At 38.9% G+C, this 144,179-nt stretch overlaps 2 protein-coding genes across 2 annotated transcripts; both read left to right on the top strand.

The window, feature by feature from the left end:
• The first annotated feature begins 16,197 nt into the window (after positions 1 to 16,197).
• LOC122890220 lies at positions 16,198 to 31,216 on the top strand. Its single transcript, XM_044225940.1, has 5 exons — positions 16,198 to 16,350; positions 23,138 to 23,308; positions 23,738 to 23,895; positions 30,789 to 30,888; positions 31,154 to 31,216. Exons 1-5 carry the CDS (start codon positions 16,198 to 16,200, stop codon positions 31,214 to 31,216), a joined length of 645 nt encoding a protein of 214 aa, XP_044081875.1.
• Positions 31,217 to 62,961: 31,745 nt separating this feature from the next.
• On the top strand, positions 62,962 to 137,690 carry LOC122890152 (cytosolic beta-glucosidase-like). Its single transcript, XM_044225898.1, is given in 8 exon segments — positions 62,962 to 63,039; positions 63,545 to 63,772; positions 74,347 to 74,376; positions 74,379 to 75,034; positions 75,036 to 75,146; positions 75,870 to 75,993; positions 136,743 to 136,826; positions 136,829 to 137,690. Coding segments are annotated over 8 exon segments (1,383 nt in total). The 5' UTR covers positions 62,962 to 63,017; the 3' UTR covers positions 136,957 to 137,690.
• The last annotated feature ends 6,489 nt before the right edge of the window (positions 137,691 to 144,179 follow it).

Below are 144,179 nucleotides of genomic sequence, written 5' to 3'. Positions count from 1 at the left end.
CGATCCCAGGACCCTGAGATCATGACCTGAGCTGAAGGCAGCAGCTTAACCCACTGAGCCACCCAGGCACCCGCTTCTTGTGTTTTAAAGAACAAAATGTAACCTACTGACAGGATACTCCAAGATGTGAAATCTTAATTACCTTTGTGAGTGGGAATTTTCTTTTTCTTTTTCTTTTTTTGGACTCTCTATTCTTTCTAGTGTATCTGCAATAATTCTTCATTTTTTTTTTAGAAATAAGAGAAATGTAGGAGTGCCTGGCTGACTCAGTTGGTAGAGCATACAACGCTTGATCTCAGGGTTGTGGGTTCAAGCTCCACATAGGGTGCAGAGATTGCTTAAAAATAAAATCTTAAAAAAAAAAAAGAAAGAAGAGAAAAGTAAAGTTCTTTCAAGTTGATTAAAACACACGCACGTGCACACACACACACACACCATACCACACATGAACACACCCAAAAGAAACAAAAAACTGTTAATTTAGAATTATTTGGGGTTTACTGAGTTCAGAGAAGCAGATGTAACATTAGAACATAACCTCATTCTACTGCTTAATTCCAAGTCATATTATGGGTTTCTGTCTTGTCCCCTCATTTCTCAACCATATGTATTCTGGGGTTTCTAAAAGCAGAAGATTATTATATAAATAGGGGCAGTAAGTAGAAGGTTGCAAACTATTGTCACTTTCGGGGTCACATTTCTCTGAATAAATTGAGGAAGACATTGGTCTGCTTTACCAAGTTAGATACTCCATAAATGTTGAGCACACACATGTGCACAGTAGCACAAAAACTTTCTGTTTGTCATTATATTCGACAGAGAGAGAAAGAGAGAGCACAAGCAGGGGGAGCAGCAGGTAGATGGAGAGGGAGAAGTAGGCTCCATCGTAAGGAGGGAGACCTATGGGAGATTTGATCCCAGGACTCTGGGATCATCTGAGCTAAAAGTAGTCGCTTAACCGACTGAGCCACCCAGAGGCCCCTTTGTTTGTCATTGTAAACTCATAGGGTGGCAATGACATTTCCCCTTTTCCTGTAAAAGTGTGGGATTTTGAAACTCAGGAGGTTGTTTCTTACCATGAAGTAAAATTAGGAAGAAACAAAAAATGAAAAGGACCTTATAGTTTCCTGGTAATTCCAGTATCCTAGCTCCTGACCCTCTCATGGATGCCTGATGTTTTCACTGAAGTAGAGTTTTCTAGGCATTCCCTACTGGTTCTGGTTCTATGAATAGCCTGTCTGACAGCTTTCTCTTTACTGGCCTGTGTGAAGAGCACTTAATTACAGTCCACTTGAACTGACCAGAGAATGGGTGGCCAGAGTCCATTTGAGTAATAGCTTCCAAATTCTGCCAAAAGTATAAAACCCAGACAGAGAAACAGGAAGGATTTGCAGACATTGAAGAATATGGACCTACATGTCTGCTGTCCCTAGAGGATCCCTAGAAGATCTCCTCTTGAGATCTCCCCAGGAGACTAGTTGTGGACATGGTTTCTTGACTTCCCTCCTGAAGCCAAATGCCAGGCCATCCACTTCTGGGCAGCACTGGCTGGAAGGGAAGGATGTTCAGAGGAATCAGACAGTTGCCAAGGACTTCACAAGCGGGGAGCTTGACATAAGATAATATTGTTGGTTAAAACTAATACATCTTTTGTTTAAATGAGAGGTGGTTGAGATGGTTACTTTTATCTTAGCAGATCTCTAAGGAGAGAAAACATTAATTCATAGAATCTAAGCAGAAGAACCAAGTTAAATTCCATATGCTATGATTAGGGTCTAAATTGTGAGTGGTCTGGCAAAGAAAAAGTAAGCAGAGAGGCTGTGTGATTAAATGGAAGACCTCCATGCTCTGAGTGGAGACCCCAAGCTTATTGGAAGCACAGCTACCATGGGGTGCATGACCTTGAGTGGAAAGACAGTGCACACTTGTGTTGTGATTACTAAAGGGCATCAATAAAGGCATCAATAAGGGTTGTCTGTGTGGCAGAGTCCCTTAAGGGTCTGACTCTTGGTTTCAGGTCATGATCTCAGGGTCCTGATACTGGGCCCTGTGTTGGGCTCTGCGCTCAGCATGGAGTGGGCTTAAGACTTTCTCTCACTCTTCCTCTGCCCCTCTTTGCCTTAAGTAAATAAATAAATTTTAACAAACAAACAAACAAAAGGCATCAATATAAAGGCTCCGTGTTACACCAATGAACAGCTGTCCTCTGCCATTCTGATATCTGAGGGCTCCTTCAGTGGCTTCTAATCTTAATCTTTTCTCTTTCCTCTGAGCTTTTATATTTCCTCAAAAGTCAATCTTAATCGAACTTCTTAATCAGGCTAGCTTCTCTTCTTTGAAATTACTTCCCTTTGACAATATCTTAATAGTAACTAAGGCATCCATGCAGAAAATTAGAAATGCATTGCCCGCCCACCTCCCATCATCTTCATCCCCCACACAGCATGTGGGCATCGTTGGCTGGAACCCAGGACTTCTAAGAGAAGCAGGGAATGGCTTCAGAAAGGAGAAATCTTCATACAGTCACTACACCATTCTTGCAATCCATCTCCTCTTCCTCTTCCTCCTCTACCTTTTTTTCTTCTTTATCACAAATAAATATGAAGAAGCTATTGGATGACAGATCCTTTGCTAGGTTTTAGGAATACATACAGACATCAGAGCAAGATATTATTTCTATTCCAGAAAACACTCAATCTGGTTGAGGAGCTGCTAAGACAGCAATTACAGATTCAAGATTCAGAGTCAGAAAAACTGAGTTCCGATCCTGCTTTTTTATATTTTGGCTATAGGCCCTTGGGCAAATTTTATACCCTTACTATGTGTTCTCAGCTGTGAGATGGAGTTAGTAATACCTTTCTCATACAGTTGTCGTGTAAGGACTAAATGACACAAAGCAGTGTCTGATACACATTAAGCACTTACAAATATTGGTTATTTTTAGGGGAGAAAAGATAAAGATACAAATCATTTAAATAGTTAAGCATAAAATTAACATGATACAAGTAAAAAATAATGAAAATAAGTGGCTGCAAGAATCACTTAAGAAAAATGTAAGGAAGGCATAAATCCTTAGCATAGTAGCAAATGGCATAAATCCTACAAAATTGGTTACTTTTTTGAAATTTATAATTCTTTAGAAATTGAAAAATTCAAAACTAAATTAAGTATCCTAAAAGCTTTTCCAATGAGAGTCAAAAATAATAATATAGTGCTTCATTTCTCTTTTGTTAATGCCAAAACTCAGTGTCATCTTCAATGCTGCCCTATTTGAGGTGAATGGACAGGTAAGTGTCTAAAATAATGTGGATGCTGGGAAAGACAGTAGAATCAGCACAAAGTGAAACATGTCAGAAACTGACACCCATGAGGTGAACAATAAACAATCAGGAGGTGTCTTTCTTATAAAACTTGGTGTTGAAATAGTATATGTGATATTACAATGCATAGATACTGGGCAATCAGAAGATTCTGTTCAGAGCAAGAATATGCCATGTTTTCAGCCTTAAACCAAGAACCACTGGGTTCTGATTCTAATCACCAGCTTCTTTTTATTCCTTATTTAATTTAAAAATATTAGCTCTGAATACCATGTACTCTTGGAAGGAAAGGAACATGTCTCATATTTAGTCATCTCTCCATGGAAACCAACAAGGTGCTGAGCACCTTAGAATCCTAGAAGGAACCTTAGAGAATACTTTGTCCAAAAGATTCCAGGTTAGTCCAAAAGCATTGAGGAAGAAAAAAATCTCCAAAAGATGTAAGACCCAACATTCTTTGTTTTGACATGTAGAGAGTCTCCTGATAGATAATTTGGTAGATTATTCAGTGCATAAAAATAAATTTTGACAATTTGTCCAGGTATATTTTCCAGCATATTTAAAGAAAAAAGATGGAATCTCTTTTATCTGTATCCTGGAGCTCAGTTCACTGGGACTCAGGTAAATAATGAAATTAAGTTTTCTGCCCAACCCATCTGGGAATGGGATCTTAGAGCTGAAATAATCTCATCAAGTCAATAGTCATAATAATTGCTAATATCTGTATAATACTTTATAGTTAGTTATCTTCAAAAAACCATTTATTTAGCTATCTGTTATATTCTGTATTTAGCTACTAGTGTTACAACTAAATCATAAATGTCATATGTTGAGAAGCTCTTATGTCTTATGTTTTCTTCTGAGCTTAACTATTTATACACATTGGATCCTTACAACAACCTTCCCAGGTGGGTAATATTACCTGCATATTTTAGGCATGAAATTGAAGCATAGAGATGGAAGATCTTGTTCAATGATCCACTGCTCTTAAGTAACAGAGCTGATAGTCAAACCTAGGTGTTTGCTTGTTAGGCTCTAAGACTCTTCTGCTCCATGGTACCTACCTTCCAGAGGCTCACGGTATAGAGGAAACATTAAAAAAAAAAAAAAAAAAAAAAGCAATTGTGACATAATAGAAGCTAACATAGAGTTATATGAAAATATTTTTGATACTCATTCTCTCTATGTGTCATGTGCTTTGTTCTGAGGACTTTGTAAGCTGATGTAGTAGTTTCTCCTCAACATTAATATTCTCTCAATCTCTTTTTCTATTTTATTTTAAGATTTTATTATTTTTTTAAAATTTTATTTATTTATTTGACAGACAGAGATCACAAGTAGGCAGAGAGGCAGGCAGAGAGGGTGGGGGGATGCAGGCTCCCTGCTAAGCAGAGAGCCCAATGCGGGACTCAATCCCAGGACCCTGAGATCATGACCTGAGCCGAAGGCAGAGGCTTTAACCCACTGAACCACCCAGGTGCCCCAAGATTTTATGTTTTTAAAGTGATCTCTATATCCAACATGGAGCTTGAACCACAACCCTGAAGTCAAGAGTTGTGTGCTCTACCAACTGAAGCATCCAGGAGCCCCTCTTTTTCTATTTTTGGTGGAAGACCTGGAGTTTAGAGTAGGTTTGACTGACTTAATCAAAATGATCAGAATGATAAGTGACTGAGCTAGAATTTGAATACAGGGTTGCCAGGTATCAAAATCTATACCTTCTACAGGTTTATGAAGTACTCTGAGTCTGTTGGGTGCTATGAGATGTTGGGAAGTATTTACTGAACCTTGTCTGGGAGAGTTCTGGTTGACAAGGTAGCACTTGGACCATGGTTTGCAAGATTAGAAGTCCATTAAGTGAACAAGATGATGGAAGGCATCTCAGGGTGGAGAGCCAGCATGAGCAAACAATCCTGGAGAGAAAAGCAGAATGGGTCTGGGGAAGAGCAAGTCACTTGCTATGACTGTTGACAGACTGTGGGATGTCTGGTGAGCTCTGATTTCCCACCATATGAATAAAGCAGCAGCCTTGTTCAGAGAAGGAAGAAAATAATATTGACTCTAGGGAAATTAGATGAGATCTCATAGGACTGACACTTGATCTTGAAGGATGAATGAGAATGGGACAGATGAAGACAGAGAGGGAAAAGCATTCTAAATGGCATAAATCTCATTAGAGAAGATAAATAAATAGTCAGTTTGTGAACAAGAATCATGAATAATCATTCACTTTGATGAGATTCAGGGAAATAAGATTAGAAAAATTTGCTCTGCCAAATCTGGAAAACCTTGACTTCCAGGTAAAGGAATTTTATTTTACTTGTAAGAACCACTGATGGAGAGACATTATCAAAACAGTGATTTAAGAGCACCTGGGTGGCTCAGTCAGTTGAGCGTCTGTCTGGCTCCTGGTTTCAGCTCATGTCATGATCTCAGGGAGCTGGAATCGAGCCCCATGTTGCTCTCCGTGCTCAGTGGAGAGTCTGCTTGGAGATTCTCTCCCTCTGCCTCTCCCCTCCCCATCTCAAATAAATAAATAAAATCTTAAAAACAAAAACTAAAACTAAAACCTGTGCTTTAAGAAGTTGGCAGTTGATACAGAATTAATTTTTAAGGCTTTAATAAAAACTATTGTCAGATTAATTTTGATAAAAATCAACATTATGACAAATAACCAAACCGACTTTTGTATCATGTTTTTCATTTTAACAACAGGTTTCAGCTAACAGTTTATTTGGTCTTTCAACATTCAAGGCAGGAAGATGAGGAAGATCTTGAGAAACAGACTTTAGGAGACGTTCCCAAGAGCACCCTGTTCTTACAGACTGCATTCAGATCTTCTGATTGCAGGCTCAAATTTTCTGAGTATCCTCATGGTAAGTCCTGGAATTGTACATTTCTTTGTTTTCTTCCTTAGACCATGTTGTTCATCTCCCACAATGAAACAGATGTCTGTTTCAACATGCATGATAATAGCTAGCATTAATTATTATATATCAGGCACAGTTCTAAGTATTCCCTGTGAATAAAATAAATTAGTGGTAACGATTATCCAAAGTGGGAACTATTACGTTTCACAGATAAAGAAATTAAGGCACACTTTTCTTCAAGTTCTTGCAGCTGTGACAGAACCCGGATATGAACTCACAAAGTAGGGCATGCATACGAGACCGTGTAACTACCAGGCCTCACCATTTTCTCATGAGCAAGAGCTGTTTTGGAGTTTGGTTAATGTAGATGCAAAATAAGCAGCCTTTTCAAGACAACAGAATTATTTTGGGGGTGTGACCAGAAAGCTGTAACAGTGCCTTATAAACGCAATCACAATATAAATCTGTATGTGATTTATTTGAAAATAGCAAATCAAACGTACAGGTTCCCCAGCAGCTATTAAAATGGTTTTTGTAGCGTTAGGATCCTTTTCTGAGTATCTATAGTTGACCTAGAGGTGTGCATGGTGAAAGCAAGTCGAAGACAATGAGTTATAAGATCGACTCTCATTGACTTTCATCAGCCAGTGTTTTAAATTCCTCACTTAGGAAATAAAGCAAACAAAAATTATCTCCAAGAAACTTTCTGATCCTAAATAAGAACGACCAGTCCTCTCTCTTTGCTTTCTCTTTACATCATTGTATCAATAGGTACATCCACCCACTGATGTGATATTTGCCAGAGGCCTCAGATCCAGCCTGTTGAACCATTTTCCTGGAGAGACTTATGTACATCATCAACAGTTCACAAATCATAAGGTCTTGTGGTCTGGTCTTGCCCACCAACAAAAAATTAAATTTTGCTGATAGAATACATTTGAGCCATGCCTGAGTGATGGTCTCTAATATATGATTTTAAAAAGATAAACGGAGGCAAATGACCAAGGTAATTTATGGAAATGGACTTGAAAAAAAATGTGTCAGATCTTGGAAATCTGGGAAAAGCCACAGTTTTTGTTTGTGCTTTTTCCTGTTCGTTTTGCATTAGCCAAACCTTATCCCTTTCCCTCTAATCCTTTCCCCTCTGCTTGCCCGCTTTAGTCAAGAAAACCACAGAGTAGGTCAAGTCCTTTGTAGATATCACAATAGTTAGGACAGGCCAGTTTGTACTCAAGAAGCTTAACATCTACCTCTGGAGGGAGAATGCAAGCTTCTGTTTTTCAAAGGCAGCAGTCTCTGGGAAGTAGAGCTTTTTAAATGAAGGTGTTAATAGTCCAGGAAGTCAGGAGTCAGAATTCCAAACAAAGGTGATCTTTGCAACAGCTGGTATCCCATTAAAACGGAAGGATGGCCTTCTGGGGCTTTTGTCGCCAGTGACTCCTGAACTGTAAATCAGAACAGTCCCCACATGCCGCATGGCTTTTCTTTCATCTATCAAAATGAATACACAATCCCACTCCAGGGGCTCCTCCTTTCTAGGCATCATTTGTTTAGAAGGGTTGAGATTTTGCCTGAATGGAAAATGGTGATATTTTAGGAATTCCGTTTCAGAGAATAAGTGCGTGTGTCCTCTGGGTTTGTCCTCTTGCCCAAGAATGAAGAGCTAAATTCACACATTGGAGATTAGCTTCAAGTGTCATGATTTGTGTTGAGGTTAATAGGTTTTATTGTCAAATAAATTCCTATGCTGCTCTTCCCCAGCTTTGAATTGGGCAAGTTGCTAAACCTTGATAACCGTCATTTCTATCTTTAAAAAGAGAGTAAGATTTTTTGGCCTTCAAGATTCTTGTGGAGAATATCTAAGTAGGCTTGGCACAGTGGATAGGATAATGCCTGGTATACACCTGATTTCCTTCAATGTCCTCTTCCTCAACCCTCTCCCTGCAAATACCTAGTTTCACCATGAAAAATGGGAAAAACTTTAAGATATAATGAAGTGGTTAAAGTTGTCGGTCTGAGCATGGTGAACACAGTTGTATACATATTGTGAACAGGCATTGAAAGAATAACATGTCTACGTATTTGCTTTTGGGGCATTTCTCCTTGCTTCCAAACATCTGTGGTTTATCTGTGAAATATTTGCATTTGTGTTAGGTGTTTGTGAAGACAGAAAGGAGAAGAGAGGTATAGTCAATCCAAAGCTTAGAAAACCCACCACATTCTCTTACTCAAACTGGACCGTGTAGTACCAGTTTCTAGAATCAGCTTATGTTCTGGAATGTGAAATCTAGTTGAAGTAGGAAGCTCAAGCGTAGAGCTGATTGTTCTGACTCAGGGAAGCATGACTTTTTTCTTCCCTGTTGAAGGCAAGCTACCTCACTATCTTCTAAAAGTATTATCTTCATCTTCCTAAATTAACCCACGTGAATTCTTTGACACTTTTTATAGAATGATTTAAATTGCAGGAAAATTATTTTTAAAAAAAGCATTTTGGTGGGCTTTCTTCCCCCCCCACCCAAAGCATAGTGTTGATCCAACAAAATGGAGTAGAATGTCAGAATTCTGGTTGTATGTTCACCCTAGCAAGAAATTTTTGTCCAAAATGTAACCGATCACTTGAAATAGCCCTTCTGGTTTGGAGACTTGGTTCAGTGTTTTCTAGTCAATGTGCTACCGATTCATTTCTGGTGTGCCTGAGTGTCATGAGTTTCTTCTATTCTAGTGTGTAAAACCCAGTGCCAAGCATATGTCAACACATATTTCTAGGTATGTCTCTTCTATTGCAGTTTTTACTTTTATACAAAGACGATAGGGGGAAAGAGTAGAGAGAGTTATTTAAAAAACAAAAAATAAAAAACAGAGTGAAGGCATGTTGGCCAGGAGTGGAATTTTCAATATTGTTTTGGTTATTGTTAGATATACATATGCCTGTTGAAAACTAGAAATACCAAGTAAAGAAAAGTGTTTGTAAAAAACTATTAAAAAAAAAAAAAAAGCAATTTTGGGAAACACTCTCCCAGTACATGGGCTCTGTAGCAGAAATGTGTTCTGCCTTCTATAAGAATAATCGACTAAATCTTCAAACGGAATGAAAGTGCTGGAAAGAGACAGGACTTGGATGGAAAAGCCTGGACTGGAGTTCTGGCTTTGCTGACGTAGCACAGTGCTTTTCCAGGCGAGGCTCTGGCTCTCTTCTTCACTTATAAATGATTGTGCCTTACCAAATGACCTTTAATATTACTTCTAGCTCCAAAGACTCTATGACCTTAGCCAAGGATTCCTCTCCAAATCCCATGAATAGGGCCTTTTCAGTTCTGCGTTTTATGATGCTGAAAGAGGGTCTGACTTCCACTTGACCGCTGTAGAAAAAGAGGAGAGAGGTTTGGAAGGGGGCTGCGTGTAGTTAACTGCTCTACCATGCGTCACAAAGAACAGCTGTCCTAGAAGCATGTCTGTTTCCTAAAAAAAATAAGAGGTTCTAAAGTGGACAAAAAAAGACCACGTAGTAGTAGGGCAAGAGCCTCTGGAATGTTAGCTTTATTTAGCCCCAGATGATTGGCAGCTGGTTGTGACATTATTACTCAATGTATCTATGTTGCCATTCAAAACAGTTGTTGCAAGTGCTCAAGTGAAAACAGTAAGCCTGTGTGGCTCTGTTTTTCCTCTTTCCTAGTGGGGGCGGAGTGGAATGCATACACTGCTTGCTTTGAAGAGTATTGGTGGTTAGAATCAGAGTCTGCTGATGGTCAGTAGAATTTATCTACTCCTCATGTGGTCTCAGTTTAAGAAAAATGCTTTCTCCCTTCGGATATATAATACATACTTATTGCAGAACATGCCATAACCTCAACACCAAGATATAACCGCATTTTTGAGAAGTATCTTGTAAGAAATATGTCAATAAGAAGCCAAAGGGGCGTGGGAGGTAGGGAATACAGATGTATGCATATGGAAATAGGCACTGGAGAAGTTAAGAAAACTTGCAATATCTACAGATTCTTTTTACTACCTCACACTTCCTTAGGGGCCCAACTAAACATTTCAGGAGAGCGAAAGCACTGTTGACATTCAAAAGCTAAAGTAAGGTCTTGGGATAAGGCAATCTTTTTCTATTTCTGAAGGAAGAAAAGAATCACAGTGCACACCAGGATAATGATTTTGGAAGCTCAGTTAATTGTGAAGGTGAGGTTGATCCAGCTTCTGGTTAGATACAAAGGAAATATTGTTCACTTCCCGTAAATGATTTCCCATATGTAAAGTGGGGCTGATCCTAGCAGGTGACTTCAGAGATGTGGAAACATTTAACCACATATGAATAAATCTTACAAACACTTTAAAAAAATGCAAAGTATAACCTTTAAAGTAAAATCTCAGCTGTCACATTTTGAGACTGAAAGCTCTAAAAGCAGAGCTTTTATACCAACCACAAAGGCCAGGGACCCATGGTTTTATTGGATTTCTCATCCCAAGAAAATATTTACACTTGGAGGAAATGATGCGTTTTTTAACTATAAAAGCCAAACAAGGGCATATTTATGAAGAATATTGCAAATAAATTTTTTTTTCCCCTTAGCCTGGCAAAATTGACAGCTCTGTTTAAGTTACAAAAAAAATTGGTAAAATACGAATTCTAGTTACTATTAAAAATTTTTTTTTTTTATTTAGCACAAACAAGGGCTGGGGGAGGGCAGAGGGAAAGTGAGAAGAGAACTCCCCACAGAGCTGTGAGCCAGACCCGGGGCTCAACTGCCTGGGGCTTGATCCCAGGACCCTGAGATCATGATCTGAGCCAAAGGCAGACACTTAACTGACTGGGCCACCTGAGCGTTCCAGATTCTGTTTCTTTTAAATGGGTGCAGCTGTTTATTCTTAGTAGGGATATTGAAGGAAAAAGGTCTTTGGTGAGTGTCCTGCTTTCTCCTGCTAAAAGGTCCTAGTTATTAGAGTTTTTGGAAACTAAGATCCAGTTATATGAGAAGAGAAAAGAATAGCACAAGAGAAAATGAGGGAAAAAAATTAACATAGACGTAGCTCAGTAGACCAGAGGCAAGATGAAATAAATTAACATTGTAGGAAAATAAAGGCATTTTGGAGGAAATTTAACAATGTTTGCCATTCAATCATTGACAGTCCAATTTTTTTTTTTTAAGTTATTGATTTAGGGGTTGATTGATTTGGGGAAAAAACCCAACCCAAACTAAGTATTTGTCTCATGTATTAGCCATTATTCCATAAAATAAAGTCCCTATTTTTAGTTGAAGCCTTCTGGCTTCTAAATAACAGAAGCAGAAATAAAACAAAAGCTGGGTAAAGTGATCTAGAAATGGATGTGGTGACACGCTGGGATTTTCTTCTAACAAAAGTCATATCCAGATGCACTAAAATAGAAGGGGCCAGGTCTCATCCTCATGATTCCCTATTTTTTGCTCATTTCCAGTTTCTGATTGCCTCTTTAAAAAATATAAGGCCAACATGATCTCAGGGTCCTGGGATCAAGTCCCACATCGGGCTCTCTGCTTAGCAGGGAGCCTGCTTCTCTCTCTCTCTCTCTCTGCCTGCCTCTCCGTCTACTTGTGATCTCTATCTGTCAAATAAATAAAATCTTAAAAAAAAAATATAAGGCCAACCTCATGACAAAACTACATAAAGAACTTTTTATAAGACTGAAATTTACTTCTAGCATGTATAGGAAATATTGCTTAGAATATAGAAATGAGTGACCCTGAGGATTTAGGATTTTTATAAGTTTATACTAATGTGAAGTAGTGAGACATATCTATATTGGTCTCTGGCCCCTGTTCCTGACGCAGAGCTCCTAAAATCCTTGTCACTTTCAAGATTACAGGAGCAACTTTTGTTTTAGCAAAAGCAACTCTTGGTGGGCTCCTGGATGGGGCTGGTTACAAGAAGGATCCAGCCATGAGGAGGTTTGGAACTTTCAACTCCACCACCCCCACCCCATTCTCCAGAGAGGGTAGAGGGGCTGGAAGTGGAGTAAGTAATTGATCATACCTCCATGATGAAGCCGCCATAAAAATCATAATTGTAGGAGGCTCAAAAGCTTCCAGGTTGGTGAACACATCCAAGTGGGGGATGGAGCACCCCAACTCCAAGGGGACAGAAAGTCTTGCACTAGGGGCTCTACTAGATTTCATCTTTGAATGTCTTTAATAGGCTGTGCATCTGTGCCCTTTTTCATATCCTTTATTATATAGCAAACTGATAAACACAGTTGAATGTTTCCCTGGAGTTCTGTGAGCTGTTCTAACAAATTATCAAACAAGGAGTGAGATGTGGGAACCCTGATTTCTAGCTGGTTGGCCGGAAATACCAGTGATGACTTGGGACTTTTCAATGGCCTCCAAAGTACTACTGAGCATGTAACTTGTGGGATCTGATGCAAACTCTAGGTGGATAATATTGCAACTGAATCCAGTGGTAAGACACCCTGCTGGTGTTGGAGAATTGGTCGGTGTGGGTAAAAACTCACACCTCGGGTGTCACAAGTGTTGTGAGTTCCAGGGGTGCCTGGCTGGCTCAATCATTAGAGCATGTGACTCTTGGTTGTGAGTTTAAGCCCCATGCTGTGAGTGGAGCTTATTTAAAAAAAAAAGAAAAAAAGTAGTGTTGTGAGTATAAGAATATGGAAGACAGTGTGTTTTTCCCGGATAGCTGAGAGATTTATTTTCACAGTGTTTGTTGGACGACACTGAGTCTCAGGTGGAGTAAAAAAAAAAGTCCAGCAAAAGTGGCGGCACCTAATACTTCACACTGCACTTTGGAAAGAGTTAGCAGGATGCGTTTTTCCATACATGTGACTTTTGTTCTGGCTCAGTTCCTTTGTTGGATTTGTCTAAAGAAGAGTAGGTACTTGTAAAAACGGGAGAATGCGTGGCAAAGGAGCAGTGTCTACTGAGAGAAGCCATTCCCAAGTGGGAGGCTTGGGAAAACCCTGCTCCCGTATACCCCGTAATTGTCTGCCGTTAACACGTTCTCTGCCTTCCACCTGTTCCCCTTCCACTGCCAGGTGAATCAACTTAGGGAACTGACTTCTTTTAGATGGTCTGTTCTGCAGAAAAGAATTCCTGCCTGAACTTGCAACTGCCCTTACGGTATTCTGAGACTGCTATTTTGAACAAATGCAATGTCTTACCCATGACCGTTTTTGATGAAGTGTATCAGTTGTGGGCCTGGCACTTTCCACAGAGCTTCGCCTATTACATCTAATTTGATCTGCATAACAAGCCCGTGAACTAAGAATGAGGATCCCTCCCTTGCAGGAAAACTGTTCAGAGAGGTCAAGAAATGAACTCAGAGGGGTGTCTGGCTGGCTCAGTCGGTGGAGCTTGCAACTCTTCCTCCCAAGGTTGTGGGTTCAAGTTTCACACTGGATATAGAGATTACTTAAAAGTATAATAAAAAAACATAATAAGAGAGATGAACCCAAGCTTCCATATCTAAGAAATGCATTGAAGCTTATCTACAAAAGGCCAAGCTGTGCCTTTCATGGGGCCTGTTGGTTGACACCCAAGCCCATAGGCCTCTTCTAAACTATTCTAGAAAAGAGGTATCACCTGTAGTTGAAAAATACTCCATATTCCAGCTTCCTTCCCAATAAAAATGATGAAGGCAAAGCTAGTCAATGTCTTCCTTACTGTTAGAGTACACCTAAGACAGATGGGGAATGACAGGTTGTATGTGGGTTTAAATGGGGGAAAATAATGATCTAAGACAGAGCTTCCCTGGTTTCAAACGCTGGGTACTGCCTTTATAATTTTTGCTGTCGCTTTGTAATACCTGCATTGCTACTTACTTTACATTGCCCTATATGTTTTTTTATTTATCTATTTTTAATCCAAAAATGGATTTATAAATGTATTTATATCATGGCAGTATATAGAAAATTGTTATCTTGTGTTATAAGTAAAAGGTAGCCAGAAATATGTATAATGAGAACATAGCAATTTTATTAAGCTTTGGCTTCCTCTGTTTTTGGATTTTACCCCCTTGTTTTCCAGTCTCCCCTCCTCCATCAGACTTCTTTCCTTGTCTCCCTTCTGGCCAGAGGACAGGGGTGTTCTGCTGGAGTTCTATGAGGGGTGTCCTTCTGGTAAAAGCCTTTTAAAAATGGGTCGCACTCTGGTTCACTTCCTTTCTCTGATGGTTTAAATCTTCCCCAGTAACTACCCACCTTTGCATTATCTTCAGTTGTCGATGGTGTTCTATTTAGAGTTTACAATTGGAATTGGTAACAGGATAATTCAGATAGAAGCTATTCTGCCATTATCAGAAGCTAAAGTTCTGTTTTTATCACAGTTATAATTTGATTTTTGTGGGTTTTTTGTTGTTTGTGTGTATAATGTCTGTATTTTCAATGAAAAGACACACATGAATAAAAATATGAAACACATGAAGTGAATGTTATAAAAAGAGGTTTTCAGGAAAAATTCTCATCTGTCACAAGCGTCTTCTTGCTGACTTGAACTGTCTCGGCATATTTTGATGACTTCCCCATGATTTCAGGAACAATATCAATGTGTTGCTCACGCCTTATACATTTTGATTGTTATATATAAAGATTACAATGCAATAAATGATTAGAATACAACCACATAAAATGCACACATGAAATGAAAATAACCTTTTATAATTATTGAAAGTGAGCAGATTACAATTTTAGCTCTAAATGTTATGAACCAAAGCAGAAGTGGAGTGCTAGTGTTATGCCATGCGATACTGTTCAATGCGGGGATTCCCAAATAATGAGTTCAGTACAGCCTGCCTGTGGAAGACGGGGGGGGGGGGCTCCCTGGCTTGGGTCAGAGGTTGAGAGATGCCTCATACCATTAGTATACCAGATTGGGCAGAAGGATTTTTTTTTTTATGCCAACCACTGTAAGACCAGGAAGCTTCACCGATAGCCTTTCTGGTGCAGTGCTCTCAGGAGCCTCCTTATTGTCTGCTTCCTTGGGCCTAAATCCTAAATCCACTTCAGGCAGTGGTCCCAGAGTGTTCCTTTCTCCATCCATGACCCCATAGGCACAATAGCATCCTGTAATTTTTGGTACACTCTCCCTCCTCCCTACTGTCTCCTTTTACTACTCTGAATCTGTAAGGTTGTTGGGGGTGGGGGAGTGGCAATAATACACTTAGGAAAGCTATCGGTAACTCTCTGCTTAAATTCTTTGATTCTTTCCCGAGTAACTTAGGGTAAAAATATGATGCTATTAAAGCGAAGTTGAAGAACTTTAATTAGCAGATTGGAAGATCATTCAAACCCTGATGCTGCGTTGGTTGGATTGGTTTACCGCTTTTCTCCAAGGGTTTAGAATGGTGGCTTCCTCATCGTAAATGCTCATTATCCACTTGGTGAGTGAATGGATGAATTTAGGGAAAAAATTTACCAAATGAGCCTTTCATTCTTAGCTTGCCAGAATAAGGTAAACTCTATTCTTGGAAAGTTATAAACTGAGTGGGAAGTCAGACAACTAAACATTTAAAATAAATGTTTTAGAATAAAATGGCCATGAATGTGTGATAAGAAGTCCACAAGGTCTAATGGGAGCATGGGACAGGGGGACCTAACTGGTTCTGGGGAATAGGTCCTTAAAAAAGTAGCTTAAAGCTGGCCAATGGAAGAGAAGTGAGAGTTAGCCCAGACAAAGGGAGAACATGTTGTCTGCTAAGAATTAATGTTGAGAAAGATGGAGCATGGTAGATTTAAAAAGCTGAAAGAATTAGAAGAGTTTATGAGAGGACCACTAGTGTGGATGCACGTGGAAAGGAAATGGGAACCAGAGCAATGCAGACTTTGCAAGTCTGAACTTCAGAGGCAGGAGACCGCTGAACCATTTGTGTTTTAGAAAGATGGCCCAGACTGCAGTAGACTGTCGGATGGGAACAAAACTGGATGTTGGGATTTAGTACAGTTTGGAACTCCACAGGCTTGAGAAGGTTTCTATGGACTTTGCATAGAGAAGAGGCCACAGGGATGAAGGTGAAGAGATATGTGTGGGACATGTCAGGAGTTGCAGTCAATGATATTTGGAGGTGGGCTGCATGTGGCAGGAAGAAGGAAGAGGAGGACAGGAGAAGGTTTCCGAATGGTGTCCGGGCTAGGAGGTGGTCTTGGAGTAAGGACCCAAGAGGCAAAGGACTGGGTAGGATCTTCTAGACTGCCACGTGGTCTACAGAAGGCAGTGCTTGCTCTTTCGATACAATTCACTGCAAGTCATTTTATGATCACTGAAATTGTTTCTTTTCCCTCTCGTCTTACATTTTACTGGGCTTGATTCCACTCGTTTACTCATCCTTTTCAGATTGTGGGCCTCCGGTGCTTTGCTTTATTCACTGTGGGAAGAAAATGCTTTTGAAATTCTAAACCCTAATCCCTGAAGCAAGATGAATGATCAAAGATACTTTCAAATGTGCAAATGCTCATGGGCCTTGGATACATTAGCGACAGTCTAGTCCTGAGCCGCACAGCATAACTGTGTATGTCCACAGACAGTTTAGAAGGAAATCCAGTTCGTGGTCTGTGGCAAGGCCCTTGAACCGAGGGCTCTGTTTCTGATATTTAACACGAGGACCAGGGGCGCCTGGGTGGCTCAGTGGGTTAAGCCACTGCCTTCGGCTCAGGTCATGATCTCAGGGTCCTGGGATCGAGTCCCACATTGGGCTCCCTGCCGAGCGGAGAGCCCGCTTCCCTCTCTCCCTTTCTCTCTGCCTGCCTTTCCGTCTACTTGTGATCTCTGTCAAATAAATAAATTTAAAAATCTTTAAAAAAAAAAAAAACAAAAAAATAAAACACGAGGACCAGGACGGAGAGTAAGTTCCTCCCTCAGCTGGGGTCCTAGGCACCTCACTTGCTGTACCCTAATTCCAGCTCAGTTTAACACTTCTCCAAATAACCCATAGGTATATAAAAGGAGTTTAGATTGCATTGGTGGAGGAGTTTTTAGGAGGATGATCTGAGTGGCTAAACCCGAGTTTGTGGAATAATAATTCTGGTGAATCTGGGCAGAGTCACGGGCAGCTGAACTATAAATAATGTCCTAAAATGAACTGCTACTAGAATCTGATACCTAAAGCTGTGGGTATTTGCTGGAAGGCTCCCAAAAGGTATCCCAAGGGTTTTCTCTGATTGCCTTTTATTCTTAGAGCTTCTAAACTCAAAGATTGAACTTTGAGTGGTATTGAGTGGTTTTTGTGATTACTTGTATGCCATCATTAGTATCAGCCTGTCAACATCGTATAGGACAGAGCATATTTTTGTTTGTTTTGGAAATTACTCAGCAAGAATCCTTAATTATATAACAGTATGACTTTTGGAAATGTTGATGGATGCATGGCTATTGTTTTATATTGCATTCATGCTAAATCTTATGGGGTGTATGGCCTCCAATAAATAAATGCAAATAATGTAATTGAATCCCACTTCAGTGTGCCATTAATTATCTCACATATATCTTCATTTCTTGGCTGGGGGTATGAGCCAACATTCAAGACGGCTAGGAAAAAAACATCCAGTAAATTTCCTTTATTTGGAGGGGAATTATACACAGAAACTCATATGAATCATGTATATGTACACACATCTACTTTCCATGTATCTGTGTCTGTACTTGCTTATATACCTCTATGTCTACATCACACCACATGCATGGATAAATATAGATAAACACATGCATATATGTATTACACATACATATACACACATGCATCTATAGGCATGTATATATGGAGATAGATATAAGCATGCACACACACCCTAAATATATATGTGTACTATATATGAATCTTTTGGTTGCAACTAATAGGAAACCCAACCCAAATAAGCCTAAACCATAAAAGCAATTTATTGGTTCTCAAAGATACAGTTCCTTCCATTTGTCTTCCATATCCCAAAAGTCATACTCTTTATGTTTTTGAAATGGCTGCCCCAAACTTGCATATTCATATGTAGCAGGAAGAGGATGTCTGTTCAGGTAGCTTCTGTGGAAGAGTAAAAAAAAAGTTTCTTTCTCAGAACGCCTGAAAATACCTTTTCTCACATATTATTGTTTGATTGGGCTTCAAGCCCACATTTAATCCAATCCCTTGGTCAATGAGAGGTGTGAAGATGGCCTAAAATTAATCCTTAGAGCTGGTGAGTTAGTGGGTGGGGTGCAGTGTCAGCTCTTCTGGGAGAATGTGGGCTGCATAGAGGAAAATGGATAGTCAAAGGAAAATCACATTCTGTTACTGACAGAAGCCTGAGAGTTGATTGAATCATGGGTGGTCCATATTAATAAATGCCCCTTCCCCCTGTCTCCTACACGTGTGTTCACACATCATGGTCGTTAAGAATTTCACAATCAAAGTTTCCTTTTATAATGGATTTGCTTTCTGGACTTCATGTTTTGACAGATTGTATCTACTAAGAAACTGAGAGCGTTGTTATAACAAATTTGTTTTTGCATTTTCATGCATGAGACACTGGTATTACCATGATGAGTTCATGTAATTCCAACCTAAAAGTAATAAAATTGATCTTTTAGAAAGACTGGGAGACTTGATAGGAAGTAAACGTACAATTACAATTAGAATTATTGAAATATTAAAAATAGCTTGATGACTCTCAGGAATCAAGGGCTCTGTTTGGAAGCACTCTTGTAAAATGTGACTCTTCGGGTCAAGTTTGTCTAGATCTTTCTTGACAAACGGAGAAAGTCAAGATGAATAATCCATTGCACAAACAACCTGGGGTAGATTTGCCCTTTGGTGTTTCATACCAGCCCCACCCCCTACACGCTCCCTGTCACTGCCTTTTTCCTCCAGCCATGTGATACCACTGAAGAGTCTCCCTGCAAAAAGGAAAAAAAAAAAAACAAAAAAAAAAACACTTTGAGGTAAATAGGCTTTTTCCTTGACCTTTTTTAAAACACAGTCATTATTCAGAAAGTGTGTTTTTCAGCAACTCCTCAGTCTCAGTGGCTTAGCAAAGTAAACATTTATTTTTCATTCGTACCACAGTCTGAAGTGGGTTGCTCTTGGAGTCTGTAAAGGCCCTGCTCCATGTGGTGATACAGGGAACCAGGCTCCTTCCATCTCAGGAGTTCCTGGGACCTCAGTTTTTCCTGTGGAGCCTGTAGAATGATGGCATGTGGATGAAACACAGATGCTTGTGTGGGCAGATCTCAGCAACCTGGCCTGGAAGAGGAGCACTTTATTTCTGTCCACATGCCTACATGCTACTGGTCAAGACAAAGTCCTGTCCTCATCTAACAGTAAGAGAGCTAACAAATGTGGTCTGATCATGTGTCCAGATGGAAAAGCATTTGGCTAATGCATAGGAGTCTTTGTTACAGACAGAAAAATATTTAGGGTGGCTCAGTGGGTTAAAGCCTCTGCCTTCAGATCTGGTCATGATCTCAGGGTCCTGGAATCAAGCCCTGCATCGGCTTTTCTAGTACTTACTTCTGTGTTTTAAATTGGGAGGGTCATTAGTAATGAGCTGAGTCCTTATTGAAGAACAGCTTGTTTTGCAATTAACAAAGAGAAGAGTCTCTGCAAGATGTATTTTTACCCCAGAGGTCACTGGATATAGTCTCTTGGCCCTCCTAGGACTTCTAGCAAGAGTGTACATTATGGTAGCCATTATTTGAGGAACCATAATGCAAGTAACTAATTTTCTCCAGTGGGAAGGTGGGCAGTGGTTTGGAGTACTATTCTGAGGCTGTTCCCAAGAAGGGGGCAGGATCTCAAAGAAATTACTATGTGGTTTTGAGGAGGGAAATGAACCTAAGGTCTCAGATTTACACCCATAGAGAGGGGCTTCAGTGCCTCAAGAATGAGAGTAAGTGGACTTGAAGGACCCATGGCAGGCTTGGATAGTGGAGAGCTTGGCACTAACCAAAATGGCTCAAAACCAAGAGATGGGAGAATGGAGACACTAAGCGTCTTTAAATTTGATCTTCATATCATCTAAATGCTCTTCAATGGCCCTAAAATGGAATGGAGGGGATCCATAGCATGACAAATTAAAATATGGCCCAGCTTTGCTAGTTAGAGCTATATAATCAGAATTCTTTTTGCATAAAGAAAATAAACAAGAGGGCGCCTGGGTGGCTCAGTGGGTTAAGCCGCTGCCTTCGGCTCAGGTCATGATCTCAGGGTCCTGGGATCGAGTCCCGCATCGGGCTGTCTGCTTAGCAGGGAGCCTGCTTCCTCCTCTCTCTCTCTGCCTACTTGTGATCTCTCTCTGCCAAATAAATAAATAAAAATCTTTAAAAAAAAAAAAAGAAGAAAATAAACAAGATAATCCTTTGTACTCAAGACTGTGGCTATGTATTTACATGTTTTATAACCATTAGGACTTTGGTGCAGGGAAAGTTAGAGTGAGCCCTCTGTAAAGGCAAAAGAATACAGAGGGACTGTAGGTAGAAAAGCAAGGTACTAAGAGAGAGGAAGGAAGAGAGTGCTAGGAAAGCTATGGACCCTTGGGAGCCCTTGAGACTCTTTTGGAGGTACAAAAGGTCAAAACTATTTTCGTAATACAAAGACATGATTTTCCTTTTTTATTCTTGTCTCTATGAATGCACAGTGGAGTTTTACAGAGGCAACAAATAAGATAAGAAGCAGATATGAATATCCAGCTATTTTCCCTTTAACCAGGCATAAAAAAATTTACAAAAATGTAAAACACTCTTTCCATTAAATATTTTTTGTTTTGGATTATATAATTATTTTTCATAAAATATGTTATTTATGTTCCCTGCTATTTATTGCTATGTTAAATGAAGTCATCAGTAGTTTTTTAAGTCTCAGTTTTAATTTCCCAAACAGTAAATATTAATGAATATAATCCACATTTTAGAAAGTTCTTTAGGGGCCTCAATTACTTTTAAGAGTGTAAAGAAGTCCCGACACCAAATTGTTTCAGAATGCTATAGTAGAGAATTAGATCAGAGGTGAGAAAAATTAAATTCTGCCATTTGTGGTCAAGTAACCTCGAGGCTGTGGTGCTAAGAAGGTATATTGTTCTTTCTGGAGGAAAATCCTTAGAAGAGCAGTAGCAATTAATTAGGGGTTGCATGGGTAGGTGGTCATTGTTGGGATAACTAAATGTTAATAACACTGCATACAGCAAGGTGTATATCTAAAATAATTGCAATACTGCCATCTAGTGTATCATAATGAAAATATTTTAATATTTATTTTTTTCATTCAATTTATGATGATTGCTTCAGAACTGAATGACCATAGGGACTTATTTGAATCGTATGCCCTGTATTTTTTATGTGTATTTCACCAAGCACGTACCTTTAAATATTTTAAATGTCTTCTCTCATCTCTTTTATATTTAACCTCTTTTTTTCTTTTTTCTTCTTAGGGTTAGAATAACTGGACAGGGTAGGATTCCCCTCTAGTTATATCCCATTTTAGTCTTGTGTTTTTGTCATGACACAGTGTAGGATGATTTAAACACTGTTTTAGGGGGACTGAATAAGTAACTTTACGCACCGTGATTTTGCCTAACTCCTCTCTCCACAGGAGTTTAAAAAAAAAAAAAGGCTGTTAAATTTGCCTCCATTCTTTTTTTTTTTTTTTTTTTTTTTTACTTTTTAAAGTTTTTACTTTAATCTTAGTTAACATACAATGTTATATTAGTTTCAGGATCAGTTTTAGATGCGCAGAAAGGTTGCAAAAGATAGTACAGAGCATTCCCATGTCCCCCCTCACCCGCTTTCGCCTATTGCCAGCATGCCACATTACATAGGCTGCGTGCCTGCATGATGGAGGAAAGTCCCACTTCAAGGCACATGGCTGTGAAATTTCAGAAATAGAAGCTTGGGAAGCAGTGAAAGTGGGCTGGGGCACGAAACAAGTTATATATAAAAGATGAAGACTTGGATTGTCATCAAGCTTCTCAAGAGCCAAACCAGAAACCAGAAGGCCATGAACCAATGCCTTTAAAATTCTCAGTGAAAATGACTTCCATCATAGAATGGTTGACATGCAGTTTGACTGCATGTCAAGCGCGACATTAGAATAAAGACAATCCCAGAACCACAGAGTTTCCAAAAAGTTACTTTCCGTGCCCCCTTTATCAGAAAGTTATTCAAGGATTTGCTTCTCTAAAAGGGAGAGACAAAGGAGAAGAAAGCACAAAGGAGAGGGGATATAAGGTGCAGATTAAGTGACGCTCTGTTGGCCTAAAAAACAAACTGCAAAATAAGCAGGGAAACAGAGGTGTTTGGAAGCCAGAGAGTTAGAATTCTACTGGACTGTTTGGGGATGAATTAGTGATAGGTATACTGAAAATTCAATACAAAAACCAGACAGTTGATTAACCCCAGAGAAAATAAAAGGTTGCATGTAAGCATGGACTACTATTACATGCCTCAGTGTTGACCATATATAGTCATAGTAATGTAAATATAGAGTATTTGTTTAAACAACAAAGGGAATCTCATCCTGTTGTGGGAAGAGGAGAGAGAGCAAGAGGGAGGGAGACAGAGAGAGTGAGTTAGATCTTCTACCTCTATATCCAGAATTTAATAGTTATTACCTAAAACTGAAAGCAAATTAAGAAGCAGTAATCTCAGGTTATTCTTTAAATACTGTGGGAGAAAATTCTAGAAGAAACAGTTGCAAATGTTTATCTCTAAGGAGTGGGGATTAAGATTTGGGAGGAATTGATTAAGGGAAAATTCTAGTAAGATTATGTGTCTTTTAAAAGCAACGTCCACGTATTTTATTAAAATGGGTAAGATTAGATGAATGGATGTCTTGTCAAAGCATCCAGGCTGGTCCAGCTCTGTTAAGAATCTGCAAGTGCCCAGAGAAGAAAGTGGAAATGCTTGCCTTTGGAAAGTGTCTTGGATTCATATCAAGGCCATGGCCAGTCAAGTGTGATCATTTAATCTGGCTCCCTTCTTGTTTGCATACACATTTGTATTCCAGACTTTGGTCAAAGTGAGTCCACTGACTGTTTGCACAATTTCTTGGACTCCACTAACTAAAGGGCACACAGCTCCTGTTTGGCTGAATGGTCTAGCTGGCCATCTTCTGAAAGAATGGCTTTCCCAGAAGGATTTGGATGGGGGGCCTCCACTGCAGCTTATCGAGTGGAAGGTAGGAGAAGCTCCTTCGCCTTTGCTACGGCTGGGATGGAAATGACCTTTTTGGGTCCTCTGTGCCAAGAAAGAGGGTGAGGGTGAGGAAGCCAAAGGAAAAGAAGGAAAGGGATAAATGAGCCCATAACTGTATCAGTGAAACTGTCACTTTTCACATAGAAGAAGCTTACCTTCCCTTGTCCCTTTCCTTATGCAGGAGTGGTGGTAGTGAGGGGTGGACCGCCAAGCTGCACCTATAATTTCAGTTCGTTCAAGTTCTCTGAGACATCAGTTTACATTGGACTAGCTGCCTTTGTTGTTGGTTTCTTGAACACATTTGTCCCAATTCCCCCAACACAAAAGATAATTTCCCCTACTGGCTGGAAAAATATTGGATAAATTTCTTCAAAGAATCCGGGAGACTTGATTGGAGGATGTTCCTCTCTAGGGAACGGTGTCCTGTTCTATTTCTGGTGGCCACAAAGCAGAGCCTAATCTCCTGTGCTGCCCCATCTCCTGGGAAGCTGAAGAGTACAACAGCTGCAAGATAGGAGAGAATGGAGCTGGAGGGCTGAGTCTGGTCTCTGTCCTACCACACAGGAGCATGTGAGTGCATCCTCTTTCCCAAGTCTCAGCTTCCTCATCTGCAAACTAGGAAGATTAGGCTAGTTTTCCCAAAACCTATATATTTTCCACTTAAGGAATTAAGGGTTGTTCATCTCTCTCATGGGAACAATATTTATTTGGTCAAATACATGTGGGAAACCCTGGCTTAAACAAAGCTTAGAGAGTTTCTTGCAGTGGTTTCCTAGAGCAGCTGCGGCAAATCATCATGAACTGGGAGGTTCCTTTCCTCGCTGTTCTGGGGGCCAGAACAAGTCACTGCACTCCCCAGATTTGGGGTCCATCTGAACTCTTTACTAGTTCTGTGTGACTTTGAGTAAGTTATTCAACCTCTCTGTACTTCCTTATCTGCAAAATGGGGATAATTATGGTATTTATATTATAGTTGCCATGAGGCTTAAATAAGATGATGTGTATCAAATGCTTGGTGCTTAGTAAGTGCTCAATGCATGGTCTTTATATGGGGATGGTCACAAAAGGATTTCTGAGGATGACTCTGTAGGACTCAGTGGTTAACTTGGCATAAGTCTGCAGTCGGTTATATAAGACAGTATTGTGGATTTCAGATACCAGTTTCCAGGTCCTGTTCACTCTGGACTCAGGAATGACCTCACTGGTCCATTCTGAGCTCCTGTCTTCATGGGGTCTCCAGGTTGCCATACTTCTTCTGTCAGTTTGTTTCATGCTTTTCTGCACCAGGCTTGCTGCAGCCTTATTTTAAGATTTTTATTTGCGGCCTCTAACCTGCTATTGTGCTGTTAACTCTATATCAGCAGCTTTAGAAGAGAGAAGTAGGGAGATTTCTCCAACATGACTTCTCTTTGTCAAGTCAGAATTTTTTTTTTTTTAAGATTATCTATTTATTTATTTGACAGACAAAGATCACAAGTAGGCAGAGAGGCAGGCAGAGAGAGAGAGCCAGAGAGAGAGAGAGGAAAGCAGGCTCTCCGCTCAGCAGAGAGCCCGATGTGGGACTCGATCCCAGGACCCTGGAATCATGACCCGAGCCGAAGGCAGCGGCTTAACCCACTGAGCCACCCAGGCGCCCCAAGTCAGAATTTTTTTTATGTTTGCTGTTTTCCACCTAAGAGCCCTTACCTACCTTTTTGCTCTGGGTTTGAATCCTAGGTCACGGACTTACTGAGTGACCTCGGCTAATAACTTAAGGCATAGTTCCCTTATTTCTAAAATTAGGAAAATGATTCTGCTCACTTTGTAGGTTTGTTCTGGGGATGACAGAAGTTAACATGTGTAACCGGAGTGGGAGAGTGCCTGATACATAGTAACAGCAATAATAGAACTATTATCGTTGTTCTTTCTCCTGGCTGTATTCTCTTCTACTGAGTTACATTGTCTGCAGCACATAGTGGGAAAGGTCATTTCTTCTTTGTTCTGCATGTTGGAATATATTCCCTCTTCACTCCTTCTGGACTGGTTCTACCAGCAGCTTCTGAGAGAGTTCCCATTTAGCTACCCCTCCACTGTTGTGGACATCACATATGGGGGATGCCAATGGCTTTGTTCTATGGCTTTGTCAAGTCAGTGTGGTCTGGGATTTAAAAGTTGAGGTTGCCCTGTCACTTTGTGATTTTGAGAATCTTTGAACTTTAAGTTTGCCCTGGTCCTGAAAGTCTACAGAACCACTGGAAATCACATACATTCAGAACTGAGGACTAAACATGAATTATATTTGGAAAAAAAAAATCTAATAGTTTGGTGATTTGTTATGAAGCATTACCATGTATATCTTTCCCCTGGTTTTCAAAGCACAGTTGTCTGTGTAGGTGTCTTTGTTTTCACATATCCTGAGAATCCTGATAGATAACTAGCTCATCTCCCACCTCCCCACTGCCCTGCATACCTATGCCTCACCGTCCCGGCCTCCCCCGCCCCCCCAAAATGGAGATATTTTGGCTCTGTTACTTGGAATAGAAGGCTCCTTAGGGTCTCTGCAGGTGGGGCTGATGGAAAGGGGCAGGGCAGGACTTTCTGATCACCGGGCTTGCTAATATATTGATTACTTGGTTGCCAGTTTCACCAGACCCCAAGGTTCTTTCTTCTTCCTGTCCTTGTTTATATCCCTTTTGCCTCCACTCCGGCTACTTCCCCATTTATGGTTTTTAAGAAGAGTTTAATGAAATGTTTATTATATAAGAGTTGGCTGTGTGGTGCTTCGAGCCTTTTGGAGGAAAGCACAATATAAATCTAATAAATAAATAATAAACAAGTGATATAAGCAGGAGGAAAATTATGTGTTTTAGGTGAGTTGTAAAGAACGTTGTAAAAACTGTAAAATGTATTTGTTAGATGAAGAGGCAGGAAAAAATGCAGATAATCATCGCTTGTACAGGAGTGAGTCTTATACAATATTTTAAACTACAGAAACAATTCTCATGAGTTTTAACCCTTGGTGGAGCCACCTCTGCCTCTGTTTTCTGCTGGAGGGGATATGAAACAGAAAACAGCAGGTAGCTCAGTAGCATTTTGTTTATTTCCTCGGTCGGCCACGGAGGAGCTATGAAAATGACATTTAGGACCCAATTCTACAGCTCTTATGAGCTTATAACTCCCAGTGATTTCAGGGAAGGCTCTTAAGGGATGAACATGTTCTGCAAAATCCCACAAATCCTAAGCAAAGTCTAAACTACTCCATTAACACTTCCTGGTGGGATCTGAGTCTATGGTTCTTAGAGAAGCAAAGGCCTCAGTTTTATGAATGCCATTTTCAACCTTTGATGCTGCAGTGGGTACCAATATAATGTTTGGATTTTGATTTAACTTTGATTTTGGCTTTGTGTTGGGAGAAATTAGGGCTGGGCTCAAACTTTGGCCTTCTGTTTGCCTTTGGATGTCAAAGATGGAATCCTATAGCTAAGAAATGTGAAGTTATTTTTGCATTTATTTTATTTTTATTTTTTTTTAAAGATTTTATTTATTTATTTGACAGAGATCACAAGCAGGCAAAGAGGCAAGTGGAAAGACAGGAAGGGAAGCAGGCTCCCCGCTGAGCAGAGAGCCCGATGGGGTGCTTGATCCTAGTACTCTGGGATCATGACCTGAGCCGAAGGCAGAGGCTTCAACCCACTGAGCCACCCAGCTGCCCCTTATTTTTGCATTTAAAAAGTAGGAGAGTAAACAGCGTAGTTGCATTAGTTGGTTTTAGATCCCATTTCTGGTGATTTTATTCAGGCTTAATCTTCTCTAGTCCCTTTTAAAAACTCATCTAATGTACACACCTGAGCTAGAGGTACATTTCTTCTACCTGCTTTAGATGTCAGCACAGGCCCTATATTTTATTAGCTCACTTTCTCCCTCCCCAGTACTAACCAGGCCCGGCCCTGCCTAATTTCCAAGATCAGACTGGCTGGAGTGCCTTCAGGGTGGTATGCCTATAGACTCATTAGGTCACTTCCTGTTTGCTTTCTCCACTCAACAAATTTGGCCTGTTTATCTTGGTTCCTGCTTTCTGCTAAACCCCTTCCATTAAACATCCAAGTTTAGGATGACTGCCTGTAGAAATGTCTAGAAAAGGGCTCACCAGGGATATCTATGCTTTGTCTGGAACACCTAAAAAAGTAGGAGAGAAAATAGACATTGAAGCATGGTTATTCATTTCTTAATACATAAGGAGAAAGGAAAAACAGAGGGAATCATGTATTCATGAAATTTTTCATAGCTTAAAGGTTGATATGACAGAAACTACCTTTCTTTCCCCCAGGTTCAAATCTGTTGTCCACCATAGTCTTAATTATTGCCCCTGCCTTTAACTTTTATTTAAATTCCAACTAGCTAACATACAGTGTAATACTAGTTTCAGGTGTACAATATAGTGATTAAACAGTTCAATACCATACCCAGTGCTCATCACAAGCAAGCACACTCCTTAATCTTCATCCCTAATTTAACCTATCCCCCTTTTTTGATTGTACCATGACATTTTGTAGGCATCATTGAAAATATTTATTTATTTACTTGAAAAAGAGAGCGAGCACGTGTGTGTGCATACACACAAGTTGGGGAAGGGGTAGACGGAAAGAATCTTCAAGCAGACTCCCCTGTGAGCTCTGAGCTTAATAATGCAGGGCTGGAGCTCATGTCACATGAGAAGGATGAAGTGGAACAAAACCAGGATTTGGTTACTTAACTGACTGAGCCACTCAGGTACCTTTCACTTGTAGAATTTCTCCCATCCAAGTACTAACCAGGCCCCACCCTGCTTAGCTTCCGAGATCAGACGAGATCAGGCGTGTTCAGGGTGGTATGGCCATAGACTCACTTGTAGAATTTCTAATGCTTATCTCTTTTTTTGAATGTTCACTGGATGAATATGGGAGGAATTTTTCTAACTTTTATGCTTCTTTGGATCTGGGATGATTTCTCAACTTTTTCTTCCAGATTACTAATTTAGACTTTAGCTTCTTTCATTCTACTTTTCAACTCCAATGTTAGATATTTAATTGCGACAATTACATTTTTAGGTTTTCCAATTATTCTTTGATTGTTTCACTTTTAGGAAGCTGTGTTTTGTTTTTGTTTTCAAATGTTTTTAAGAATGCTAGTTTAAAAAAGGGAGCTCTCTTTCTTGCTTTCTGTCTCTCTCTCTCTCTCTTGCTTGCTCTCTGTATCACTTTGAGATTTAAGGATTATTTGCTTATTTGGGACCTTATCTTTCATGCTATTTGTTTTTGCCCAAAGTCTGGTGACCCTTGAGAGTCTGTTCATGTTTATGAATGAAAGAGTATGTTGACAATTTTCTTATGGTTTCACTCATATCTGGAATATAAGAAACAGTGCAGAGGATCATCAGGGAAGGGAGGGAAAACTGAATGGGAAGTAATCAGAGAGGGAGACAAACCATGAAAGACTCTTAACTACAGGAAACAAACTGAGGGTTGCTGGAGCGGAAATGGCAGGGGGGAATAGGATAACTTGGTGAGGGGCATTAAGGAGGGTACATAATGTGATGGGCCACTGGGTCTTATGTAAGACTGATGAATTATTGAACTCTGTATCTGAAATTAATGATGTACTGTATGTTGGCTAATTGCATTTAAATAAAATATACAAACAAAAAAATCAGCATCTGAATTAGGTTGTTTTTTAAAGTTAAATAGTTCTATTTAACTGAAACAGGGCTGACTTTGTAAGAAGCAGTGTTCTGTATAAGTGAATGGGTCCTATTGACAGTTGATCTTTTCATAAAAGACTATATATGAAGGGAAAGAGCCAAGATTTAGAGCTCAATAACTGCCAGATTTCAAGGATTTTAAGGAAGAATATTTTTGTTTGCTTTTTTTTTTTTTTTAGGATTTTACATTTTTATTAGGTCAATTTTTTTCAATTTTACTGAAATGTCATTGACATACAGTATAAGTTCAAGGTGTACAGCATAATGATTTGACTTACACATATTGGGAAATAATCACTACAATAAGGCCAGTTAGCATCATCTCGTATAGGTATCCACCATCCCCTATAAAAAGGTCTTTTCCTTACGATGAGAAATTTTAGGATCTCCTTCCTTAGCAACTTGCCAGTGCACCATACAGCAGAGTTAGCTATAGTCATCATGTTGTCCGTTGTGTTCCCAGTACTTACTTATCTCATAACTGGAAGTTTGTGCCTAGTGAGCTCCTTCCTCCAACCCCTCCCTACCTCCTGCCTCTGGTAACCACAAATCTGGTCTCTTTTTCTATGAGCTTTGTTTGTTTTAAGATTCCACGTAAGTGAGTTCATACAGTGTTTGTCTTTCCCCGTCTAAATGTTTGCTTGTTACTTTTATGACTCTTGTCCCTACTCCTTTTCGAGCTCTTGTTTGGCTTGAGTTTGTTCAACTTCTCTTGACCATTTCAGTACTGTTGATAAGGATCCTTCCTAGCACATCTCTCACTTTTATTAAGCATTTCTTAGGATTTCAACATAGGCTAAGGGAGTACCAACTGCTCTGTTTATGCGGGAGAAGAGCCAATCAAGCCAGCAGTATGATAGATAATTCTTTAATTAATTATCTTCATGATCTCTCTGAGACCTGCTCTGCTCTCCGCTTGGTTAAAACGGAGATTCCCCAGAGGATCTCCTCTTAATCCTTTAGTTTCTCAGACCATTTAGACAATTCCGTTCTCTTTCTATTATCTGGAAATACTTTAGTAAATGTGGTATTCTATTGGGACAGGGTTTTTTTTTTTTTTCCTTTTGGTTTCAGCTCAGTTGTGAATTTTCTTATTTACTATCATTTCAGTGAGGTTGTAAGGGAGAGAAATTAAATATGTATACTCCATCCCCACCTGGAAGCTGAAATCTGTTAACATGAGTTAATATATGGAAGTGCCTCATAAACTATGAAGCATTGTTCCAAGTTAGCAAGTGAATTTCTCTCTTCTTCTTACCATTATCATTTTCCTCCTCATCACTAATGCTTCCAACCTCCAGACGTTGTCTAGTCTTGTGCTTTTTAGAAAGAAGATGAGATAACATGGAATTGGTTGAATTTCAGACAATGTAATGGGAGAAAGTGAAATATTCAGACAGTGTGAGAAAGGCACAGTGGACGAGGAATACTATGACCTACATGGGCCCCATGTTCAGGCATCTGCTTCTGAGGTCAGCTGCTCTAAGCCATTTGCACTTTTCATCATTTCTTACCTCCTTTTTTTTTTTTTTTTAAAGATTTTATTTATTTATTTGACAGAGATCACAAGTAGGCAGAGAGGCAGGCAGAGAGAGAGAGGAGGAAGCAAGCTCCCCGCTGAGCAGAGAGCCCGATGTGGGGCTCAATCCCAGGACCCTGGGATCATGACTTGAGCCAAAGGCAGAGGCTTTAACCCACTGAGCCACCCAGGCGCCCCCTCTTACCTCTTTTTATTCTCAACACACAGACACTCCATGTACAAAATTTTCCACACCTCCATTGGCTTCCTGGACAGTGTTGAAACGTACCCACTGGCATCACTATTGACATATGTGGGTTATGTATGGGTAAGTACCTGCTTACCTGTATATTCTTTTGTATCAGTATTGTTCTAAATAGATGCCTATCACAAATGCTTAGAAAAAAAATTTTTATGTGTTATGAAGTAATACAAGATAATTGCAGAACACTTAAAAATCATGTAAATAAGCAAGAAATAAAAGAGTCATTCAGAGAACTATTTTCAAATTTTGAGTATATGCTTCTAGTCTTTTTTATATATCTACAGATTTTCATGCACACATACCCTTTTTATATTTTTTATCCTAATAGGAATGTTCTATAAATGGTTTTGGCTTTTTTAATGACACCTACAACTATCTTGATAAACTATAGCATGTCTGCTTCTTTCCTCCTCATGCTGGGCTTTTTCTCTCTTATCTTTCTTTCTGTCTTTCTTTTTTTTTAAAAAAAAATTTTATTTATTTATTTGACAGACAGAGATCACAGGTAGGCAGAGAGGCAGGCAGAGAGAGAGGGGAAGCAGACTCCCTGCTGGGCAGAGACCCTAATGCGGGGTTTGACCCCAGGACCCTGGGATCATGACCTGAGCCGAAGGCAGAGGCTATAGCCCACTAAGTCACCCAGGCACCCCTCTTATCTGTCTTTCTATAGCTGCTTATGGATTTTACATGAAAAGCGAGATATGAGTTAATATATTTAACCTGAAAAAAACAAGAAAAAATCTGCTGTACTTCAATCATTTGTTTGGAATATGGGTTCCATATATTAGTCTAAATATTTGTACATAAGTTCTTTTGTTTTTGTTAATTCGTCAATTAATTCATCAATTAAGATGGGACATTTGTTTATTTGGATGAGTATGTGCCAGCATTGCACTGGAAAACAAAGAGCATTTCTTGTGCCATTCCTTCTTGGGCCTGCCCATCTGGTAAGGATTGCTTTCCAGTGCACAAAGTCTTTAAAAATTATTAGGCCATTACACAGTGGCCAGGTCAGCACTCTGGAACTCCTGTTAGACTCTCCTCTTTCCTTTATTTAACCAATTATTATTATGATTTTTGATTCTAGCCCCTCTCAACCTCTTGGTTACCCCCTCTTCTCCATTACTATTACCTTTCCGTCAGCTCTGGGACTCACTGGCTCTTGTCTCCTACCCTCCTCTATACTCCTCCAGTCCCTCCAGCACATGGTTTATAGTGTGGTCTGTTAAAATTCTGATGACATCCTTCCATTTCTTGAGAGACGGCAAGAGCTCTGAAAACAAAAGGGCCAGCTTGGAATCCTGACTCCAGCAGTTATCAGCTTTGCGATCTTCGGAGACTCCCGGGCTTTGCCGTCTAAGGTTTCCTCATCTGTAAAATGGGAACAGCAATAATAGTTGTTGCAAACATTTACTGTGTTTAACATCAAATGCTTAGAGCAGTCCTGGGCAAACTGTGTTCAGTAAGTTTTAACAATGATTAAAAACACTTTTATTGTCCTCCTACCTTCCACGGAGTAATTTCTGAACTTCTGGCATGGCACAGAAAAACTCTTTGTACTTTCACCTCTGACTACATTCCCAGCTTCACCTCTTGCTCCTTTCTTCATTTGTATCTTCTTCTTGGACCAAGATAAAGCACATGCCATTCTTTAAATGTGCCATGACCTTCATGTCCTGCTGAATGCTGTGTTCCCTCTGCTTGGGTGCACACCTGACTGCTGGCATGAGCAGAAACCAACAGGGGACAAAGATCCAGGCCTCCTACCGTCCAAGCTGGAGTACTTCCTACTCCCACACACTGTTTCCTTCATCTCTAGCCTTTATACCCCTCTTCTGAGTATGTCACCCATGAACTTGGTAGAGTAAGAGGCGAGGGAGTGGCATGGGGCAAAGGGAACATCTAAAAGAGGTTTTAGTACACGTGAAAAGTCCTTTCTTACATTAACCATTTGAAGCAGCATGCCTTTTTACCTAGGGGCATTTGGACATAACTCCATGATCTTTCTTCATCTTCTTCTTTTTTTTTTTTAATATTTTATTTATATATTTGAGAAAGCAAACAGGAGTGGGGGTGGTGGGGAGGGAACATAGGCAGAGGGAGAAGCAGACTCGGCATTGAGCAGGGAGACTGATGTGGGCAGCTCAATCTCAGGACCTTGGGCACGTGACCTGAGCTGAAGGCAGTTGCTTAACCGACTGAGCAACCCAGGGGTCCCATAACTCCATGCTTCTAAAGATGACTTCTCTCATGAGAGGGGTTGATATAGACACTGTAGCTGTGTGTTGGTATTTTGGATGGCGTGGGTGGTCATCGTAGGTAGTAGCTGGGGCTCTGTTATTTTCCTTCTGCTATGCTCCATGGGCCTCTGCCTCGAGATGCACTGAACTTGGCTGAGCACATCTATATTGGCTTTGGATCTTTCTCAAGGTGCCTGTTCTTCCTTTCATTAGTGTGGATAATCAGAGTTTGATTGTAAAGTATGCCCAGGCCAAATACAAGGGCTTTTAAAATTGTCTGCTGTTTTAGATTATCCAGGCCACTGATCCCCCTTCCTTAGCATGGATAATTGAGAGTGGACTGGGCTGAAGAATGTTAAGCAGAACCAATTGACAAAATAAATGAGATTTTAAAAATCCTTTACATTTTAATAATATAAAATAGGCCCTTTTAGATTAAAAAAGAAAAGAACAGCTAACTTGGTTTTTTTTTTTCTATTTTGAAACTGTAAATTTATTTGCTTTTCTGTTGACACAAAATAAGAAAATACTTTCTATGGTGTACCCATTTAAAACCCATTTCAAACGTATGCTAATTATAAGAGGCTCTTAATGGATTTAGGGGAAAATTGAAAATATAGAGAAGAGGTTGGACAGTTCCAGAGTCAATGTCAAATCTTTTTATAACTATGTTTATGTTTCAACCAGGTAGCTAGGAGAGGGTAGTAGTCACTTCAAATTCTAAAAATCTCTCTCTTGATAGTGGAGGCTATAATTCTTTGCCCCTAATGAGCAATAATCATGTAGAGAAAGGCATTTTTTGAATGTATATATAAGATTAACAGGGTTTTGATCCCTGTCTGAATGTCTGTGCTCATTCACTTCTCATTTTCATCTTCTTGTCTTTCCCCATGTGCCTCTGAATGCAGGCAGAAATGTATTTACATGTCACTTGACTGGGAATTTAGAGGACATTTTCTCAAAGGAACAATGTTGTAAATAGGGGTAGGTGTCACTGAATACCCTTCAGGTGTGTAATGAGATAAATAGATTTTGGGGGTTGGCCTGGGAATTTGGGACATAATGTAAGAGGCAATAGTGAGTTTCTGGGCAGGTGACTCATAAACAAGGTTTTTGAAACATTACCCATTTTTATGTTGGGAATTGCCAAGCTAGGCTTAAAGTCTCCCACAACACCCATGAATAATCATTTAAATACAGGCTTTGAGACTTGGGGGGAAACGAGCATTATTTACTCTAAAGACAATAATCTTCCTTTGGAGTCATTGTAGTCTATCATACGGATGCATACTTGGGGATCTTTGAAAGAGCAACATTTTCTCTTGATGGTCCATTACTTCATATGTTTTATAAATTATTATCCAGGTCTAGATTGCAGGCACAGGTTAGAGATGCACATCAACCACTCTGTAACAGAGTATGGGAGACTAAGGCTCTTTCACAGGGTGAAATATTGCAAGGGACTTTGGTCATTGCCTAATTTCTTTTTTAGTGTGAAGAACAGGGTATGGGAATGGAGGTGATGGAGACCGTAATGTGTCCATTGGTTCCCTGCAATGTTGAGAACTTGGCAAATATTGGTACACAACAAATTCTTGGTGTTCAACTGACTTGCTAAAGGAAGAGCTGAAAGCTTCTCAAGCATAGATATTGTACAGCTGAGGCCAGACATCTGCCAGGGTCACCCTAGTACACTCTCTATGGCTCAAATAAAAATAAGGTACAGCCATTCTGAAACTGTGATGTAGTTGGCTTGATGTTGGATGTTGACTTGGGAGAGAAAATGTGCCAGAAGAGTCAGAAAAGATCTGTTTCCATGAGGTATTGGAGGACCCAGATGCCTCACATGAGTTAATAATTGAATTAAATTGAATGAATATTTATTTGAATCCCTGCTACGTAGTTCCTCCCAGTTAGACATTGACTCACTGTATTAGAGCTTCCACTGTAAAAGTACTGTAAAAAGGTAATAAAACCATTCGAATCCCACATTTTAGTGAGGGAGAGAAGCATATGCAGAACCGCGATGTGATGTGATGAACCTAGTGGCAGAACAAACCAGATGTTAGTGGAGCATTGGTGGGAGGGGTGGGGATACAAGAGTAAAATGGGAAGCACTTTATGGGCATTTACAGTGGGCTTTTAAAAAGAAGCTTGTTTTATTCTGTTTTGTTTTGCTTTGTTTTGTTTTCAGGATGGGCATATCAGCAGAGAAAACATTTTGAGCAAAGGCATGAAATTATGAATATGTAGTTTTTGAGGAATAGTATAGTCATATCTGGTAAAGTAGGTAAGTGGTGTAGGATTCTAACATTTTGGAATGTATTAGAATCACCTAGAGTTCTTGTTAAAATGTAGATTTGGGGGACCTATACAACACCACTATTTATAGATAGGGTCCAGGAATTTACATTTTTTTTTTTAAAGTATTCCATATGATGGCTCATGCTTTGAGAAAGCCTGCAACAGTCTGTTTTCTGATGATAGGTAAAAGACAGGACCTCAAGTTAGAAAGGTAGGATAGGTCCATGTTGTGATGTATATAAGGTACCAGGCTAAGACATTAGTGTTAGGATCATGGGCAATAGGTTCTTGGTAGCCATAAAATATTCTTAAGCAAAAGGAAAAATGTGATTAAGTCTATATGTTAGAAGGAGTTTTGACTGTCGTATGGAGGCTGAACTGGAGGAAGGAGACATGGGCGCTAGGGAGCAGCCATTAGGCTCTTGCAGTAGGTGAAGCAGGGGATAATGAAGGCCTGAATTTGGGTGGAGGGAGCCGAATGGAGGAGAGAAAGCATAAAAAGACAACAATGAGGGAGAACTGGAAGGATATGTTCATGAATATAATGCAGGGCAGGAAAGATGTAGGAGAACAACTAAGGTGATCCTTGTCATTGTACTTGAGGTGACCAGTTGCGTCATGGCACTATGAATAGAAACACAGTACAGTAGAAGAAGAGCAGGTTTGGACTTAGTGTGGTAGCAGTCAGATGGGTTCGATGTGGGCTTGAGATTCCCTTAGGTTATTTATTTATTAATTAAATATTTTATTTATTTCAGAGAGAGAGCGAGAGAGAGAACAAGCACACACAGTGTGGGGGGGAGGGGCAAAGGGAGAGGGAGGAGCAGATTCCCCCCTTAAGCAGGGAGCCTGTACTGGGACTTGATCCCAGGATCTTAGGATCACAAGGTCACATCTGAGCCAAAGGCAGATGCTTAATGGACTGAGCCACCCAAGTGATTCCCTCCTTCCCAGAGTATTTAAATGGAAATCCTGGAAGGTGATTGGAAATTCATATCTCCTCTTCAGGTTAGATTTGCTGGTAATCACCAACATCTAGCTGATGGTTGAAGTCATAATGGATGAGAGTACTTGAAATAGTTCTAGAGGGACGTGCAAAGAGGAGCAAAGTTTGCAATATCTGGATCAAGTGCTATAGAGGAACTCATAAGCTCAGAAGGAGCCCACATGGAACTGACATTCTTTTAGGAAGTCAGACTGACTGGAAAGAATTTTAGAAACCTTCTAATCCAGTGGTTTTAAAACATATTTTAATGCAGCAGAACTAGGAAAGTCTAACTCAGAACTCTACAAAAGAGATAGTGATGGAGCTTCTCTGGTTGAAGGGAAGGTGGGTGGACTGTTCCCCCAGCATTTCCTTCTTGAGTGTTTCTTCCCCAAATGGTGACTCTTGACTCTGCTCTGGGGAATGTGGTTTTTAAAACATGTTACAGAAGCCAGAGATGGATTGATATGATCAATGTCGCATAATGCCTTAGTGACAGGCGAGGAATATGATGGGATAAGGTCCACAAGAAACAAAGCAACAGAGGCTACGTGGAACTCATGGCCACAATGAGCGGTGCAGACAATATGAGTACAAGGCAGAGGGTTAATGTTCTGCGTTGTGATAGGGAAGGAATTGCGGAGGTAGTAGATTTTTTTTTTTTTAAAGATTTTATTTATTTATTTGACAGAGAGAGACCAAGCATGCAGAGAGGCAGGCATAGAGAGACAGAAAGGAAGCAGGTTCCCTGCCAAGCAGAGAGCCCGATGCCAGACTCGATCCCAGGACCCTGAGATCATGACCCGAGCCGAAGGCAGAGGCTTAACCCACTGAGGCACCCAGGCGCCGCGAGGTGGTAGATTTTTAGAGGCTAAGAAAGTATTTAGGAATTTAGTTTCTTGCCCATTTAAAAGTCAGAGCTTAAGAGTTGTGTTAGGTTGGAGAAAGTTAAAATGTGAGTCTTTCCAGCTTCTATAACATCAAGGCAATTGTCAAGCACCTGACATCATAATTATTGCTCAGACCCCTTCCCAGTTCCAACAGAAATGGAAATTCAATGATGGGACAAGCTGAAGAGTCAGAGCAAAGGGCAACAGTAGCTTTCCTTCCTCTGTAGAAGGGACTTCGGGAGGGGCAGCTTGTTTGGAAGGCAATGTCTTGGTAACTTAATTTGAAATTATATTTGCAAGGCAAGCATGCTCTTCTTAGTAGAAGGCATTTTGACTTCTGAAGGCTATTTTGGGGGAGTTACCAATGGAATATCCCTTTACACTGCCAATTGACATACTGTGGAAATGTGGCAGCTACAATCAGTCCTTAACATGAAAAGTCTAGAAAACTATTCAGGGAGTTGTTTTGAGACATTGGCAGAAATCTGTCAAGACTGAAGACTGACCCAGTGATTCCTGGAGGACCTTGAGGAAAGTCAATTAGTATATGAGTTAAAGAAACCTCAAATTATTCTAAAAGGCATTTGCTGCCATCAGAAAGTTCTGTTCTTGAATTAGCAAGCTGTTATGAGTTCCAAGCTGGTTTTCTTTCTTAGAAAGATGTTTATGGGGCATAAATCTTGTTAAGTGCATTTTTTTGGTACCAATTGTTTCATTTAGAAAAAGCCCATTAGTTTGTTATTAAGTGATCTATTTAATAGTGTCAATAAATTCTAAAATTAGAGACTGGGTATTGTTATTTTGGATGTTTTAATGGTCCCAATTGTTTAAATTCTTGGCTTTGACTCATTTGCTTGACCTTTGTTTGTTTTAAAGGTTTGGGAAAACTCTCCCAACTACTCAGAGTTGATGTACTGGCTCTTTATATATGGGATATGGATATGAAAAATGTTTGAATAAGTTAACTAACAGTATCGGAATGATTGGGTCAGGTCTACGCAACCAAAGTGAAGTAAATAATTGCAAATTTTTAAGAACTCAAAAATTTTAAATAAAAATTCAATTTCTTACCAAAAACAATTTAACTTAATGCATTATTATTTTGTGTATAATGGTAACTGTAATACCTATCCAGAAAAAGGGCCGGAAGATTATACTACAACACATTACTTCAGAGAAGTGATATAATATAGCTGTTGCTAGCACCAGTGCTTCTTTGCTCTACTGGTTGAGGAAGAACATGAGTTCATATATTGACGAGCAATGTGACCTTATTTTTGTTTCTTAACCTTTTTAAGACTTATGTCCTTCAGGTGGGTAATATCTATCTTTTGGAGGGTTTTGGGAATAGTACATGAAATAATTTACGCAGCCTCTTAGCATGTGGCCTGGCCTTTATTTTTAAGATCAATTTATTTTTTTTCTGAGGTGGGGTGGCCAGGGGGAAAGGGAGAGAGAGAGAGAGAGAAACCTAAGCAGACTCTGCACTGAGCACAGAGCCTACCGTGGGGCTTGATCTCAAGGCCCTGAAATCATGACCTGAGCCAAAACCAAGAGTATGGTGCTTAACCGAGCCACCCAGGTCTGGCATTTTAAAAAGAACTCAGTAGATGGTAATCCCTATCATTATCTTGACTACCATCAACACCACCGCCATCATCAGCATCTTGATCATCACCATCATCATTACTGCCATCAGACGGCAGGAGAGACTGGGTCCTGCAGGAAGCAGAGGCCAGGATGGTGTTAAACATGCAAAGAAGTTTATTCTTCATGACAGAAACAAGTGAGAGCTGAGAGAGGTTGGGATGCAGGGAGAGAAGGAAGGAAGAAGGCGGTTTGAGTGAAGCATTTAGACTGCAAGAGAGCAAGGGAGAGCTCTGCCAAGTCTTCAGGGAAGTGCTAAGTCTCCTGTCGGAAAGTCCCACATCTTCCATGGACAGGCTTGTCATAGTAACCGGGCCATAGTCAGCACTGCCTGGAATCAGCTCGGGAAGGTATGACCTCGGTGCAAACTGCACCTATGATGGCCCTTCGTCAGCTGGTCAGCTATGCTGCCTGAGGTTGGGCATTTGCAAATGCGTTAACGACTGTCATAGTTGTGAGTCATTTATTTTATTTTATTTTTTAAGATTTTTTAACTTATTTGTTAGAGAGAACAGGAGAGAGCATAAGCAGGGGGAGAAGCAGAAGGAGAAGGAGAAGTAGGCTTCCACCTGGCAGGGATCTTGACATGGGGTTCCCCAGGACCCTGGGGTCATGACCTGAGCCCAAGATAAATATGTAACCTTAACCAACTGAGCCACCCAGGTGCCCCAGTTGTGAGTGATTCTAAAAATCTTTCCTTTTTTTTTTTGATATTTTATTGTCTATATTAAACTGTCTTACTTTAACATAAAGGAGCTGTAAAATAACGAATTTAAGGTATTTTCTTTTGCTTGCATAATCTGAAAGTGTTTGAGACTTGCCCAAATCTCACAGTAATTCCTGTTCACTTCACAAAAGCTTTTCACTTTGCTCAAGTATTTTGGTACGGCCGTGCTGTTACTGCAACTGGACTTTAAGTGAAAAGTTTTGGTGTTCTGCTCCAACTTTAATTTCTATTTAGAAACCTGATTTGATTAAAGAGTGAAAGTTTAAGTGTTTGTAACAGAATTCAATTAAAATAGGTCATACTTGGGGCTCTGAAAATGGTAACTGGCCTTGGGCAAATTAGAACAAAAGTTATAAAATTCAATTGGATGCATCACAACATTTAACATCTTTAAGGAGGACGTTTTGCCTAATAGATTCAATTTAGAAATATTTAGTGTAGGTCATCAGCTTAAGCACCTAAAAAATGTGTTTGTTTGGTTTTTTTCTCCCTTTAGTTATAGCTAGGATCAGGACACCTGGACTCTAATCTACAAAATAAACAATTTGTGGTGGGACCTTGAAGAAAGTCAATTAGTTTCTGTGACTTTACCAGTAGGTTAAAGAGGAGATTGTAATATTGGTGAATAATGTGCTTAGAGATGTTTGCATAAAAGATGCTTTGTCATTGTAAAGTGTTATTGAATATTTATGGTCTACCAGACTGAGCCAAATGGCCCAGAGGAAAAAACAGTCAGATTTATGTAAACCTTGTTCAGTGTCCCAGATACTTCAGGATGGGTGCTCTATATATGAATGAATAAATAAATGGTATAAACATTATTTTAAATTTTGAAGGTACATCAATATTATCTGGGGTGTTAGCCAACGTGCCTGACCTCTGACATTGAAAGGAAGTGTCTGCCTCCTGGTAACTATGTCGATCTCATAAATATTTTTAAAGCCTGAGGCATTGATGGCAAGTAATGTTTTCTTAGAGTTTTGTGTCTGCAAATAAAGCTAAATTATATCTTTACCTAAAACCTACAAGAAATTATTTTCTCTCACCCACAGGGTTGCTCTGAGAATTCGCAGACTGAAATTGCGAATCTTATACAAACTTCTTTTTTTCCCCTTTTCTTTTAAGAAGTGTTTTACTCACTGTCTGTACAGTAGTTTTCTACCACTTTATGTGAGAAATCTGAGCCTCAAAGAAATTATAATAAAAACAGGAGCCGTAAACACTGCCCAGGGACTTAATGGATCTCACTGAGCCACACAATGCAGATGTATTGGGACATAAATAGGTGTTAAAAGAGAAGAGACACAGAAGCAATGTGTTTGGAGGGGGTCACTGCTCAATCCAAATGCGTTCAGCACAAAGATTCATGAAACGTGACAGTGGGCCAGGAGGAGCTTGCTGTGACATTTCAGATTCCCCTACCTCTTCTAATTAACCATTTCAAGTACATAACAAAACCTAGATCACATACACATTTAGTAAGACCCGCCGGTACCAAGTGCAGCCCTGTCTAGGGGGGAATGGATGGTTCTGCTCTCCTAGGCAATGGACTATGACTCAGTAATACCTCAAGCTGGGCTTTTAATTTCTGAGATACATTGGTTCTGAAGAGCACCTGTCCAAAAGACAAAAACTGTAGCAGAGCTGCTGTATGACCTATCCTGTCATCAGATGCATTTGGGTATATTGCAGGAGTCTAAATATACCTTAGCAAGTCTAATGAGATATTTGAAAATATGCAAACCACAGATAGAAAAAAACTGCTATCACAGGAACAACAAGAATAATAACAGTAACAATAATAGCTTCTGTTTAAAATATTTTATTTATTATTTTAGAGACAGATTGTATGTGTGCAAATTGGGGGGAGGGGCAGTGGGAGAGGGAGAGGGAGAGAATACCAAGCAGATGCCACACTGAGTACAGAGTCCCACAGGGGTGGAGGACCTCGATCTCGTGACCCTGATATCATGATCTGAGCAGAAACCAAGAGTTAGATGCCTCGCTGACTGAGCCACCCAGGTGTCCACCCAGCTGCCTTTTTAAACAGCTACTACTTGCCACCATGGCAGACATTTTACACACTTCCTATATAATTATTCCCTTTTTACAGATGAGGACAACAGACTCAAAGAAGTGAAGTTATCCAGCGTGAGTTATTGTGTGGGATTTCTGGAACTTTTTTTTTTTAATACAGAAAACACCCTCTAAAACCCAACAACCCCAAATTCCTGCTGAGGCCAGTTGTTAGGAATTCTTGTCCTGCTGGTTGGTGGGCTCAGAAATCTTTAGGGTGCTAATATCCGGACACGACCCACCTCTCTTCAGGTCAGCATCTCCATGTCTATTCACCCCCACTTGTCTTGGGAAATGGGAGCCAGGACTGAAGGTCCAGAGTCCTGCCTCAGTATCTGCAGCATTGTGAGATCCATCAATACTTGTTGGTATGATCTCAAATACCCCACGAATGCTTAAGCCTGTGATTTTCATTAGTCAAAAAAAGGATGCCATTAGCTCATTTTCACAAATGCCAGATTTATAGAGGTGTTCTAGAAAACACATTAAAATGGAATTAGTTAAAAGAAGACATTTGTATTTAACTGGCAAACAGAATCAATTTACCTGATGCAATTCATAGACTAGGTATGGGAAGCTGCTCTCCAACCCTTCCTTTTTGCTCAGTTTTATTGTACAATGAAAATCTCATTGGTGATTGATAGGAAAACAATGAAAAGCAAATTTGTGTTTATAAAATTTTTGAGTTGATTTGCTACTAGAACCCAGTCAGGCAAACCAGTAAGGGTTGAGGTTTCTAGGGGTATTTCATGCCTACCGTGAGGTCACTAGGAAGTTACAGATTAATAGCACGGTGCTCTTTATAATTTTCATGCAGTAGAGGGAGGAAAGAGTTAAAGGATTTAAACGTTGCAAAGGGTATTTCTTCTGGGCAGGAGAGGCTTGAATGTAGGGCACCTTTTGCATTTTAAGCACAGATGTTTGATCCCTTGTCCCACAGTTATGTAATAAAAGAACTTTATTATTATTTTTAAAGGGAAACAGAAAAAAGGCCACTGGGAAAAATACTTGTCCCTGGGGGACAACTTTTATAGTACGTGTTGTTCAGGAGCTAGTTCCTCCTGCCCCAAGGTTCTGGAATAGGATGAATGCCCTTCTCAAGGTGCTGAGAGTCCAGAGTGACGACCGAGTGCAGGCGTCAGAGGAGCTGCGTGGACAGGATTCACTGCATGCCCAACAGGCTTGAATGGTCCCAGGTGCAAAGAGCAAATGTAGCCAAACAGTTCAGAAGAGGGGATCTCGAGGAGACCAGCAAGGCAGGGTGGGCTCCGTAAAAGACTAGTTACTCTGAGGTGACTTCTTAGGAGAGCCAGTGTAGGTTGGAGCAGTGGATACAAACACCATTTATTAACAGCAATCCTACACTGCCTCCCGGAGAGTCATTTCCAAATACATCCACCCCAATAATATATCCAATACATTTCCTCAACACCACTATCAGGTAGGAAGACTCAGGTGTTATTATCACTGTCCTTTTGCAGATGAGGAAACTGAGGGTACAGAGAGGTTGGGCGAGTTGCTTGAGGTCACGGAGATAGTAAGGCTGGAGAGAGAAACTGACACGTATAGAGAATATGAATAAGAGCACAGTCTCTATTCAGTGACAGCTAGCTTATAGTTTTACTTTTATCTGTTACCTATGCTCTCCTCTTCAAGGAAACCCCAGATTCTTCCAGTTTAACTGGGGGTGATATCGGTGGTGCAAATTATGGGATGGGGTTTGGGGTATGGTACAATACTTTGGAAACTGAAGGAGTTTGAGAAAACAGCAAAAGTGAGAAGGTGACTCTAACCTCCCCTGCCCTTCTCCCCTGAAACGCATCATAAAACACTTACGGGAGAGATGTCTATCCCTGGAGGAAAGGAGCATCCTTATCTCTGAAGACAGAGGGACACCGAGCAGAATCTGAGTAAACAGGCCTTGCCAAGTTTCCCCCATTTTCCTCCCCTTACCTGATGCTCTGTGACCTATCCTATTCCTCTACAACCCTCCACTCATCGTCCAACTTAGCATAAAAATACTCAGGTTTAACCATTTCTTCGGATCTTCATTTTCTTGTGAAGGCTCCCAGGGCAAATAAAACTTAAATAAATCTGTATGCTTTTTGCCTCTTAATCTGTCTTTGTCAGTTTAATTTTCAGCCCCAGCCGGGGACCCCTAAGAGGGTCGAGGAAACGATTTTTCCTTCTCTACACATGTAGAGTGCTTGGCAAAGTGCCCATCCCATCGTAAGGCTTAATAAATGATAGCTATTATTATTATCATGATGCTTTTTCCAGTGTACTGTTCCATCCTTCCAAATGGGGCTCAGATTAGCATAGTGGCAATCAGAAATTGAAGCCAGTTTAGATTACTACAGTGCTCTGATGGATGAAGAGGAGAGCAGAGATTTTTCTTCAAAGACAGAGAAAAGTGTCTTTCACTAGATAGCATGTTTCGATGCATCCATGGCTGAACGCGAAGAGACTTAATTGAAAGATAGAAGAATAATTACAGCTGAATAGCAGAGGCGAAGGCAGTGAAGACAAAAAGCCGCATATGTTAAACAGGACTAAAGTAAATGAAAAAGGGTCTGAGAAGCCTCCGTAGCTGAGCACATTAAGATCATCAGAAAACAACAACACGACAAGTGCAGGGCTGGAGCCCAAAGGGTCGAGTCCCAGAACCAGGACTGAAATATTTCTTTTCACTATTTATTTCCAGAGGAATTTATCACTTCCCTCAATTACTAAATCAGTAGTTAAATTATATCCACATTCTGTTATACATTACACCATGCCGTCCACCAGGAGGACGCGCGGGGCATACTCTTAAAAAACGCTTTGCCTTCAGACTTAAGGGGGGTGGCCCTTCCCTTCCCCTCAGAAATCAACACAGGTGGGCTCAGTGATCTTAAGGCTTACTGTATGCTGGATATTTTCTGCTCCTGGGCCTGGGCAGCCAATCCATATTGATGTCATTGTCCTTGGACTTCAGTTTGGATTTGATCAATGGGAAGTATCAGCAGGAGGTCGTAGAGTCAGGTAGGGGAGGAGAGAAGCCAGAATGTTTACTGTTCTGGTTCCCTTCCTGCTGGATTGTGGAGGATTGGCTGTGTCCCTGAGCTATAAAGGCCTCCTCTTCTGCCAGGCAGCCCTTGGCCAGTAACTACTCTCTAAGGTTTTGGAAACTGCTTCTACCCCAGCCCCTTCCGGAGTGCTAATGATTTCATGCTGCTGCAAGCCCCGAGGTTCTGCACGGTCCCTTGTTGCTTTCCCCAAGCCCTGCTCACACCATTGTAAATAGTCCTTTATGAAACTCCCCTCAATTACCCAGTGTGAGTGCCATCTGTTTCCTGCTGGGACCCTGGCTGATACATATGGCCACTCTCGGTTACAAAACACAGGCTCATCTTGTATTTAGAATTATCAGTCTGTGAAATAGTTAAAACTTCAAATCTGATTTAGGACTGTCTCGGTCTTAGCTCTGTCGGAGGAGAGGGTGTGGTCAATCGTGTTTCCACCCTTGCTTCTCTTATTACTGCTTGTTGACTCAGCCTTCTGACCTGGATTCCGAATCTGGTTGACCTGGGTGAAGGCAAGGTAATAAAAAGGAAAATTCAGAAGGCGTTTCACGACTTCTGATTTTGGCAGATATTTAGAATAAAGTCTTCTTCTCATGGACATGCTCAGAGTCCTGCCCGTGGCCGTGGAGCTTCCAGTGTCCCGGACGCACAAGAAGCTGTCTGGTCCCGCTCACCACTGGCTCTCTCCAGCCGTGTACCTCAGCTTCCACCTGTTGAGGGGAAGTCTGTTTTAAAGTTTAACTGCACTGGGCACCTGGGTGGCTCAGTGGGTTAAGCCGCCGCCTTCGGCTCAGGTCATGATCTCAGGGTCCTGGGATCGAGTCCCGCATTGGGCTCTCTGCTCCGCAGGGAGCCTGCTTCCTCCTCTCTCTCTCTCTTTGCCTGCTTGTGATCTCTCTCTGTCAAATAAATAAAATAAAATCTTTAAAAAAAAAAAAAAAGTTTAGCTGCACTGAAGATGTTTATTTCCGGGTTTCTGCCTTTTCCTGACCCAATTATTAAAATTGTATCACCTTTTTTTTTCTCAAAATCGTTCTGCTTTTATTTTCTCTTTATTATAAGATTTAGTTAGAATTAAAAAAAAAACAAGTGGACAAATGGACTTATTCTTTTCTTGTTAATCTTCCTCTCCCTCTCTTCATTTTCTCTTCCATTTTTTTCTTTCTTCTTTTTATGTTTATTTGTCAAAGAATGCACTTGTATGAATTCTAATATTTGTGAATACTTCAAGGTGTTTGAAAATAATTTTCTGCTGTTGAGTAGCAATCTATGTCTCTTGTATGTCTGTGTGTATCATATGTTATATACACATACATGCATATGTACCTATATGCATAAAGTCATACAGAGATATCTGTCCATAAGAGAATAAGTTTATAAACCATATTAATTAAAGTCTCTCTTTCTCTGTCATTTTCTGAGAGAGTCCGTCCTGTGTTAGTGGAGTTTTCATTATATCCCTGCCATTTATCACAGGTTTTTCTCTTGTATTTGTCAAAGTTCTATTGTTAGATGCATGAGAGTTCATGATTGCTATATGGTTTTGGTAGGCTTTAACTTTTATTAATATGAGAATATTACTCTGTCCCATTTAGTGCTTTTTCTTTATATTCATTTTTATATAATTTTTAAACTTTTATTTATTTAAATAATCTCTCCACCCCTTGTGGGGCTCGAACCCATGACCCTGAGATCGAGTTGCATGATTTTCTGACTGAGCCAGCCAGATGCCTTTTTACATAATATCAATATCCCTAAGTCTACTTTATTTTTATCAGCATTTACATGGTAAATATCTTTTCCTCTTCACCTTTACTTTGTTCAAACAGGACTATTTAGTGGGTTTGTGATTATTAAGGTTTCAGCTTCTTTCTGCCATTATATTTTATGTTTTCTAATGTGATAGTTTCCTTTTGCTTCCCCCTCTTCTTTTCTACCTCCCCCTCCCCCATTTTATTTTTCTTTACTCTTTTTCCCATCCAGTATGGTGTTTCCCACTGGAGGTGCTATTGGCATTTGGCCTGGTCATTTCTTGGTCTTGTGTGTGGTCGTCCTGCACTTGGGAGGCCCTCGTTATTGGCCTTGCTACTAAATATCAGAGCAGCCCAGTCTCCGGGACAATGGGAAGCAGAATTGCATAGTCTCACATGCCTCTGTTACTCCACTCCTCACTCTAAACAGGGTCGACTTAGGTCTGTCATTTCTTTTCTCTTGTGGTTATCTTGATTTTTCTAACTTGATTTTCAATTTTATCTTGGTAACATGAACATCGTTTAAAAACTCAAATAATACTGTGAGAATTATAACACCCAACAACAAAGAAAGATCTTTTATGTCACATCTCTCAACTTCTTAGTTCCCTAAAGCCAACATATTTGAGTCTTTTCGCCATTTTTTTCTAGTACTTACTTCTGTGTTTCTAAATAGCATGCATCTACAGTCATTATTTGGTATTCTAGTTGAAAATACAACATATCAACTTCCGACTTTGTAAGGTGAGGTTTTTTTTCAGACTGCTCTAGCACCATCCTCACAAAACAAACTTCTTCGTCTCCATTTTTTTTTTCCCATTTGGTTATTTAGCAAATTTTGTTTAAATCTTCATTCAGTTTTTACATCACTGTTTTATGTAGAAATGGTGCGCAACTGAACCACCTTAATGTCCTATGACTGAGTTTCTTTTCTTATAGTTTTTATTTTGCTTGAGAGTTAATGATTGTCTGTTGTGGGTGGCTTCCTCTTCTAGGATTCTTTCACTATTTCATCCCTTTCCTGTCAGCCAGAAATGTAAATTGTTTCTTGACATGTTCACACACATCAGGTGCTTTATCAGTTTCTCTCTCTCTCTCTTTTTGTTTTTTTTTCTTGGAGACATCTTTTCTGGACCCTCCATCCTCCTGTGACACGATATTGAAATGTGTTTCCATAGAATCTAGACGTTTTTTTTTGTCACTTTGGAGGCTCTGTCCCTTCTGAATTAGCTTTGGACACAGGGTGTTGTTAGTAGATCAGGGAATCTTTGCTCACCATAACCTCAAAGTTCCACATAGAATAGTTACATCTAATACATCTGAATCTTAATTGCAAAAAATAAACAAATATTTTTTGTCTGAAAGTACACCAGGTCATAACGTATAATAGCAACTACTTGAATTTTTAGCCACATTTAATTTCTCAAATAATTTGCAATAATGTATAAGCATTAAAATAACTTCTGCGTATATCTGTGAAGCGATGAGATAGCAAACATCAATATTTATGTTTTATGCTAAACACACCTCACAGAAACTCTTTTACTCAACACCTACTACAGGTAACCTCCACTTTCCTAAAGTTCATGGTATGCCACTTAACCTGCATTAGTATGGCAATGGCTTTTTTTCATGAAAGCAAAGTGGCATAATGCTGACCTTAAGGAGAGCAGGGGGTACTCTTTGCTTCACGCCATTTCAGGTTATGAAAGGTTTCCTAAGAACGCTCTACTTTTAGATAGCTGAGAAACCTTATTTCCAAACATTATTCATGGTCCTGGAGAGACACAGATAAGAGTGAAACCTGGCCCCCGCCTTGTCAGAGCTCCAAGTGTGAAGGAGGCGAAGATATTTTTAAAGATGACTCAACCCTCTGTGTTAATTGCACCAAGGGTGCACCCAGGAGGGCGTCATTCTGATGGGGAGTCAGAGAATACTTCTAAAAAGGGGTGTCGTGATAATGCCACTTTTGGGTTTTGAAGGAAGAGGACACACACACACACGTACATACACACAGGCTCACACACTTACTTTTTATTTGACATGATTTCCTTAGGCAGAAGACTGAGGTCTACATAGATCTCTGTCCTCTCAAAGGGCATTATTGTGGCAAAAGTGAAAATGACATGGTGTGTTTGTGTCGATGACTTCCAAATCAGGAAGCTGAGGGCTCTGCAGACCAAGTCACGCAAGCCTGGATGCTGGATCTTAAACACAGGCAAGTCTGCGAGCATTTTTAGTTAGAGTAATTCCCACATATGCACTATGGCATCAAGAGCAGGCCACCGAGAGAAGGAAAAGAAAGAGCAACTGGTCACTTTTTGTATAGTTAGTGTTTGTTGTGTTGAGTCTGGCAGAGAAGAAACAGCGCATTTATTGAGCACACACTTTCCACTGTGTACCTTGCTAGCATCTTTGCTTTGGCTCAGTTGATTTTTACTAGAACCCCAAGATGCAGGTCTTATCCTCCCACTTTCTATGTACAGAGACGTGAAGTGAGGGGTAGAGACAAAATTTAAGCTCCCCTATTACTGGATCTAGAGCTTGTGCTATTTTCCATCATACTTTGCAGCCTTGGAAATTTTTTGGTTTTAAGTTGGTAGGTAATACCAGTATTTTACGTTTTTGTGGGAATCCCTTCCATGTCCTAACATGGTAAGGACTTCAGGGACTATTTTATATTCCTCCAAATTATTAAAAAAATAAAATATAGAAGCCTATCATTTCTTACCAAAAATATTGCAATAACCTGCTGACTGTGGGTCTTTGGGTCCCTAGTGCCTTCTTTTTGCAATTCACCCTGAGCATTGCCACTGAATTATGCATTTGCTTTTCCCTTATCAGGTCCACTGTGAGAACTCCTACTCATTTTTTCAACGCTTGCCTTAAAATGTTTCTCTTGGGCTAGTCTCTCTGACTCCCAATGACAAAAGTAACTCAGATGCTTTTCTTGATTCCCCCATACTGTTTTTATGTGATCTTAATGCAACTTTTATCTTGATGTGGTCTTAGAATTTACTAGTCTGATGTCAACTGGATTGTGAGTTTTACATGTTTTGGATATTACGTAAATGGAAATAGATCATGTCTGTTTTTTGCCATTTGCTTTCTCCCTTCCCATATTACATTTGGGAAATTTATGCATGTGGATCTGAATAGATGTAGTTCATCCATTCATAGTCCTGTATAGTCTTCACTATATGATTATTCTCTAGTTTACTTATTCCTCTATTGATTAATTATCCTGACAAAGGAAATTTGGGCTGTTTCCAGTGAGGGTTTTTGCTTTTGTTTGTTGCTGTTATGGATATACGCGTTTCTTGGTCTACCTTTGTAGAAACGGGGTATATGGTGCTATGTGAATTATCAGATTTTGGTTTATGTGCTTCTTTAACTTTACTAAATATTTCCGTATTGCTCTCTTACCGGCAGCATATAAACATTGCTGCCATGCAACAATCTCTCTAATGCTGGATATTGCCCAATTTTTAAATTTGTGCCAACTGTGTGGGTGTAGAATGGTATCTCACTGTGGTTTTCATTTGCATTTTCCAGATTTTTAATGTTCTCTTACATTTTTTTAAATGTTTACTAGCCATGTGTTTCTCCTTCTGTGAAGGAACTGTTTACATCTTTTGTCCACTTTTCTATAGTCTTGTTGGTCTATTTTTAATTGAAATAGCCAAATACAATCGTGGATTTTTCTATTTTTGGCAGTTCTATTAGGTTCTGCTTCGTGTATTTTGGATCTCTGTTATTAGGTGCATAAACACTTAGGATTGTAAATCTTCTTGATAAATTGACCCCTTTAATTTTGTGAAATGATTTTTCATATACCTAGTAATATTTTTACCCTGAAATCTACATGGGTATTAATACTGCCACTCTAGTTTTGTTTGATTAGAATTAGCGTGGTATGTCTTTTTTTCATCCTGATACTTTTAACCTTCTTTTGTCTTTATAGTTAAAGTGGGTTTCTTATAGGCAGTATATAGTTGAGTTTGATGTTCTTATTCAATCTGATTATCTCTGCCTTTCAATTGTTTAGACTCATTTACATTTAATGATATTGATATGGCTGGGTTTAAATCTGCTGTCTTGCTATTTATTTTCTATTTCTTCTATCTGTCTTTTGTTCTCATTTCCCTCTTTTTCTTTCTCAGATAACTTATTTTTAATGACTCTATTATATATTCTTTGCTGGCTTACTAACCATAACTCTCTGTTTTATTATTTTAGTGTTTCCTGTAGGATTTATAGTATACATCTTTACCTTGCTACAGTCTACCTTCAAGTGGTATTATACTACTTCATGCATATCTAAAGACTTACAACAACATACTTGTTTCTTCCTCCCTGGTCTTTGTGGTATTGTCACCGTACATTTCATGTCTATGTATATTATAAAATTTATATTACATTATCATTATTTTTCTTTACCCAATAAATTATCTATTAAAGAGATTTGAATAATAAAAAGGAATCATATGTATTTACCCATGTAATTACCATTTTTGGTGCTTTTCATTCCATTGTGTAGATCCATACTTTCATCTGGCATCCATTGCTGACTGCCTAAAGGACTTTCTTTAAGGTATTGAGGGTTTGCTGGTGATGAATTCTTTTAGCTTTGGCAAGTCTGGAAAAGTATTTAGCCTTCATTTTTGAGACATATTTTGGTGGTATAAAATTTTAGTTACACAGGGTTTTGTCCCTTTCATTTTTTAAAGATGTTACTCCAGGGGTGCCTGGGTGACTCGGTCGTCAAGCATCTGCTTTCAGCTCAGGTCATGATCCCAGAGTCCTGGGTTTGAGACCTGTATCAGGCTCCCTGCTTAGAGGGAAGCCTGCTTCTCCCACTCCCTCTGCTTGTGTTCCCTCTCTCACTATGTCTCTCTCTGTCAAATAAATAAAATATTTTTAAAAAATTTTATATTAAAAAAAAAGATTCTTCTTGCTTGCATTGTTTTTTGACAACAAATCCACTGTTTTGTTATCTTTGTTTCTCTAGACATTTTATATCTTTTTCTTCCGGCAGCTTTTAAGATCTTTCTCTTCATGACTGGTTTTGAACAATTTGGTTATGATTTGGCATAGTTTTCTTCATTTGTCTTGGGCTTGGGTTTCATTGATCTGGGATCTCTAGGTTTATAGTTTTCATTACATCAAAAAATTTTTTTCAGTCATTATTTCTTCAAAAAATTTGTTTGTCCCCTCCTTTTGTCCCCCCTTCCTTTGGAGATTCTGATTATATGTATATTATGCTGATTGAAGTTGTCCCAGAGATCATGATCCTTTGTTTACATTTTGAGTCCTTTTTTTTTTCATGTTTCATTTTAGAGAGTTTCTGTTGCTATGTCTTCAAATACACTAATCATTTCTTATGCAATGTTTCATCTGCTGTTAATGCCATCTGGTGTATTTTTTGTCTCAGACATTGTAGTTTTTATCTCTTGAAGTTCAATTTAGATTTTTTTTTTTTTTAATTTCCATGTCTCTACATTTACAACTATGTTTATGAGTGAAATTGGCTTCTAATTTTTCCTTTCATGTAGTGTTATTTTCTGGTTTTAGAACCAGGATACTCTAGCCACATAAATTGAGAAATTCTTAAAAAAAATTTTTTTTGAATAATTTATACAACAGTGGACTTTTTTGGGTTGTTTTTAAATGTTTGATAGAACACAATATTAAAACCAACTGGCATGGCATTTTCTTTGGGGAACATTTTAACTACTGACTTAAGTTTTTTTTTTTTTTTTTTTTTTAAGATTTTATTTATTTATTTGACAGAGAGAGGGAACAAAAGCTGGGTAAGTGGGAGAGGGAGAAGCAGGCTCCCTGCTGAGCAGGGAGCCAGATGTGGGGCTCCATTCCAGGACCCAGGGATCATGACCTGAGCCAAAGGCAGACACTTAACCACGGAGCCTCCTAGGTGCCCCACTACTGATTAAATTTTGAAATAGTTAAGATCTTCCAGGTTTTTCACTTTTCCTTGAATCAATTTTGCTAAGGTTCAAATTCCTAAAATTTGTAATTTCCAAATAATTTTCAAACATGTTTTAATAAAGTTTTAAAAGTAATACACTATTTTCATCACTGTAATCTCTACAGGTTCTGTAGATCTATTCCCCTTTGCATTACTAATACTTTTATCTTCTCCAATTAAAAAAAAATATTTTGCAGGGGTGCTTCTAGCTTATTAGACTTTTCTAAAAACAACTTTTTGCCTCTATTAATCCTTTCTATCCTGGTTTGTTTTCTATTTTCTTATTTCTGATATTACCTTATTTTTTCTTATTTATTTGTCTTTGTTCTCCTCCTCCTCCTTCTCTTCTTCCTCTTTCTCTCTCTTTTATACGTTAAAGTGAGATACTTAGCACATTGACTCTGAGGCTTGCATCTTTTCTAATGCATGAATTAAGGCTTTCTCTCTAAATACCACTTAGATATCATAATGTTTTCATATTTATCTTTCTGTTATGTAGTTTTTAATATTTTCTGGTGATCACCATTATGCCTTCTTTAAGCCTTAAGTTATTCAGATGTACCTTTTTAGATTCCTTAACATTTGGAAGTTTCTTCTTTCTTTCTTTCTTTTTTTTTAAAAAGATTTTATTTATTTGAGAGAGAGACACACACAGAGAGAGTACAAGTAGGCGTGGGGCAGACCTAGAGGGAAAAGTAGCCTCCCCACTGGGCACGGAGCCTGACTTGAGACCCCAGCCCAGGTCCCTGAAATCATGACCTGAGCTGAAGGCAGATGCTTAACTGTCTGAGCCACTTAGGCATCCCCCAACTTTGGAGGTTTCTAATGTTCTTTAGTGTTTGAATTCTAATATAACTGGTGAAAGTTTGTCATCTCTGTTTCTTCAAACTTTTGAAATTTTTGGAGACTTTATCTATGGACTAATTTGTGCTCAATTCTTGACAAAATTGTATTCTTCAGTTGTAGTATTCATTGTTGTGCAATGTCGTATATATATACATTAGATCAAGATCGCTGATGTCTGCTGTCCTTATTGTCTGTTTTTTCAGTTCTGAGAAAGTTTTTAGTATCAAGGTTATTCTAATCACATAAAATGAATTGAGTAATTTTTTCTTATTTTCTGGAATAATTTCTGCAAGAGTAGAGTTTTTTGTTTGTTTGTTTGTTTTGTTTTGTTAGCTTGTTTTGCTTTTTAGATGTTCGATAGAACTTAGATCTATCAAAATCTCCCATCATGGAAGTGGATTTGTCAATTTAGTTTTTCAGTTTCTTAATTTTTGCTTCACATGTTTGAAAACCAGATTCCTGAGTGCAAACATGTTTAAAATAGTGCTGTCGTGTAGTGTCCACGGTATCTCCAGGAATGCTCAGTTTCCCACTGAAGTCCTTTGCTTTTTGTTGGTGGGGTAAGAACAGGGATATCTTTTTCCGTATTTTGGCTTTCATATTTTTCTATATTAAAAAAAAAATCTAAAAAAAAAAAAAAGAAAATCTGATCTGGTAATCTTTATCTTTTATCTGAGGAATAGAGTGTATTGACTTTACTGTTATAAGTGGTAATTTATATCTTGTCATACCATCTTATTTTATGCTTTATGCTTTTATTTTTCTTACAATGCCTATACTTATTTTTTTCTGATTTTCTTACCCTTCTTTTAGTTCATTTATTTAGTTTCCCCCCTCTAGCCTGCCAGTTAAGAGATTAGGCTCTGGGGTGCCTGGGTGGCTCAGTGGATTAAGCCTCTGCCTTTGGCTCAGGTCATGATCTCAGGGTCCTGGGATCAAGCCCCACATCGGGCTCTCTGCTCCGCAGGGAGCCTGCTTCCTCCTCTCTCTGCCTGCCTCTGACTACTTGTGATCTCTCTGTCCAATAAAGAAATGAAATCTTAAAAAAAAAAAGAGAGAGAGAGAGAGATTAGGCTCTGGAATTCTGGGTTAGAATCTCAGCTCTGGTACATGCTAATCTGAGCAAGTTACTTACCTTCTTCACTCAGTTTCCTTATCTGAAAATGGGGGTGATAATGGCTGTTGTTTCATAATATTTTTGTGAAGGGTTAAGATATATATAAAATGTGTAAAACTGAGCCTGGTACAAAACTTTTGCTAAAGATGCCCTGACTCTTTTTTTTTTTTTTTTTTTTTTAAAGATTTTATTTATTTATTTGAGAGAGAGAGGGAGAGAGAGAGAGAGAGCATGAGAAGGGGGAGGGTCAGAGGGAGAAGCAGACTTCCTGCCAAGAAGAGAGCCCAATGTGGGACTTGATCCTAGGACTCCAGGATCATGACCTGAGACTGAAACAGACGCTTATCCAACTGAGCCACCCAGGCGCCCTGGACTCTTCTTTAAAACAATAAATTCCACTTTGGACCTGAGGATACTTTAACTCTGATTTCTCCCTTCCATGCTTAATATGTTGTTTTTGTCTAGTATTTTAGTTTTATTTAGTTATTCTTAATTCTCACAAAATAGACATTATCCTTTTATATGTTAAGAGCTTGTTTAGATTATCCATATATTTATTAATGTCTTTATTTACCATCCTCTCTCTTAGTGTTTCATTTAATATTCTTTCTTAAGTTTCATGCTAACTCAAGTTTATAAACTAAAACCTTTTAAAGAACCAAAATGAGACTGTTTCAGAAATCATCAATCCCTTGTTCCCTTTCATGTTCCTCTCCCTAGAGGAACCCCTTTAACTGTTTTAGTTCATCCTTTTGGCATTGACTATGTATTTTAAGCATGCTTATATTACTAGTTTTTGATTTTCGTCCTGTTACAGGCATAATTTATTGACTTCTCACTGTGAAAAGTGAGGATTTACCCATTTGTCCCCTTTTTTTTCCCTTTACCTTCCTCCTTTCACTGATCCCATGCGTGATTCCAATACTATAAAAAGTGGGGAGTTACTGCTAACTTGGTAAAGAGTTTCAGTTTTGCGAGATGAAAAAAGTTCTGGAGATGGATGTGGTGACCGTCTCACAACATGGATGTATTTGATGTTACTGAGCTGTACACTTGGAAGTAGTTAAGCTGGTTATGTTGTGTGTATTTTACCACAATTAACAACTTACTCTTGTCAGAGCACATACTGCAATGTTTACAGATTGAATGAAGGAGCTTGGGTAGATACAAATGAAACAAGATTGGCATCATATTGAAAACTGCTAAAGCTGAGCCATGTATATACAGCTTTGCTGTATTATTCTGTCTATTTTTGTGCATTCTGTCAATTCCATAATATTTTTTTTTAATTTAAAATTTATTTGAGAGAGAGAGAGAGAGAGCGTGAGCATGGGGGGAGGGGTGGAGGGGGGAGAAAGAGACAGACTGTCTAGCAGACTCTCCACTGAGCACAAAGTGCCTGTGGGGCTCCTATCATGACCCTGAAATCATGACCTGAGCTGAAATAAAGAGTTGGCTGCTTAACCATCCTAGCCTCTCAGGCGCTCCCCCATAATAAATCTTTATAATTACAAAAAAATCATACTAGGGGCCCCTGAGTGGCTCAGTTAGTTAAGCTTCTCCTTGGCTCAGGTCATGATCCCAGGGTCCTGGGATCAAGCCCTGCTTTGGGCCCCCTGTTTCGTGGAGAGCCTGTGTCTCTCTCTCCCTTTGTCCCCCCACCCTTGCCACTCATGCTCTCTCACTCACACTCTCTCTACCTCAAATAAATAAATAAATCTTAAAAAAAATACTATATATTCTATTAGTTCAATCTTCTTGAAGAACGATTTCCTACAGCCTGTGATGTGCTTGCGTGGACTGGTTAGTACCTACATTTGCTGCACAGTTGTATCCTTGGAGGTCTTCTTTTACCACTAGCTGGAGATTTCTCTTTCTTGATTTTTTTTTCTGCTGAATTCCTGTTTCCTGGGTCCTAGATTTTTATCTTTCTTGGTCTGCCTAATTGTTCTGGTGAAACTTACTCTCCTATAATGTCCAGTGAGACCAGATTTTTTTTTTCTCAGTATCCAATGAGAGCTCATATGTCTGATACCTTTCTTTTTCCTTCTCACAATTAATGGCTGGAGGGCTAGATTGTTGTTGCAGGCATTGAGGAGTCATTTCCCCCTTCCACCTAACTTTGTTTCAAGCTGGTTGCTTTGTTGTCTCTTTCTCAGGTAGAGTTTGTTTCTTGTTTATTCTTGTACAGGGTGTAGAGTGCTTGCGTTGCCAGCCTGATGTAAGCATGTTCATGGAGGCTTCCCATCCTTGGTAAGCTTTAGACTTCAGCTCCTTTCTGCCTTGTTCCATAACGCCATTACAATGGCAGCTCACATCATCTGGGCTTGGCAGATGCGCTCAAGACAGAAGCCAGCATCACTGCTCATTTGTGCCTCTGAATCACCTCTCTCACTTTGTTTTTGAGTTACCTACCATCCCACCAGATCAATGACACATTTAAAAATGTAGTTCCTATATTTCATCCAGCAATTATAGTTGTTTGAAGGAAAGTTTAGGGTATGTCTTCCATCTGGAAATGCTAGACTTACTCCTCATAAAGGACAATCATATTTTCAGAATATGGACATAATTGCATTTACAGAATATCCCTAATGAACAAGTGAATTATTGATTTCACCAAATTTGCATTAAAATACTAGTGAGTACCAGCCACTGTATGTTTTGTTATCAAAATTCCAATTATAATGGTTGATTTTAATTTAAATTTTAGGTTCTTTTGGAAATGGTGTTGCTTAGACATGCTTTTTCTAGCTGGTATACATATAGAATGAAGTGCTCCACATAAGTATGTCTTCCTAAAAAAAAAAAAAAAAAAAGTATATCTTCCTGATAGCTGACATACCCCTCTTAAAATTGTCATTGCTCGTTTTAGGCACTTTCAATGGAGCCTTTTCCAAAAGGTATCATAAATGTGTTATGTACATCTTAAGCTTCATAAATTGAGTAGCATGGGCACTAGTTGACTCTTCCTTCATCACTCATTATTACTAAAAGTAGCATAGTTCATTGAATGGACTTGAACTTCAATATCACATAGATCTGAAAATATACTTTCACTTCCCTACTTACTAGCAGTGTGGTCTTAGACAAGTCACTTAGTGATTCAGGAAGCCAGCTTGTACTGTTCACCAGTACCTATTGTTAAGCTTTCAGTAATTTTGTGGCCTGGTTCTATTTTTTTAAAAAGATATTATTTATTTATCAATTATTTATTTAGAGCATGCATGGTTGAGGGGAGGGGCAGAGGGTGAGGGAGACAGAGCATTTCAAGCAGACTCTGCACTAAGTGAGGAACTGACATGGGTTCAAAGTTATGACCCTGACCTGAACCAAAATCAAGAGTTGGACGCTTAACCTACTGAACCACCCCATGCCCCTTGTAAGCTGATTCCTAAACATATCCATTACTAAAAAATAAGTATAGAAACTTATAAGGACATAATTTATATTAAAATGAAAGGTAATTAAAGCTCAAAATCATTACTTCCTCGTTATTTTACTAAATTTTATTTATTCCCTATGCTCTTACATATAACCAAAAGTCATTAAGGTTATTCTTTTGTCTATATACTATATAATGGTGTGTTACTGCTCATCTTTTCCCCACTCTGCCTTTAGTACCATCCTATTGGTTGCTTGAAATTGGCCATGGTGGAAGTATTTACACTGGAGAAATTGGCAACTATTGCAAATCAGTATTTGATTCCTTGTTCTGTTGTTAGGACCTAAGGAAGTGATAGAGAAAATGTTAATAATGCAGGGTAAAATTAAAAGTGTGTCATGTCTATAGTGTCACATTGTGAGTAGGACAAACATTTGAGGAAATATTCTTCTAGTTTAGTGAAGGTGTAGCTCATGTCACTGATGAACAAGTGAAATCCTGGTACAGTGTTATGCTTTCCTTTTATTTTGTCCATTAATTTAAGCAAAAATACTAGTTAACAATGACAAGGATGCCCACTCTCACCACTCTTGTTCAACATAGTATTAGAAGTCCTAGCAACAGCAATCAGACAACAAAGAGAAATAAAAGGTATCCAAATTGGCAATGAAGAAGTCAAACTTTCTCTCTTCCCAGATGACATGATTCTTTATATGGAAAACCCAAAAGACTCCACCCCCAAACTACTAGAACTCATACAACAATTCAGCAACGTGGCAGGATACAAAGTCAATGTACAGAAGTCAGTGGCTTTCTTATACACTAACAATGGAAATACAGGAAGGGAAATTAGAGATTTGATTCCATTTACTATAGCACCAAGAACCATAAGATACCTGGGAATAAACCTAACCAAAGAGGTAAAGGATCTGTACTCGAGGAACTGCAGAACACTCATGAAAGAAATTGAAGACACAAAAAGATGGAAGACCATTCCATTCTCTTGGATTGGAAGAATAAACATTGTTAAAATGTCTATTCTGCCTAGAGTAATCTATACTTTTAATGCCATTCCGATCAAAATTCCACCAGTATTTTTCAAAGAGCTGGAGCAAGTAATCCAAAAATTTGTATGGAATCAAAAGAGACCCCGAATCGCTAAGGAAATGTTGAAAAACAAAAATAAAACTGGGGGCATCACATTACCTGATTTCAAGCTTTATTACAAAGCCGTGATCACCAAGACAGCATGGTACTGGCATAAAAACAGACACATAGACCAGTGGAACAGAGTAGAGAGCCCAGATATGGATCTTCAACTCTATGGTCAAATAATCTTCGACAAAACAAGAAAAAATATACAGTGGAAAAAAGACAGTCTCTTCAATAAATGGTGCTGGGAAATGGGACAGCTATATGTAGAAGAATGAAACTTGACCATTCTCTTACACCGTACACAAAGATAAACTCGAAATGGATAAAAGACCTCAATGTGAGACAGGAATCCATCAGAATCCTAGAGGAGAATATAGGCAGTAACCTCTTCGATATCAGCCACAGCAACTTCTTTCAAGATATGTCTCCAAAGGCAAAGGAAACAAAAGTGAAAATGAACTTTTGGGACTTCATCAAAATCAAAAGCTTCTGCACAGCAAAGGAAACAATCAACAAAACAAAGAGGCAACCCAGGGAATGGGAGAAGATATTTGCAAATGACAGTACAGACAAAAGGTTGATACCCAGGATATATAAACTCAAACTCAACACACACAAAACAGATAATCATATCAAAAAATGGGCAAAGATATGAACAGACACTTCTCCAATGAAGACATACAAATGGCTATCAGACACATGAAAAAATGTTCATCATCACTAGCCATCAGGGAGATTCAAATTAAAACCACATTGAGATACCACCTTATACCAGTTAAAATGGCCAAAATTAGCAAGACAGGAAACAACATGTGTTGGAGGGGATGTGGAGAAAGAGGAACCCTCTTCTACTGTTGGTGGGAATGCAAGTTGGTGCAGCCACTTTGGAGAACAGTGTGGAGATTCCTCAAGAAATTAAAAATAGAGCTTCCCTATGACCCTGCAATTGCACTACTAGGTATTTACCCCAAAGATACAGATGTCGTGAAAAGAAGGGTCATCTGTACCCCAATGTTTATAGCAGCAATGGCCACAGTCGCCAAACTATGGAAAGAACCAAGATGCCCTTCAACGGACGAATGGATAAGGAAGATGTGGTCCATATACACTATGGAGTATTATGCCTCCATCAGAAAGGATGAAGACCCAACTTTTGTAGCAACATGGATGGGACTGGAAGAGACTATGCTGAGTGAAATAAGTCAAGCAGAGAGAGTCAATTATCATATGGCTTCACTTATTTGTGAAGCATAACAAATAGCATGGAGGACGTGGGGAATTAGAGAGGAGAAGGGAGTTGAGGGAAATTGGAAGGGGAGGTGAACCATGAGAGACTATGGACTCTGAAAAACAATCTGAAGGTTTTGAAGGGGCGGGGGGTGGGAGGTTGGGGAAACCAGGTGGTGGGTATTGGAGAGGGCACGGATTGCATGGAGCACTGGGTGTGGTGCCAAAACAACGAATAGTGTTATGCTGAAAATAAATTAAAAAAATTTAAAAAATATACTGGTTAACATTCATGTGAGAACTACACTCATTTGTTAGATTGCAACCATAGTTTGGTTACCAATATAAGGATTTCACAGAAATCTAAAATAGCATTCTATTTTAAATAAATATTTTAAAGAATATTGTATATTATTTGGAAATTGTATACTATACAACTGTTATGTCAATAGAAATCCTAATAAACATATGTATACATTTATTTATTTATTTATTTATATATTTTTAAGTAAGCTCTATGCCCAATGTGGGGCTTGAACTCATGACATCAAAACTTGTATACTCTACCAACTGAGCCAGCCCAGTGCCCTCACATTTTTAAACATATAACCAGTTGTCAATATTTTCTAGAACACCATTCCTTAAAATCTCTGAGGTTAAGCTTCTTCATCTATTAAATCAATTATCTGATACCATGAGCTCCATACTTGACTAAAATTCAATTTCAATATTCATACCTATTTCATTCTAAGATTGAATATCAGTATTCTTTTCCCCCATCCTTCTAAATCCCATATACAGACATAAACTGAGAGCCATTGGGATGTATAAAACCTTTTGCCTCTAAATTATGACTCCAGAATACAATCATTTTTTAATGTTCATGATTTCTTTGTATGGATACTTAGTATCCTACCCTGATTTCAACTGTCATTTTTGCTTTTGTTAGAGCTCCTCCTTTTACCTGTCTCTCCTGTCTTCCCATGATCCCCTCCTATATTTTATAGCTTATGCTGTCCTCTTGTTGGTCTAAAAACTAGTACCTAATTCAGTTTAAATTGTGCCCAAAATACGAGTAAGTAGATGCTAAATGAGGACCTAAAAGACCTCCCTGGAATTGTAATTTACTCTATCTGTGACCTTCTTCCTTATATAAAAATCATTATGAAATACTTTAAGCACATAAAAAGGGCTGTGTGATAAACAGCTCCCCAAATACCCCTAGCCCCTTTTAAGGAATAAAACACAAGAGATTCTAGTCAAACTCCTTTCTTGTTCTATTACCCTTTTTTTCTCCCTGAAGGTAACCACTAGCCTGAATTGATCATTTCCAGGCATGTTGTATTTTTATCTCATATGTACATGTTCAGAATATACATGGATTATTTACATATTTAAAATATACAAAACATGATAAACATATTGTATATATTCTTTAAAAATTGGTAGACTTTATATTTTAGAATAATTTTAGGTTTACAGAAAAATTGAGCAGAACCTACTAAGAGTTTCCAAATACCCAATTCCCCAGTTTCCACTACAAGTAACAGTTTGCATTCCTGTGAGACAATTACTATAATTGATGAATGAATATCAATATAAAACCATTAAATGAAGTTCATAGTTTATAAGTTTATAGGTTTTCATAATATATCTACCATTACAATATCATGTAGAAAATTTTTACTGCCCTAAAAATCTAAATTTCATCCCTTTGTCCTGGATACATTCTTTTGAATCTCAAGTGTGTTTTTTTTTTTTTTTTTTAATTTTATAGCTTTATTGTTTGGAGGCTAAGTCCATTTGGAGGCTTATAACAAAATACTCATAAATTGGATGGCTTATAAACAGCAAATATATTTATTTCTCACAATTCTGAAGGCTGTAACTCTGAGATGAGAACATTGGCATGGCTGGTTGAGGGCCTTCCTGTGCAACACAAACGTCTGCATTTTCACATGGCCCAGGGGACTGGGGAACTCTGGGGGATCTTTTATAAGGGTACTAACTCATTCCTGGGGGCTCCACCCTCATGACTTAACACTTGCCAAAGACCCCACTTCCTCATACCATCACATTGGCATTAAGATTTCAACATAAATTTGGGGGGACACTGTAGTGGAGGGTTATTGATGCTCTGATTCCTTCCCTTTAACTGCTGATTCGTGTTTCATCTGTATGCTTCTACCTCAAATTATCTCTTCTACTGTTGGTAGAATGTGAGTTGTTTCCAAGAGTTTGTTATTACAGATGTTTCTGTCTTGATGATCTCCTATAAACTCTTTGTGAAACTACATGTGCATTTCTCCACGGTATGTACCTAGAAGTGAAATCAGAAAGTCACGAGATTTTTAAAATTACTCCTTTTACCATAAAATGGATTCTAACTACATTTTAAACAAGATCTCTATGTGTACAGATATTCCAAATGTAATGTAACCTTTACTCTCTTCTTCTAATGTGCAACACTCTCTCTTTCTTGTGGGCTTATTTGGATCCTAGCTTCTCTTTTTTTTCTATTTTATTCCCACTCCCACCTCCCAGCAATTCACCTAGATGCCCCAATTTTTCCTTGAGGTGTCTGTCTAAAAGTAATTTCTCTAAGAGACCTCCAACTCTAGCTCACATCTGGATAAATGCCCCTCCTTGGTTTTCTGACAAGTCTTTTACCTTGGCTGTTTTACAGTTACCCATAGCTAAGTTCTCCAAAGACAGGAAGCAGAGCAGAGTGCACCCTGTTAACTCCTGTGCTCAGCATAGATCCTGACATATAACATTTGTGGAATTAATGGAGGGATGCATGAATGAAGGTAGGATACTAATACGTTAACAATAGCAGAGACTAGTGCCTTCCCCACAATAATTGACTGGACCATTGCAGGCTCCATTGTTAGTTAGCAGGAGAATAGAGTTCAAGTGTAGAGGGCCAAAGACAAGGTCCTGAGACTCTGTCAGGTACAATAAGGACAAGGCTTGTCAGTCATGGCCAGGAGGAGGTATCTGCAACTTAGACATTCATAAGCTGGGGCCTGCCTCTGTTTACCAGCTGGGAAATCTTCAGAAAATGAACCATGAAAGCCTGCTATGCGGCAGCACTATGAAATAATTTTTCATTTGCCACCAGTCAACTTCAGGGATCAAGGACAGCTAAACACATAATTCACTCATGCATGCTATTTTAAAGGCATATTTTAAAGTTATAAATATGGTACATTGAGTTAATGAGGTATGTTCTTTTGGCGACAAATATTTACATTCCACATATGCCTCTTGATGTCAAGAGTGTAACTGTTTCATTTTCTTCTTTTTTCTCAGGAGGCTGGGATGCAGATGGAAAAGGCCCTAGTGTCTGGGACACATTCACCCATCAGGGAGGAGAGAGAGTTTTCAAGAACCAGACTGGCGATGTAGCTTGTGGCAGCTACACTCTGTGGGAGGAAGATTTGAAATGTATCAAACAGCTTGGATTGACTCATTACCGCTTCTCTCTTTCCTGGTCACGTCTGTTACCTGACAGGACGACAGGTTTCATCAACCAGAAAGGCAAGTGTTTCTTAAAAATAGAAGGTTGCGGCTTTAATTCAAGGTTACTGCTGCAGTCTGGCATAATTAATCCAGTATGCTATTCTGCAGTGGAGCTTTGAAATGGCAAGTTTTTAGGGTGATTATAGGATAAATTTTTTGAAATGGGTTTGCATTAGCTTTCTTAATAATATTCTGTTCTCCCTGAATTGGAGATATGTGTTGGAAGGGGACAATAGATGGGTAGGAAAGGGATGGGGAATAAGAGTTTCACTTGTGGAAGATATTATTGAGCGTTAACCTGAAGCTGAGTTTCCAAAAGTTATGTATTGAACTATTTTCAGTTGTGTTATGCTGTGAAAAGTGATGAAAAGCCCCATTGAACTTGAGAAGATTTTGAGCATTTCAAATGGAGCTGAATGAGTAGAGCGAATTAACTAGGGCAGAGATTAGCGCCGAGGCATCTGGAATCTGCTTAACTTGGGATGAAAGGCCAGCTGGAGAAGCATCTCTTGGGCATTTTTTCATGCCTCAGTTTCTCCACAAGTAGAAAAGAATACTCAAATAGTTCCCAGTTCAAGAGCTATTGGAAAATTAAATGAAATAATCTTTGCAAAGTGCTTTACGCAATAGCTGGTATATCATAAAAGCATTCAAAAAGTGTTAGCTATTATTCATATTAAGTTTTGTAATTAAAAAGACTACGTCCTATTTGAATGCCTGTTATTTATGAGGCATTTTACATACATTTTCTCTAATCCCCACAATCAGTGAGGGAGGTGTAATTAGTTACATTTTACAGTGGTGCGTGTCCAAATCCAGATATTTTGTAAATGGTGGATCTAGAATGTAAACTTAGTTCTGGCTAGTTCCTTCCATACACCAGAGTTGGCAAACGATGACCCAAGGGCCAAGTCTGACTGTTATTTTTGTAAATAAAGTTTTATTGCAGCGCAGTCATACCCATTCATTACATTTAGTCTGTGGTTGCTTTTCCACCACCATGGCAGAATTGAGTTGTTGGGGCAGAGACCAGAGAACCTGCAGAGCCTAAAATACTCACTACCTGGTACTTTGCGAGAGAAGTTCTGTGACCCCTGTACTACAACATAAAGGTTTCTTCATAAAGAACCTCTATTGCTACTTTGTCCTGGAAAATATTTCACACTCCTCCTACGGTTGGGACTTGGTGAGGCCAATGATGTACCTAAGATGCAAAATTTAAGGAGACGTTGACTCTCAGGGTCTTGGAAATGCAAGACGGACACTTGCAGAATCCTGAGGGAGGGTACCTGCTTGCTCACCCTTCTTTCAGGGGCAGTGACTTCCCTGATCCTCAGGGATTCCGTTTGAGTAAATTATCTGATTTCCTACATAGTAAGAACAACCAGTGATAACAACTGCTTAGGTGAGCTTGTGTCCTTGAAATGCTCATTTTCTGTGAGGTGGGGTAAGCTGGACATTGTGGAATTCAGCTGCAACTTATGTGTCCCCCAGATGGGGACAACACAAGATTAGCAGCTCCATTGCTTGTTTCTAAAGGCATTAGCTCCCCTGACTAACTGCTGCTGGTTGAATATCTACTTTCTTGATATATTACTGGCCAGTTCTTGTTTTTCTGACTTTGAACAGAAGTTCATTTGTTGTTCGGTGTAAAAGTGAATTAATAATTTCCCACCTTCTTCATCCATAATCTATACATTCTCTTTTCTCCAGGCCCATCACACCCCCAAGGACTAAAAGCTAAGAGTAATCTTTGAATCTCCTCTTTTCTTTGTTTCCTACATCTAACTGGTTGCTAACTATGATCCATTCCACTTAGGTCTCTTTCACTTCTCCCACCTGGCCATTTTTTCTGCTTCTGCCCTGCTTTAGAGTTTTATCATTCTCATCAAGGACTTTTTGATATACCCTTGCTGGGTATACCTATTTTACTTGTTCTCTGTCCATTAATTCCTTGTACAAAATGCTACCCCAGCAATTTGTCTAAAGCTTTGCCTCAGTTCTGTTGGCTTGCATCATCCCTGCTAAAAACAAAGTAAGATTAAAAAAAAATTTTTTTTAAGATCTATTTATTTGAAAAGGGAGGGACGAGGGAGAGGGAGAGAGGAAAAAAAATCCCAAGCAGACTCCCTGCTGAGCATAGAGCCTGAAATGGGGCTTGATTTCACGACCCCAAGATCATGACCTGAGCCAAAACCAAGAGTTGGTCACTCAACTGATTGAGCCACCCAAGCACCCCTATAAAAAATTTATTTAGTCATCCCAAGACTCAATATATAGTGTACACTCCTTCATATACCATTCCAGGTTTTATTTGACTTAGTCTTAATTCATCTCTGAAGCACTACAGGCTGAAATTCCCCCATGCAATTGCTCCATTTAATTCCCTAAACACATAACTCATTACATACTAAACATACTATGCAATTTCCCACCTCTGTAAGAATTTTCTTAAGCTCTTTCTTCTGCCTGGAATGGCCTTTCCTTAGAATTTTCTTAAGCTCTTTCTTCTGCTTGGATTGGCCTTTCCTTAGCCGTATTCATTGAATTATCTACCCTCCTGATTCTAGGAGTGTGAAGTTTTCACTGAGTTTCCATTTGGATGGTACACAATGAAAAGATTTGGAAAACAACACAAAATAACCACCCCCTTGCCAACTTGTAATATAGGTTCATAACTTTTTATCTGAAATTCTAAAGTCCAAGAGCTTTGAATACTGAATCCTTTTTAGCAAGTTTAGGTCTAAAACTAATTTGGCAACAAAAGCTAACCTCAATTGATGGGACAGGTTTTTCTTAAATTGAAGAACAATTGACATACAATATTGTATTAATTTCAGGTATAGAACATAGTGATTTGCTTTTTATATTTATTACTTAATGATCACCACAATAAGTCTGGTTACCATACTAATTAGGTACTATAATCGTACAAAGTTGTTACTATATTATTAATACTGTTCCCTAACCTGCACATCACATTCTCATGACTTATTTATTTTATAATTGGAAGACTGTACCTCTTAATTCCCTCCACCTGTTTTGCTCATCCTCTCTCCTCTATTCTCTCTAGCAACCAGCAGTTTGTTCTCTGTATCTACAAGACAGTTTCCATTTTGTTTTGTTTGTTTATTTGTTTTTTAGATTCCACTTGTAAGTGAATTCATATTGTCTTTGACTTATTTCGTTTAGCATTAATATGCTCTAGGTCTACCCATGATGTTGCAAATGGCAAGATTTGATTCCTTCTTATGGCTGAGTAATATTCCATGACACACACACACACACACACACCCCATATCTTCTCTATCCCTTTATCCATTAATAGATATTTAGGTTGCTTTCATATCTTGGCTGTTGTTAATAATGTAGCAATGAACTCAGTGGTTCATATGTCTTCTCAAATTACTGTTTTTGTTTTCATCAGGTAAATACCTAGAAGTGGAATTGTTGGATTATACAGTAGTTCTATTTTTATTTTTTTGAGGAATCTCCATAATGTTTTCCGTAGTGGCTACACCAGTTTATATTCCCACTAACATTGTGTGAGGGTTCCAATCCTCACTAACACTTGTTATTTCTTGATAATAGCCATTCTGACAGGTGTGAGGTGATATCTCATTGTGGTTTTGATTTGCATCTCCCTGATGGTTAGTGACATTGAGAATTTTTTTCATGTGCCCGTTGGCCATCTGTATGTCTTCTTTGGTAAAGTGTCCATTCAGGTTCCTTGACTATTTTTTAATCAGGCTGTGTTTTGATATTGAACTTTATCGGCTCTTTAGATTGTGTTTTGATATTAAGCCTTACGGTTTCTTTATATATTTTGGATGTTAAACCCTTGTGAAATTTTTTTTTTTTATAATCTCAGGTGATTTCACTGGTAAAGAATATTTACATATTTTACTACAGAAATATTAAGGGAGGCTGACCCAGACCCACTGGGAGTGTTAACTGAATATATGGTATTTGCTTTGTATTTCCTCTCTAAAAATTCAAAAATTCTGAACACATCTGCCCCCAAGATTTTCAGACAGGGAATTACTATACCACTATGTCAACATATCAAGCTATTTAAAATGAACCTGAGATCACTATAGCACACTGTAGATCAGCAACCTAGGAGCAGAGCAGCAGAAAAGCTGAAGGGTGGTGGGGGGGAGATACTGGGGCCACATGAACAATGTGGGAAGATCACTCATGCACACGTGGGGATCATGTGCCCCAGCACTGAGCTTTTCATGTTTGGTCCCAGCTTTTGTAAAGTCATAGCTGATTAATATTACAGACTTTTCCATGAACGAGAGGGCACTGGAGGTGCTTCCAGGAGGCAGAATTTCAATAAGCAGTTGCTCACTCTTGTGCAGTGATCTGTTGAAGCAACTGGAACTGTTTAACTCAGAAAGGCAATCATTTGTTTTTTCTGTCTAAACATTTTCTCAAAGAGCATGTGAAGAATTGGAAAACCCTTGTCACAATCCTTTACAAGGTACCCCCATTTTCTGTGTGTGTGTGTGTGTGTGTGTGTGTGTTCAACACTCTATTTTAAAAGCTTGATTAGAGGTTGTTTGGAAACTTCTAAAATCCTGTGTTCCCAAACTGGAAGAATACTTTACAAAGTGGAATTGTTACACAGCCTTTCTCTTTCAAATGTCAAGTTTTCAAGGTTTAACAAGAAGAGATTGAGCTGGCAACTGAAATCACATTTTTCTGTAGTTCTCAACTGTTCAGCTGAATTTTCCTATCTGCCACAAATGCAAGTTTCAGATGATTAATAGGGAATCCAAGTATTGGAAATAAAAAAAAAAAAGGAAAGTTTATGCAGAATTTCTTATTCACTTTAGTATTTAAAATATGAGCCCAGTTAGCAGGAATGGTAAAGTAAATAACTAAAGGAACATTTATTAACCTCCTACTCCATATGGGGCAGTGTATTAGACTGAATAATAGCTCCCCAAAGATGTTCCTCCTAATTCTTAAAACTGTGAACAAATTTTCTTACATGGTAAAAGAGACTTTATAGCTATTACACTAAAAATCTTGAGATGGGGAGATTAACCTGGATTATCTGGATGGTCCCCTTAAAATTACAGGAGCCCTACAAGATGGAGGCAAGATGATTGGAGTCAGAGAGAAGATAGAGGAACTGAAACAGAGGTTAGAGATGAGAGAAGATGTGACACTATTGGCTTTGAAGATAAAGGAAAGGGGCGATGAGCTAAGGAATGCAGGCAGCCTCTGGAAGCTGCAAGAAGCAAAGCAATGGGTTTTCCTTAAGAGCCTCCAGAAGGAAGTTAGCCATGCTGCCATGTTGATTTTAGTTCAATGAGTATCATTTTGGATATCTGATGCCCAGAAGTATAAGATAATAAACTTATTTTAATTTAGGCCATTAAGTTTGTGGTAATTTGTTACAGCAGCAATAGGAGACTAATACAGGCATTGTTCTAAAAGAATGTAGGGTAATTAAAGAAATTAATTGGTGGTATGAGTCTAGAGGGGAGTGACCTTGTTATCATGTATGATACATGATAGGCCCTTGACCAAAGTCAATTCTATGTGAAGACATTGATGGTTTGACTAGAGAAATTCCAGTTCAGTTATTTTCTGTACTGAAACATCATCTTTGCAAATCCTAGTAATGTCCTCTTCTAAGGGAATTTCTCATTTCTTTGTTCTACATAAACCTGCTCTGCTCCTGGCCATTGCTGACCAAACAAGAGAAAGATCTCTTTCCTTGTGATGTATTATTGTTAACCTCATGGAAAAAGAGAATCTTGCCCAATTGTCTTCACCTCTCAGGGATGTTTGGAATTTAGGAGTTGAGAGTCTGAGTTGGTTGGTTTGGAAACAGTACTATAAGGTAGCTTTTCGGCAGATGGGATGACCATTTTGAGACCACAGCAAATTGGGTGCTAAGAAAATAGATAGGTTCTAGGAGAAGGAGAGGAATGGGGTAGATGTGTTGAGTGAAATTGAAAGGATGAGACTAGTCTTTCTTGAGAGGCAAAGACTTTCTCAGTCCCAATCCCCAATTCCCTTGAGTTTTAGTTGCAATTTTCTGTTGAGTATCTGATAGCTGTCTATCATTTCAAATAATGCCCGTATATCCCACACCATCCACCCACTTGCCCTTCATCCTACCTTTATATTTGAGTTAATCTGAGTGGGTTACTTTTCTCTATACCTAAAAGAGCTTTAACTCAAATTGCTTTATAATTCTAAAGATCAAACAAGAAGAAATGGGCTTAATTAAATTAGAGAAAGTGGTAGTAACTATGGAAGAAGGCAAATGAAGTTTTAATCCTTAAAGTAATCAGTTACGTCTTAAATATCCAAAAGCAAAACAGAGTTCAAATATTCTATCAGTTTCAAGATCCCTAGATTGGTAACAAATGATCATTTAAAAATATACATTTCTTCAGAGAATTAGTTACCACTGAATTGTGCTGATAAACTAAAGAACTCTTTCATGATTTGTTCTCATTTGATACTTAAAACTCATGAGGTGGTAGATTAGGCATAGAAGGCCAAGTGATTTGTCCATGATTCCATGATTCTTTGGTGGAACTGTTTGACTCTGGAGCTCTGCTCTTAAAAACCCAACTTCACTGCTTCATGGTAGAATTGCATTAGAGCACCAAACCAGAATTGCTCTGTACAAACCAGAAGTACTCGATTTGGGGATGTTAAATATTAATTATGCAATGCTTTGTTGCTCTGCCAAGCTGATGAGTGAGAAAAAAGTCTTATTTAAAAATTTTTAAATCTTCAATTCAACTAAAGATTATCATGTTGTTGGAATTACATTGATTGCCATCATTAATGATTGCGCCATATCTAATGATGTTTACAAGCGATAAATCACTGATTCCTCTAAAACTTTTTTAAAAAAAAGGATCTGATATTATGATTCAGCTCCAAAATAAGTGATTGTGAAGACTAGTAAAACAGTCACCATGTTTCTGATTCTGAAACATTTATGGGAAGTTGAATGTCATGGTAGGACAGGTTCAGGCTTTGTAGTGAGATAGAGTGGGTTATTGGGCTTAAATGCTGGGAGTGCCACATGACAACATTATCACTTAAGTCTGGTATTCACTATCTCTGAATCTTGGTTTTCTTAGATGCTTAGCGAGGATAAAAATGCCCACTTCTTGGGCTTAGGGCTAGGATTAAACAAAATCTGTGGCATTTGGTACATACAGTATGAATGCAATAAATGGAAGCTGATATTATTTTTATATTCAGAGCCAATGGAAGGAATTGGCTATGAAAACTCCAAAATGATTCTATCATACCATTTTTGGATATTACATTTTACAAGTGAGGACATGTGGGCTTGCCAAGGCTCAGAGATGGGATGGTGGAATGTTCTTTCATTGCAGGAGATAAGAAAAGCTTTATAAATGTTGGTGAATGTATTAGTTTTCTGTTGCTGCTGCAACAAATTATCATAAGCTTAGATGCTTAACAAAGCACAGAATTAACACTTGAAAGTAATATAACTTTTTATATAGATTATATCTCAATAAAATCTCACAAATTTATTACCTTAGACATATGGATATCAGAAGTCTGAGATGGGTCTCTCTAGGCTAAAACTAAGATGCCTCCAGTGTCACATTTGTTTCCAAAGGATCTAGAGACAGTCTTTCTTGGCTCATTCAGATTGCTGGAAGAATTCATTTTCTTATGGTTGTAGAACTGAAGTCCTCATTTCCTTGATGGTTATAAACTGAGGGCCATTTTCAGTTTCTAAAAGCCATCAAATTGCTTGGCATGTGGCCCCCTCCTTCCACCCTCACAGCTGGCAATAGTGGGTTGAGTCCTTCTTATGCTGCTACTTCTCCTACCTCTTCTTCTATGTTACATATTTTTGATCCACTCCTCTGCTCTACTGTTTCACTTCTAAGGACTTGGCTAGTTACACTGGGCCCTTTTGAACCATCTAAAGAAATCTTCCGGTCTCAAGAACCTTAAACTTAATCACATCTGGAAATCCTTTTTGCTATGTAAAGTAGCATATTCACAGGTTGCATGGATTAGGGCATGGATATCTTCTTGGGGCTGGGATATTCTGTCTATCAAGTGAAAATGGCATACAAATGGTTCTTCCAAGAATGGAGTTGTTATGCATGATTCACATTATGTTCTGGTTTGCAAAACAAGTGAACTGTTGTTAAAAATATCCACTCTTCCAGATAGGTAGACAACACATGACCTTGCATAATTTGGCTTCTGCTTACCCTACTTCTCTCTCACCATTCTTATGCTTTCTCTGCTCAGCTATACATTCTCATTATGCTTAACTTAGAGTTCCCAGACATAGCCATACTTGGCTGAATTACAATAGACAAGCAAAACAATGGCCAGTCCATATGATAATGAGACTCTGATCTACAAAAGAAACCCAGGGAGCCAAACCACAACTGCTATAGCAATTGGTCCACAATAGTCAGAACTTGATCAACATCTGCCAACTTTGCTGGGTTTTTTTTGTTGTTCTTTGTTTTTTTGTTTTTGTTTTTGTTTTTGTTGGTTTGTTTCCCTGCTCCCTGCTTCCAACTTAGGACCAACCAGAGATAGCCAAATAAGCAACCCAAAGCAATCTCTTGGGATGCCCCACTTCTAGTTAGCCCACGTACAGCCTCCCTGTGCCAACAACTTCCAATCAGAAGGTAACTGAAGCCTTCTCCTTCCCTTCTTTTCCACTACTATAAAAACTTCTCTCTTCTCTGACAGTCTTCTAGTATCTGTCAAAAGCAAGTGATGATGGTTGACTCCCTTGCTACAGCAAGCTCTGAATAAATAGACTGCTTACATTTAGGTGGTCTTTGCTTATTTTCACACCTCCTTTACTCTTTCACATATTTGTTTCCCTTTTTTCTCTTCTTGGATCACCTGTTCTTCCTTGCCTTATATGAGTAATTCATATTCAGCATTTGACTGTCAGCTTAGATGCCACTAATGACAACAATAACAATAATTACTAAAATGATAGCTAACCTGTACTGAGCCCTTACCTTATGCCAAGAGCTGTTCTAACCATGTTCAATTTATCAACTCTTAAAATTCTTGCAATAAATTATTGAAGTAGTTTTCTATTATTGTCCACATTTTATTTTGTCCATCTTATTTTACAGACAGGAACGATAATTTCAGAGAGATAAAGTAACTTGCCTAAGGTCACGGAAATAGGTGAACGAATTGGGGTAGAATTTACGTAGCCTGTTGCTGTAGTTTGCTTTTGAAATCATAATGCTATACTGTTTTCCAAATAGATTTTTCTAAGTTCTCAGTTTGTAGTGGGTGCTCTTTATCATATGCTTAAATGGAATTCTGTACTTGATCTTCACCAATGGTACTGTATTATAATTGTTTATGAATTTATCTGTAATCCCTACTAAAATAGAAGCTCCCTTAGACCGAGGACAGTATTTATCTTATATATGTCTGCAAGTCCAGCATATAGTAGCTTCTCCATACATGTGCATTTGAGGGATGAATAAATTAATAATTGAATGACACAAATTAAAAAATCTGATTTATTATTTAATCGGAGGATACTAAGTTTAAAAAAAGAAAGAGAAAAGGACCCTACTTCTGGACAAACTTTGAAAGCAACACAATTCTACATATGAATTTATAATTATTATCCAGTAAACAACCGCAAACTAAGCTTCTCTCTCCTGAGCTTAGGTTTCTTCTCTAATCTTAGACATAAAATCACATGAAGCACTAATACTGGTGTCCCCCAGTAAGTCTCTTCCTATTAGGAGTCATTATTAGGTTGGACCCAACATCATCTTGGCATTGGTTTCTGAGGCAGAGTATCTCTAAGTTAATAACATTTTTCTGAACTCTGCCTCAATTCTAACAATTCTCCCCCACACTTGCAGTGCTGGAGTATTAGTTGAAAGCAAGGGGTGGCTATGCATTCTCACAGGACTATGTCAGGATCTTTGAGCAAAGTCCCCTACCATGTTCCTTAACATGTCAAGCCTCTGGCCAACTGCCTTTGTAACCCATGTTCTGGGGGCTCTTATTCATGCTCAATGGGTCTCCTTTTCAGACTTATAAGACTGATATATCTGGAGAAGCACTGAGGCAGCCATCAATTCGTTTACTTAATATTTGATACCACTGAGAACCATTCATTCATTCACCAAATATTATTGAGTATCTACTGAATTCCTGGTATTGTTCCAGGATTTGGGGAACCAGAAGTGAATTAGATAAGACCCCAGCTATTATGAAGCTTGAATTTTAGTGAGGTTAAGAGACAAATCAAACATACAAATAAATAAAATAATTTCAGTAAGTGTGGCCATTTATGTGGTAGCAACTTGTCCAGAACATCTGTGCTCCATGTCTTCCATCATACCCCCAACTTCCCAATCAGCCATTCTTCCTTGGAATTTTTAATGGTTCCTCCAAAACTTTAATTGATGATATGTAGGAACTTACAAACCTTATTTGAGGTAAAAGTTATTTAGGAAACTATTCCTGATTCTTTCCTGATCTTTACTTATTGTCAGTGTTCTAAAAATAACTTTTATTCTCACGCTTCCTTTTTGTTTTTCTCCTAGGAATTGACTATTACAACAAGATCATTGATGATTTTTAACTAATGGGGTTGCACCCATAGTGACCCTTTACCACTATGATTTGCCGCAGGCCTTAGAAGACAAAAGAGGCTGGTTGTCAGAGGCAATCATTCAATCCTTTGATAAATACGCCCAGTTTTGCTTCAGTACTTTTGGAGATCGAGTCAAGCATTGGATCACCATAAATGAGCCTAATGTTTTTGCCCTGCTGGCCTATGATTTTGGAATATATCCTCCTGGTGTACCTCACTTTGGAACTGGAGGTTATCAGGCAGCTCATAATTTGATTAAAGCTCACGCCAGATCCTGGCACAGCTACGATTCCTTATTCCGAAAAGAGCAGAAGGGCGTGGTGTCCCTAGCAATTTTTGCTACCTGGGTGGAACCTGCAGATCCCAATTCAGTGTCCGACAGGGAAGCTGCTAAAAGAGCCATTGCTTTCTGCTTGGATTTCTTTGATAAGCCCATATTTACTGATGGTGATTATCCGGAAGTCGTCAAGTCCCAGATTGCCTTCATGAGTAAAAAGCAAGGCTATCCATCATCAAGGCTTCCAGAATTTGCAGAAGAAGAGAAGAGAATGATTAAAGGCACTGCTGATTTCTTTGCTGTGCATTATTATACAACTCGCTTAGTAAAGTACCAGGAGAATAAGAAAGGAGAACTGGGTTTTTTTCCAGGATGTGGAGATTCAAGTTTTTCCAGACCCATCTTGGATAAAAAGTTTGGATTGGATCTACGTGGTGCCATGGGGAATACGTAAAGTACTGAAATACATTAAGGTAAAACACAGTGTTTCTATTCATGTATACCCAAATATGTAGAAGTGGGAAGACAGATGTATGTGTGAACTTGGAAAAAGGATGATTTTAGGCAGTAGGTTACACATTTATTGGCTTGGAAAGAGAGATTAGGTGTTCAGCTGGTGAGGAGTAACTAGCTGATAAGGGGCTTTGATACACTGGTTAAAGTTGGACTTCTCTGTTAAAGGCAGTTGTGGGCATAGGAGTAGCTTGGACATATTTTCTAGGCTGATGTCACAATGTAATTACTAAAAGGCATATTAAGGGTTGAAATAGCTGGATCCTTTTTTGGGTCTCTGTTATCTGGATGGAGTCTAGGTAGCTGAAATTAAAATTTTAAGTTAATGATTTTTAGGACCCTTGCTCTGGGGGGATAGAGAGTGTAGCCATTGGTGGGACCAAGGGGTTAAAGTGTAGTGACAATCAGCAGATGCTGATGAAAGAAAGATACTTCTGTCTTCTCATTATGATAAGAGTCATTTGACCATCTTCATGGACATTTGCACAGTTTTGCTTTTCCATTGTTAGTCATAAAAGGTCAGTGTGTGGAAAATTAAGTTAATAGGGTCAGTGCAATTTGATGAAAACTAGTTTTGGGTTGTAGCTTAGAGAAGATAGAGGGTAAAACACCTGATTTTATGTGTCTTTTTTTTTTTTCTTGTTACATCTCTTTGGAATAAAACTTCAGTTCTCTTGTTCTAGGATATGTATAATAACCCTGTAATTTACATCACGGAGAATGGGTTTCCCCAGTGTGACCCTGCATCTCTTGATCACCCTCAGCGCTGGGAGTATTTCAGACAGACATTTCAGGAACTGTTCAAAGGTACCATTTGAAATGATGAAAGATCAATTGTGCAAACTTAATATAATTTTCCCATGTGCCTGTTTTCATTCAGCAAAGACCAATGATTTTGAAAGCTGAAATTCATGTAAATCAGTGTAAAGCCATGTAATTAAGAGAGAGGAGAAAAAGTATTTAGGAAACTGGAAGGTGAGGGTTTTGGCCTAGCTTCAACCTCCCCAAATTTAATCAAGTAAAAGTGACTGTCTTCTGCATTTTGTGTGACTCCTGGGTAAAGGTGACATGAACAGAAGGGTGGTAGCTGGTGAAAGAGAACTTTAGTTGTTACAAAAAGATTAGCACTGAGCAACTACATCATGCCTATTTGCATATTTTAATATCCCAGGTACTAAGACATGAACTGACAGAATTTTTGAAGGATCAAAATTAAGCATTTATGCAATAAACATTTAAATGGGCTTCAATGAGTTTTGGCCTAAAATGAGTCTTGCATTACTATATGTTTCATTTAAGCTGTAACCAAACAGCCCCATTTAGGAACGTGTTTTTGTCATATAGGATCTGTGAATTTTATTTCTAGACAAGATTATTATTCTGGAAACTGCTCTTTCCCCATGAAATTCTTTTCATATTTGAAAACAAATGTGAAAGAATAATCTTTAACTGGTAACACACATTTCAAACCAGTTAATTTCCCCATTTCAGCATCTACATGGAACACTGTTGCTTTGTAAATTTAATTTCTCCTCCATATAAAGGAATCATATCACAGAAACAAAAAATCCAATGCAAAAATGCGACTTTCAATTTCCTTTTTTACCAGGATAGGCACACTTCTCTCTCATCATTCTATTTGAAAGGTCCAAAATTATTCTATCCAAAATTAATCAGTAATATGCTGAAATCAGCCAGAAGGAATTCTGGAAAGTGACACAAGATGGTCTCTTTCCCAAACCTAAAATATATTGTACTTAATCCCTCACTCTGGCTTGGAGTTTATCGGCATAAGGCAATTTGATTCCCATGATTTGAGCCCAGTGAAATAATTATTTTGTATCACATGCAAAACAGACTCTTTCTCTAGGTAAGGATTCACTTTCTGTTTAAAAAAAAAAAAAAAAAAAGGAAATGTCTAGTTGTCCGAGATTCCACTCCCCTTTCTCTCTGCAAATGGCCCTATTCATAGTTAATCCATTGATGTTCCCAGCTTCATTCTGAGAGGAAAGTAAGCTGGTTACCACGAGACATCCAGATTTATGGATGGTTTGAGGACCACAAATGACTTCTCCAAAATTGTCTGTGTATTTTTGGGAAAAAGAGAGAAAAATAGAATTTGACTTTGTTCATTTCCAGCTTGGTACTCTATTTAGTTCTAACATGTTTCATTGTTCTTTGAAATAGTTTCAAGTACTTTAATATAGTCTCTTAGATCTTTAACACTAAAAACTTGATAGTAGACCCCAAAACTAAGACAATTTAAATGAGTAGTAAAGTAACTGAAGGTTAAAGTGGAAAATGTGAGAAGATTTGGGTTTCTGAGGGGCAGGGGAGGAGATAGGATTAAAAACAAAATTCTGTTTTTCTACTTGTTGAATTTCAATTGTATTTTTTTTTAAAGATTTTATTTATTTATTTGACAGAGAGAGAGAGAGATCACAAATAGGCAGAGAGGAAGGGGGAAGCAGGCTCCCTGCTGAGCAGAGAGCCTGATGTGGGGCTCAACCCAGGCACCCCAACAGATGGAAAAGATACCAGGCACTTAAAACATTAATTGTTCACAGTATGTGTGTTCTCTTCTGATTTTTAATATTAGAGGATCTATACTTATTGTAATTAACATGTAATATATTTGTTTTATATTTAAAAAATGTATCCTTGGGGTGCCTGAATAGTTCTGTGGGTTGAGCCTCTGCCTTTGGCTAAGGTCATGATCCCAGTGTCCTGGGATGGAGCCCTGCATTGGGCTCTCTGCTCAGCAGGGAGCCCACTTCCCCTCCTCTCCCCCTGCCTGCTGCTCTGCTTACTTGTGTTCTTTATCTCTGTCAAATGAATAAATAAAATCATTTAAAAATGTAGCCTTTCAAATGTGCAGAAATCTACTTATTGACAAAAAAAGACATGTTATCTCTTCTGGAGTGGATATAGTGATAGCTATTTCTTATATATTGTTGTAGTAGATACCAATTATTTAATCTTGGTGAAACTCTTCTAGTAATTACTCCCTTTTCTTCTATGAAATATCCACCTCTTCTTATCCTCAGGGTTACCATAGGGACAATCCCAGTTCTTCCCTGAGATTTAGAATTTGGGCCAATCACTTGGTCTTTTAGCCTAGATTGGGCAGGGGAATGTAGCTTTGTGAGCCTTTGGTGACTATGTCCCGCCTCAGAAGCTAAGGAGTAGTAAGTATGAAGGGGAGCTGTCAGTGCATCGAGGGAAGGGGAAACAAGAAACAGGGAGAGTTTAGGGTGATTCTTAAGCCTCTAATTCCAGTTCTCCTCAGATGCATGCATGATCTTGAGAGACATTACTTTTACTTAAAATGAAATGTTTTTTCTGCTTACCTGAACCTGATTGGCTTTCTATCACTTGGAACAAAAAGAGTGTTAACTGATACCATCATATCATTTCATTTTAAAAACAGTGAGACGAGATCATTGCTCCTATTACACAGATGAGAATATTAAGCTTCAAAGAGGCTAGCTAAGACATTTGTTTAAGATCACTAAGTGACTAAGTACTTTCCTGGAACGTAGCAGAATGCATGGATTAGTATTACTGCTGCTACTACTATTTTGGTGTTTGATGAGGTCTGTGAATTTAGGGCTTTCTGACCCAGACTGGTTGCTTGTCCATATCACACAGAACATTTTCCTCATCTTTGGTACTCGGAACTTGCATAGTGTCTTCAAAAGGGCTCCATGCTGTCCCTGCAGGAGCCAATAGGTCCTATGACCTTGGACTCCACTCAGATACCCACCCTACCCTGCATCTTATCAGGGGAGTGGAGCTTAATTTATAATCGATTTCCTGAGACTCTTTTGAGGTAGTGCTGATGATCTCAATTGGCAAGAACTCAACTAGTAAGAAGCACCCCGTGAGCAATTAAAAATAATAACTGGCCAAGGAAGACTTTCGTGGAAAGTGCTGCAGGTGAGAGCTGGTCAGAACCCAGGGAGTCAGATGGATGATGGCTTTGTGGTCCCCATAAACAAAGCTTCCTCTCTAACATCACACATATGGACAGGCACAGAATGACACTATAGTTGGATCAATGACATCTGCCTGGAGGTCTCACTGATCTCTTCAGGTAAAATCCCACAGCAATTAATTGAGCAGTAAAAAGTAAGCTAATGTTTCTGTTTCCTATTGGGAAAGGAAAAAAAAAAAAAGAAAAATGTCATTTCAAGAAAAAAAAGAGAAATTAGCTAATGCCTTTTTAATCATTGCATTATTTAAATGCCTTTAAATAGGTTGTATTTTAATTAATGTAGATATAGATAAGAGAAAAGCAACACAGGAGAGACACAAAAAACTTGCAATAACATAACTGGCTTACATTTCAGCTCTGCAAATTATTCAATGAGGGGCCTTTGGCAAATTGTTCAATCTTCCAAACTCTTAGTTTGTTCATCTATAAAAATGGATTAACACTTTCCCCTGACAGGGTTGTTATAAAGATTCCATTTAATGAGCTAATATGTAATTACCCCTAACCAGCAATTGCCTGGCACACAGTAGGCCCTCAACCAATGGTAATAATAATTATTATTATTAAATGTGTACTCTTAATTTATCACCCCAGTTATTTAACTTGTTGTTTTACACATGTCATCCCAAGACTTTTTTTTTTTTTTTAATTTCCACCAAGTTTTTAAGTTATAGGAGAATTTTCCTACATGTCTGCAGGTTTCTCTATTTTTCTTTTTGGGATGAATGAATGTTGTAACTTTGGCCCTCTGGCTATCTACAGTTGACTGCTGTGGAGTAGAAAGCAACAACCGCCTCCCTCCATTCATTACTTCCATCAGAGAGGTTGCCAGATTAGGTGAAAAAATTAAATCATTTGCAGCAGAAATAACCATATGCAACAGGGTAGCTGGAATTGCTCAACCACATGAAGTTTTTGCCTAAGTTCAGAAAGCACTGATCTTCAAACAGTTAAGCCTTTCTCATTTCATATGAATCTCCATTATATTCATAAAATTTTCACCAGTCCTTGCTGCTCCAGAACTGGCAGACAAGTTTAAGTTCATCTGTAAATATACACAAATGGATGCCTCAATAACCCGAATGTTGCCAGGGAGGTGAGGAAGTGTGTGAAATAGGGGAGGTTATTCCCAATGTGTAATACTCCAGCCATGACCTAAATTCTCCTGAAAGGGGATTTGAGCCTGTGTTCTGCCCAAATCCTGTTGTTTGAGTACGTGAACTTGCTGGAAGTCAGACAAGACTTGGGTTTCAAACCTGGTTCTGCCACTCACAAGCTCAGTAATTTTCAGCCGTCTAATCTTCAGGATGGGGATAATAAGACATCTATCTTGTAAAGAGTGGTGAAAAGTGAGCAAAGTAATCCTTATAAAGCCTAAATACAGAGTCTGACACATTATAAAGCATCTGTAGACGGTGGCTAATTTTTGAAGAGGGTTGTGGACACTCGTTCTGGAGCTGTGTCTTTTTATTATTATATCATCAGACCTGACTCCCCTTCTGGCATGTAGTAGTGTTCTACACATTTGTTGAATTTGGTTATGTCTATCAGAGAAGAGTGAGCCAATGTGTAATGAGAAATAAATGATTAAATAATGGGGAACTGTATTTTCTTTCCCTAAAGAAATATACCCCATAGAGGGGAGGGGAAAAAAGAAAGAAAGCAAGAAAGCAGCAGAGTTCTGGAAAGTTTCTGAGCCAGCCCAACTTTCCAGTCAGATCCATGCCTGACTTAGCACAGCAGTAGATGATTGCAGAGAAGGTTTGTTAATGACCAGCTTTAGGCTTTTAATGACAAAACCCCTCAGCAAGATGTCATCGAAGTTATTGAAGACTTCACTGAAAGTGTTGAAGCTGATGCATTGTAACAAGAAGGTTATAAATCTTGCAGTTTGGGTATACCACCAAGACAAGATGCTGAGCACCGAATCACCCTGCTGTTGTCTGTCAGCATTCTCCCTCCCCTTCCCTCTTCTCCTTCCCATGGAGAGCCAGTAAAGGAGAAATACATCCATTTCCCGAAGTAGAGCAGAACTGGCAGCCACCTGCCTATGTCAATTTCAGATCACAGAGGCCCGTTTAACTGGACAAAATGTGTTAAGCACCTGTGTTTTTCTAAATGTACATTTAAAAAATCCTAAGAATTAAGGAAAGATCTCAAAGGTTAATACATTGACCTTTTAGAAAAACTAACCAATTAAAAATCCATTGCAAGCTCAGAACAGAGACCCAAGTACCTACATATAGATTTCCACTCCCTATCTATTGCTTTATTGCTTCTTAAAGTAAACGTTTGTCAACTTAGCCCCAATGAAGCAGTTCATCTCAGAGCTCACCGATAGCCCACAGTTTGGGATATTTGTGGGGTGGGATATCAGGTCCACTGGGTACTGTTGCTCCTGGATGAACTGGATAACAGCTACTCAAGGTCAGAGTAGAGAAGAGAGAACAAGATTAGAAGGCTGTGCACAAGAATTGTTAGTGTGTGCTAACACACTTGTGGAATTTGAAAAGTCATGAAGAAAACAATTTCCAATGTATTTGTGGTCCACCAACCATGGTCCACACAGAGACCACAAACTCAGACAGTCAGATATTACAGAGTTCACCTTAAACAGAGTGATGGCCGATGGCCTTCCCTGATTTTTTTCTCCCCTACTTCCATTCAGTGGCACACTTACCTTACTTTCTGTTCATGTAAAGCATGACAAAGTAAAGAGTCTGAAGGGCTTGGAGAGGGAAGACAGACTAAGTCCTCTGTTTGAGTGATGTGCCTTTGGATCAGTTATCATTAGGACTCTGAATGTCATCTTCCTCACCTGTTAAATGGGACTAATGTTAATTACTATTCTGCCTAACCCAAAGTTAGTTGTAAAATAAAATGAGATGATTTATGTCCCTATGTACTCAAATACCTTAAAATATTAGCTATTATATTCAAATTGACACATTTACTTTACACTTGTAAGGACATCTGTCACTCTGGCCAAAATCCACAATCTGGACCTCAGTATTCTCCACTGTACGAGAAGGGATTGGTGCTCATTATCCAGTTGCTTCCAAAATCTGCAATTCCCAGATTCTATGGTTTTATTTTCCTGCAAATTGCTAAACTGCTGTGATGATTTGATCTGTGTAGGGGTTTTAGAGAACATGTGCTATGACCAAATGACTTATGTAGAGCTTGGTAACACTCAGAAACACACACATGTACACAAACACACACACGGGTGGTGGTTGATAAGTTCCTTGGCCAGGATTACCTGGGTGAAGCACATGTTGATATGATTAGGGACATAGACCATTTAGCAGACACTCCCTCTGAGAAAAAAAACCTGGTGCACCTGCTTCATGGGAATAGGATTCATGGGGCTGCCCAAGTGAGAAGTAGCTCAACCACACCTTAGAGAATCTGCCCTTGTGTTTTTTGACTGAAAACCACTCTTCATCTTCTCCTTCAGTAACATTCTAATACTTACGCTGTGCCCCTACAGATGGACATTCCTTTGAGCTTCTTTTTAATTCAGCTCCACCAGGTCTGAGGAATAATTACTTAAGGTTCTCTACTACCTCAGGCCCGGTGAATTTTAAGACTACTCTAGAGCCTTCTAAAAAAATATTCAGATTATCTCAAACTTACCCTCTCCACTTTTTATGACAATCTGTCCAGTAGTTTTTGTGTGATGTGGCGGCAAACAGAAGCTCAGTTTCATTTTTATAACTGTAAAAGAGACCTGTAAAATAATTGAGGCATAATTTATCTGGAGAAAATGTACTTTTCCTATATGAAGAGTAGACTCAGTGGAATCTTGAAAAAGGTGAAAAAAGAGGAAGTATCTGGTAATGATTTTTAAATGAGATGTATTTGACATATAACATTTTGTAAGTTTGACGTTACAACATGTTAATTTGATATATTTATATATTGTAATATGGTTACCACCCTGGTGTTAGCTATTATGTTACATAATTATTATTTCTTTCTTTTTTTTTCTTTTCTTTTCTTTTTTTTTTTTGCTAGGGATAATTGAGATTTTGTTTCTTAGCAACTCTAAAGTTTATAATACAGTATTATTGGCTATAATCACTATGATGTGTATTAGCTCTCCAGAACTTATTTATTATTAGTTCCCAGTTTGTACCTTTAAACAATGTATCCCCAATTCCCTCATCCCTCAGCCACTGATGACCACCATTCTGTTCTGTTTTTTAAGTTTGGCCTTTTTTGATTCCACGTATAAATGATATCATACAGTAGTTCTCGTTCTCTGTCTGATTTATTTCACTTAGCATAATTCCCTTGAGTTCCATCCCTGTTGTTGCAGATGACAAGATTTACCTTTTACTTATGGCCGAATAGTATTTCATTGTACACACACACACACACCCCACAACCCCTTTATCCATTCTTCTGTTGCGGGGCACTTAGATTGTGTCTATATCTTAGGTTATTGGGAATAATGCAGCAATAAACATAGGAGTGCATATCTCTAGCTATCATCTTGGCAAAGTTGTAGAGATAAGGGAACTCTTACCCACTGTTGGCAGCAACATAAGTTGGTTAAGGCATTATGGAAAATAGTAGCGAGGTTCCTCAAAAAATTATAAACAGAACTAACATATGATCAAGCAATTCCACTTCTGGGTATATATCCAAAGGAAATAAAAACATGGGTCTAAAGAGATAATGATTTTTTTAACTTATTTCAGGAGAGCACAATGATGGAATATTCATATGGTGAGATAGCTGTCGGAATTGAGAGAAGGTGAACTTCTCAGGTCTTCCCCTGGGCCAAGGTGAAGTGGTCCTCAAGCATCTGCTTACATTAGCTCTTATTTCCAAATCTCCAAAATAACTTGATTAGTACCTGATTATTACCCACCTTTAGTTATCTTGAGAATGAAAAGGCACTTCTTTGGAATAAAGCTAGTAAAATTTATCTTAGTGTGATTGGCACGGGAGTTAATAAAGTTAATAATGGTGTTAATAAAGATTCTATTGGATACCTGTGGGTTCATGGAAAGAATAGAGAGAAGTGGATGCCCAGGTGTTGTCCATTCCTACTCAGAAAGCTTAACATAAGTTTTCCAGTGCTTGGAAAGGAATATTCTCCATTATAAAATAATACATCGACATTATGTTTTGTAAATCTAGGTCTTGTGAGTTCATCAGTGGGAATTAACTCTGGGCGCACAAAAGAAATGAGCGTCTGCATTTGCAGTGTTGGTAATTAGATTATAAGCAGTGCTAATATCACAGTTTTATAGCCTTCCTTTCTTGTTCTTATCTTACCTATTTATAACTTTGACATGACTTATGCTGGCCAGTTGTTCTATAGTGACATTAAATGTTGTGTCTGTCAGCACTTCCAGATTTGTAATTGGGTGAGTAACTGGTTAACTGCATCCTATATTCGTTTTTCAATAGCAGGCCTGCCACCATGTAGAAGAAAATCAGCAATATTATGAATAAGGACATTAAAAAATTGGTGCCATCACTGATTCATGGGCTCCTTGTGCAATTGCAGCCTTGTTGCAATTAAGCACATGTTGAATAACACAGTTGACTAGATGGGAGTTGAGAGACACTTTGAGTCTTGAAGACCCATTATCATCCATGGAAGTAAGGAAGAAAGCCATCAGAAGAAATGGAAATTATTAAAAGGTACAAGCGCTCATAGGCAGGATCAGTGTGTATAAAGATTTTATTTACCATTTTTTAAATGATAAAATTTGACGAGAATTAAATTTTTCGAGCTATATACTTAGCATTCAGTGGCCGGTCAGTAAATTTCCTAATGGCCGATTAGGAATTTGAGTCTAAATAAGCAGAAAAACAGAATCACTCCCGGGAATTTGAACCAAATATTAGATTTATACCACCATTTTGCTTCTTTAAAGAAATAGAGGATTGTTTTTGCTATTATGAGAATAATTTTCATGCTTTGGGATTATGCATAGCTGCTAATTATACCCTTTTGATACTAAATTTGTTTTTGTTGTGACAATAATTGAAATCTATGCTGAAGGTTTTTAAACTCTTTATATAAATACACTTAACTCCTCTGAGCCTCAGGTCCTTCATTAGAAAAAGAAAAGGGTTGAACTAGTTTTTCTTTTGGGATCCTTCCAGTTTAAGAATTTTGTGACCCTCTAAATATCCTTTCAACTCAGGTGTGTCAAGGATCATATTTTATTGGAACTCTCAATAATTTCTTAGGCTATAAAATTAAGTCTAAGGAATTATAATTAACATCTTTTTTTTTTTTTAACTTTCTTCATTCTTCTCATTTAGCTCCTTAATTTGAAATGTGAACACCTTTCTTAGCTGAACATAAAATAAGACCTTGCTCTTCAATGAACTGTTTCTATTGCTATTGATTCAGGTTACAGGTAACATTTTCTTGACCTTCAATTTGGGAGTTTCCTCTTCTCTTCAGTCATATTGAAAATGAACCTTACTTTTCCTCCCCTGAGAAAGTTATCCCTTGGAGTTCAGAGTTAGAAGGGTCACCTCAGATTCAAGTTTAACAGTTATTGTAGAGAACATAAAATCTCTGGGAGGAAGTAGAATGAACAAATCAGTCCAGAGCATTAGAATAAAATCCCCAGCTGAACAAGTGCATGGCAGTTACAATCACAAGTAGTAGAATCACCTTTCAAAACATGATCATGCCAAGCCCCACCTAACCTATCAAGTTTTAAGACAGTTCAGTATGATTTCCAAGCTTTGCCATAACTGCATAATGTAATTCAGTTAGGCAGTGCAGTGATTTTCACTTTCCTCAATTTTGGCTTGAGCATGAAACTTTTGTGTCTGGGCAAGATCCTGAATTAGAAAGAGAATAAGGCTGCAGCCATTTTCAAAATTACCTTCCCACCATGATTCTGTGGAGACTTCATAGCTGGGAAATCTCTTCTATTTGGAACTTTTAAGCACAGAGTTTACTCTAGTCAGGGTTCCTTTTACCCCAAGTTACTGTTTAGGTGAAATTTTCTTCAATACAATGAAAATATCAGCCTGGTGCTGGAGATGAAAGTAGTTTCTTTCAGGATTGAAAGAAATTCTTAAGGCTTATCTGGAAATGCTATGTGAGGAGGAGGGGGAGGGAGGCCTGTCTCCCTGAATAGGGTCATCTCAGCAACAGCAAAGTCTCCTGTGTGTGAATGAGATTAGCTAATGAAACAGTATCATGGCCTGAGATTACTTTGTACCTCTCTAAAGTTCAGCCACATTTCCCCCTCTTGTTTGTGAAATTCCATTATAGGAATCACTGCCTGCTTTAGAGATAAGTGAAACCATTATGGGTGGAGGAAGAAAAGGCATTTGAACCTTGAAGAATTGTAATTGGTGCTGGTGAGTGAAGGTGAACAAGAAGCCATAAATGTTTCAAGTGAAAACATTAATGAGCTTGGGGCTAAATGTAGATGATGGGAGGAGGGAGGCCTCACATCTGTTGACGCAGTAACTTTTTTCTCCCCTAACAAGTGGAATTCATTTCTTTAGTAGTATTAAACCCAGCCTAAAATGTTTGAAAAATTTAAATGTTTAAATTATTTAAATTTAAATTTAAATGTTTAAATGTTTAAATTGTTTCTTGACTAATAACTGAATCAAATAGGTTTTATAGTTAAAAATAAGCAAAATAACACAAAAATTAGATCACTGCATGAAATGGGGGAACGTGAATGCATATGAAGTGTGTATACCTTTATTGGTAGATCATTTTGTTCCATGACTGAGGCTATGCTGGCTTAATCTTCTTAAAATATTTTTCTTCCAAGAATGTTCAGACTATGTTGTTGATGCTTTGAATGAACAGTTGGCCTTCCATTTACAAAGAAACTTCAAAAATATTTCATGGCCAAAGTTTGCTGCCCTCATGAATGTATGATAATAATGTCAAGAGTGACTCAGAAATATCTTTCAGCATTTCTGGAAGAACAAACAGCATGACCCATTGTGGATAAGTGTTGTACAGACAGGTAGCACTTTGTATGAATACTTCTACACAACAAGTATTAGTATATATGACACAGCAAAAGAACATATTCTTTAAAGACAAATGGTTCTGCATTCAAAACCTGACTCTGACACCCTTTTGTGCTGTGTGACCTTGGACATGTTATCCTGACTCTATGAATATCAGTTCATCATTTGTGAAATTTTATTTTTGGTGAGGATTGATGACATACTTCAGATTCTAGAAAAATGTCTAGTGCATAAACTCCCCAAATGATAACTATTGCAGTGAATTCTTTGTTACCCAGTGTCTATTAACTAGGATTTTAGAAAAACTGTGACTTCCTGCACAGTCATCAAGCACTGATAATTTATGCTTCTCTTGATGACCCTGAAATGCATTCTGAATAATTAGAGAAAGATTAAATTATAATCAGTTTAGTTTCAGTGTTAAGTGTATTTTAATTTATTCTCATTCTTTAAAAAATTTGTAATCCTACTGCATGTGGTAACAATTAACAAAAAATATTTGATTAGCTGGAGCACTCCGCTTCCTGACTGTCAGACTAATGAAGAGTTTATTGTATATTGTTGGAACTCAAACTCTGCCTTACAGATTAAACTGGGCATTTGCTGGATAGATTCGCTTCACATGGGTCTGATATCCATTCTCAGACCCAATGTGTTGACTTATTGTCTGTTGGGAAGTTCTGGAATTAGTCCTCCAATATCCTTAAACAATACTCTATAGAACACCCTCTTTTCATTTTTTTTTTTTAATCACAAGGTCATAATGCTGGTCATCCAGTCTGATTTTGTGCACATGAGTAACTAAATCTAGCCTTGAGGGTTATCTGTTCTTTTCCTACAGATTTCTAGAGATGAACATCACAACTGACATTAGTAATCAATCTAGCTTGGTGTTTCATCAACCTTTACTCTTATCCAATCATGTTTTAGACTTATTTTTATTGGGCTTTTTAGGCGATATAACCTTCCTGATGAAAACTTCACCAGGCATTTTATCATTTCTGTGGTCTTTTGAACTTCCCACATTCTCTCCCCCTCATCTCTACACCCCCCCAACCACCCCCACATAAGGTCATATGCTACTTTAAAAGATGGTTTAACAACTGACTTGAGTTAAAAATAGTCTCCTCAAAAAAATATCTCTATTATTGTCCCTTTGTGGTTATCTCAGTTAATAAGGTTCATTTTCAGGCAAGCAGATGGATTTTAGTTGTTTAATTGATCACCATAGGACATAGTATTCATTGGTTTCTCTTTGTCCTCATTCTACCTGCCTTTAAATTCCTTCCTTGCCCTGAAATCCCTCTTCCAACACAACCAGTCTTTTCTTCCATAATGTCTTTCACATCCTCAGTACTTATTTACATGAGTTCAACAGTGGCAGTATTAGGAGGCTGATTGTCTGCCTTAAAGGGAGAGCAAAGCTAGCAGAAAAATAGCTGGTAAAGATTTCACTTTGCTTTCTAAAACCAGGCAACTCTTGGCCCTGGATTAGCAAGGCAGGATTAGGAATCCTGGATTAGCAATCCTGGATTAGGCAGGATTAGCAAAGTACTCCTTTCAAAATGTAGATGTCTCCCTTGGTAATGTCAGGGCGAGCACTAGGATCCAGAAGCCTGGATCGTAGCCAGAAAGCAACAATTAGCATTCTACAGTAATCCTGTGATTTCTCTGAGACTCAACCCACTAGGCAGCTGACCTTCAGTTGATAAGGTAAGTTTCATGTTATTGTGTGTAATTTCACCCCAAAGTGATTTTTTTTTCTCATTATATAGACATATATTAAAAGCCAGCAACTCAATGGTATCACCATCACTGCTTCTTTAGCTACACCGAACTTCTATCTCTTTAGCTACCACAAACATGTTTCATGTTTGACAGACCGTATTTGCATTATAGGGCTATTTAGAATCTTTTGGGAACCATGGGTTTAAACTTTGGTATATCAGAGTGGCCAATTGCAATGTTTTATTAAATAGGCTTTTGTAACAAAATGTGACATTTTCCTAAGTATAGTGTAAGACCACTTGGCAGAACAAATGAATATATGTTAATATAAATGTAATGCTAAAATTTAAGAACATTCACAACATTGAAGTTTAAATATCTTTACTAGCTTTCCACACCAATAAACCTTTAGTCACAAAAATGTCATATTAAATATTTGTGTTGGTCAGTAGTTGAAAGATTTTTATATGATGTATCTTATTTTTTTTGACTTTGGACATTCCTAATGGTCTTATAAATATGTAAAATTGTATTCACCTGAAGTCTTTTATTACTTTCCTTTTATTTAAGGGAGACTGCTTCTTAAAAAAATTATCTTTTTGTGTTTCTATTTTTTAAAATATTTTTTTGTTAACATGAGCACTGTTAAATATGTTGTTGAGAATAATGGTAGGAAGAACAGTTAAGTAATGCCAGTTTAAACTTGTTGAGAAGTATTAATTTTGGTTAATTATTGAAGATTGGCCATTTTATTATATTCAGGCTCTAGATAAAAAGAAATACCAGCTCGTAAAGGTGAAGGAGGGAAAAGAAGAGGGAATGCAAACATTCTTTTTTTTTTATTTATTTTTTATTTTTTTATTTTTTAATTTTTTGAATGCAAACATTCTGACCATAGATTGTTGACATAAAGGTTGGAAACCAGCTTGTAGTGTCCTGACAGCCAGGTCAAAGGGGACTTAGCATTAGGTACCTTAATTTCAAGTTGTGCTCTGTGGAGTCTCAGGTTCCATGGAGATATCTTTGGGGACTGTTAGTTTGCATAGAGGGAGGGTGAGAAAATGGGGCTCCAGGGCACCTCAGCTTTTATTGGTTGTATATATTAGGAATCCATAAAAATTTTAGTTTGAAAGGAAAACTCTGTTGCTAAAAAAAGAAAAATTGGAAAGCCGCTGAATAATAGGGAGCTCATTATCAGAGGGGAAGCAACATAGTAGCTCCTTTGGGGAAATGAAGCTTAACTGCCTTTCTCTTTCACTTAAAAATAAAAATTATTTCAAACATACAGAAAAATACAGGTACCCATGTAATTGTGACCCAGATTTAACAAGTGTTCATATTTTGCCACATGTATTTTACATTAAAAAATTAATATAATAAATAAAATTGACCCTGATGAAACCCCTTCGTACCCCTCTTGTCCAGATCTCCTTTGCTCCCTCCCTGACCTTAGATAACCCAGATCCTGAGGCTGATGAGTGTCTTTGTGGGCACAAGATACACATCTGGCTATAAATGTATGTTTCCATAACCCATTTGTATATTGTTTTGTGCGTTATACCATTTACACAATAGCTTCACACTATACATACCCATTTTCAACAGTACATTCTTGAAGACTTACCATGTTTATAATTTTAGCTTTAACTCATTATTTTTAATGGATCTATGGTATTCTGATCTATGAACATGCCACATTTATTTATTCATCTCTGGCTGGCGGATATTTGGAGTCTAAATGATGGACATTTTTGTTTTGCTTTGTTTTTTGTTTTACAAACAGTAGTGCACTGAATATCCTTGAGAAGTTCATGTTTGAAAGGCATTTCTTACATAGGAGTTTATGAAGCAGACCTGCTAGCCCACCTGGTGTCTTTGTACCATATAGAATGAGGTTCCCTTTCCTTAAAACACTTTACATTTCCTGGGAAATGGTCTCAAAGACTAAGCAAATCTGTAATCACTTCATTTCGAGGGTGTCCTCTCTACTTTCGCAAAGTAGAACTTGCATGATCATAGCAGTCACCCTGTATGCAGGGGAACCCGTACTAAGGAAACCCGCAGGATATAGAGTTTGGGTGGACGAGTGTGCTTAACACGTTGGCAACTGTGATCTAAATCAAAGATTTATGCTTAGTATTTACATGAGATCTTTACAGCTGAAGTCAGGGGCTGGGAAAAATTGTATCTTCCTCAGAGATAATACGTTGCAAATGAGGAACCCAGGGAAGAGATATAGGCTTCCTCTCTTTTCCAGGTCACAGAGGACCAGCAGCAGGGTCAAGTGATATTGTATAGAGGTGTTATTGTCCAGAACACGGCCCTCAGGCCCCTCCTATGTAGACACATATACAGCACAGGCTCCTACCAGGCTTCATCTGCTAACTTAACACTATGCTATAAGAGAAGGCAAGCTCTCCAGGGAAGACTTAGATGTCTTTGCTCTGGGAAAGAAGTTTGAATGGTACTGGACTGAGGTGCCATAATGTGAGACTCCCACAGAGGCTGGCGGTACAAGTGCCAGTACATTGAAATGCATTCATGGAAAGTTACTCACTGGCTGGCTTTGCTGGAGGGGAAAACCATCCCACAAGAGGCAGTGCAGTGTGCCCTCTATTGTTGATGGGAGGTTAGGAGGGACAGACTCTGCCCTGCTTTTGAAATCTTAAAGGCATATTTGCTTTGCAAGGTCCTTGCAACTAGACGTTGCGTAACAGTCTAGCAGGAAACTCTCTTATCTGCCTGAAGTTCCCTTCGTCTTGACCCTGTCCCAGGCAACGATGAAATCATTTCATCAATGATTTGGGTAGCGAGTTGAGGGAATGCATTTCCAGTTTGCTGATGACAAAAAGTTCATTAGGGAAGAGAGCGAAAACAAGCTTGCTGCTACTTTTATGGTGGTTTGTTCATTTTCATCAAACAGGTCTTAGCTTAAATTTCACCTCTTCACAGAGGCTTTCCCTGAGGATCCAACTAATGTATGACCTTCATTTCCAATCAGTTTCTACCTGTTTTCTTTATCCAAAATTGTATTTCTTAGTTGTTTAATGGTTTCCTGACACATCTCCATAGACTATAAGCTTGATGAGAGAAGGGACCATGCTTCCCTGATCGTTTCTGTGCCCCCATGCCCAGGACATAGTATAGTTCCTGGCACATAATAGGAACTTAATAAATTTTTGTTGATTGAATGAAAGTCATGGGAATCATTGAAGAATATTGGGCAAGGAAGTATCATGATCATATTCCTGGTTCAGAAATGAAATTTGGAAGAATAGAAGCCTAGTAGCATTATTGAAAATGCTTTATGGAAGAAAACATGTGTGTTGTAATTTTTAAAATATTTACTCTACTTGTATTCATGGTATCAGATCTCCTGATTATAAGGTATAATAACATCACTCTTAATTTTGCCTGGAATATTATCTTCCATCCTTGGCACCATTGAACATTAACATTAATATTAACAACCCAAGTCATACCCGGAAGATAATGTCTAAGATGATCTCCTAATAGGGCAAGGGCTTTTTTTTTTTTTTTTTTTTTTTTAAATTCTTAAAGAACTATCAGATATGAGACTAAAAAGATTCATTTTGTGTTGCTGGGGAGGGCAGAACTCAGGCCAGTGGGGGCCCATTCATGAAAGCAAGTTTCAGTTTAACATAAGACACAGCTTTCGAACAATTAGTGGGGCTGAATAAGGGAATGCATGTCCTCAGGAGATCATTAGATACTTGTCAATAGATGGCATGAAAGCAGATGCCAGATGCCCATCTGTCAAAGACGCTGTTGAGAGGACGCCTGCCCCATGTGGGAGGGTCATTCCACAAGTGTGTGCAATTGCCTCATATTTATTGGGTACCCACAGTGCTCTTGCTTCCATGGAGGATACAGAAATATATAAGGCACAGCTGCTATCTGGACATGATCACCTTCCAATCCTAAATTCTGTGAATTTCAGGCAGTTTTAGCCAAGGACCTAATGGAATTTTCACATCCTCCACATTAGAGCAGTCTGAAGTTATAAAATCCCCAAACATCGCTAACCTACTGGTCACACTTAACCTTATGCCCAGCAGGACGAACATGGTGCAGAATACCACTTCATAGCCAAGTCCTCCTTTTGTGCCCCAGCTGAAGCCCTGGCTTTGCTTTTGTGACAGAAAAGATTCTAGCAAATGAAAGTTAGTTTCTTTTCTTTGATTCACTTCTCTTCTGGTTTTGAAAGTTTAATATGAGTTCAGAGCTCAGGATGACATGTGTTGGCTTTATTTAATCAAACTTTGTCAAGATAAATATTTTTGCATTAGAATTGGATCTCTGTGATTCTCACCAATGACAAAAACATGAATTATAAAGTAGAGACTTTACTGAATTATAAGTAAGCACACTTAATTCTTTAAAGTCAGATCTGCCCCAATCAATCACAAAGTGTTTGACTTGGAAACTTCCTTCTGCACAGTAGAGAACATTAATAAATAAACGTCTGATGGAACAGTTTGGGGGGTTAGATCTGGATATGGGAATGACCTAACATTTTGGTTTGAATTCTTTGGTCTCTGTCAATGACATGAAGTTGGCTGTTGATGTGGGAAACAAAGGCAGAAGAAAAATTATTAAATTTCCTTACTATCTACAGCCCACTGACAAGTCTTTGAAACAGGCAGAGTGACATTGCTCTAGGGACTTAGCTGCCTCAGTGTTAATACTTTGCTAAGGGCACGAGACAATCCCGGCCCAACCCCAGAATCCTGTAAGCCTACTTTAACATATAAAAATTCCTGGGGCGCCTGGGTGGCTCAGTCAGTTAAGTGTCTGCCTTCGGCTTGGGTCCTGGATATAGAGTCCCGCATTGGGCTTCTGCTCAGCAGGGAGCCTGCTTCTCCCTCTCCTTCTGCCTGCAGCTCCCTCTGCTTGTGTGCTTTCTCTCTCTCTTTCTCTCTCCCTCTCTCTTTCTCTCTCTCTGTGTCAAATAAATAAATAAAAATATTTTTAAAAATTTTAAGAATTTAACATATAAAAATTCCTTTGGAAACTTTCTTTATTTCTACCCCCTAAGATACATGTTGGCAATCATCCCCCAAACATATGACCCGACAATATGCAGTTGAAGGATCTCATGACTGAATTTTTTATTAAGCAGTAATAAATGACCTTTCCTAACAATACCTAGCCCCCTCAGGATCCTGGAAACCTTGTTTCCAATATACCTAGGTGGGGTGGGGGTGCTTATAGTATCCTTAACCCCTTCCCAACTTGCAAGTATATAATGGGCCACTCCTCATGAACCCAGTGCAGCACTTTCTGCCCACAGTTCCTGTCCACGTGCTTTACTAAAACCAGCTTTTTGCACCAAAGAATTCTTTCTTGACCATCAGGTTTGAACCCTAACGTCTTCTCCTACATCAGCTGTCACATGGATGTGGCCTCTCTCTCTTTTACACACTTCAGAAACAAGTGTCTTGGATCCTCATAAATGTAGGTAATATCTGCCATAGTTACTGAGTCACATGTCATCACGCTGATCTGAGGGATTAATATGCTTCCTTTGGCTATTTAACAGAAACTTGACCCTGAGTAGATTCATAGCCCCAGATACTTAATGTTTGATTTCATACTATGTTTGTTAGTAAATATACAAGGCTTTCTTTTTTTTTTTTTTTAAAGATTTTATTTATTTATTTGACAGAGAGAAATCACAAGTAGATGGAGAGGAAGGCAGAGAGAGAGAGGGAAGCAGGCTCCCTGCTGAGCAGAGAGCCCGATGCGGGACTCGATCCCAGGACCCTGAGATCATGACCTGAGCCGAAGGCAGCGGCTTAACCACTGAGCCACCCAGGCGTAAAAAATATTCCTTTGCTATATATTCTGGAGACGTAGTTATTTCCTCCATTGGCCGAAGTCTCTTTATCTGTGCTTACTTTTCATTTGTTGACCTTGAAGTTAATCCAGATTAAAATTACGTTCTTCAAATGTAGTTCAGATTAACGTATTCTGAGTAAAGGATATAGTACAGAAGGAGTTTATGAGGGTGACAGCCTTCCCAAGCCATTGCTTTGAAGTCTCTAAGAATGATTTGCCAGAAGGGCCTAGAGTGTCCATTTAGTATATATGCAAAGACTTTTAAAGGATCTTAGCTGGAAAAGCAAAAAAAAAAAAAAAAAAAAAAAAAAAGAAAGAAATTAAAAATATTAAAAAAGAAGTCTGTGAAAAACAATCTGAGGGGTTTGAAGTGGCAGGGGGGTGGGAGGTTGGGGTACCAGGTGGTGGGTATTATAGAGGGCACAGCTTGCATGGAGCACTGGGTGTGGTGAAAAAATAATGAATAATGTTTTTCTGAAAATAAATAAATTGGAAAAAAAAGTCAAGATAAAAACATAAAAAAAAAAAAAGAAGTCTGTATATTCTCAGCAGGAAGAAAACATTGCTCCTACATCGCTACCCCCCACTTTTTGTAAAAAAAGATTTTATTTATTTTTTGAGAGAGAGCAAGAGAGCACAGGTTGTTGGTGGGAGGGGGAGGAGGAAAGAGGGAGAGGGAGCAGCAGACTCTACTGAGTGGGGAGCTCCATCCCAGGACCCTGAGATCATGACCTGAGCTGAAGGCAGATGCTTAACTGACTGAGCCACCCAGGAACCCCTACATTACTCCTTTTTAATCGTCTAGCTTTTGCTCACTTTGGAGCAAAGTTTTGGAGCACTCCTTCTTAATCTTGGCCATAACACTGGGGAGATTTAACAAATACACTTGAATTCCACCTCCAGTAGGGGGTGGGGAATATATATATATATATATATTTTTTTTTTAATTAACATCATCGTTTCATGTAGTGATTTTTTTTCTTTTAATTGATTTATTTGACAGAGATCACAAGTAGGCAGAGAGGCAGCAGAGAGAGAGAGGAGGAAGCAGACTTCCTGCTGAGCAGAGAACCTGATGCGGGGCTGGATCCCAGGACCCTGGGACCATGACCTGAGCCAAAGGCAGAGGCTTTAACCCACTGAGCCACCCAGGCACCCCTCATGTAGTGATTCTAATTTAGTTCAGACTTTATTGAGATGTAATTGATGTATAACATTGTATAATTGTAAGGTATACAAGGTGATGGTTAGATGTATGTATATATTATGAAATGATCACCACAGTAGAGTTAATTAGCACCTCCATTAACTCATGTAATTACCTTTTTGTTTTTTTTTTGAGGTGAGAACATTTAGGTTCTACTCTTTGGAACTTTCAAGTATGTAATATAGTATTGTTTACTGTGGTCATCATGCTGTACATTAGATCCCTAGAACCTACTCATCTTGTAACTACAGGTTTGTGCCTTCTGACCAACATCTACCCATTCCCTTCACCTGACATGTCCTGGCAACCACCATTCTATTGTTTCTATGAATTTGGCTTTTTTTTTTTTAGTTTCCACATATAAATGAGACCATACAGTATTTGTTTTTCTCTGTCTGACTTATCTCACTTAGCATAATGCCCTGAAGTGCATCCATGTTGTTGTAGTTGGCAGGATTTCATTTTTTCTCAGAGCGGAATGATATGTGATTGTATATGTATACCACATCTTTATCCATTCATCTATGGATGGGCATTTAGGTTGGTTCCATGTCTTGGCTATTATGAATAATGCTGCGATGGACAAGAAAACGAAAAACAGAAATTCTAATTTAAGTGTCTGGGGTGTTGCCTGGGCATTCGGGACTTTACAAGTTCCCCAGGAGATTCTAATGTACAGAGAATGCTGAGAATCACTGATAAATATTTTTTGAAATATTCTATACGAATATGAGAATTGGGAGAATTAGATACATGTGCTCACACTGACAGTTTATCTAAAATCATGAGAAATCTTTGGAGAATACCTTTAATTTTAATTTAATTTAGCTTATTTATTTATTGGAGAATATCTTTAAGATGCAGCTTCTGTTTATGTCCTTAAGATGCAGTTCTAGACGGAAAATTACTGGGTCAAAATTTTGCCCTTTAATGTGTTTAGATATATATTTTCAAATTGATTTGTAGAAAATAACTTTTTTTCCTTAATTCTTGTTAAGATACCTATTTAGCCATGTCTTCAACAATACTGAGTGTTGTCTTTAAAACAGACACATACAGGGGGCACCTGGGTGGCTCAGTGGGTTAAAGCCTCTGCCTTCAGCTCAGGTCGTGATCCCAGGGTCCTGGGATCGAGCCCCACATTGGGCTCTCTGCTCTGCGGGGAGCCTGCTTCCTCCTCTCTCTCTCTCTCTCTGCCTGCCTCTCTGCCTACTTGTGATCTCTGTCTGTCAAATAGAGAAGTAAAATCTTTAAAAAAAAATGTTGAAAAAAAAAAAACAGACGCATACATGCAACACACACTTTGCTAATTTGACATTCTATTTGCATGTATGTTTTCATTTATATTTAATTTCAAAGAAGACCAAATGTTTTATTATCAGTTATTTGAATTTCTTGTCTGAGATGTCTGTTCGTGTTACTTGAACATCCCGTTGTGGTTTTCATGTTTAGCATGTGTTTTAAGAATATAATAGCCATTATAATAAGTGAATGTCATTTCTCCTGTCCATCCCCAGAAAGTACTTAGAAACAATACTGATTCCAATATATGGGGTAAAGTCTTCAATTCTATTTATATCTTTAAACATCTGACTTATTTATTATAATCTTAAATGCAGTTTTACAGGTTTTTAAAAGCTAAAATGAAAATTTGAGGTGTCATTAAGTAAATGACCTCATATGGAGCTTTCTAAAGGAGGATGAAATGAGAAAGAGAGAAAGGAATTGGAATTCTCTGGTTCCATGAAGCATGGTTTAAAATCCAAAGTTTAGAGCTTTTCCTTTCCTCTTCATGCTAATGGAACACTTTGTTACCATTTCATTGTAACTTTATTTGCCTCCAACATCAGCAAATCAAGTGGCCCATAGCTGCCTACTGCTGCAGAGATACATACATTCTGGAAGCCCATTATAAATTTAGTGATGATGATGAAGAAAAACACACTGCTTGTTACATCCTAATTAAGCCCAAAGTTGTTTTTATGATTCCTTAAATGTAGGCCAAATTTTGCTTTAATCTCACAGACATATCCCAAATCAGAGGCAAACATAACTATATTGCATTATCTTTTTCTGGCTATACATGATTTATGTCCTCTCCGGGTGAAAATATGTTCCCATGATTTTGCTATTGTGATAAATTGAAGGTGTGATATTACAAACTAGGATTGGGAACAAGAAAGACTATGAAAATTAAAGTTTCTGTTTACATACAGTATTCTTTTTTAGTTGTCACTGATTTTTTTGGTCAATAATCAAGGTGTCTCTGTATAAAAGATGCTGCAACATGACAATTTTCCAATCCTTCTTTTTATTTCCTTTGCTTATTTTATGATGATGCCTTTACTTCCTTGATGTGCCTTTTCCTTTTCTTCATTTACTCTTTTATGTTCACTGCTATTTTTTTTTTTTAACCTTAATGCCCTTTCTATTTTAAAATGGGCAAAGTATAAGGCTTGAGGCTCAATTCAGCCTGGCTTGGAATAGCTTTGTATAAATAAGAGAATTGTGTTTTATGCTATTCAATCTTAAGGAGTAAAAATGACTTTCACTTTAGTGAAGAGAAGCATCACCATGTTTTAAAATTATAGGCTTTTAGGGCTGAGAGGAACCATGGAAATCATTGAGTCCATCCTTCTTGTTTTATGGATTAAAAGTGATCATGCAATCACTCTGTCATAGGTAAACTGTTCCCTGTACTCACGGGCATGCTTCATATATCCTGCCCACCTTTCTCAGATTAAGTTGAGCCAGAGTTAGTCTAAAATATATTAGTTAAGATTGTAAGTTTGAGGTTAGACAGACATGAGTTCAAACAAGTTCTCTGTCTCTCAGCTCCTAGATCTAGGACAAGTCATTTTACTTCGCTGAGTTTTAGTTTTCTTTCAGTAAAATAAGGCTAGTTATATCAACCACATCAAGTCATTATGCGGACAGAATTATGTGGTGTGTGTAGACTATTTAATTCAGTGCCTGGTACAAAGTGAGCATATAAGAAATGGAACTTGCTTTTATTAATATCCTGCTTTTTGTCCATCTCTTTGTCTTGACTGTGAGTTCTCAGCCCTGTTCATCATCATGTCCTGTTCATCCTCTGTATGTACGTCCTTTAAATTGGCACAGTATCTTATTCCATAGCAACTCCTTACTAATAATGACTTGAGGCTGAAATCTTGGAGTTATTTGTCTTTTCTCTTTCTTTTGTCTCTCCCTTCTCTTTTATCTAGAAACACCTAGGTATGAGGGGCCGATATTTTCCTGGACTAATGACATAGGCTCTTAACTGGTTCCCCATTTCTCTGTCTTACAGCAGCCGAAGTTATCCTCTAAAACGTAAGCCAGATCATATAAATATCCTGCTTAGAGCTCTTTAATGGTTTTCTATTTCACACAGCATAATAGTGAAAACCTTTCTTTTTCAAACTCTTGAATCTTCTCTGCTATTATTCCCTCTGCCTCATTCCACTCCAGCCATACTTGCCTTCTTACTAGCTGTTGCTCAACCCTCCAAGCACAGGACTGCCTCGAGTGAAGATTTTTAAAGAAAGGTCATTGAAGTCCATCCACATATTTTAGACTCTGTCTACTTACTTTCATATAGGAATAGATGTGGCTTAAAACAAAGTTAACATAGTCCATGAGATGGATTAGTAACAAAGGCGTCACACTAAAGGAAGTTGACTCTTTAGGCATCTGAGCTGGGAAACCGATTAAGACACTCACAATGTAGATGGAAGATTGCTTAACTGAATTCACAGGACTTGTGTCCTGGTTAGCCCCTTTCTTCTTTAGATTCAGTCTTTAGCTAACGTGTTTCCCTCCTAGTTTATTGTCTGTGGTTTCTTTCTTAGCCCAATACACTATTTGTTCTAGTTTTCTGGCTGTTTATCTTGCTGAGATTTTAGTTAGTTCATTCCAGATGTAGCATAGGTTACCCATTACCGGACTCTCAATCATCTCTGTATAGTTTCTTCTTGGGCAGCTCTGCCTGAGAGTGGCTTGAGCCCCACATGGCTGGCTCAGAGTGAAGCATGCAAATATCCCAAAACATACCTAGAATAATTCCTGTGACTGAGCATTACATTTACTGTTGAGTCACCCATCAGCCAGGACGAAAAAGGAAAATACCATGGGCTGTATAATTTTCTTTACCCAACAAAAGCATACATGCCAGTTCTTCAAGAACCCAAACAGTATAATCTCCTCATACCAAAATTAACTCTTGACTGTCTGGACATGATCAGCAACTTACTGTGTGTCATGTAAGAATGAGAACTAAAGTTAAGCTGACAATTTATTAAATTAGTATTTCACTTTCTCTACATTGAAATTCTATGTGAAGTCTTAGGATCATTGTAATAAGGAAATGGAAGACCCATCAGGGTAACTATAATTTGATTACAAATTAGAGCATTTTACCTTTGAAATGCAATGAAAAACATCTACAATTTATGGTGAAGGGAGGACATCGGCTGGAATTGGCTATATTTACAAATTTAGTTCACTTAATAACAACCGTGGAGGCGAAAGATGACTTTTTGTGGATATAGTGATAACTTTGATGGTCTTTTGGGACCATTGTGGTGCAATAGAAAGAAACTGAGGTTTAAACCAAGAATCCTGGGTCCTGTTTTTGTCAAAAACATGTGACCATAAATGAGTCACTTGTACAATGAGGACTCACTACAGCTCTTAAGTTCCGTATGATGTTTTGACTTTTGACTACTTTGAAAGAAGGGACCCTCAAATTTCAACACATAAACACCTCTCCCGAGCTTCTAATTGGAGTGGAGGCTAATCCTTTACAATGAAGTTGACTTTCCTGACTACTCTGCATTGTTGTTGTGGTTTGAAGGCATGAGCAAAAGGGACAACACCTAGAGAGTCCATCCAGACAGCTGGGAAGGACCCTTCAGAGGACATTATCTTAGCCAGAGATGGCTCTGCTCCTCCACAGTACTTGTTCAGAAAACGAAGTGTTTGTTGTCAGTATTCCCAGAGTATATCAGTTTTTCATGTAATAGACCCATATTTAGCAACTTGCAAGACACTGATAGATAAAACCAAATGCCAATTTATTAATTTATGACTTGAAATACAACTGTCAAGGACATAAGATAGCAATTAATCAACACATTCTCTTTCAGGAAGAAAGCTGTAAGTGAAACAAAGAAAAGCTTAAAAGCTGGCTAGGTGATCAAGGTATAGCAAGGACTAAAAGCATCTTGTAGCCTGATACACCCATCTCTAATATGATGCTATTCCTCCAAGGTTGGGGGCGGGGGCTGGGGCGGGGAGGCACAAAAAACTGTACTAGTTGTTTAGGGCTTCTAGTCCCTGAATGTGCTGAGCACACATTTGATCCAAAATTCTGCCCAATTCCTATGTTTTCATGACTGAACTTCTTTCTCTCGCTCTATCTCCTCTGTAGGTATAACCACACCTTCATTTTGACTCTGGTCAGCTTTGTTCTGTACTGGGGGACTGGGGGACTCTGTTGCTTAAGACCATCTCTGCAGTTGTCTGCTATCACCCATTTTAATACAGCAAGGCTCTTCCGATTCACTGAGCACTGGGCATGCCTTTTGTTCCCCTGTGTTCCACCCACATTGTACTGCATGATTCTCCCTCCTGTGTATTTTGGCAGTAACAAAAGGAATTCTCTCCAGGATCTGCATTCCCAGGATGGGAGCTATCTCTGGGCTAAATGCTAGGGGAGGGTAGAGGAGGATTAGAAGGATGGAGGTGGAGCAAAGTGTGAGGGGAGTGGCTACTCCCAAAGCCAGATCTTTTGTCTTTGCTTTGTCCTTGCTGGGCTCCAGCCAGGGAGAAGGAATGTTTGGTATTTAGCAACACGCACAGTAGTCTGGAACTCTCTTTTTTGCAGACCTTGAATATTTCCCCCCTTCCCCCAGGGAAAACAGGATTCTCAAGAGTAAAATGAATTATCTCCTTGGCTAATTAGCTAGGATATAACAAAATTCTCTGGAGGATCATCCCATCTGAGAATTTCTATAATGTATGCTTGTTTTTGCAGAAACTCTCTCTTTTCATTCTGTAGCCTGCCCATCCTACAGCTCATTCCTCCCAGAGAAGGCAAAGTTGTCAAGTAGGCAAAAGCTCATCCTCTTTCTTGAACTTCTCTGCTTTCCTTCTATTTCTCTGCCTCATAACTTTTGATACTCAGGGGTGACCTAAGGCACTGAGTCCCCTCAGGTTGTCCCAATTCTTGCATATGCCTGCTCTGCTAATTCTCACTTCAGGAGATGAAAGGCCACCCCCCAACACCCACCCACATTAACATCCTCTGCACACTCTTCTCATTGTCTTGTATCAGGCGAGGTGCCACACTTAGCAATCAGTGGAGAGACCAATACCCCATAAGGTATTAGAAACCCCAAATGGTTTTATACCTTACTCTTTTCCAGTGGACATGTGGTAGCTTTTCTAACATTGTCCCACATTTCCTCCAAGCAATTCATTTGGTCCCCATTTCAGCCACCTAATTTCAGCGAGAATGGCTCCATTATTAGTTTTGAAGAGGATCTCTTAATTTGCTCAAGTCAATCAGAGATTCCCATTCCTGAGACACTGTGATTGGGGCATAGAAAATAGGTATAACCTAATTAGAGATAAAGAGATGCAAGAAATCATTTGTTAGCATTTCCACAAAGATTATTTTTCTCCCTTCCATTAGAACTATGAAAGGAGATGCTTGGTCTTCCTCATGTGGGATGGGAAAGAGAAGTCTGAGCCTCTGGCCACTCTGTTACCTTCACTTAGGGATAGCCTGGAGCTTCAGGGGCTCTGAGGGAATCCTGAGACTGAAGCAGGTATAAAGAATTCAGAACAGATAGATGGAGAGAACCTGGATTCTTGGTGAGACCATCTGAGCTGCTAGATCAAACCTTACCTTAGGCTGACTTGTCTCTCAACTTAGGCCTATATATTCCCTTCATTTTCTAGGTCTGGGTCTTTGTTAGTTACAAAAGAAAGAGTTCTAGAAAATACGCTGTTGTAATTTTAAAAGGTTTAGTGGAATATAGAAATACCATAATTCATAGATTTCATTTTTAATATTGGAATTACATGCATTATAACAGATTTTCTAGGATCCCTCAGCTCATAATATGTAGATTATATAAAGGTTAGCTCTGATCACAAGGAATGAATCCTATAAAGCATATGTCCATTAACAAGTATACACCAAAACTACTAATTTCTGTCTTTGAGAAGGCTCTAACTCATATGGGAGTCTTATCTCTAAACTCATTCCAAATTCATATTTATGTAATATCCATATTATCCATAGCTGAAACTGAACCCAAGTCCATCAGTCCAATACACAGCAAACCAACCACAGAGACATCAGACACACAGTAAGGAAACTGTTTGACAGGCAACCAAATGAGAAGATGGAAAGGCAAGCCTCAAATCTGCATCCTCAAGGGGAAGAGAATAAGTTTTGTATAACTATAAGGGTTGAGATTACATACATCTTGATAAAAGGCTAGGGAAATTTAAGATTATTCATGAGGGAATTTGGGGAGAACCTGTATTGAGCAAGCATGTATGTACCATGCATCTCATGTTCACATTAGGGTGGAGACTTAACATCAGAATAAGGCAAAATTCAGTCCCTGACATCAGAAGACTATTTTAGGACAAGGGGAAGGGGCTGCGGGCATGCACCAAAAGCTGGAACAGAATGCATGGGGTTTTGAGCTTGTTAACTCTGGTAAGGATTGCAGGGCCTTGTTTGTTTCTAGGCTGGAACCACATCAGTTGACCTTGAGTCTAGGCTTCTGCAGAGACCGCTAGTGGATTTGTAAGGGGGGGGGGTCTGAAAAAGACACAGTAGCTGATTAGGGGGGGAATCAGTTCTCTGAAAAACAAGCTGTAAACTACCTGTGAGTTTCAACCTCATTAACCTGTGGGGCCCAGTTTCACAATAGATGATCAGCGATAGCATGGAGTAGTGGAGACCTAGATTTTGGAAGAAGATGTGAATTCTCTCATTTGCTGTGTTGCCTAATCTCTTCACACACCCCTTCTCCGCAAAATAGTGAGAGTCAAGTTGAGTGATGAAGGGGGTAGTGTTAGAGTAGGATTGCCTAGCTTCATACTCTGGTCACTCTGTTTTGGGGATTAATGGGCAAGGGCAAGATACGTATACCATTTATTCCTCAGTCTCTTCATCTATAAAATGGGGGTAATAACAACACTTTCTCCCTGGGACTACTGAGAGGATAGATAAAGTGGCGTGGGAACATGGGAGCCAGAGACACTGGGAGCAGAGTGACACTGGGAGTGGTGGTGAAGGCTGGTTGCAACGTAAGTCTCACTCAGGAGGGGTTGTTTGAGGATTGACTCAGATGAAATGAGAGTGGAACAGTGCTCCTAGGTGGAGGGAAGCACCAGGACAGAATCTATGAATTGGGATCTGATCTGATATGGCCCAGAGATAGCAGGGAGGGGCAGAATAGCTGGAAAGGCAAAGGTGAGGGAAAAGGAGTCATTGAGAAAGAAAGGGAACCTGTGTGAATAGATCCCATAGGTCAGGGCAGGTCTTTAATGACATTGGCTTCTACCTTGACTGCAGTAGGAGTCATTGGAAAGTTTTGTGTAGAGGACGGCAGTGTCAGATGTGTGTTCTCAGTGAATACCTGGATATTCCACCGGGAAGAGATTTAGGGTGTGTTTTAGTCTGTCAGAACGATCACTCCACAGACTGCGTGACTTAACAGCAGAAATTTATTTATTTATTTATTTTACATGTCTATAGGCTAGCATCCAAGATCAAAGTGCTAGTAGGGATAATTCTTGTGGGGCATTTCACCTTGGCTTTTCGATAGCTGCCTTCTTGCTATGTGCTCACATAGCCTTTCCTCTGTGTGCATGGGGCAGAGAAAAAGAGAGAGGACCCTGGCGTCTCCTCATCCTCTTATTGGGATAGCAGTCTTATAGGATTAGGGCCCCACCCTGATGACCTCATGTAACCTTAATTACTTCCTTGAAGGCTGAATTTCCAAATATAGTCACAGGTTAGGGCTTCAACATAAGAATTTGGGTGGAACCAAATTTAGACCATAACTACCCTATGATGGTAGTGCTAGGCTGCAGTGGCCAGAAATTTGATCAAACACCAATCTAGGTGTTACTATGAAGATATCTTTTAGTTGTAATGATCTTAAGTAGACTTTGAGTAAAGCGTATTACCTTCTATAACGTGGATGGAGGTAATCCAATCTGTTGAAAGCGTTAAGAGAAAAAGATTGAGGTTCTTCAAAAAAGAAGAAATGTGCCTTCAGACTGTTTTTGTACTTGAGTTGCAATATTAACTCTTTCCTGAGTTCCTAGCCTGCCCAGAAGACTTTGTACTTCTGGTTTTCACAATCATGCAAGCTGATTTCCTAATTCTCTTTTTTTGCAGCTTCCTCCATTGGTTCTGTATGTCTGTCTCAGGCATACCCTGACTAAAAGCAGTAGCAGGGGTGGAATTAAGAATATAAATTAGGGGCACCTGGGTGGCTCAGTGGACCTTTGGCTCAGATCATGATCCCAGGGTCCTGGGATCAAGCCCCAGGTCCAGCTCTCTGCTCAGCAGGGAGCCGGCTTCTCTTCCTCTCTCTGCCTGCCTCTCTGCCTACTTGTGATCTCTGTGAAATAAATAAATAAAATCTTAAGAAAAAAAAAAGAACATAAATCAGACAGCCATTGTAGGGGTTCATCTTGGAGTCAGGTGTGATGTCTTAGAGTATCAGGTTCTTAGAGTTAATTTGTATGATTTTCTATATATAATAATATTATATATGGATTTGTATTAAATTACCATAACTTACAGTATTATGCAATTATAATATTGCGGTGTGCATATCGTATTATAGTTTGGGTTATTTACATCCTCTCTATAAGATATTACATAATATGCATACTATATTCTACAAAGGAACTTGGAAACCAACATGAAAGAAACAAAATGGCCCCTTTTGCCAAGTGTGGCATATATGGGCGTATCAATATTTTGTCTTGAACTTCGTCCCTTTTGGGAAGCTTTAAAAGCATAAAAAATTTAGTGGATTGTACTTACAGCTTAGAATTACACACTGAGCTCATAGTAGGTGTTCAATTCATATTATAAAAACATAAATGGTGGGAGCAAACACTGACTAGAAAGAAATTTCGGGGGACTCTCAGGGTAAGGACAGTTGACATGTTTCTCCCAGGCAGCAGGGGATCTAGTTTATTTTCAAGTTATGAGTTCCCCAACATATATCATTCAATCTCTTTCTAGTCCCTGTATTCAGGGTAACTTTATTCTTCAAGTAATTGTGTTGCAAAAGCCTTATCACTTAGCTGTTTTGAAGAAAGAGACAGAATTCCAGGTCCTTTATTCCTTACAATAAGAATTTGGACCAGTAGCCTCTCCTCTCTAAGACTGAATTTCTCATTTTAAAAATGTAGATGAGGGGCGCCTGGGTGGCTCAGTTGGTTAAAGGTCTGCCACGGGTTCAGGTCATGATCCCCGGGTCCTGGGGTTAAGCCCTGTGTCTCTGTGGGGAGTGTGCTTCTCTCTCTCCCTCTCTCTATCTCTCTGCCCCTCCCCACTGCTCATTCTCTTTCTCTCTCTCTCTCTCTCTCTCTCAAATAAATAAATAAATAAATAATCTTTAAAAATGTAGATAGAGACAGAATACTGATTGGTCCTTGCCAGGGACTGAGAGGAGGGGAGAATGAGGAGCAATTGAATAATGAATATGAGGTTTCCTTAGGTTGATGAAAACATTTTGAAACCAGATAGAGATAGTGATTATGCAATATTGTAAATGTATTAAATGTTTATTCACTTTAAAATGGTTAGGTTTATGTTATGCCAAGTTCACTTCAACAGAAAGAAGTGGGGATGAAAACAGTATCTACCTCATAGGGTTATAAGGAGACTTACGGCCATTAAATGCTTAACACAGTGGCTAATATTTAGCACAAGGCTACCAGTCAAAGAATGCCATTCTCTTCTTCCTCTTCCTCCTCTTCATCTTTTTCCTCTTTGTAGTCATTGTTGTGAGCATTTTCATAGCCATTCTAGAATAAATTCCTTCTCAGATAAAAATGCTAACCTGGATTGATGTCACCCAAAGGGGAATACTGGGGGGTAAGGCAAGGAAATTAGGTTGGAATTAGTTATGCCAACCGAAGAGATCCAGTATGTATTGAGGAGGCAGCAGAGGACCCCTGGAGATGCTTGAACTGGACAATGAAGTGAGTCATACTGTGTTTTGAATCAATTAGTCTCGGGAACATGTGGAGGGGATGAGGCTGAGAGAGGAGGACATAGTTAGCAAGTCACTCTCAACAGGGTCCTCAGACTGCACTTTCTTATTTCCTCCTCAATCACCTTGGATTTGGCTGCCTACATAGCAAACACTTAATAAATACTTGTAGATTAGTTATTTTACACTTGTTTAATGCCTTCCTTTGAAGTACTTCCAGTTGAGATTACTTCTACAAATCACATAATGCAAGATAAAATGCCCTATATATCTGTCAGTTTTCTCTAAGACTGTTTTCTAAGTATTATATGTGCTCAGTTCATGGACTGGGTGTTCAGTTGCTGGAAAAATAGAAATCACCCCATTAGTCATACCTCTGCAAATTTCACATTTTATATTCCAAGTTTTGTGGCGGGTGATATTTAAAGCCTTTTTTTTTTTGCTGGCTATTGTATCACTACAACTGTATATTACTCATGGACATTTTGTGATCTCAGATCTAAGGAAAATGATGATGTTCCATTTGTTATCACTTTGAGGGAAGCACAGAAAGACCTTACAGTGAGAAACACAGCTTAATTAGCACGTTGCTGATTTATATTACCCAGTGTGAAATCTCCACTGGCACCAAAGAAAGGATCAAAACAAAAGGCATCTTTTGGATTTAATTTTTTTTTTTTTTGGTCTTACTCAGAATTCACAATTATTTCCATGTCTCTAATCTGCAAAACCCACAATGTAACATCATTGTCTCAAAGTTACCACATTTCACAATATCAGGCAAAGGTACACAGCTGCTTATTGATTAATTTTGATTAATATCTGTAGACAAACGTCCCCTGTACCATTTTGCGCACAGGTGTATACCTTGATTTATGTAATACAAAGACTTTTAAACATCATAAGATCTTAAAACCTAAAGGACTGTTGGAATTTTCTGACTATACCTTTGCTAGAGATTGCTATAGATTTCTCATAAAAATTAGAAAACTTTTACACTGATTTATATTTTATTTGGCATATTATTTACATATTTTATAGAAATATTTGTATATCTATATTAATCTGAATACATTTTTAAATTTGTAGACCATGTGTATCAGACACATCTCTTTCAGGTACAAAAAATGTAACAGAAACTGGTTTTAGTTACAAAAACCAGAAATAAGGAATTTTATTTGTTCAAGTGACAGATCCAAGGATAGTTCTTCTTAATTGGACTTAATAGTTTAAAGAGATCTATTTCTTCTCCATATTCTGATTCTGCTTTTATGTGGATTTTTTTCAACCCTCAGACTCCTTCTTTGTGATTGTTGCTGGCAGATTCAGGCTTTTCTCTTCTAGGATCGAGATTCTGATCTCGAAGAGATCAAAAGAGAATAAGTTTCTCTTACTTCTCTGGGCAATGCTTGACTTAGCTTGATTAGACAGCTTGAATCGGGAGTTCGTCCTTGAACCAATCAGTGTGACTTTAGTTTAGGAAAATATTGATTGAACAGAAATAGTTTTTGTGTTAACAACTGGATTCACGGGATGTGTCCAGTCCCATCCAGACTGTGTATACTGAGTGTAGGCAGTATGATTTCGCATTAAAAATTGGGGTGTTCTTAGTAGTGGTTGGTGGGAGGTAAATGCAAGGTAGGCAAAACTGAGAGATGCCCATGAGAACTTCACAAGTGGGCTCCAGGATATGGTGCAGTAATAAAAGGATGATAGGTCATATTAAAAGGAACCCCTCCCCAGAGGACTGTAGGACTGTAGATTAGGAACACTTCCTACCTTGCAGCTCTTCCATGAGGACAGAATCACTACAAGTGAAGTGACTTACTCATCAAATCATAGGAAGAGGCAGCCTAGAACCATTCCAATGCTTTTCCTATAGATGAGAATATTTCTTAGGTTAATCATTTATGATTTTAAAAACAGTCCGTTTTGAAATTGTTATTTTTGCCTTTTTGAAAATTTGGAGAACCCCCAAGAACAAGTGAATATGACTGTGAGAAAACTGTTCAAACTTTCTGTGTTGAACTGTTTTCAGTTTAATTCTGTAAAAGGTGAATCATGGAAGCTCTGTTTAATCATTCCCTCACTATGGCTTTTTTTTTTTTTAAACGTAGAAGATATTCACTGGGGTGTTTTCACAATTTAAACTGTAGGCAGAGAAAGCTGTATTTGCAAATTCCTCAGTGAGATATCCCTAGAATGCTGTTATCACATAAGAAGCAATGGTAGGGTAAGGGGCTTTTCAGGATTTCTCAGAGCCTTTTAGTCTGCCTTCGTTTATCAACTGGTTGTCACCCTTCTGTGGGGCAGGGCACCAAAGAGTGACCTCTTAAGTGTGCTCATGGGAATGCTCTCTTCATACGTGTCCTACCCAGTATACTGGTCCAGGAGACCTGGCTCAGTGCCCACGTCTTCCTGGCAGCTTCAGCCCACACCATGGGCAGGCCACTCACTCTGTGGCCCCTTGCTTTAGGATCCTCTCCTTCACTGAATGACCCTTCTGGAAGTGCTTAAATCCTTCTGTTTTCTGGCACTTGTTCATGAAGAGGGGTTTTCCCAATCTTTGCTCTGGTAAACCATAAAACCGTATGCATACAGGCTGCCCCACAACACTGCCTATCACTCCTTGGTCATCCTGTTCTTGCCCTTGGTCCCACTGCCACACTGGGAACTCGGAGGATCCCATTGCTCAGGACTTCAGGCAAGAAATGATCCCAGTCCCTGACTTTGCAGAGGTGGGGAGGACATTTGGGTCCCTTTAATATTACAGAAAGAGATGATGGAAAGGTCTAAGAAGAGAGGATGCTTGCTGCTCTACACACTCATAAGGTGACCGCTCTCTCCTCCTGGTTTTGCTTAGATCTACTGGGTTGGGTGTAGGTATTGGTAGTGGCTGTGGTAGCAGGTGATGAGCTGAGGTCTTGAAAGAAACAAGTTCTGTCGGGCAGTGGCTGCTACCAATTAATGGCAATACCCCGAAGTACCCTTTGCTTGCTCCCTGGTGCCCCACTCTTTCCACATCAGCCAGATCAGACTGTGCCACTTCTTTGCTCAGAGCATTCTAATGACTTTCCATCTCACTCTGCATGCAGTGCACAGTCCTTACTGTGGCCCAGAAGATCCTACCTGATCTCATCTAAACATCCCACTTACTCCTGCTTTACTACTCTCTTCTCTCATTCAAATCCAGCCTGGCCTCCTTGTTGTTCCCTGCACGTGTCAAAAATGGTTTTACCTGCTGCTTCCCTTGCCTGGAATGCTTAGCTTGTATATTCTCAAGATTTGCTCCCTTTCTCTTGTAAATCTTGTCTCGAGTGACACTTTATCAGTGAGGCCTGCCTTGACCATTCTACATAAAATAGCATCTTCTGACAATCTTGACTCTCACCCTGATTTCTTTTCTCCATATCATTCACCAATACCTGATATATATGTGTCTGCACTTGTTTATTGATCGTCCCCTCCCAGAGACTTTTCTCTTGCTTGGTTCATTGCTATACCCCAGCAGTGAGGGCCATGCCTGATACTTGGTAGCTCTCCGTAAACATTTATTGACTTAATAAGTGAATGTGTAATGAATTCATTAGGATGCATATGGTAAAATTAAGGCAAAACAAAGAAACTCACTTTGACGTTTCAGTGGACTGGTTTTAACTAAACGCAAATTTCAAATCTCCAGCTGAAAAGCTGGGGAGAACAACCAGGTACCTGCACAAACCCTGAGAAGCCCCACAGGCATTTGGCACCATGTGTTCATTTCTTCTTTGCCAGAGGGAAATCTTTTTGCCTCCTGCATTTCTGCTCGCACACTCCCATGTGATGGAAGCTCTAAGACCAGACGAGGTTACCGGTAAGGTCTCTTTTTGCTCTAAAATGTGCACCCTATGCATTTCTTTTCCTTCCATTCCACTTTGTATGCGCTTTAGAGCAGACATTGTTCCTTTTGCCTCATCTGTATTGTTCATCTGCTCATAACTTGTAGATGAGGCTATTGTGGTACATGATTTGGAAGACTGGTCTTGACTATGTCTTTCAAATGCGAACTAATGGAGGCTGCAGAGGCTGCTAATTTAGGAACATGATTCAGGTAGTGTGGATGATGCAGTTATCGTTCAGGTTAGGGCCCTACTTGAGGCTATCAGTTTTCATCTGTAAAGCTCTGTGTAGTTCAGGGCTTCGGAAACCATTAAAGATGGCTTCTTTCCCACTAGTCAAGTACATTTCCTAAGGTGATTTTACAATTAGTTTCCAAAGCACTGTTGACAAGGAACAAGGGGACACAGCTTTTTCTATAAACATTTCTCACCAGAATTTTTCTAGCCTCTCATTCTTGGTATAGGATTTTAGTCCCACTTTTGCCTAAAATCAATACGGTTAAATTTGTCTGGGTCTGGTAAGATTGTGTGTGTGTGTGTGTGTGTGTGTATTTGTTTTTTGTTTCTGTTTTCCTCTCTCTTTTTAATTCACATAGGGTGGAAGAAAAAGGATTTTGTGGCTAGACTGACAGAATGTTTATGTTAAGTACATTTCCAATGAAGAATAGAATAAAAACAAAAGCCCTTGTTTGGAATAAAGTTTGTTTAGAACTGGAATTAACCTGTCTTGAACATGATAAATGCCATACTTTTCAAAGGTTTGTTATAGAATTGATTTCTTTCTGTATGGTTCTGGTGGTTTAATTTGATTGGCATAGCAAAATATTGCTATTTGATATAGGAAAAGTTACTTTTAATGCATAGGACTATAGATGTAAATTTCATTTGTGTTAATAATACTGAATAAACTGCATTTATGTGTTGAGTTTATTTCTGGTTACTGTAGTACTACATAATTTGACTGTCCAGTGTTCAGACATGGATTTAAATCTTTATGCAGCTGGGAATTAGCTAGTCACATTGTATTTGCTTCTGCTTGTGAAATCAGGAAAAGGACCATGCTAAAGAAAGGAAGCTATTTCAGTGTTTTCTTTTCTTAACTTTTTTTTTTTAAGTACAAAATTATTTCCGTAGAAGCCTGATAATGAAGAGTAACTTAACTCTTTACCTAAGTCTGTTTGAATGATAGGTCTGCCGGTATATGGTTCTGACCTTTCCATTCAGCTGTTTCCTATGCTTAATGAAAGATGTGACATGTTTTTTCTTTTAAACAAATTAACATATTATTTTTATACCTTTAAAGATGAAATTTAAAAATATTAGATAGAGTTGCATTTTACCACATTACAAAGTTATTATTTCTGATATTTACCTTGAAAACTATAATTTCTAATAAATCATCATCAGGTACTTAAACCCATACAATGGCTGTTGGCTTAATGTAGTTTCAATAATATGCAAGCACATTATTTTTACGAATACTAAAATGGTCTTGACATTTATCAGACAATAGGATTGTTTGACTGAGTTTGCACAACTTCAATGACAGTAACAGTTAATTTAGGTAGAACTTCAATTTAGTTTCCAGAGTCTATTCTACTTCTTAAGCTAATTGTTGCCCAGCTCCAGGGCAGTTAAGACCATGAAAGCTTTAGTATTCATCTACTTTAACTTTGTAAAGTCCTCTTAAATTAAACAACTATGATTCATGAGTGGAGTAAGTTTTTGCCTTAGTTTATTTTATTACTGTTTTGCCCTATGGATTTGATTGTATGTATGTCTAATTTGATGCCAAATCATGAATAGAGATTAAATTCATTGGAAAATTTCAATCTTGAAGAATTAAGTATTTGTAGTAGGTAGTAACACACCAATATTCACTTCAGCGGACTTTCATCAGGAATGACAATTTACTCAAGGACATCAATAATAAACGAATATCTACTTAATGTTTGGATGGTACTGGGAGGCATGTAGTACCTGGAATCTGTCTTCAAGGAGCATGAAATTGAACTGATGAGGTAATTAATGCTTAGGTGTATGAAAAGTCACTTAGTGACACAGTAATGCAAACTAACAATACATTATGTCTTAATTGCCAAATGAGGAGGATAGCAGACATCACAGATACCCTGAGTAAATATATTACTAAAACTTGAGTAATCAAACCTGAGTGAAATTATATGGATTCCTCTCAGCTTTTTACATTACATTCTTTGGAATAAGGTGGGTTGTTCTACATAAATAAGCAAGGGCAGAAAACAATTCCAGATAACATTTACTGCATAGTTCCTATGTGCTGGGCACAGGTGTATTACTTCATCTGAGCCCCCCAAATCCCATGAACGAGGCCCTATAATCCTCATTTCACAGAGGAGGAAACTGAGGCCAGAATAACTTGCTGATGTCCACATAGCTGGTACGTACCAGCTGTACCACCAATGGCTGTACCACTCACTGATCCATTCTGCCTCTCCAGGACCCTCATTCTGAGGTGCACCAGAGAGGAATCTGGCCACAGAGAGCTAGCTTCTCACTGAAAATTTACTTTTACAGGGCTCCAATTAGTACACAGAAAGAGCTCATTTACTAAACGGGCTCTGAGTAATTGGCTAATGGGCTTTTGGTGAGTAGTGTCCTCCAGAGGGCTGTTTCCACAGCCTGATGCATTGGGCAGTCAAGCCTAAGGTTGTTTATCCCGCTCCAGGACAGCACAGTCCAGCATAGTAATGCTGCTGGAAAATGGTTCCCTATTGAAAACTCAAACTGGATCAACAGAGACTGGTTCTAGCTTCCAAAAAGCAACACTAGCAGCCCATCTAAGAGGTGCTGGATATCCTTGCCTATAAACTCAAGGAATTGGGGGTGGGGGGGAAATGGTTCTCTTTCATATATGGGTTAAAACAATGAGGACCTGGGTCTGGATTCCCCTAGACCACAGGCTCAGAAAGAAACCTGATGTCTGGTGAAGAATGCAAGAAGAAGAAGAAGTCAAGTCATTGACTTATGGCTCTGTGGTTCTGCTTGCCGTGGCACTTCGATCTGCCACACAGGAAAAGTGGTAATAGGTATAACCCAGCTGATACAGCTCACTGCTGTATCATCTCCTTGTGCCCTATTTGCTTCTGCTGTGAAATGGAGACAACAATGCCCGCTGAACATGGTTGTGGTGAGGAATCACTGGGCTGATAAATATAAAGTTCTTGGAATAGAACCTGGGCTCCACATACATTTGCTATCATCATTACTATTCTGCTACTATTGTTATGTGTGTTGGATTATATAGTGGAAAGAAAATGGGATTTAGAAAGGGTTTAAGCTCTAGTTCTTCCCTCTACTACTTGTAGGAGCTTAAACAAGTCACTTGACCTCTCCGCTAAGGGCTCCCATCTGAGATGAGGATAACCCTCAGAGGGATGTTTAAAGCACTAATTGTATCTGTCAATTTCATTTGTAAACTGTAAAGTCCCTTGTTCATTATTCTTATTAATGCCCCAAACCTGATCCTTCTATTGAATTCTCTCTCTTATTAACACAGTAGACATAGCTATAAATGTGCAAGTCATATTACACTCTTCCAATTAGTTGGCTATAAGATTTGATTCTTAATATCTCTGGTATCTGGTCCCTCCTTATCCCACTGCAATTTTCTTGAGTAGAAGGCTCTAGAAGCCTCCTAACTGGCCTCCCTGACTCTAGTCTTCAGTCTTCTGGAAGACTGTTCTAATATGCAAACTCAGTCTTCTTATTCCCCTTCTTAAAACTTCCTAGTGGTTTCTTATTGCCTTCAGCATCAAATTGCAATTTATTAGCACATGGCAAGGAAAGTCTCCCATGACATGGCTTTTTACACACTTTTTACATACTTCCTCAGGGTTACCCTCGCCCTTTTGCCTTTATCAATGTTTGTGTCATACCAAATTAGATATAGTTCTCAGAACATGTCTTTTTCTTGTACTTTCTGGCCCTTTCTTCCTCATTATCTTCTATCTGCCCTTTAAGATTGTTCTAGCATTATCTACACTAAAGAAGGTCTGATATTTCCTTTCCCCAATACCCTTGCTGAGTCAGGAGTTTCCCTTCTGTGCTCCATGACATGCAGCATTTATTCTGATTGCATTGTTTTATAACTACTTTTTTATGTATCTTTTTTTTCTTTATAAGACAGAGGAACCCTTTGAGATGTTGATCTCATCCTACTTGTTTCCATATTTTTGGTGTCTTGGAAAAAAAAAACTTGATTGACTGAAAGAATAAATATTATATTCAATATAAAATTATAAAAATATCTAATAGAAATAAGATGATGTAGTGATCCTTCCAGAATCATTTCCAAGTTACTAAAGCACTCTGCTCCACAAGAAGTTTACAAAGGAGACCATATTTGAGATGCATTATCACATGCGTGACCTTGGGTAAATGACACAACCTCCCTAAGTCTCCTTTTCCCTCTGCTTTAAGATGAGTATAATAAGAGTATCTACCCTGTTGTTGAAAAGGGCAAAAGAGATATGCATATAAAGCTCTTAAAACAGTGCTTGGTAGCCAGTAAACATGAAGTAAATGTAAATTACTACTGTCTTATAAGCTTCAAAGTAGGAGTAAATTTACCCCATCTTTCATTCATGAAAGTTGTTCTTCATGGTGGTCAATGAAAAATTGTGTGAGGGAGGTGGTCTGTAGCTTTTCTGAACCTCAATGAAGTAACTCATAAGTATATTCATTAAAATTCTAATAAAGTCAATATTTATCAAGAAAAATAATGGAGTTCAAGGAACATAGAGTTCTACCATAAGCCAGAGGAAAACCAAAAAATCTGTTGACTCCATTCTCTCTTTGAATGATGGTTTTTTTTCTGTCTGTAGTTCATAGAAAAACAAAACTTTCCAGTTCTCTACTCTCTCTCCCTTTCTGCTGACACCTGTTAGGAATATTTTTGTCTTTTTAATTCTCAAACCAGAAAAGACTAACTGATATACGACAGACAGTGAGGTCAAATATAAAGAGACAGCTCGTTGGACCTGCACCTGTCAGTGACATGCTCAGTGTCAGGATACCTGTTCAGAATTCCTTTGGCACTTCATGGGCTATGGCCACCTACATGGCTGTGATCAACAGTCTTTCAAAGCATAGGTAGGACAGGGACAAAAATGGCTAATCTCTACCTCCTGTGCAGGGGTTTCAGGAAGATGACTTAGGAAGAGGGCAAAATAGGGTCTTGGAGAGAGTATGGACTTTGGAGGCAGATTGTTGGGTCTTCATCCTTTCTCTGTCGACTGTTCTCTTGCTCACCTTGAACACACTTAACTTTGAACTTTATTTTCTTTATCCATATAATGGACATAATAACATCAGTCTTGCAGGGTTTCTGTGAACAACATGGTGTTTAGCAATATATCATAGCTGTCCCTTTTTCTGTGCGCCTGGCAGTATCAGGTGCCATCTTTGTACTCTTCTGTTGTTCTCCTTGAATCTAAAAAGCCTTGAGAGATAATGCCTTGGCTACATACTATGATTCATTGTTGAGAGCCTGGAGATAAAAACAGTTTAGGGACACTGTTGTTATAGTAAGTGAATGTTTCTCTGCCTTCCTCCCTCCCTTACCCTCTCCCCCTGACTTCTTCCGAACTCCTCTTTCCCTCTTTGCTTCCTCTTTCCTTTATTCCCCCCCCCCACTGTCTCTTTTCTGTTTCTCTCTTTTATTATCTCAATGCAGCTGTCAAATAATGACTTGTGGTCAAAAACAAACAAACAAACAAAAAACTCATCTTCTTGCATATTACTGATGGCATCATCAGCACCTCTAGGAAGCAGCAGTTACTTTTTATCATCTGTCTCTAGGTATACATGTAATTTTGTAGTCAAAGTCTTTATTTCATCTATCATTATTGGTCTTGTATTCCTGAAGGCCAAGTCTGATGTAATCCTGTAATACTATCCAAAGTCTCTTTTGATGCAAGACCATAGGTTCAAGGGGAATAAGAGGATCTTGGCATAAGACTCAGCCACTCACTCCATCACACTGCATAGTGATCAGGCTAAGTTATCTTGTGTAAAATCTACTTCTAAATCCCAAGATATATCACTGTGCACTGTTTCGGGGTAGAGAAATAAAAAAGGTCCAAATTTCATGTAGACTCTTAGTTCGGAGAGAACCTTAGAAGGATTATAGTGCCAATAGATCTGTAAAGATCTTCGGTTCTCAACCCATCATTGGATCATACGAACAATTTCAGAGACACATGTCTTGTTAATGCTTAAGAGGATTAGAGGCAAGGATAGAAACAGAACTCATGGCCCCAAATGGTACCAGTGCTTGTAGCCTTGGGACAGGCCATTAAAATTGATGTGTGGGTAGAGTTCCCACACTGATATGGCTCATACTTTCTCTTACTTAACTAGCTAGTGAATTATTACCTTTCAAGTTTTGACTCAAATGCCTATTTCCCTGGAAAGCTGTACCTGAAGTTCCCAGGAGAGTTAAGTGACCCCATTTTTTTGTTCCTCTAATGTCTTTTTGTATTTCCAAATCAGTTTGTTTTGAGTCTGTCTTCCCAATGAGACCATCAACTCCCGAAGACGGAAATTACGTGTTGTTTGTTGCTGAATCACCACACCTAGCTTGGGGAATCTATACAGAGTCTACATAATTGCTGCTCAGTGAATATTTGTTGAGTGAACAATGAACAGACTGTGCATCTCAAATATTTGGACTGGATGTAGAGTCACAGTGCTCACTTATGAAGGGAAACTGTTCATGCTCCCTTCTACCCCTGCCACTGCTGATGAATGAAGCCCAGCCTAAATTCATGTCAAATGCTCTCCTGTCTTTGCAGGGCTGCATGATTGAGCTGCTCCTATTCCTTTCGGGCATATTGGAAGGTTCTTTATGCAATAATGTTGGAGTCCCTAAAATTTAGGAGGAGAGATATTTCATGGCCCTCATGCTGAGGTCTATAAAGAGTTTTATTTTCTGAATAAGTATTGATCGCAGCTTACAAAATACTGCAAACCTATATAATTAAAAAGAATGAGACCAGTCTTTGGTGGGCAGTGCATAGCTAAGTGTAAGAGAAGACAAATTCTTCAGGTGCCTGCGATTTTATAATTGTACTTGCTTGGGAAGCTTATTAAAGCTTTGCAGGTGCAATGTTTCATCACAGAGTAGTGAACCTTTGAAAGATATGCATAATAAACAGAGTTTGAAATATGTTTTTATTCCAGGCCATATGGTCCTGTCTGGAGCTTTCCTGGATCTTTGGGTCAGTTCATTGTTGAAAGATGGGCTTGCAAGGATCCACCTCTCAGAGCAGCTGTCAGAGCCCTATCAGAACGAATCTGCTTTTGCATGATTATTTATTTTATGTGGGTCTCTGAAATGAGCCCAGCCTTGCTCAGTAGCTGAAATGTGCTGAGCAAAGTCTCTTCCCTGAACAGCTTGTGGCCACATCACCAAGCAGTGTCCTTCCTTGTCCTTAAAAAGCAGACTAGCGAGACTTGTACAATAGGCCAGGACAGGCAGTCTGGGTGAGGTGTACCCACCTGGGCTTGAACTTGGTGCCAGCAATATGAACACTTACACGGTAGCATTTTAAAGAGATGCCATTGTTCTTTCTTCTCTATTACTTACTTTCCTGTATCTCCTGACTTTAGGCCGTAAAACTAAAAGTGGCCACTGTATGCAAACACTTGAAGTGTTTTTGTGGTGTTATTGTGGTGAGGATAATGCTAAGGCTTGCTTCCTCTTGTTTTGTCATTAGCAAAAGGTGGCATTGACTCCTCTGAAGATGGCTTTTTTGAGGGGTATTTAATATAATTTATTCAACATTTATTATATATGTATAAGAATTCCAGTAACTGATGAGAGATGGTTCTTGTGATGACACAAAAATATTCTAGAGTACAAAATGAGCAGTGATTTGATCAGAGTGAAAGAAGAACTTTCTTTTTATTTGGATAAGATGAATTTAGAGTTGAGTTTTGTTACTGTGACCAAGAAAATCTCGCCTTCTTGAGAGCTACCCTTTCTCTGTTCTTATACTGGTGACATTATATTCAGTATTCTATATTCATTTGTAGCCTTCATACATTTAAACAATATCCTATTAAACACCTACCCTTCACCAGGATAAGTTCCATGAGCTTAATGCCCTCATGGAGGTTAGAGTCTGGAGTAGAAGACAGAAAATGAACAAATAGTTAGTTTCATGTCTTATTGAGGTTACAACAGGGAAGTTAAGGGTGTTGAGTGAGTGTACAAATCAGAGAAAATATGAGGGGGCTTTTCTCTTCTACTTGACTACTTGACCTTGAGGGTAAGGTCTACATCAGAATTTCCTCTCCTCTATAAGAATGATTCTGCCTAAAACAATAACGTGCATTTAGTAGATGCTTAATAAAATATTTTGTGGCTGTAAGGGAGGAATTAAAGAAAGAACTAAGAAGGAAGTGTTAATATTAGTCTATATGTTCAAGATTTGGTTTAAAAAATTATTGTTATAAAGCTCTAAATCAGTTTCAGAACAAAAGTACACATGATTTATTTATTTGTGTCCTCACAGGCAGTTATACTACTTTTAATCAGCCATAATGCTTATTTTTCCACTTTTAAAACCATAGAACATAGAACTTAGTCTTTCACCTGTGTATGGAAAACCGGAACTCTGATAATTCTATTTGGAGCACCAGTCACTTTCTTTGAGGGCTATTCTTAGGTGGCTATAGTTATTAGAAATGGACTATTTTTATATAGAAATAGATCATTATTCTTTTTTTTAAGATTTTATTGATTTATTTGACAGAGATCACAAGTAGGCAGAGAGGCAGGCACAGAGAGAGAGAGGGAGAGAGCGAGAGGAGGAAGCAGGTTCCCTGCTGAGCAGAGAGCCCAATGTAGGACTCCATCCCAGGACCCTGGGATCATGACCAGAGCCAAAGGCAGAGGCTTTAACCCACTGAGCCACCCAGGTGCCCCAGTAGATTGATATTGTTATGTACTAAAAGAAAAATGATGTTATTCTAAAGCACATGCCTCAGGCCTACAGATAAGGTCATGAGGTGGGAGATGTTTTCTCCTAGGGCTCCACTCTGGTACCCTAGGGGATTTCTGGGACCAAAGGCCATCATTAAAGCTCCTACTATGTCCAGGAGAGTGGCGTGATATTGCTTAAGAAGGTTGAGAGCTCCAGAGTTCTCAAGAAGGGAAAACATTCTAGGGGACTATGCCAGACATGCAGCTAAGGGCCAAATAAAGAGTTCTTTGAGAAGTATTAGGAATTAGAGGTGAAGTGTGGTAGCAGCAGCTGAGATAGTGGAGAAGCTTTTGGGGAATGTCAGAGAGTAAGAGGATAATGGAAAGTGATGACGAATCTCAGGTCTGAGTGGATGGAGACTTGGAATCAACAGTTTGGGACTGGAAGCAGAGGCTGGATAGAAACAGTGTAGTAACAGAGATTCAGATGTTGGGTGTGGATTTGGAATCAATACCCATTGAATCTTGGTTGTTCAACCTGAAGATGCTATGATTCAAATATCCAGATGATAATAGTGAGGCTAGAGTCTTATTAAGATCCTGTTAAGATGACTCATTTCCCCCCTTCATTTGTTCATTTGTTCATTCATTCCTCCCTTCTTTCCTCTCTTCCTTCCATATATTGTCCCCCCCCTTCATTCCTTCAACAAGTGTTTATTTAGCATCCAATATGTGCTAAGTACTGTTCTCAGAATTGGGCATATTGAAAGTAATAGACATATGTCCCTTTTTCATGGCATTTTCAGTCTTCTGGGTAAGACAGACAATAAAAAATAAGTAAATACATGAATAAGACATTTTCACTTAATGATAAGGGACACAGAGAAAATAGTACAGGATGATATGAGAGATAATGCGTTGGTTGGGAATAAAACTTTAAGTTGGGGCATCAGACAAGATAGCTTATGGAGAGGAATTTAAATTAAGACCTATTGGCAATAAAGAGCCATAAAGTGAGGACCTAGACGAGTGATCCAAGCAGAATGAAAGTAAGGGTAAAGATCATGGAACGGAAAAGAGCTCAGCAAGTTTCAAGAGAAGAAGCCCAGTGTGTCTGGACAGTGGAGGTAGAAGACAGCAAGGAGAAGGCAGAAGGGAGCCAGGCAGAGGCCAGATCATAAAGAGACTTAAAGATCATATAAAGATGTCAAATTGTGCACTAAGTAAGATAGGAAACCATTGAGTGGAGGAGTTAAGCAGGGAAGGACATCAGTTAAATTGGTTTTTCAAAAATTTACACTTTCTGGCTACATTGTATGTAGGAGTTGTGGCAGGTGACTGATAAGGAAGCTACTGTGGCAGTGTAGAGGGATAGAGAGGTGGATGGAGGCACAGCCAGTTACAGATTGGCAGTTGGACAGCATACAGCAAAGGGAGAATCAAGGGTGACCTCTAGGTGCCTGGTGTCAAGAATTAGATAGATGGTGCCGTTTGCTAGGATTAGAAAATCTGGGTTGGCAGTAATTGTACTACTGGGTATTTACCCTAAGGATACAAACGTAGGGGTCCAAAGGGGCACGTGCACCTGAATGTGTATAGCAGCAATGTCTACAATAGCCAAACTATGGAAAGAACCTAGATGTCCATCAACAGATGAATGGACACACACACACACACACAGACACACGATGGAATACTATGCAGCCATCAAAAGAAATGAAATCTTGCCATTTGCGATGATGTGGATGGAACTAGAGGGTATTATGCTTAGCGAAATAAGTCAATCAGAGAAAGGCAATTATCATATGATCTCCCTGATAGGAGGAAGTTGAGAGGCAACATGGGGGATTTGGGGGGTAGCAAAGGAATAAATGAAACAAGATGGGATCGGCGGGGAGACAAACCAAGAGACTCTTAATCTCACAAACCAAACAGGGTTGCTGGGGAAAAGAGGTTAGGGAAAGGGTGGTTGGGTTATGGACATTGGGGAAGGTATGTGCTATGATGAGTGCTGTGAGGTGTAAACCTGGAAATTCACAGACCTGTACTCCTGGGGCTAAAAATACTTCATATGTTAAAAAAAAAAAAAAGAAAATCTGGTTGGGAAGGGGGGAGGGCATAGTTTTGAGGAATGAGTTAAAAATCAAGACTTCTATTTTATATGTATTAAATTGTGTATTTATTTAAATTGATTTAAAATCAGTTTTTAACATTTCAAAATTAAAACACATAAAAATAAAATATACCATTTTAACTATTTTCAGGTGTATAGGTGAGAGGCACTAAGTACATTCGTGTTGTGTAACCATCACCTGCATCCGTCTCTAGAACTTTTTCATCTTTCCCAAACTAAAACTGGGTCCATTAAACAATAATTCCCCATTGCCTCCTTCCCTCCATCCCTGGAAACAACTATTCTCCTTTGTCCCTGTGAATTTGACATTGTACGTACCTCATATAAATGGGATCATACAATATGTGTCTTCCATGTTTAGTTTATTTCACTTAGCGTAATGCCTTCAAAGTTCATCCATATTGTAGAATGTATCAAACTTTATTCTTTTTTTAATACCGAATAATATTCTATTGTAGGAGTATAGCACATTTTGTTTAACCATTCATCCAGTGATGGAGGTTTGGGTTATTTCCATCTTTTGGCTATTGTGAATAATGATGATTTGAACAATGATGTACAAATATATATGTTAACGTTTAAATGTCATTTTGAATGAAAGGGGAGAAGTCAATTAGTCAGTTATATAGAGATTTTGCAGGTAAGGGAGATGCAAGAGCTGGAGGTATAAATTTTAGAGTTACCATATGATATTTGACAAGAGGACCCATGGCCTAACTTGGGTCATGGCCCTCCATTCTCTTCAGAAGTTTAGTGAGTGAGGCTGAATCATGTGGCATAGTTTTTTTTTTTTTTTTTTTAAATGTATTTATTTGACAGACAGATCACAAGTGGGCGGAGAGGCAGACAGAGACAGAGAGAGGAGGAAGCAGGCTCCCTGCTGAGCAGAGAGCCTGATGCGGGGCTCCATCCCAGAACCCTGGGATCATGACCTGAGCTGAAGGCAGAGGCTTTAACCCACTGAGCCACCCAGGTGCCCCATAGTTTTTTATTTTATTTTATTTTTTCCCCAGGTCTTAGAGATAGGTTAGTCTAAAGCCCAGAATTAAAACAGGCTAAAAACCCATAATTTTTCTTAGAATAATCTTAGGATCTCTGAATTTATCCTTCTAATAGGATAAAAACCAATACCATTATATCATACCCTAGGAAATAGGACCAGAGCAGCAGGTAGCAGGAGAGGGTGCAACCTTCCCCACCGCCACCTGCTTCTGTCCTGGGCCTAAGTAAGTCAAGAAGCTCTGGGCCTGTTCTCAAATAGGATAAAGAGAGATTGAGAACAAAGTACATGCCTTGGCAAAGTGTGTTCCAAAGGGAAAGAATCCATGCTATCCTCATCACTCTAACTTCAGGAGTGCATGAAAGAGAGACCCCTACCTATGTAGGTCATAGCTTCATAACCTGATCCCCCAGCAAAACCCAGGTCAATTACTGTCCTCTAAATTGAGTGCTACTGTTTCTTACTGGGGGCAAGATTTTTGGTTTTGATCCTGAATCTTTCCTGTAGTAATAGAAGGGGATTTTGAAAGGGGTGGAGAGGACTTGAGAAATTTCCCTACATTGTAAGTACTAGATTTTTGCTGTTAGGGTATTGATGTTATAGGTGCTTATCCAGTTTATGCTCTCTATGGTCTGATTATGTTCCCATTGTGGCTTTGAGCCTTGTATGTCACCCACAGTCTTGGTTTACAATCTTTCCATTCCATTCTGATAGAAGGATTGTGGACTTTGGAGTTAGACTGCCTTAGTGTTCATTTCCAAATTCTCCCTCTTCAGCTGTGTGATTTTGGTGAAATTATGTCTACAGAAAGTGTCATCTATGGTTGTATCAGGTCAAGGATATAGAATATTTCTGGTCCTCCTGCTCAATTTCCCATTCCAGCTTATTTTTAAATATTTGACTACCATAAGGTTTGTGCCAATGTCTTGTTTTCTTAGTCTTCAAATTGTTTGACAACCACGATTTCAATTACCTCTTTTACTTGATGACTCCAAAATTCGCATTTCCATTTCAGACTTTACTCTGACTTTTTTCAATTTTTCATTTGGAGATTAAAAAAAAAAAAAGAAAGAAAGAAAAGAAAGAAAGAAAAAAGAAACCTAAAGTCATCATAACCAAAGCTTGATTCATTATCTTCTCTGCCTTTCCTCCAAAACTTGTCTATGCCCAGTATACCTGAACTCAGAGACTGATAATGATATCCATTAAATCGTGTTATCTTTGCTACCTTATCTCCTTCCCCACTGAGCTCCAGTGAATTGTTCAATCCAGTTGATTTTATCTGAATATCTATTTAATCCATCTAATTCTCTCTTGTCTTCCCTCACACCACCTCAGACCAAGCTCCCATCATCTCCCTCATGCTTTACTGCAATCACTCTTAAATACTCTCTTGGATTCCATTCTTGCTACACTCAAATTTATTCTCCACAGAGGTCACAGTCTTCTAAAAATGCAAATTAGCTAAAGTCACTTCCTTGCTTAAACTCCCTCAATGACTTTTAATGTGGTTGGGATAAAGATCAAAATCCTTGAAATCTTTATAAGGAACTACATGTCCCCTGCCTTATGGCTCTCTCTCCTCTCTCTCCATTATTTTTTTTCCCTTCAGCTTTTTTGAGATATAATTAAAATATAATAGGGTGTAAGTTTAAGGTAAACAGTGAGTTGATTTGATACATTTGTATATTGTGAAATGATTCCCCTTGTAACATTAGCTAACACCCTCCGTCACCTCACATAGCTGTTTATTTTTTTGTGGTGAGACAATTTAAAATCTACTCTCTTAGCAACTTTCAAGTCCATAATATAGTATAATTGTCTAACTATAAATACCACATAGTACATTAGATCCCCCCAATTATTCATCTTATAACTGAAAGTTTGTGCCCGTTGAGTAATCTCTCCCCAGCCCTTGGTAACCACTGTTCTATTCTCTATTTCTATGAATTCTTGATAAGTCTGATAAGTCTCTATGATCCATTGAACCGCCTTCCGGGAGTTCCTTAAATATGCTGTGAACTTTCCCATGTCTGATCTTGCACATATGTGGTTCATTTTTCTTGGGTTTCTCTTGTCCTTGTTCATCTAGTGAAGTGGACACCTATCATGTTTTCTGGCTGCCTCGCACCTGTTGAACACCCTGGCTACATCTGAGAGTTTTGTCTGGCCCAGGTAAAGAACGATATTCTCCACGTTTTGTCAGGGCAGGGCACACACATGTGATCTAGTCTCTGCCCATCAGACTTATCCACATGAGAAGATAACATGAAAGTGAACAGCTTGAGGCAGGCAGAACCTATCGTGCTGGTGAGCAAAGCAGCATGGGTATCCCCCTTTTGAGAATGACTGGTTATAAGGTATAGCTTCTGGTGCAGAAGTAGTGGCTGGTCTGCTTGCAGGAAGTTAGTTCTTGGACACAGTACGCTGCAGGACTTCGTGCCCATTGCGTCAGTAGCCATTAAGGAAGTCTCTTCCTTCCACCAGTTCTGTGTTGTGTTTTTGGCTGGTCCTGAAAGCTTTGTTTGAGTCTGCTTTTCCAACTTGACCCTTCTATGCTTCATCAGGCAAGGTCAGTTTCTGTCACTGACAGTTATGAGAGAACCCTGGCTGATGGCAGTAGATAACCCCCATGAATGCTGAGCTCTCAGCTCTAGTTTGCTCCAGGAGATGGCTCCATTCCCCTTCTTCTCCCACCCTTGCTGACGGAGCTAGATCTTCCCACTACAGGGGTCAGGACTCCGTGGAGTATTGTGGCTCAGCATGCAGCCTCTGGTTATCTCTCTTGGATTCCGACTCCAACTCTTTTTGCCTTACTTGCTGTATGAATCTTGTAAATCTTACCTCACCTCTCCATGCATCAATTCCCTTATCTGTAAAATGGGGACAATAATAGTATCTATCTCATAGGTTTATGGTAAAGAGGAAATGAGTTCAGCATACACAAAATGCTGGAATCAGTACCTAAATGCTCAATAAATGTGAGCTGATACGTTGTTCTTTCTCACAGTTCTCATGTCTTTCCTTCCATAATACTCTTCACAGATTGTAATTAAAGGCTCACGGGGTGGTAATTGGATTAAGATATGTCTTCCACATGCGCTGTTAAGCTCTATAAAAAGAGGGGTTGTTTATTTTGCTCTCCATTATATTCCCAATTGCTAGCACAATATGTATTTATTTAATAAGTGTGGGGTGGCTGTTGTAGGATCCTGGAAACACTGAGCGATGTGGTCCCCACCTCCCAGCACACTGAGGCCGGGAGGCTTTTGCAGCATCCAGTGTTCCCGGCAATCTGCCCCCCTCCCCCAAGGTCCTTGTCTTTAGTGATTTATTTTTTGTGACCCCCAACTGACCCTTTCCCACAGAGCACAAACCCTGGCCCAGATGCTGCTCTTTCCCTTGATGCCCTGATTTCTCTGGTTCTCAGCACTGAACATTTTTTGCTGACTCTACACCCTCTGAAAGCTGAAGCCAGATGGGAGGCAGAGATAAAACAGGTTTCAATCATCGCCCTTCCAGAGAGAAGAAACAACCATACCATACCAACAAGTAGAATGTGTTGAGTGTTTACTATAAACTTAGTATTATTCACAGGTTTATATGTATTAATTTATTTAATACCGTAATCCTCATAAAAAGATTTTGTTGGCCCCATTTTACAGAAGGGGAAAGTCCTGGAAGGAAAATAAGAAGGGGAGGAAGGAAGAGGGAAAAGGAGAAGGAAGGAAGGTTTTTTGGTAGAAGAGAGTTTCTTCTTTTTTTTTTTTTTTGAGAGAGACTGAGTGGAGGTGGGGCAGAGGGAGAATCAGGCTCCTACTGAGCAGGGAGCCAGATGCAGGGCTCAATTCCAGTCCCAGGACCCTGGGATCATGACCTGAGCTGAAGGCAGATGCCTAACCGACTGAGCCACCAGGCATACCTAAAAGAGAGTTTCACTTGCTCAGAACTTTGGGTTTCATAAGAACTTATCTATTTCACAGAGGTAACTGTGAAAGTAATACTGATGGAGACATTATAGAAGGTGACACTGAATGGATACCTATCCTCAGACCAGTTTTATAGCTGAATAAAAATATATTTTTTAATACCTTTCAACTACTTGCTGTTTGTGGGCTTTTTTCTCCCGAATCTAATGTAAGTAACAGGAACAATACAGATAATTAAGAAATCCTTACAGTGTATTTCTGGTTAATTGGCATTTTCCTATAAAATATTTAAAACTTAGCTTTTGGTTTTCAGGTTCTTTTTTCAGAGAGTCATAGGTTTTGGTACTAGGAGTTCCTATGTGCAGGTGGGACCTCCTGTGTTGGGATTATTTGGGCCTTTTCACAGATGCTGTCTAGCCATTGATACTCAGCTAGAGTTAGGGTGGGGGGCTTAGTGTGCATTTTCTATGTTTAGAACTTCCTGGTGTTGTTCTACCTTATTTTATTTATTTATTTTTTTTTTCCGAAGAAAGGGAAAGACAGTGAGCCAGTTCCCTTGAAGGCACTCTTATCCTGCTAAAGCTGTCCTCCAGTTATGGGGCTCTGTGCAATTCATCCAAGCTCAGAGAAACACATTTGCAAGGTTGGTGGGGGCAATTGCCAGAAAATCTGCTTCAAACTGTGTCCTGGGAAGGATTTCTCTCTCTTTGGCCTTGAGAAAAGGTTCTCACAAGCTCTCAGCAAGATCAGGTGGGTGGTTTGGGACTTGGAGCCCCGTTGGCAACTACTCTACAAAGAGTATGGTACATGATCTGGTGCTGCTGTAACAAATTACTATAAACGTGCCTTAAAACAACATTTATTCTCTCACAGTCCTGGAGGCCAGAATTCTAAAATTAAGGTGCCAATAGGATTGGCTCCTTCTGGAGGCTCTGAGAGAGAATCTGTGCCATGCTTGCCCACCAACTTCCAGTGACTGTCTTGGCATTCCTTGGTTTCCAGACTTATCACTCTAATCTCTGCCTGTTTCTTCACATTACCTTCTTCCCTGTGTGTCTTCTCCCCTTCTCTTCTAAGGACATTGGTCATTGCATTTTGGACTCAACATTATCTAGGATGATCTCATCATGAGATCCTTTTCTTTTTTTTTTAAAGTTTTATTTATTTAACTAATCTCCACATTCAATGTGGGGCTCCAACTCATGACCTGGAGATCAAGAGTTGCATGCTTTTCTGACTGAGGCAACCAGGCACCCCTCTCATCTCGAGATCATTTTTAACTACATTTACAACGTCCCTTTTTCCAAGTAAGGTCACATTCATGGGTTCTGTATGGATAGATCTTCCTGGGGAGACACCAGTCAACCAGTTACACATGGTGAATTGGGAAGGTGTCTCATGATCCACTGGACTAAGGTGAGGCTTTGATTAAGTGGTGATGGTAGGCACACTTGAACTTGCAGGATTCCCACCATGATCTCTCAGTGGTCTCCTATTTCTGAAAAGTAGGGTGGCCTGGCCTTCACACTGTGGTGTCTTTCGGCATAGGGCATCTCCAGCTATGAGTGTTGAGGGGCTGAGGGAGTCATCTACATTTATAACCTTGAGAGGGATACTTCTGTTCAAAAAATTGTAGTGGACTATTAGAGCTTATTCTAGGCTTAGTAGTCTCAAACTGGACTGTTTAAGAAAGTGTAACAATCACTCAGGTTGTTTATTAAAACAGAAATTCTCAGATCTCACCCTAGTTTGCTAAGAGCTTCCATAAGAAAATGCCACCAACTAAATGGCTTAAACAACAGTGATTTTTTTTCTTGCAGGTCTCTAGAAGCTGGAAGTGTAGGATTGAGGTGTCAGCAAGTTTGATTTCTCCTAAGCTTTCTCCTTTTGGCTTTCAGATAACCAGTTTCTCACTGTGTCCTCATTGGTCTTTCTCTGTTCATACATACCTCTGGTGACTTCTCTCTTCTTAGAAGGACACCAGTCCCATTGGATTAGGGCCCACCCTAACAACTTCATTTTACCATAATCACCTATTTATTTATTTATATTTTCCAGTGTTCCAATATTCATTGTTTATGCACCACACCCAGTGTACCATGCAGTACATGCCCTCCTTAATACCCACCACCAGGCTCACCCCATCTCCCACCTTCTCCCCTCCAAAACCCTTAGTTTGTTTCTCAGAGTCCACTGTCTCTCATGGTTTGTCTCCCCCTCCAATTTAACTTAATCACCTCTTTAAAATCTTTATGTCCACATAAGGTCATATGCTGAGGTACTAGGAGCTGGGGCTTCAACAATATGGATGTTGGGGCTATAATTAGCTGTATTTATTGGGGCTATATGAGCTATAATTAGCTCATAACACTACCCAAGAGATCTGATTTTAGTAGGTCTGTTGTGGGGTTAACGCATTTTTTTTTTTAGCTATGCCCTAGGTAATTCCAAGTGGTTCAGGTGGTCAGAGTCAGCACTGAGAAACAATGCCCTGCTGGATTAGTAATTATACTGATGATTGCTTTGACTCCATATTTTTTCATCAGCCCAGTTCTTCTATGTGCTACATATTCAGCAATAAGTTAATGTAAATATAAAATACTTCATGACCCTTTACAGACACTCCTCAAGATTGCTCTGCAACTTCTGTCTTTGTCTTTGATCTGTTCCCATTCTATGTCAGAGACTTCGAATCTGAGCTTGTTTTGCGTCCTGCCTTTTGGACTTGTTATGATATTGACTTAGCCACATACTACTTAAGGTTTTTGATTCAGACCTATGCTATTAGTGTTTTCCATATCTGGGATCAGATTTGCTGCCCCAAGTAAATCCCAGGATGTACCTGTTCAACTAACATCTTAAAAGTTTAAGAGCTTGGAAACCTGAAATTCAGGGTTGTAGGGGTCTCTGAACTGTTTCCTGGGATGCAGGAAAGCAGGAAGCCGCAGTGACCTTGGGATGTCACCCTGGAGAAAGAAAGGAGTTTCTTAACTAATGTAAGGAGCCCTGTTCTCAGATTTATACAGTCGATCTATGCCTCTCCCTTTGTCTTTACACTTTCTTAGACTTAAGTTTGTCCTTCTGACTCCTCTTCCCCTTTTACATTATCCCAGATACTCATTTAAACCCAGTTTTGATTTCATCAAAGTATCTGGATTGGTGGAGAGAGGGCACATCAAAATATATTTTTACTTTGGGTTCTGTATTCTCCTCAGGGCTGGCCAGAGAAGAAAAGGACATGGTGAGATATTGTGGTGGGGTCCATGCTATCTCATTTAATCTTTATAGCAGCCCTAGGAATAGATATTCGTGTCTATATTGTACTCATGAGAAACTGGAGGCCCCCTCTGCATCTCAGATTCAAACCCAAGTGTTAGTTTCCTTACTCAAATTTGCCACATCATTTTTTATGGGTTCCTGAACCTTGAAGATATTTCAAGTTTGTCTCTACAATATAAACATAGTGACATGGATATTTTATAGTCTGTCTGACAGTTCTAATAACTGATTTCTTTGTGGGTCTGTTTCTGTTGTCTGTTGATTTTGCTGATTTTCTAATTGTCATTGTTTTTCCATGCCTTTCTGGTTATTTTTGTTTTATTTCGTTTTTTAAAGATTTTATTTATTTATTTATTTATTTATTTTGAGAGAAAGAGAGAGACAGAGAGTGAAAGAATGGGATAGTGGGGGAGGCAAAGGCAGAGGAAGAAGGAGAAGTAGACTTCCCACCCAGTGTGGAGCCTGATCAGGCTCATTCCTTGGACAGTGAGATCATAACCTGAGCTGACGTCAGACTCTTAACTGACTGAGCCACCTAGGTACCCCTGTTTCTGTTGTCTGTTGATTTTGTTGGTTTTCCAGTTGTCATTGTTTTCCCATGTCTTTCTGGTTGTATTGGATAATGAGCTGATGATTATACTTAAAAATATTTGTGCTAATGTTTGAAGGTTTAGAATATGGGTATTTCTTTTCAGAAAGTATTTAACTGTGCGTCTTCCAGGCACCTGGGTGACCCCAGACCACCTCTATCCGACTTCTGGACTTTACATTTTCTGAACCCTCAGATGGCTTGAGACTTTCAGTGACTTCTTTTCTTCTGGCTCACCCTTCCCCTGAGGGATTAGTCTTTGGAGATCTTAGTTTTATCTGTGTGGGTTCTCAGATTTTCTGTTATGTATCTCTGGGCTTTGACACTTAGCCTCACACCCCGGGAAATAGGAAAAGATTTGGATTTCCTAAGGCGGGAAAACTCCATGAAGTGAAAGTAGCTGCCATGCCTAGCAATCTTTATTTCTTCATTTTGCTTTGGCCTAGTAATTCCCTATGAAATTGTCAGCTTTTCATTGTTTTGAAGGTCTGCTTTTAAAATTCTATGCATCATGCTTACTTGTTTTCATTTAGAGGGCTTGCTCAAATAATGTCATCTGCCATTACCAGAGAATAGAAATCTAGGTGCTTCTATTTTTTCTTCTCACTCCTTCTTGGGGTTTTCTCTCCATCATTTTTCTACTGTGGGACTGCTGCCTAGAACACTGTTTGGAACCTTTCCACTGGTTCTCACCACAGCAGCTTAGGTCTGTAGATGAGTCATTTGTTTGATAGTTGAACTATTTTGCCATAGTCATGGATGTCTTATATAGTCCTAGGTAATTCTGAAAACAAAGGCTATCTCTGTTTATAAACTGTTGGGAAATAAATCCCAGTGAAGCCAAGTACCCAATTTTTAGCCTTTTGTAATGTGACAAACACTGGCAAAACATGGCACTTCATAAAGCAATAATACGAGAAGATTCTGCTCAGCATCATGAAATAATGAGCTTTTAAAATAGGTGTATATCTCTGTGTATGTGTACATGTGTGTGTAGTAAAGAATTGGGTTTTGTCCAAATAACAACTTGGTCTTTGTCCTCAGCTTTTGGGAGGAAAATCTATGTCATACCTGAAGGAATGTTCTTGTTAAGGGTGGGGGCTAATAACATCAGAAAGACCAACAATATGATTGAAGGTGGGGTTTGAGGTAACATGGTATCACTTGGCTTGGAGTCTGAGTTCATCCACATGGACAACCAAGTAATCCATCATGCCAGTGTAAGGAAGTCACCATAAAAACTCTGGACACTGAAGCTCAGGTAAACTTCTCTGCTTGGCAGTGCTCTGTGCATATTGCCACATGTCCTTCCCAGGATTCCTCGGCGAGGCGATGATGGAAGCTTCATGTTTGGAGTGCCCCTCCCCACCCCCCACCATCTCTGACCTAGCATCTCTTCCTTTGGCTGATGTAAACTTGTAACCTTCGCCATAATAAGCCACAACTGTGAGTATAGTGGGTTTCAGAGAGGTTTGCGAGTTCTTCTAGTGAATTATTGAAACTGAAGATGGTTTGGGGACCCCCATGACCTTGTAGTTTTGCCAGAAATGAGGGTGGTCTGATGAAAGGCTATTCCCTCAACCTTCTCAGTTTGGCTAAAACTGGGCAGTGTGTGTGTGTGTGTGTGTGTGTGTGTGTGTGTAGAACAACTCTGGCATAGGGTTCTTCTAATTAGAACAGACTTTACTGTATTAGCAAGTCTTAGACATTTTTGCCTTGCATCTTTTATGCAACATGCCGACTGTGAGGCTTTTCCCACTGGCCTTTGTGTCCCAAACCAAACTCTGGCTCTGTATGTTTGTAATTTTTATCCCAGTGTGTTTTGTACCCACCCATAGTCCCTGCCAGTCTGTGTATACTTCGCCTGCTACTCTGGTTCAAGATAGAAAGTGAACACGCAGAAGTTATTTTTCCCTTCTCAGATGTGGGACCTCGTCAATCACATTGACAAGAAATGTGATGATGGTCTCTTTCTGTTCTTGAGGAGATTGGAAGAGGAGAGGCATGTAGGCTCTAGCATGGTTTTGTCATTTTTCCCTGTGGTACACAACAAGAAGGATTCCAGCCGGCCAGCTCCTCAGCCCTAACCACGTAATTCTCTATTTGAATGTTCCTGCAATGAAAACGCAGAGACACCCACAGTGTCACTGGGGCAGTTTAGTACCTGCCGCTGAACTCCTGGCAGTTAACAATGAACTTGTCAGCGTCTCCCTTTTGTTCCCTTGCAAGCAGGCTAGGCATCATTTTTATCCCCTGGTTGAGCATATGAATCAATCCTTTGTGCGTGTTCCGTGGTACTGTGCATGTTTGCAGAAGCTGTCTGGCTTTCTACCTGGCAGGCTTTTGTGTTGGGCAGTAGTTCTGCAAATGAGAAAAAAAAAACTATGCAAGATTCTCCCATGTCTCCACACTGAATTCTAAGGCAGTCAAAGGAGATAGTTGTTTTCTGACCTGGTACTTGGTTTTGGTTATTTTAATTCTGAGATATATGCCATGTCAAACTTAAGTTAGTTATAAAATTATTTTTAAGAATTGGTATTTTGCGGGGCGCCTGGGTGGCTCAGAGGGTTAAGTCTCTGCCTTCGGCTCAGGTCATGATCTCAGGGTCCTGGGATTGAGCCCCACATAAGGCTTTCTGCTCAGCAGGGAGTCTGCTTCCTCCTCTCTGCCTGTCTCTGCCTACTTGTGATCTCTGTCTGTCAAATAAATAAGTAAAATCTAAAAAAAAAAAAAAAAAAGAAAGAATTGGTATTTTGCAATTGTGTTGACAGAGAGGGGAGGAGACACAAATGGAAATGTGGACCAGGAGAAGAAGGAGTATCTATACATGGTTTAATTCCTACAAAGCTTGATGTGCTCGAATGTTATATATGTTTCATTTTCCAATCATACTTTATTTAAAAAGAGCCAATCTAGTTTGGCTGAATTCCTGCCTTGAGGCCATTCATAAGGCACTCTCTAAGTACAGCGTTTTGCATGCCTCCATGCACAAAGGTAGAGGGATTAGGCATCAATTAACTGCTCAGGAAACTTTTGTCTATGGAGTATCAGTAGTTAAATAAATAAATAAATAAATAAATAAATTCCAAAATGATTCAGAATGTACACATGTGTCATGGTTTATGGATATAGTTCCTCTAAGAGATCGCAAAAGTACAGATGTACAAAGAAAAAGGTAGAGTGGATCTTGCTTTGCTAATACTAGAGGAATCATTGTGGTTGAGAGCGACCCCTAATACTGTTAAAATTTAGTATATCATACGAAGGCTCATTTTCACCCAATTTTTTTAGGAGTATGTCTATCTTATAAGGGAAACTTGTCTTTTTATTTAATTTCTGTATTGGGAAATAGATTTTAGTGCATCCCATATGCATAAGAGTTTACTTATTCTGGTTTTAAAAGAAATGTTCAATGCAACAATTCATGCAACCCCAGAGGTTTTTCTTTCTTCCCCCCACCAACTTGAAATATTAAATTAAAATACTAATTAATAAATATGAATGCAAAAGTAATATTAGTAAAATGCTTAAAATACTAAAAAATGAGTTAAATTTCCTACCATAATAGAAATCAGTGTAAAGCCACTTAGAAAATTCTCCACATTTTGACATCTTACTATAGGAGTCCCTGGATGGGATTTAGGGTATCCACAGTTCCATCCATGTCATTAAATGGTAAGATTGCATTTTTTTGGTGGCTGTGTAATATTCCAGTGTGTGTGTGTGTGTGTGTGTGTGAGTGTGTGTATGTGTATATACCATGTTTTTTTTTTTATCCATTCATCTGTTGGTGGACATCTGGGCTCTTTCCATAGTTAGGCTATTGTGGACGTTGCAACTATGAATATTGGGGTACATGTGCCCCTTCTTTTCACTACATCTGTATCTTTGGAGTAAATACCCAGTAGTACAATTGCCAGGTCATAGGGAAAGCCTGTTTTTCACTTTTTGAGGAACCTCCATACTGTTTTCCAGAGTGGCTGCACAAGCTTGCATTCCCACCAGCAGTGTAAAAAGATTCCCCTTTCTCTGTATCCTGGTCAGCATTTGTTGTTTCCTGTCTTGTTAATTTTAGCCATTTTGACTGGTGTAGTGTAGTAGTTTTGTGGTTTTGATTTGTGTTTCCCTGATGCCTAGTGATGTTGAACAATTTTCTATGCTTCTGTTGGCCATTTGTATGACTTCTTTGGAGAAATATCTTTTCATGTTTTCTGCCCATTTCTTGACGGGATTATTTGTTTTTTTTGGGTGTGGAGTTTGATAAATTCTTTGTAGATCTTGGATACTAGCCTGATAAGACATTTACAAATAACTTCTCCATTTCTGTAGGTTGTCTTTTGGTTTTGTGGACTATTTCCTTTGATGTGCAAAAACTTTTTATCTAGATGAAGTCCCAAAACTTCATTTTTGCTTTTGTCTCCATTGCCTTTTGTCTCCCTTGGAGACCTGTTTAGCAAGAAGGTGCTGCAGCTGAGGTCACAGAGGTTGCTGTCTATGTTCTCCCCGAGGATTTTGATGGATTCCTGTCTCACATTTAGTTCTTTCATCTATTTTGAGCGTCTTTTTTTGTATGGTTCAAAAAATGGTCCAGTTTCATTCTTCTGCATGTGGCTATCCAATTTTCCCAACACCATTTGTTAAAGAGGTTGTTTTTTTTCCCATTGGATATTCTTTCGTGTGTTGTCAAAGATTAGTTGACTATAGAGTTGAGTGTCCATTTCTAGGTTCTCTAGTCTGTTCCATTGATCTATGTGTCTGTTTTTGTGCTGGTACCATACTGTCTTGATGATTACAGCTTTGTAATATAGCTTGAAGTCCAGAACTGTGATGCCACCAACTTTGGCTTTCTTTTTCAACATTCCTCTGGCTATTTGGGATCTTTTCTTACAAATTTTAGGATTAATTGTTCTAGACCTGTGAAAAAAGTTGATGGTGTTTTGAGAGGGATTGCTTTGAATATATTGATTGCTCTAGGTAACATAGCATTTTCACAATATTTGTTTTCCCAATCCATGAATATGGAGTGTTTTTCTATCTCTTTGTGTCTTCCTCAATTTTTTTCACGAGTGTTCTATAGTTTTCAGAGTACAAATCCTTTTCCTCTTTGGTGAGGTTTATTCCTAGTATCTTATGGTTTTTGCTGCAATTCTAATTGGGATAGATACCTTAGTTTTTCTTTCTCCTGTTTCATTCATTATTAGTGTATGTAATGAAACTGATTTCTGTGCTTTGATTTTATATCCTGCCACATTGCTGAATTCCTGTACGAGATCCGGCAATTTTGGGGTGGAGCCTTTTGTGTTTTCCACACAGCATATCACGTCATCTGTGGAGAGTGAGAGCTGAGCAGTGTCTTTAATGAATATAATTCTAGGTACTAGGGAGAAACTCTGTGTGTGTATGTGTTTCTTTGTGTATGAAAAGTAGTAGATATTGAAAAAGACATTTATTGAGTAAATGAATGGATGAATAAAATATTCATCAAAATGAATGAATAACCAAATAATTAGAATGATATGTAATTTAACTTCTTAAATGGAACCCCTACTTGGTTAAAAGAGAAAATTGGAAAAGAGAATTGAGAGGTTTTTTTTTTTCCTGTGATCCTCTGCAAGAGAAAGATCTAGTTGTCAGCAATTTTGTATGTTCACGAAAAACTTCCAAAGATATAATTTTTCTCCTTTTTTTTCTTTCCTTTTCTCTCATTTTTTTTAAATTAGCTATCCAGCTTGATAAAGTCAATTGCAAAATATATTGTGTATGGTCTCTTCTGGATAATTTTGAGTGGATCCAAGGGTATAGCAGCCGTTTGGTGTCTTCCATGTTAATTTTGAGGATCCTGCTAGACCTCGAGTGCCTTACACATCTGCCAAGGAGTATGCCAAGATCATCCAAAACAATGGACTAGAGGGAACATCCATAAAAGATGGCTGACCCACATCTCCTGGAGAAGAGGACTCTGGTTTTGGAAAAGAAGTCCGCTTTGGTGATCTTTTAGACAATCTCAAATTGCCTTTGTAATCATCTCCTACCAGCTGATCCGTAATTATGAAGTCTGAATATGGAATGCCTGGGGATGTATTTAATGATAGCCTTTACTCTATTTGCATTTGGATCAATGAGGCTTTTAAAAAAAACCAGAATAAAAAAACCACTGAAATTGATTTTTATATTAAGAAATCAGATAGACTTGAAAACTTCAATTTAAATCCTTAGAATTTTTCTAGAAAAAAATAATGCAAAATTCATAAATATAGTGTGTTCATGATTTGCAGCTCTAATAGCAAGATCACATATAAGAATGCTTATTTATGAGCCTAGCTTTTCTGGTTATGTCAGCTTTGTTTGTTTTGTAGATCCATTTTCATGTGGTCCAAAATTCTTCTACTGTTTAATCTAGTATAAAAAATCAAAATTAAAAGTTAGTCACATTATATAGTTATGCATTCTATTCAACAAAAGGATTAATTGATGGCACATTTAATAAAATGGATTTGTTGATGTATTTGGCACATATTTTCTCTATGCATGAGCAAGTATATCTTTTTCTTGCCTGATGAATTATTTTTGAAAAATAATATATTAATAAAACAAATTAGACTCTGAGTGAAAGAAAAAGTATTTGAGTGGATGTTTAGCAAAAACAGGATTCCTACTCCAGAGTGACACTAAATGAAAGGCAAAATAATAAGTAGGGCATGGTCTCTACTTTTGTGTATTTTTTTAAAGTTTAAGATCTATAACAACATTGATGACTCCCAGGAAATACATTCATAGCTTGAAAGACCTACATGAGTGTGAGATGTCTGCACATATCTGAGATGTATGTGGGGTTGGATAGGAGTTGAATATTTTATTGAGCTTCCTCAGTTGGGGTCAGTAGTAGATGTAGGGTTTCCTCTGGATGTAATGTGTCTACACCAGAAAACCTTTCACAATCATATTTGGACCCTTACCTCCATATTGGAGTAGCATTTACTCAACATTCATTTGTGTATCATTTGTGAACCTAAGAGATAAATATTATCACCCCCATTTTGCATAATGAGAAACTGAGGACGCACTGATGTGAATTTTCCTCAGGACATATAGTCGGTACTTGTTTCCCAAACCCAGAATTTCTTTGGCATCAGCTCTGTGCTCTAACACACTGTAGGTCCAGATATGTGTAGACATCTTTTCTCCTTCTTTTGAATACAAGAGCAAAAGAACAACAGCAAAAGTGTGGGGTTGCCTTAATCAGGAGGAAGTGGGGAGGTATTTTTCCGTGTTCTCATTCTGTTTCCTTGAGGAAATTACCCATACTTTGCCATTCCCTAAGGCCTTTGGCCCTGAGCAGACAATATGTCATTTTTAAAAAGCACTGTGGTCAAATTCTAGATCATTTTCGTGTTCATAATCAGGGAATTATTTGCAGCAAAGAACACTGTCTTGGTACCTTTGGACAGAGTGAGAAGGAAATGGTCGTAGTAGTTCAGTAATCGTGGAGGCACTAGGGAAAATTATATTAAGATTAAAATGGTGTACACAGGAAATTCTATTACATCTTTGCCACTGTTTTGTTATTTTTATTGTTCAGTGAGACATTATCTCACAATTTGTGTTCATTTAAAAAACACATTTCCAAATCTTATTTCATTCCCCTCCTATCCAGTCTGTCTTTTTCATTTTTACCATGTATCTTACTTATAATTTATGTACCCTCCTTACATTATCTTGCAAGACAACTGAGTTTTCCTTTTAATTAGGATGCTGTTTGGATATTATTTATCCTACGGGGCATATTTACAAGTTTTACAACAATACAAATGAGCACTGTATTTTCGTTACCAAAACCAGAAAATTAATATTCACGCTGTAAATAAAGTGATCTGTCACATTTGGTCTACTTCTGTAGGTCCGGGATTCCTCACAGACCAGGGGATTTCTGCAGCTCTCAGCTGGGTTTCAAGGGCCAGCTCTTCCTCCCAGAAATGGATCAAACTGAGGGTGCTTCCTCAATTCGACCCGCAAATTAGAATCCTCATGAGTTTCAGTGAAGAAAAAAAGCTCTACCCCCCAAGCTCTAACAGCTCCTGTAGTATTTTAATTAATGTTATTTGTAATTGCTTGTATTAGCATTTGAAAACAAGATTGATTGGCTTTTGCCTGTCAAGGAAACAGAACTCCAATTCTTTAAATGCAAAAACAGAAGTCGTTAATTATACTTAAAAATCCATAGATAACTGTACTCAGATGTCTTAAAGGTCATCTCAGGCTTGTAAAGTACATGTTTTATGTCTGTTTTATCTAAGGAGAAACTTGGCTATTACAATGATGGACTGGATCTACTTGTATTTCCTTCTACCTTCCTTCCTTGCTTTATTCATTCTTTCTTTCTTTAGTTTTATTTTAAGAGAATGTGAACACATGTTATTAGCATCCTGGGCATCGCTTCTAAAGAATTTTGGGATTTTGTTTTGGAGGGGGGTAGTTTTTATTTTAGGGTAAGTAATTTCTGAATTGCTAAGAACATACAGAAAATAACTGAAGCCCATTTTCATTTTGATGTGAGGGCTTTAGTTTTATAACTCCTGTAACACTAGCAGGAAATGTCCACCTAAGCCTTTTATTGAATGAGAAGGTACGAGTTCTCATTAAGAAACCCGTAAACTAAGAAGCTGGCAACCTTGGTATTTGGCAGTGGCCTGCCAGTCAGGCTTTTGTGCTCTGGGAATTTGTGTTCGGCCGTAGCTTTTAATTATTTTTATGAACGAGGGAATAATGAATACATTTGTAGTATATTGAAAAAATTCCCCAACACTGACTGACCAAAAAGTAGATTTATATGATAATCCTTAAACACCAATTCTATTGCTCAGTGCTAGGCAGAGAGAAAATAGAATACTGAGCTTCATTACTGAGAGAGCAGAATAAATCAAAGCTGATGGAATTAATACTGTTTAATTACTAGCAATACACCTTACCTGGAGAACACATATTCATCACTGATGACAATATTTTAGGCTCTAGTTGTCCTGGGAGGGATATAGTACTTAGCACAAAGCATGATGAGCCTTAAAGAATGAAATTAGAAGAAAATTTGACATAGAGACACTTTATGGTGGCCTTCATGAAGTGAGAATACACCTTATTAATCGTGGCAGCAGTGAGATGGGGAGATGTTGTAGAAGCACTGGGTTAGGGTCTTTGGAAAGAGTGGTCCCTAATGGTGAGAGGTAATGAGTGCTTCTTGTAGAGAGTAAATGTCCTATTGTCTTGGGTTTTCCCAGAGTTTCACCTGACACATGACTGGCTTATGTGACCTTGCCCAAGAGGCTACTGGTAACTGGTATGAGGCAAATGTAGTGTAGGTATTAACAATGTGGGCTCTGGAGCTGGTTCATCTGGATTTAAATCCTGGCTCTGACATTTACTAATTAAGGCACTTACTGAACTTCCCTGTGCCTCAGTTTTTCTACCTGTAACATGGGTTCCTCTTAAAGCTGTTGGGAGACACAAGTAATCTGATAAATGTTACATGCTTGGACAGTTCCCAGAACACAGTAAGGGCACAGTTAGTGTGGGCCATTGTTTTTTACTTTCTGACTTGTTCACACTGATCCTCCAGCAATTTGTCAATTACAGTTTAGGTTTTTCTTACTCTGGTTCTACCTCCGTGTCCTGCAGACGTTTCTGCTCTGGTCAGTTGAGATTCACTGTCACTCTGATTTTCTCTCCCTCCAGTTGTTGTGGCAGTGGTTTTCCTTGTGACCTCAATTCTTGTACTGATCTAAGAAGAATGGCTAATTTTCAGTTTGTTTGGCTTTTTTCTTTTTAGGAGAGGAGCAGTAACTTCCAAGCTCCTTACATATTGGGCCAGAAACAGAAAATTGCCATTATTTTGTAATCATTAGAATTGAAGGTTTCTAGCAGCCCAATCAGAACATATTTATTAAACTAAACTGTGTAATAGGTTGTGGAGATACAGAGCTGCACACAAGACAGAGCTTCTTCCCCAGAGACGTTCATGGTTGGGTTGGAGGACTAGAATGAAGGCATGAAACGGTAACAGATGATGCCAGGAGAATTTTCTAGATAGTAGGAGTAGGACGAACTCTCTGCTAGATGAGGGTGGGCAAATATGGCTTCCTGGACAAGGGAAATAATATAATATTAAAAGCAGGGGTGCCTGGCTGGCTCAGTTGGAAAAGAATGTGGCTCTTGATCTCAGGGTCCTGAGTTCAAGCCTCATGCTGGGTGTAGATTACTTAAAAATAAATAAATATTTTAAACGTTAAAAATATTAAAAACAATATGATAATATAAATAATGCAAGTTAAAACACGGAAGTGGAAAGCACAAAGCCCTGGGTGTGGAAGGCAGTGCCCAGGCCAGTTCACCTTAGGGAAGGGAATGAGAAGGTCGGATGTAGACAGTCTGATGTTCTTGGTCTTGGTTTTCTCTTGGAACAAGATGAAGATTTTTGAGCAGGATGGTGAAGATTTAAAAGCAATATTTTGAAAGATGGCAAAGAAACTAAGGTGTAGGAACCAGTTAGAAAACTGCTTGTAGCAGAATATAGTTGATGTGTTCAGGGCTTTATTTAAGGTAGGAAGTACATATATGAAAAGTTAATATATAATTTTAATTAATGTAAGGAAAGTATACAGGATCTTAAATGCAACATGGTCTCATGGATCAGATCCTGGAACAGAAAAAGAGATTAGTGGAAAAACTGGGAAATTCACATAAAGTCTTTAGTTTAATTAATGGTGCTTTGCCATTGTTAACTCTTTAGGTGAATAAATAAAGCATGGTCAAGTAAGATGCTAATGTTAGAGAAAGCTGGGTGAAGAATGTATGAAATACTCTGTACTCCGTTTGCAACTCTTCCGAGTTTAGAACAAATCTAAAATTGTTTCTCCCAAAAGCCTGGAAAAATGTACATGGAAGAGTTAATAATATATTCAGAGAATGTATTAGGTATAAGAATATATTATAACCTACATATACCAAGATAAATGACAGCTTGCTTTTATAACTACTATTATAACCACTGTTAATGTCCTGATATGTCCTTTTTTTCTCTCTCTTGGAGTTGTCCTATTATGGTTAATTTTTTCTTCCCTATAATTTACTCTTAAAATTTTGTTAGCTTCTGTTTTCTTTTATTATTAGAAAAAAAATTTTCCCCTAAAGATTTTATTTATTTATTTGAGAGAGCAAAAGAGAGAGATCACAGAGGGAGAAGGAGAAGCAGACTCATTAATGAGCGGAGAGCCCGACACAGGGCTTGATCCCAGGACTCTGAGATCACCCCCTGAGCTGAAGGCAGATGCTTAACCGACTGAGGCAACCAGGAGACCACAACTTGAGGTCTTATGTATCTTAGTATTTCCAGTTCCTTGCATGATATCTGACAATTCTCTGCTATTTATAAATGTGTATTAAATAACTAATCCATGGATGTTAGGTAGTCAAATTCTTATTTACAATGGAAACCCAAGATACAGATTGACTTGCTTAATCCTTACAAGAGCCATATGAGGTAAATTCTATAGCTAATATCCCTGTTTTATAGATGAGTAAGTTGAGGCAGAGAGAACGTTAAATAACTCATCTAAGCCACAGAGCTAGTAAACAGTGGAGCCAGCATTGCAACCCATGTATCTGTTTCCGAACATCAAAAAGCTACTTCATATTCTTTCCTGATACCCTTGTGGCAGAATCAGGCCTGGTTCCCTGGTTATTTTCAATAGGCCATCCTGACACATAATTTAACCAAACTGCAATGTTTCGGTGTAAATCCTCCATGTCTCTAAAAGTTCAGCTGATTTTCCATACCTACTCATTTCATAAAGTGGTAGATGTGTAGTTTCTTTCTTTCCTAAGACTACCGTTGTCCATATCAAACGTTTTCTTTGCTTCTGCACTCATCCAGGCCATGTTGGTTTTGAATCCTGTCTTCTAAGAAACTGGTTACTCTTCCCAGCAATGGCACTTACCAAAATAAAATTTCTCCCATGATAAAGGTGCTGAATTTACAATCAAAAACACAGTGAGGTATTGCCTCACAGCTATCAGAGTGGGGTCAGGTCCAGAGCTGATGACCAAGAAAGAATTCTTGTGATGGTAGTGCCTGGGGGCTCAGTTGTTAAGCGTCTGCCTTCAGTTCAGGTCATGATGTCAGGGTCCTGGGATGGAACCCCACATTGGGCTCCCTGGGACGCTGCTTTTCCCTCTCCCACTCCCCCTGCTTGTGTCCCCTCTCTTGCTATCTCTCTCTCTGTCCAATAAATAAATAAAATCTTTAAAAAAAGAAAAAAGAATTCTTGAGACATCTTTGGTGCAAAATGGTGGTTTATTAAAGCATAGGAGCAGGACCCATGGGCAGAAAGAGCTGGTGCACCAGGATCTTGAGGATTGGTGATTACATACTTGGAGACTGGGGAAGTAAGGATAGGGAAGTTTCAAAAGAACTCTCATGTGGTAAAGAGAACCGACCTACAGGTTACCTGCGAGATACCAGAGGTCTTGCCATTGTTAAGTTAAGGTTATTCTCCTTTCTAGCAAGGTATTAACATTAAGAGAGTTGGGAGATTTCTGGAAGAATGTCACACATGTTCCATCCAAGAGTGAGTCCGGGGAGGTTACAGGGTGTTGGCTTATGCTTTGTCCTTAGTTTGCCTTCTATTCCCTCATCAATATGATCCAGTAATTCCTTTCCCATTTTTTTTGTAATTTTTAATTTTTTTTTTAATTTAAAGATTTTATTTATTTATTTGACAGACAGAGATCACAAGTAGAGAGAGAGGCAGGCAGAGAGAGAGTGGGGGAGGCAGGTTCCTTGCTGAGCAGAGAGCCCGAGGCGGGGCTCAATCCTAGGACCCTGAGATCATGACCTGAACCAAAGGCAGAGGCTTTAATCCACTGAGCCACCCAGGTGCCTCTCCTTTCCCATGTTTTGATGAATTTTTCCTTACTTTTCTGACAAAAAGTAAATTAAAAGCTATATGTAGAATCCAGCTGCTGCTGCTGTGTCTCACAGAGGCAGTCCTGCATGTCTGCTCAGATAAGTACCTGAGAACTTTATTTCAGTACGAGACATCAAAAGCCTAATTCAAAAAGATATATGCATCCCTATGTTTATTGCAGCATTATTTATAATAGCCGAG

This window comes from Neovison vison, chromosome 11 (assembly GCF_020171115.1).
Source record: "Neovison vison isolate M4711 chromosome 11, ASM_NN_V1, whole genome shotgun sequence".
Classification (NCBI taxonomy): domain Eukaryota; kingdom Metazoa; phylum Chordata; class Mammalia; order Carnivora; family Mustelidae; genus Neogale; species Neogale vison.
This window is presented reverse-complemented; position numbering and strand designations above follow the sequence as displayed.

Coding starts and splice junctions, on each gene's coding strand:
- LOC122890220 (XM_044225940.1), top strand. CDS start 16,198: ATGTGTGGGACATGTCAGGAGTTGCAGTCAATGATATTTGGAGGTGGG. Junction 23,896..30,788: donor GTCCTACCACACAGGAGCAT/GTGAGTGCATCC, acceptor CTCAACACACAG/ACACTCCATGTACAAAATTT. Junction 30,889..31,153: donor CATATGTGGGTTATGTATGG/GTAAGTACCTGC, acceptor TTATCCTAATAG/GAATGTTCTATAAATGGTTT.